This window comes from Camellia sinensis, chromosome 12, assembly GCF_055761805.1.
Source record: "Camellia sinensis isolate YWXY chromosome 12, ASM5576180v1, whole genome shotgun sequence".
Taxonomy (NCBI): domain Eukaryota; kingdom Viridiplantae; phylum Streptophyta; class Magnoliopsida; order Ericales; family Theaceae; genus Camellia; species Camellia sinensis.
This window is the reverse complement of record NC_138972.1, coordinates 158,037,475-158,177,496: the sequence shown is the minus strand read 5'-3', so window position 1 is coordinate 158,177,496 and position 140,022 is coordinate 158,037,475. Positions and strand designations below refer to the sequence as shown.

At 38.4% G+C, this 140,022-nt stretch overlaps 4 protein-coding genes and 1 pseudogene across 11 annotated transcripts; 2 read left to right on the top strand and 3 right to left on the bottom strand.

The window, feature by feature from the left end:
- Positions 1-60,223: 60,223 nt before the first annotated feature.
- Positions 60,224-61,113, bottom strand: LOC145804008 (caffeoylshikimate esterase-like). Its single transcript, XM_082897418.1, has one exon. The coding sequence runs from the start codon at positions 60,971-60,973 to the stop codon at positions 60,224-60,226; it is 750 nt and encodes a 249-aa protein (XP_082753544.1). The 5' UTR covers positions 60,974-61,113.
- Positions 61,114-70,505: 9,392 nt separating this feature from the next.
- Positions 70,506-72,237, top strand: LOC145804358 (putative proline-rich receptor-like protein kinase PERK6; annotated as a pseudogene).
- Positions 72,238-84,475: 12,238 nt separating this feature from the next.
- On the top strand, positions 84,476-94,355 carry LOC114262877 (putative receptor-like serine/threonine-protein kinase At5g57670). Its single transcript, XM_082897885.1, has 10 exons — positions 84,476-84,782; positions 91,278-91,396; positions 91,540-91,649; positions 91,733-91,854; positions 91,945-92,334; positions 92,468-92,722; positions 92,872-93,029; positions 93,124-93,327; positions 93,727-93,876; positions 93,973-94,355. Exons 1-10 carry the CDS (start codon positions 84,647-84,649, stop codon positions 94,120-94,122), a joined length of 1,794 nt encoding a protein of 597 aa, XP_082754011.1. The 5' UTR covers positions 84,476-84,646; the 3' UTR covers positions 94,123-94,355.
- A 420-nt stretch (positions 94,356-94,775) lies between these two features.
- LOC114262878 (Acyl-CoA N-acyltransferases (NAT) superfamily protein) lies at positions 94,776-100,266 on the bottom strand. Of its 2 annotated transcripts, none has more exons than XM_028203298.2 (4): positions 99,720-100,254; positions 99,544-99,596; positions 99,028-99,207; positions 94,776-95,067 (listed from the first exon to the last, which is right to left on the bottom strand). In XM_028203298.2, the coding sequence occupies exons 1-4, from the start codon at positions 100,137-100,139 to the stop codon at positions 95,040-95,042; spliced, it is 681 nt and encodes a 226-aa protein (XP_028059099.2). In that variant the 5' UTR covers positions 100,140-100,254; the 3' UTR covers positions 94,776-95,039. The 2 variants fall into 2 exon arrangements, with proteins under 2 accessions (XP_028059099.2, XP_028059098.2); XM_028203297.2 differs by lacking the exon at positions 94,776-95,067 and adding an exon at positions 98,071-98,453 and having other exon boundaries at positions 99,720-100,266.
- A 2,234-nt stretch (positions 100,267-102,500) lies between these two features.
- Positions 102,501-110,056, bottom strand: LOC114262879 (transcription factor bHLH80). Of its 7 annotated transcripts, none has more exons than XM_028203304.2 (6): positions 109,412-110,024; positions 108,840-108,983; positions 108,649-108,714; positions 105,138-105,204; positions 104,019-104,087; positions 102,805-102,935 (listed from the first exon to the last, which is right to left on the bottom strand). In XM_028203304.2, exons 1-5 carry the CDS (start codon positions 109,895-109,897, stop codon positions 104,080-104,082), a joined length of 771 nt encoding a protein of 256 aa, XP_028059105.2. In that variant the 5' UTR covers positions 109,898-110,024; the 3' UTR covers positions 102,805-102,935; positions 104,019-104,079. The 7 variants fall into 7 exon arrangements, with proteins under 7 accessions (XP_028059103.2, XP_028059105.2, XP_028059102.2 ...); XM_028203301.2 differs by lacking the exons at positions 102,805-102,935; positions 105,138-105,204 and adding exons at positions 103,120-103,409; positions 103,491-103,585 and having other exon boundaries at positions 109,412-110,030; XM_082897884.1 differs by lacking the exons at positions 102,805-102,935; positions 105,138-105,204 and adding exons at positions 103,120-103,409; positions 103,491-103,585 and having other exon boundaries at positions 108,649-108,732.
- Between the last annotated feature and the right edge of the window lie 29,966 nt (positions 110,057-140,022).

Genomic DNA, 140,022 nt, shown 5'->3' with positions numbered 1-140,022 from the left:
ATCAAATAACACACGTCTTGCTCGAGCGCAAGAGTGCTCGCTCCAGCAAAAACTGTGTCTAAGCAAGAAACCTGAGGACTCTCAATCCTTGTTCGAGCGCAAGAACCTTCGCTCAAGCGAAGAAGCAAAAACCCAAGTCTCGCTCGAGCGAAGAAGCCAAAACTTGGGCAGCAACCATTTGAATCAACTCACAACCAACCTGTTTCAAACTCACCCAACACGACCCAAAACTCAAATACAAAGAGTAAAAGGAAGGAAACAAGGCATAGACAACAGTATACAACCACAGAACCCGAGTCCGGAACACAATAAAGGTCGGGGTAAAACCTGGATCGCTATAACCTCCCCCCTTAAACAATTTCGCCCCCGAAATTTTATATAAGTTTCAAAATCATGTTTATTCAACTTTCAAATAGATTATCATTTCCAAAACATCTTCAATGTTTATAACATATTTGTATTTCCAAAACACATTCAACATATACAATGTTTTACAAACCAAAACATATACAATGCTTTTATAGCTCATCAACAAAACAAAATTTTCAACACGTACTCAAATATCAATGAATAGGTCCGGATATGTCTCTCAGACCTCTAATTCGCGTTCCCAAGTTGCTTCCTCAACCCCGTGATGTTTCTACAATACTTTGACTAAGGGAATCGTCTTGTCTCACAAGACTTGGTCCCGTCAATCCAAGACCCTTACCGGCCTCTCCTTATACGAGGCATCCTCATCTACCTCTAAGTCGGTCCAATCCAGCACGTGCGATGGATCCAGCTCATATTTCCGAAGCATACTAACATGAAACACGTCATGCACTCTAGAAAGTTATGGCGACAACGCTAAACGGTATGCAACCTCCATAATACGCTCAAGGATCTCAAAAGGGTCAATAAACCAAGGGAAACTCTTCCCACTTTTTCCAAATCTCATCAAATTTCGTCTAGGTGATATTTTCAAAAAGACATGATCACCCACCTCAAATGACAAAGGTCTCCTCCTACGGTCGGCATAACTCTTTTGGTAACTTTGGGCTGTAGCCAACCTTTTACGGATAAATGCCATCTTCTCCGTCGTTTCTCAAACCAACTCTGGACCTAACAAAGGTGCATCACCCACCTCGGCCCAACACACTAGCGATTTACACGGTCGGCCATACAAGGCCTTAAACGGTGCCATGCCAATACTCGATTGGAAGCTGTTGTTGTAAGCAAACTCCACTAAGGGTATATGTCTCTCCCACGACCCCTTAAAGTCAAGGACACAGCCTCTAAGCATATCCTCAAGTATCTGAATGGTATGCTCGGACTGCCTGTCAGTTTGAGGATGGTAAGCCATGCTAAAAGTCAATCTAGTGCCCAAGGCGCTCTGCAAACTCTGCCACAACTGGGCAGTGAAATGTGGGTCTCTATCTGAGACAAACGACACTAGGACCCTGTGCAACCTCATTATGTTCCGAATATACAAGTCAGCAAGGTAATCTACCGAATCTTTTACGCACATAGGAATAAAGTGCGTTGACTTGGTCAACCGGTCAACTACCACCCATATGGCATCACTACCTCGTTAAGTCCTCGGAAGACCCACAACGAAATCCATCGTGACATGCTCCCATTTCCACTCGCCTATAAACAAGGGTTGCAATAAACCCGCTGGCCTCTGGTGTTCGCCCTTCACTTGCTGACAAGTAAGGCACCTCGATACAAATACTGCCACATCCTTTTTCATACCCCTCCACCAAAACTGGCGACTCAGATCGTGATACATTTTTGTGCCTCCCAGATGCACCGCAAGGCGTGAATGGTGAAACTCTCGGAGTACTTCCTTTTGGCAAGACTCTGGCACAAACAAGCGGTCTCGGTATCTCACACTCAGGTCGAGATACATGGTTAAACCCTTCTCTGCCTTCCCACTAGAGAGCTTCTCCCGGAGGGATTCTACCTCAAAGTCATCCTTTTATGCGTCCAACACGCAGTTCACAAGTGTAGGTTGTGCAACTACAAAAAATAAGGCGGCAGACTCAACAGACTTGCCCAGATACAAGTCAAACTCACTGAGAGCACCCAACATCTCCCATTACCAAATAGCTATACAAGCTACACTACTGATGGGCTTCCTACTTAGGGCATCAACCACAATATTGGCCTTCCCCGGATGATAATGTAACTCGAAGTCATAATCTTCTATGAACTCCATCCACATTTTCTGCCTCAAATTTAAGTCCTTCTGTGTAAACAGATACTTCAGACTCTTATGATCAGAAAATACTCAAATCTCTCACCATACAGATAGTGCCTTCAAATCTTCAAGGCAAAGATCACAGCTGCTTACTCTAGGTCGTGAGTAGAGTAATTCCCCTCATGTGTTTTCAACTGTCGTGAGCCATAGGCTACTACTTTCCCCTCTTGCATCAAGACACAACCCAAACCCTCTCGTGAGGCATCACAATATATTGAATAGCCCGAACCTCACTCCAAAATAATCAAGACTGGAGCGATGGTAAGTCCAACCTTAAGCTCTTGGAACGACTTTTCACAAGTCTCACTCCACACAAATTTAACCCTTTTCCGCGTCAATCTAGTCAAAGGCGAAGCTAGTCTGGAGAAATCTTTTACAAACCGACGATAATACCCGGCCAATTCCAAGAAACTACGGATCTCAAAGACATTCTTAGGCTGTGCCCAGTCTTGCACCGCCTCAATTTTGGATGAATCCACAGCCACTCCTTCTTCGGATACTATATGGCCTAAGAACTTAACCTCTCTTAGCCAGAACTCACACTTCCCAAACTTAGCATACAACTTATGGGCTCTAAGCAACTCCAGCACCACTCACAGGTGTTCCTCGTGCTCCTCCTCAGAAGGTGAATAAATCATAATGTCATCCACAAAGACGACTACGAAACGATCTAAGAACTCCCGAAAAATCCGGTTCATCAAGTCCATGAACATAGCCGGTGCATTGGTAAGCCCAAAAGGCATCACCAAAAACTCATAATGGCCATACCGTGTACGGAATGTCGTCTTCGGGATATCCTCCTCCTTGACCCTCAACTGATGGTAATCCGATCTCAAGTCTATCTTAGAGAAATAACAGGATCCTTTCAACTGATCAAACAAATCATCTATACGAGGCATATGATATTTATCTTTCACCGTAACCCGGTTCAATTTTCGGTAATCAATGCAAAGTCTCAAAGCCCCATCTTTCTTTTTAGCAAAGAGGGCCGGTGCTCCCCAGGGCGAAGTACTAGGGCGAATAAAACCCTTATCTAGTAACTCTTGGAGTTGAATCTTCAACTCACTCAACTCGGCTGGGGCAAAACGATACGGTGCCATGGAAATCGGTGTCGTGCCAGGCACTAAGTCAATAGAGAACTCGATCTCTCGATGGGGTGTTTTATCAGAACCTATGGTCGAACAGACCAGTACTTCGGAACAAGTACCACATGTGCAAAGTATTGGACGAGGCCAAGGAATTGGACCATTCACTGTTCCATCTACTCAGCCAATGAATCCATGGGGAGGCCTAGTAGATGCCATGGGACAACAGTTAATGAACACAATGGAAAGATGGGCAATATCCTTTTTGGATCGAATGAGTACTCATCAACCAACTAATGTAAAGCATATAGAGGAAAATTCAAATGTCCCTCAGCAAAGATTGGCTAGAGATAAACAGCCTATGCAGAGTAATGGACATACTAATGGTCAAACTAGTAACCAAAACCATGAAAGACCACCACCTCAGTCTTGGTATGAGCCTCTTTCGAGGCCTATGGCAAATCAAAATGCCTCATTACTTAACAGTGAAGCCATGCAAATTGGTGGATTTGGCCCAACACAAGATAATGGCATAAGGATGTTTCCAAATCCCATGTTTGAAGCCATACTTGGTACGAGGAGATTCACTAATCCTTTGTTCGAATCTATACCCGAGGGGTTGGAAGGTTTTCCCACAACTGGAAGAGACACAACACCTGTTCTAGCACCCTTCGCAGGTCCTTTTGCAGGACAGGCTCAAAGGGGTCACCCATACCCTCAACAGCAGCCAGCACCACAAGGACAACCAGTCCCAAACATACCAGCCTATGGACCAAGAAGACCATAGACACAAGGTTGTCCACCAAATCCTGTGTTTATTCCTCCAGTAGTGGTTCAACAAGCACAAAATATGGTCCCTAGGGACCAAATTGCTGATATTGTTAGAGAAATGTGTGGACCAATGGCTCGGGGGGTTCAAACTCCTGCATACAAGAAACCATACCCAGAATGGGTAGATATGGTACATGAATACCCAAGAGGCTTCAGAATACAAGACTTTGCCATTTTTTATGGGAATGGAAACCAGTCAACAGTTGACCATATTGCTAGGTTCATTGCTCAATGTGGAGAATTTACCAATAATGACTACATGAAGTTAAGATTGTTCTCAAATTCTCTTACTGGGGCAGCCTTTGTATGGTATATTAACCTTACACCTGGCTCTATCCAAACTTGGTAACAAATGGAGGCATTTCATGCTCAATTCTTCCAAACAGAGCCAGAGGTTTCCATGGCAGATTTGGCAAGATTGAGTCAAAAGCCTGATGAGAAGCCTACTCAGTTTATTGCCAGATTTAAAAGAGCACGAAATAAATGTAGGATCATTTTACCAGAGCCTAAATTTGTGAGATTGGCTCAAAATGGTCTAGTGTTTAGGCTTCGAAATAAGTTTGATTCAACTGAGTTTAGAGGCTTAGTGTAACTTACCTATAAGGTGTCTAAGTATGAAGCATTACTAGAAGAAGAACAAGATCGAAGTAATGCACCGTACAAGACATATTATAGGGATCCTAACTATGAGATTGATGCAGCAGAAATTGTAGGGAAAGAACCTGTGATCTGTGAAGCATTAATTCACAAAGACACAACGATAGACTAGCAGTTTAAAAAGAAAGACCTTCATAGGAAATATTTTTTCGATTTGACAAAGGCAGATGACATTTTTGATCATTTGCTTGCTGCAAACTTCCTGAAGTTACCAAAAGGAGTCAAAATTCTGTCTCCAGAGGAACTTAAGGGAAAAGTGTATTGTAAATGGCATACTCTTGGTCTTACTCAACTAAAAACTGCATTATTTTTCGAGACAGGATCCAGGAGAAATTCGAAAGGGAAGTCTAAAATTCCCAGCTAAAGCAGAAAAGGCCATGGGGATTGATACCAATCCATTCCCAGAAATTGGAGAAGTGACAGCCAATATTATTATGTCAAACTTCCAGAACTTATCCATGAAAGAGTTGGAAGAAGTCAATGTGCAAATGCATGTTGCTAGGCAGACTACTGTCAAGAAAGACACTAGAAGTTTGCTAGCTATTAGACAAGGTTTCTCAGACCAGAGGGAAAACTCTGATGAAAAAACACTGGATGATTATTCTTTAGAGGCAGCAGTCATGCAAAGAATGTGTCCTAGATGCAGGCTGAGTTACAAGCGGTTGAAAGGGCTTCCGATTGATGGGAAACAATATTACAAGGATGTGCAGAGGCATCCTAAACCGACCAGTGCTTATAACAAAAGGCCATATCCAACTGGTATTAGGCAACAACCATTAATGGCTGAGCCAACAACCGCTAGAGTGCACCCCAAAGGCAAGAGACCTCTACATAAATCCAGACCACCTAACTATTACAGAATAGAGGGCAATCATTTTGAAAGGAGATCTGAAAGGAGTTCAAGTCATGGGATCAAAGCCAGGGATTGGCCCCCTAGACCAGCCTTACGCAGGATGAAAAGTGGTCACCCTCTTGGAAAGCCTGAATTGGGCCCAAAACAGGGAGTCAAGGCTAAGCAGTGGCCTTCACAGCCAGCTTCGAAGATGGATTCGAAGGGAGAAAGAGACAGTTCAATAACTGGGCTAGTAGGTTCGTGGGTGCCTGGAGTTCCAGATTGGTTTGTCATGCAAAACAACCTAAGGAAATGTCTACCCAAAGAAATGTGGTTGGAAACCAAGGTAGGATGGTTAAACCTCCTTTGCTGGCTCCAAATAATTGGGTGTTACTTAAGCATCCAAAAACAAAGGAACCAAATATGGTCCTAGTGATTTCTAGGTCCCAAAGAAGGAAGATCCAACGAAGGTACACTTAGTACCAGAAGGATCTGAAAGAAAGTGGAGAAAGCTCTTCATTGCTCCAGCCAAAGAGCCAAGCAGAAAGAGAAGAAAATTCAAAGTTAGATCATAATCCAACGTCGACTCTTCAAGACAAAAGGAGTTGCAGCAGAGAACAATTGGCCAAAGTTCATTCCGAACTAAAAGCCAAAGAGAGATCCAGTTTGGTAGGATTGGAAAAGGCTTTGATGGAAAATGATAGTGAGATAGAGGAAGAAGTCGGTTTAGGCCAAAGGAAGGAGATGGCTGAAGAAGAGATGTTTGAAGCCATCATGGCTGAACAGACATTTTTGATTGAAAAATCGGCAGAAACAGACCATTCGAAGAAAGCTACTATTACTGAAGTGCCAGAATGTAGCATGAAAGATACTTCTGAAGTAGTTGAACAAGTTGGCTAAGAAGAAAAACAGGTACAGCCAGTCGTCCAATTTGGCTCGTTTCCTTCGGTGTCAATAAATGTGGTGCTTATATTACCACAGGAGTTTCAAGCTGAAGATAACAACCAAGTTTAGGAGATTAACCCAATTCTAGTTTCCAGTGAAGACTCACAAGTGAGTATGGTGCAAGACGAATATGAAATGGCCACACCAATGGAAACTGAAGATGAGAGTAAGGAAGAGGTGAGTATAAACCTCTCTTACCCTTTTAAGTATCTCACAACATCCATGACACAGTATGTCAAACCTTTGTATAGCAAGGCCTTCTTCAATAGGATACAGATGAACTGAGTATTGGTGGATAATGGGGCAGCAGTAAACTTGCTTCCAAAATCTTCTTTGAAGAAACTATGAAAGTGGAACCCCAGGCTAATCCCAACCAGTATAACCATTGCTGGTTTTGCTGGAGACAAACAAATGGCTCAAGGCATTTTGCCCATCAACCTGAGTGTGGGAACCAGAGACTGTATGACTGCATTCTTCGTTATTGACAGCAATGCTAAGTACAATGCTCTACTTGGTAGAGATTGGATTCACACCGACAAGTGTGTATCTTTCTCTCTACATCAAAAAATAATGATGGCCTTGGGCAGTGGAGAGACAGAGGAGATCAATGCAGATCCTCAACCCTTCATAGCTTGTGCAAATTTTGCAAAGGCCAAAATTGTATACTGAATGAATGGCACCACTCAGTATACTGAGAAAACTTGATGGTTCAGTCGAAGTGACGACTGATGAGAAATTAGCACACCTGAAGCACTTAGTCCAGGAAAGTACTGATGAAGAGTTTGTCGTTAAGGATAACAATGATGCCTGGTTGTAGGCAGACAGATGGAACCCATGAGGCCAAATCTTTGGCCTTAATTAAGTTCTCAGCATTGGACATAAAATCAATAGTCCAGAAAACGCAAGAGCAGGAGAAAGAAGCCATGATGATTGGCTGTAAGTAAGAACAACAACAGGTCATATGTTTGGCCTTGGATAAATACTGTGCTTTGGACATTGAAACAAAAGTCCAGGAGATACAGGAAGAAGAAGCCTTGTGGACAGATTTTGTCTATAAGGAGGAGGGTAAGGATGTTGAATCAAAGAAACTGTGAGTAGAACAAAGCAAGAAGATTGTTTCGAAGTCAGAAGGAATCAAAGAAGGAGCATCAGTAAGTTCTCAGATACAAGAACCCTTAGAAGAAGTAAATTTAGGGGGAATGTTGTATACAGCAGCCCACCTATATCAGTGCTTGGTTGAATGCTCTTGACAGGGACCAGTTGTTGGTAGTCTTGAAGAGATATAAAGATTGTTTTGCATGGTCTTATAATAAACTACCAGGATTGGATAGGTTATTAGTAGAACATAGGCTCTCTATGAGGCCTAATTTCAAGCCATACAAGCAAAAACCAAGAAGAATGAGTCCTGAAGTAATTCAGAAAGTCAAGGAGGAAATTCTTAGACTCCTCAAGATAAGCTTTATTAGGACAGCCAGGTATGTTGAATGGCTATCCAATATTGTGCCTGTAGTTAAGAAAAATGGTAAAATGAAAGTATGTATCGATTTTAGAAACTTGATTTTAGCAACTCCAAAAGATGAGTATCCTGTGCCTATAGTAGATTTATTGGTGGACAGTTCAGCGGGGTACAAAGTTTTATCAATGATGGATGGGCACTCTGGTTATAACCAAATCTGCTTTGCAAAAGAAGATATCCACAAGACAGCATTCAGATGTCCTGGGAATATTGGCACCTTCGAATGAGTTAAAATGCCATTTGGTTTGAAGAATGCCGGGGCTACATATCAAAGGGCTATGAACATTATTTTTCATGACCTCATTGGAGGATATTTAGAGTGTTACATTGATGATATTGTAGTAAAGTCCCAATCCATGGAGGAATATTTGCTTCACTTGGAAGCAGCCTTCAAAAGAATGAGAAGGTTCAAGTTGAAACTTAATCCTCTCAAATGTGCTTTTGGCGTATCAGCTGGAAACTTCTTGGGCTATGTAGTACGCAAGAAGGGAATACAGATTGATCAGAATAAAGCCAAAGCTATCATTGAAGCCAAACCTCCTTCAAGTGAGAAAGAATTACAAAAATTCCTTGGACAGGTTAATTTTCTTCGAAGATTCATTTCTAATACTACAGGGAAAACCAAAGTATTTTCTTCCATATTAAGGCTAAAAGAAGAAGAGGATTTTGTGTGGACAGCAAAGCATCAATCTGCTTTCGAAGAAATCAAAGCCTACTTGGCCAACCCTCTAGTACTGATGCCACCAAAAGGTGATAAGCCTTTGAAGTTGTACATAGTTGCAGCTGAAGATTCATTGGGAGTTTTCTTAGCCCAAGACAATGAAGAAGGCAAGGAGCAAGCTGTTTATTACCTTAGTAGGTTTCTAAATTCTTGTGAATGTAAATATTCAGCTGTAGCAAAAGTTGTGCCTTACATTGTACTTTGCTGCAATGAAATTAAGATACTATCTTTTGCCTACAACTGTCTTGGTAATTGCAACCACTGATTTGGTTAAATATATGTTATCTAGACCTATGTTGAGGGAAAGAATTAGCAAATGGATATTAGCCTTATCAGAATTTCATCTAGAATATGTCCCCCAAAAGGCAATAAAAGGACAAGCGTTAGCTAACTTCTTGGCAGACCATCCATGTCAAATAGAAAGCCAAGAGATAATGGAACTTGGCATAGTTAATGTTGAACCATGGCAAATGTGGTTCGATGGGTCAAAGGCCAATGGTCTAACTGGAATTCGTGTAGTGATTAAATCACCACTAGGGGTAGAAACCACACATGGTTTCAGAGTGAATGAAATTACTTGTTCCAATAATCAAGCTGAATATGAAGCTTTAATAGTGGGACTCGTAATACTTATTGGATTACAAGCTCATGCAGTTGATATATTTGGAGATTCCCAATTGGTAGTTAACCAGGTGAAAGAAATCTTTAAATGTCAAAATGTAAGCATGTTGCCATACTATGTTGTGGCATTACATTTGCTGTCTCAGTTTCAGATAGCAAATGTAACTTATGTCTCAAGATTCTTGAATAATAAAGCTAATGATGTGGCTCAAAAGGCTTCGAATTTCAAGAGAAGAGATAATACTCAAAAGGACATAAGTTAAACAACATATCAGAAAGTAATACCACCCTTAAATAAAAGGAATGTGGTCCTGGAAGTCAATCACAATAACTTACAAGAACAAGATTGGAGGCATCCAATAATGCAATATCTAGCTGGCCCATCTTTGAAAGCCAGCAGAAAAATCAAATTGCAATCTATGTAGTGCATAATGTATGGTAATGCTCTCTACAAAAGGGGGACAGGTGGTTTATTATTGGAATGTTTAGGTCCAGGGGAAGCGTTGACAGCCATGGCTAAGTTCATGAAAGCATCTGTGGTGCTCATCAGCCTAGCGTGAAGATGAGATGTCTACTTCGGAGACATTCTTACTATTGGCCAACTATCCTTAAGGACTACATAGAATATGTTAGAGGTTGCCAGGCATGCCAAAGGCATGGTACAATAAGGCATGTACCCATAACTGATCTGCATGAGGTTGTGAAGCCTTGGCCATTTAGAGGATGGGCTATGGATATGATAAGAAAAATACACCCACCTTCTTTGAAGAATCATTGTTTCATCTTAGTGGCCACAGATTACTTCACTAAGTGGGTCGAGGCTAAGCCATATAAGGCTGTAGACCAGACTGAAGTCATTGGATTCATTAAAGATTTGATCCACAGATTTGGTGTCCCACAGACTATAACTGTTGATAATGGGACTGTATTTGATAGGAAAATGGTAAAGTCTTTTGTGGCAGAGTTTGGAATTAGCCTTGTTAATTCTACCCCCTATTATGCACAAGCCAATGGTCAAGCTGAATCATCCAATAAGTCTTTGAAGAAAGGAATACAGAAAGTTATGGAAGACAATCCTAGGGATTGGAATAACTTGCTGTTGGATGTATTGTGGGCTTATAGGACTTCTCCAAGATCAAATACATGAATCACTCCTTATGCCTTAGTATATGGGCATGATGCAGTGCTACCTATGGAAGTTAATGTTAAGTCCTTGAGGATGAGATGCCAGGATCAGTTAGATCTTGAGCAATACCATTAGAGTATGTGCTTAGAATTAGAAAGTATAAATGAATCTAGAATTCTGGCCTTAAATAGCATTCTTTTCCAAAAAAAGAAAGTAGCCAAAAACTACAATAAAAAGGTCAAGCATATTAGCTTTGATGAAGGTGATTTGGTATGGAAGACAATACTCCCAATAGGGATCAAAAGCCATAAGTTTGGCAAGTGGTCACCTAACTGGGAAGGACCATATCAAGTCCATAGAGTCTTGCCTTCAGGAGCATATCATCTGAAAAATTTGAATGGATATGTGCATCCTAAGAAAATTAATGGTAGATATTTGAAGCCTTATTATCCAACCATATGGGAGACACAAGGAATAGAATGAATTCCAAATAAAAGAACATGAAAACACTCAAATGATGAATAAGAATTTTATTTCATAATGAGTTAAATACATGTGGCCATAGATTGGCCCAGAAGTCAGTACAATATTTCAGTTGTTCCTTTACAATAGATTTCCTACTTTTAAGAGATGGGAACAACTGAATGGCTGTAGCCATATCCTGTTTTCAATCAGTCAGTCCTTGGTTGGTGATCTGCAGCTTGGTGGCAATTCAATCCAAAGCCTGATTGACTGCTGATAATTTTGCTTCAAGTTGAGCTTTCTTCTCCAATAGTTGAGCTCAGAATTGGGAGAGAGAGGAATGCTGCTCCTTCAGTTCAGACACTTCAGCATGAATTTGAGAAATAAAACTCTGGTCTCTCAGCAATTTTTCCTCTGCGGCCTTGGCAACATGGCAGATGTTGACGTAGAAATCAATAGTGGCTGCCGCCTGAGATAAATGACTTGAAACAGTCTTACAGCACTGGAGGAAGCCATTTCTAATTATAGGCCTTTGTAAAGCTTCGAAAGGAATCCTTGAGAAGGATGTCAGCAACTCCAAACAGTTGTCCAAGTCTATTGAAGGTAAGGAAGTCTTACTACTGGAGGAGGAGCTCTCAAAAATCTCTAGTAAAGAATCAGCCAGGACTAATGGCTCAGTCTCATTGCTAGCTATTGGAGAGGTGGAAGGAATGTCAAAGAGACTAGCTAGCTTAGCTTCGAAGATGTCCACCTCATCCGTTGACATGGAGGGTGCAGAAAGAGCTCTGGCAAAAGGAAAAAACGGCTGTATAGGAATAGGAGAGGAATGTGAAGTACTCCTAATAGTCTCTATAGTTTTGGCTACCAGTAGATCAAGACAAGAGAGATTGGTGCTAGGTAGAGATAACGGATGAAGAATTGAAGGGCTACCAGTGTCTGCTCTATGGGAATTAGCCATTACTGGAGATGATGTAATAGTCGAAATTTCCTCAAGGAGAGAAGGAGCAGCAAGGCTTCAAGGAAGAGCAAATTGAGGAGAATTAAAAGCAAAGTAAGGAAAGTTTGAAGCCAAGCCAAAGGATAGAGGTGTAGAAATGTTTGGCCTCAAGAAAGGTAAAAAATATACAGCCAGGAAGTAGGAGTATTATCTTAATGGGCTCTACCTTTTGAGGTTGTTCAACTTCAGTTGAAACTGAAGGCATCTTTAGTGAAAGAGTAGGCAAAGTAGTTGTTGCTCCAAAAGAAGAAATACAAAACAACGTTAGGTCTCAGTACAAACAATTTGAGAAAACAAAGTGGAAACATGAAAGCAAATTACTCGTTTCAGAGGTGGTGGCAATGATGGGAGAGCTCCGAAGGGAATAATGCTTGGCAGTGTGTTGTCTTCTCACAGTTTCCCTTTGGATTGTATTAACAGCAGCTGCTTCATCCCTTAGCAGTTGCTGCTGTCGCCTTTTTTCAGCCCTCTGAAAACAATTATTTCCTTAAAATGTTCTTTCTCTACTACTTCAACAGCTGCCTCATGAGTAGGGTCTTCAACCAAGTCAGAAGGAGAAACGGTTATCTTTTTCCTCTTTTTTTTTTTTTTTTTTGCAATGGTATTTCTTGGTCTTTCTCTATCTCTTTCTCTTCAATCTGATATTCAAACTCCTCAGGGGTGAGTACTAGTTTTCTTTTCTTTTTCTGCTGATGTTTGTCTTTGAGAATAGCTAGGGCTTCAGCTCTCTTGGGAGATTCTTCTCATGGAGACCCTACACCAAGTAGCATGAAATATGAAGAAAAACAGACAGAAAGTTCTAAAAGAAAGGACGCCTAAAAATGCATACCCTTTTTGAAGCAGCTCTGGTGACTCTGGAAGGAGGGGGTGAGACTGCAGGAATAGTCTTGGCAGCTATAAAAAGAGAAGGGATGGTTCCAGCTTCTTTTGGTTTGACCTTAGAAGGTACACCTAGCCCTATCAATAGATCATGAGGATGTATTGCTAGATGCACTTCCATATTAGCTGTCCACCAATTTTGAAATCTCTTCAAGGCTAAGCCAGAAGGGAGGAAGGGAGTAAATTTGAACTCACTCAAGTCTTTCAATAGTTTAAATGTTGCCTCCTCTAGTTTAGATTTGGGTACTTTCAGGTCTCTGGCTATGAGATGGACATTCGAGAGACTGCAGAGTGGAATGGGAATTCCTTGGGTAAGCCCAAATTGCCTAGCAAACTGGAAAAGGCAGTACACCTCAGATATGCACTTATAGGCTCGAGGGTTTAAAGTACCAATAAAAAGTTCCCTCGGCAACAAAATAGAGGCCCACATGGCTTCATGCGATGGGATGGAACATTCCCTATCAGCCAATTACGTTTTTAGCCAAGTTGGTCTTTTATTGGCATCGAAGGGATAAAAGAATGTGGCAGTTGGAGAAACAGGAAGCTGATGAAAGAAGGCAAGATAGTAAGCAAAAAAAGCAGGATAGAGGGCAATCCTAGCATACTTTTCTCCATAAGTGCTAGGGTCTTGAACTAAGAACTTCAGACATTTAGGATGCAGGTCAGTGAAGTATGCAAGGAGCCACAGTTAAAGCACCTAGAGGGGACCTCCTTGGTTGATATCAAGAGGTCTTTCACAAAATTGAGAGCAGGCTCTATAGACAAGGCCTAAAAGATAGGGGGCTAAAGCTATTCGTTTCTTCAAAACAAGGGCCTTCGCGAATGGGGCGAACTCAGGCATGATTCACTGAGATGATGTACAAAAGAGAAATTTACATAACTAATATAAAATAAAGGAAAAGAGTTCTCGATCACTCACGGGGCCCTCCCTTTTGTTTTCAGCCAGCTCTGAAATATTTTTCTAATAGAAATTTCATACAAAATAAATTGGGTAAATTATACTGGCATATCCTAAAAATTTGGTCTAATTATATTTCACCCTTGAAGTACTTAAAGTTATTACCACATTTTCAATATGAATATGATGAATATGAGTATGTGATAAATTCCACTGTCTTAGTATTTTATTATTCTGAATATGATGTATGTGATAGATTGCATTGTCTTAGTATTTAATTTATTTGATTAAATCATTTCCAATATTTACAATTTTATTGTTTTTTATTTTATTAAAATTCAAGAATTTATTCAACTGGATTAGATAATTTATTTTAAAATTAATTGATTATTCCACTGTCTTAGAATTTGTTCGACCTTATTTTTACTTGTCTATATTCCAATAGATTCGTGCTCGTATGAATAATTAAAATCAGTACAACCTATTTTGGGAAGTGAGTTAGAAGCCACTTCTCAGTTTTTAACTCACTTTCCTCTCTCACAAAAAAGTCAAAAAAAAAAAAAAACTTTTAACCATCTTCTCAAAACACTCTTGCATCACTGTGAGAAACTATCAACAAGGTTTAAAGTGAAATTTTAATAGGATGTTTCTTGTTTTAATATAAATTTCATACAAAATAAATTGGGTAAATTATACTGACATCTCCTGAGATTTGGTCCAATTATATTTCACCCCTTGAAGTTCTGAAAGTTATTACCACATTTTCAATATGAATATGATGAATATGATGTATGTGATAGATTCCACGGTCCTAGTATTTTATTATTATGAATATGTTGTATATGATAGATTGCATTGTTTTAGTATTTTATTTATTTGATTAAATCATTTTCAATATCTTACAATTTTATAATTTTTTATTTTATTAAAATTCAAGAATTATTCAACTGGATTAGATAATTTATTTTAAAATTAATTGATTATTCCCCTGTCCTAGAATTTGTTCGACCTTATTCTTACCTTTCTATTTTCTAATAGATTCGTGCACATATGAATAATTAAAATTAGTACAACCTATTTTGGGAAGTGAGTTAAAAATCACTTCTTAGCTTTTAACCCACTTCCCTCTCTCATAAAAAATTCAAAAAGATAAAAAAAATAAAATAACAAATTTTTATCTCAATAAGACAAAACATTACATTCAAATCATAATCATTTCATTTTTTCTCCCACAAAAATCAAAAATTTCAAAAAGCGTATCGCAAACGAGACTTTTTAGCCATAGACAAAAATAGTCAAAAAATCAAAATGTCAAAAAACCAACCCACAACCCAAATGAACACTTACTGGTTTTTTGAAATTTCACATCTTTAATGATTTTTTTGATTTTTTATAAAATAATTTTTTTAATGTATTTAAAAATGATTTTTTTAATTATATTGAAAAAAACATGAATGACTGACTTATTTGATTTACTTTTAAAATATTTTTTTGACTTTTTATATTTATTTTTAATTTTTTAGCCTAAAAATCAAGTTACTAGGATTCGTTTAAGAAATAATTTTTTGTGATTTTAATTAAAATATAATAAGATGAAGAAAATTGAAATTTTTAGTAATAAGATTTTGAACTTTTACAAAAAGATGGATAAAAAGTAAAGAAAATAATAATTTTTTTAATTTATTAATTTTTAAGTTTTTAGTATTTTTTTTTTTTTTTTTGGTTTGGATCTTTTTAAACCAAAGCTGTGAAGCCCTCAAAATAAGACTTAAACCATTCATTCATTAAGTCTATAAGCATAATAGAAATAATATATTTTTATTCATCAAAGTCTTCTTTACAAAATGTATTACGTACATTACATATTCATAATTGTTTCTAACTAATAACAACAAAATAATGCCTTATGGGCTTACAGATATCCAAGCTATCACTTAGTTACAACAAAAGAAGAGTTCTAACTCTTTTCCAATTAGAGCCCTTGGCGTGAAAAGAAAACATATATACACAAGATGTAACAACAAAACGGAGCCTTCAACTCCTAAACCTCCCAAGCTAAGACCTTGGAGGCGGCATGTCGCTTATACCTGAAAATGATGTCCCAAGTAGGATGAGCCAAATCCCAGTAGAGATATGCTAAACCAAATATGAGAATTAACTAAAATATGAGCATCAGATCAATGAGGGATATTCTTAACAGACACATTTCTTTCAATTTCATTCAATATAGTTAACCAACATTTCAACTCATTTCCATTCTTCCGTTTCAGATAAAATCAATTAACCAAATTCGTTATTATCAAAACAACCAAGATGAGACTACAACTTAATGGTTCACAATTTAATACATGCATCATTTCAACACTTCTATTTCTTGCCATTTTATGGAACTACGTCCAAGGGAACCGGCACCTATAATATATAAGATTTCGGAACTTTCACCCTAGACACTCCGGCCAACGTAATTATCAATGGGATCCATCCCCTATCTCCTCTCATACAATGGAGTGCATCCCCTATCTCCTCCCAAACAATGATACATATACAATGTATTTAAACATGTTGTCATAAACAACAATCATAGCTATCCTCCACTGATACACCAAAACAGATATTTCTAAACAGATAATTAAATCTATCAACAGATAATTTATCAACTTTTCCAAAGGTGTGTGATTTATCAATCCAACTACACTTTTTAATCACATTTTTCCCCAATTTCATAATTCCCAAACTAATTTCATGTTTCCACATTGATTTCATTATTTATACAAATATTTTCTTTAATTCACATTAGAGCATTTTCCCCCAATTCCAAAACATTGACTCAAAGGTCTAAATCTCACCATTTCAACAATTATTCCCCAATAACCCCATTTTTAAGACCCCACATACACATATGGAGTTCAAAATTGAAAACCCCTCTTTCACAAATCAACACCCAAACCCTAACTTCACCCAAACTTCCTACATCCAACCATTTATACAAAATGACACATATCTAGGTTAAAACTCATAATAAAGAGTAGTTTATCCCTACCTCAAATGGAGAAGCTCAAAGGAGAAGAAGAGAGAAACCCAAAGATGCTCCAAATTCCATTTTTTTCGGATCAAATGGAAGCCCACTCAATGCTCAAGCTTTTTAACAAAGGGAGTAGGGATGACCCTAGAACAAGGAATATTTGTAGAGAGAGAAAGAGTTTTAGAGAGAGAGGCAGTCGGATTAGGGTTTTTAGGGAAGAAGAAAGTAAAAAGTGATATAAAATCACGCTGCTGCGAACTGATATATGCGAGCCTCGCTCGAGTGAAGGAGTTGTCGCTCGAGTGACCAGACACAACAAAAGGCCTCGCTTGAGCGCACAATGCAAAGCTTCAGGTCTGCCACCAACGCAGACGCACGGTCGAGCACAAAAGTGCTCGCTCGAATAAAGAATCAAATAACACACGTCTCGCTGGAGCGCAAGAGTGCTCGCTCAAGCGAAAACTACGTCTAAGCAAGAAACCTGAGGACTCTCAATCCTCGCTCGAGCGCAAGAACCTTCGCTCGAGCGAAGAAGTAAAAACCCAAGTCTCGCCCGAGCGCAAAAAACCTCGCTCGAGCGAAGAAGTCAAAACCTGGGCAGCAACCATTTGAATCAACTCACAACAAACCTGTTTCAAACTCACCCAACACAACCCAAAACTCAAATACAAAAAATAAAAGGAAGGAAACAAGACATAGATATCAGTATACAACCAAGGAACCCGAGTTCGGAACACAATAAAGATCGGGGTAAAACCTGGATCGCTATAACCTCCCCCTCTTAAAGAATTTCGCCCCCGAAATTTTATATAAGTTTCAAAATCATGTTTATTCAACTTTCAAATAGATTATCATTCAGCCTTCATCACCATGACCCATTCACTGGTCAATTCATCTTTTCTTAAGTGAACAATTTCACAAAATGTAATTCAACACACATTACCAACATGCATTCTTTCGAAATTCAATTAATTTCAACACATACATCTTCATGTTTTCCAAAACATCTTCAATGTTTATAACATATTTGTATTTCCAAAACACATTCAACATATACAATGTTTTACAAACCAAAACATATACAATGCTTTTATAGCTCATCAACAAAACAAAAATTTCAACACGTACTCAAATATCAATGAATAGGTCCGGATATGTCTCTCGGACCTCTAATTCGCGTTCCCAAGTTGCTTCCTCAACCCCGTGATGTTTCCATAATACTTTGACCAAGGGAATCGTCTTGCCTCACAAGATTTGGTCTCATCTATCCAAGACCCTTACTGGTCTCTCCATATACGAGGCATCCTCATCTACCTCTAAGTCGGTCCAATCCAGCACGTGCGATGGATCCAGCTCATACTTCCAAAGCATACTAACATGAAACACGTCATGCACTCCAGAAAGTTACGGCGACAACGCTAAATGGTATGCAACCTCCATAATCCGCTCAAGGATCTCAAAAGGGCCAATAAACCGAGGGAAACTCTTCCCACTCTTCCCAAATCTTATCAAACCCCGTCTAGGTGATATTTTTAAAAAGACATGATCACCCACCTCAAATGACAAAGGTCTCCTCCTACGGTCGGCATAACTCTTTTAGCGACTCTGGGCTGTAGCCAACCTCTTACGGATAAGTGTCATCTTCTCCGTCGCTTCTCGAACTAACTCTGGACCTAACAAAGGTGCATCACTCACCTTGGCCCAACACACTGGCGATTTACACGGTCGGCCATACAAGGCCTTAAACGGTGCCCTGCCAATACTCGATTGGAAACTGTTGTTGTAAGCAAACTCCACTAAGGGTATATGTCTCTCCCACGACCCCTTAAAGTCAAGGACACAGCCTCTAAGCATATCGTCAAGTATCTGAATGGTATGTTCGGACTACTCGTCAGTCTGAAGATGGTAAGCCATGCTAAAAGTCAATCTAGTGCCCAAGGCGCTCTGCAAACTCTGCCATAACTAGGCAATGAAACGCAGGTCTCTATCTGAGACAATCGACACTAGGATCCCGTGCAACCTCACTATGTCCCGAATATACAAGTCAGCAATGTAATCTACCGAATCTCTTACGCGCATAGGAATAAAGTGTGCTGACTTGGTCAACCGGTCAACTACCACCCATATGGCATCACTATCTCGTTGAGTCCTCGGAAGACCCACAACGAAATCCATCATGACATGCTCCCATTTCCACTCGGCTATGGGCAAGGGTTGCAATAAACCTGCTGGCCTCTGGTGTTCGGCCTTCACTTGCTGACAAGTAAGGCACCTCAATACAAATACTGTCACATCCCTTTTCATACCCCTTCACCAAAATTGGTGACTCAGATCGTGATACATTTTTATGCCTCCTGGATGCATCGCAAGGCATGAATGGTGAAACTCTCGGAGTACTTCCTCTCGGCAAGACTCCGGCACAAACAAGCGGTCTCGGTATCTCACACTCAGGTCAGGATACACAGTTAATGTAACAACCCTCATACTGTTTACCGATTAATGACTGATAGATTACCGATAAACACTGATTACCGTTAAACTGAGCTGATTAAAGTACTGAACTGACTGACTGAAAATTGGAACTGAATTGACCGAGTATGAGTGTTAATATTTATTCTATCTATTCGATTGTTTATTTGATCTGTTCACGTTCCATGTTTAAACTGCTAATTGAAGGCCTTATCGGCGGCCGAACCGGGAATTGATTGATGTTTCATGATTATCATGATTTATGTGATTTTATGGTGTAATTATCAAAAAAACTGATTAGGTATGATTAAATTAGATTAAAATGAGTTAAATTGCAATGGTTGCCGTAATTACACAAATGCCACTCTAGTGGCCCACTACTTGGACCTTCTTGAGACTTGATTTCACTTAGGGGCAACATTTGATCAGCCTTTTCCTTGAGTTCCACCGAGTAGAGAGAGAGATGAGAGCTTTAAGAGAGAATTGAGTTCATGTTTGTGAATTGGCTTGAGAGACTTGAAGGAAATTGAAGTGTATTTGCATATTCGAGCTCCCTCACTCTTAATTCTACACCTAAGGTAGATCATTCATCTTCTTAATTGTGTCTTTGAATTAATTCTTGCATGATTCATGCTTCAATTGTAGAGTTAAGTCTTGTTTTAGTTCATACATGTAGGATTAGAACATAATTCATGCATGCATGTTAGTATTGTGGGATTGAGAGTTGAGTTCATGGCAAATTGTCACATACATGTCCATAATTTTGTAATGGTCCGTGTTTTCAACTTGTTTCTGGATCAATTGGCTCCTTAGAACATCAAATTGGAGCTTCAAAATGATTTGAATTCATGTATGTTTGCATGTTCATATTGTTCATGAAATTGGTTTAAAATTGAGTTTGAATTAAACACCCTTGGGCTTTGATTTCTCAAAATTGAGCTTTGAACCGTGTTATTCTATATGTTTACAAGTGTTTTCTGGAAATTCAGCTCAAGAGGATCGGTTTTGATGCTTTTGAACCAGGGTTTTGGCTTGGAGGTGCAATCTGGAATTCCCAGATTTTGCACTTCCGCTCGAGCGGGGGAAGTGCCGCTCGAGCGTGGAATCCGAGCATTCAGCATCTTGCACTGTTTTACAGTCCGCTCGAGCGGAGGATTGGGCGCTCGAGCGGAGTCTTGTGTCTCAAGCTCGAGCGGGCGTCGAGCGGAGATTTCACCCATCCAGTACTTTTACAGTACGCTCGAGCGGGAAAGTTGACGCTCGAGCGTGTACTTTTGTTGCATGACCGCTCGAGCGGGGAAACCTGCGCTCGAGCGGGACTCTATTTTTCCGAATATTCTGAAACTGCTTTTTGAGTACATCTTTGCATCCTCATCCCATTCTAGGCATTCTTAGACCTAGTTTAAGACATCTTATTGAGGACATAGATGTAGAACACACTAAGGCAAATTAGGGAGTAAGTTATGATATTTCCCAACTATGTAGCTTAGTGTGTGTTCAACCTGTGAACTGTGTAGGGTTGGCGACTGGGGAGACACGCTCTAGCACACTGTAGCCCGAACACTGTGAGTAACAATCGTGTAAAGATATGTTCAACTGAGAATGTTTTCTGACTGTTTAACGAAACTGTTTTCTGAAGTACTTATTGTTAATTGTTGAATGTATGTCCTATATTCCGAAATGTATTGTGGCATCCTTAGCAACTGTTGTATACTGTTACTGCTACTGTTACAGAGATCTCTGTCGGTTCTCTCGCGGAACCACTACTGTTTACTGACTGATGGCCATCATTACTGTTTGGTCTTTAAGACCTACTGTTTACTGCTATGCTAATGGATGTACCACATATGACTGAATAACTGTTCTGACTGAAAGACTGAAGTATTGTTTAATGAACTGTTTTCATTACTGTAAGGACATTTCATTCTTAACCTCTTTACGCATTATGTTATTCACTGGGCTTTAGCTCACTGTTTATATATATATATGTAGGTGCTCAGCCACCAGATCGGAACTAGGAGCGTGGGTTAGACTCCAGTTTTGCCAAGCCAGCCTTTGTGCCTCGCTGCGAGGTTCTGAGTTGCCATGCTATGGCTTAGGGGTGTTTTGTTTTTCCCTCGTCTGTCTCCATGCTGTTTGGATTACTGTATAGACTGTCAACTACTAACTATACCGTTATCAAGGGATTAGGTCCCTGTACTGTGTGACTGTAAATTTTGTATAGACTGTACTGTTTGTATGTATGAATGCATGAAAAATCTTTTTGGCATACAGACTGTCACAGCTCATTGGACACTGTTTATTTACTGTATTGGCTTCCGCCAGGCCCTGTACTCTGTTTTATTGTTTTACTGTTCTGTAGGCCTTCGGTAATCTCAGATTACTGGCCGGTTACGGTGCTAAACCCATAGGGCCGGATTTGGGTCGTGACAGAGTGGTATCAGAGCGATACTTAACCACGAGTCATACCGCACACACGTGTCCAAATGAGCTATAAGGAGTCTTAGAAAAGTGATTACGGCATTTTATGACCTTGAAAAGCGTGTGGTTATGTTATAACTGAATATCTGCTAATGTGTTAAACTGTGAAACAAATGACTGCTTATGTTTAAAACTGTTATAACTGCTTATAGTGAAATGGACAATGCAAATAAACCTGAATCCTCCTCTACCGAGGCAAGAATGGAAAGAATGATGGAACTGATAACTGCTAGACTTGAACAACAACAGAAGCAACAGCCCCCACCTCCTCCTCCGGTACAGCCGGAACGTAATGCGAATATGAATGATAGGGATATTATTGCTCTGACCCAGAAGTTCAGCAAAATGAAACCGCCATCCTTTCAGGGAGGCCTTGAACCGTTAAAACCTGAAGGTTGGGTTTTGGAAACAGAAAAACTATTTGAAGTGTTTCCGTGCTCCGAAGCGAATAAAGTATTGTTAGCTACCTTCACCCTACAGGAAGAAGCTAGAAGGTGGTGGATGTTGATCCGCGATACAAATACTGTTATGACTTGGGCTCAGTTCAAGGAGTCCTTCTTTGAAAAGTACTTCCCACAGTGTGTCAGGGATAGGAAAGTGACTGAATTCGAACAACTGAGACAGGGTACGATGTCCGTTGCGGAATATGAAACAAAATTTATTGAACTAGCCAGATATGCACCACACATGGTGGACACTGACTACAAGAAGGCCAGAAAATTTGAGGGTGACCTTAATGTTGCAATACTTGACCGAATAAATGTTTTGAAACTACCGACTTTTGTGGGTGTTCTCGACCGGGCATTGATGGCCGAGTCAAACATTGAAGCACTGAAAACTGAAACACCAACGTCGGAATGGCGTAGTAAGAGACAGGGTTTTAAATTCAAGAAAGGCAAGCACAACCCGGCCAACAAGAAATAGAATACGGGGTCGACAACTAACCCCAGTCAAGGGAGTGGGTTCATTCCACCCTGCTCTGTATGTGGCAACAAGCACAAAGGGGTTTGTTACAAAATATCCGGAGCCTGTTACAGATGTGGCAAAGTGGGCCACATGGTTAGAGACTGTCCCTCTGCTCCACAAGTTAGTAGCAAAGCTACGCCAAGCGCAGCAGCGTCAACTGTAGCACCAAAGCCAAACCCCAAAGCTACCGGGAAGGAGCCTATGAGGCAGGGCCGAGTATTCGCCCTAGTACCGGGAGACGTGCAAAATACTAAAACCGTTGTGTCAGGTATCCTCTCTATTTGTACACAAAATGCATATGTATTGATTGATTCGGGGTCTACACATTCTTATGTGTCGCATGCTTTCTCACGGAAATTGAATAGACCCTTAGAACCCATGAACTATCTGCTAGCCATATCATCACCCGTAGGAGGATCCATGACATGTGCTTATATGTACCCCGCATGTGAAATCATTGTTGGGGATATGCATCTGTTTATTGATTTACTACCATTGAACATTGATCATTTTGATGTAATATTGGGGATGGATTGGTTACAAAAATATAATGCCACTATTGATTGTGTGACCAAGCAAGTTGTTTTCCGCCCACCTGGTTTGCCTGAATTCGTGTTTCATGGGAGTGGAGTAGTACCTCCTCCGTATTTGATTTCGTCAGTGAAAGCCGTTAAATTACTTAGAAAGGGGTGTAAAGGATATCTGTGTTCTGTGCTGACTGTGTTTACTGATGATAGTGTTAAAACTGATGTGAATTGTATTCCTATAGTTAGGGAATTCCCAGATGTATTTCCAGATGATCTTCTAGGGAATTTGATTGACAGGGAGATTGAATTTACCGTCGATGTGATTCCGGGTACACAGCCGATATCGAAAGCTCCTTACAGAATGGCCCCAACTGAACTGAAGGAGCTGAAAGTGCAATTGCAAGAACTGCTAGACAAGAAGTTTATCAGGCCCAGTACTTCGCCATGGGGTGCACCGGTTTTGTTTGTAAAGAAGAAAGATGGCTCGCTGAGACTGTGCATTGATTACCGTGAATTGAACAAGGTAACTGTGAAAAATAAATACCCATTACCGCGCATTGATGATTTATTTGATCAGTTACAGGGTGCACAAGTGTTTTCTAAGATTGATCTCAGATCGGGGTATCATCAACTGAAGGTTAAACAGGAAGACATTGATAAAACTGCTTTTAGAACGAGGTATGGCCATTATGAATTTTTAGTTATGCCTTTCGGAGTCACGAATGCACCAGCTGCATTTATGGACCTCATGAACAGAATTTTTAAACCATACCTTGATGACTTCATTGTAGTATTTATTGATGACATATTGATTTACTCCAAGAGTATAGAACAACATGAACATCATCTGAGACTTACCCTGCAGACCCTAAGAGAACAGAAACTGTATGCTAAACTGTCTAAATGTGAATTTTGGCTTGACCATGTTATGTTTTTGGGACATGTTGTTAGCAAAGATGGAATTTCTGTTGATCCGTAGAAAATTGAAGCGGTGGTGAACTGGCCTAGACCAACAAATGTGACTGAAGTCCGAAGCTTTTTGGGATTGGCTGGATATTACAGAAGATTTGTCAAAGATTTCTCCAAAATTGCCCTACCATTGACTCAACTGACTCAGAAAGGAATATCATTTGACTGGACTGACCAAAGGGAATCTGCTTTCCAGGAGTTGAAAACTCGATTAGTGACTGCACCGGTTCTTACCTTACCTTCAGGTACGGATGGTTATACTGTATTTAGCGACGCTTCTCATAAGGGTTTAGGGTGTGTGTTAATGCAGAATGGGAGAGTTATTGCTTATGCTTCCCGACAGTTGAGACCGCACGAAAAGAACTACCCGACCCATGATCTGGAACTTGCTGCCGTAGTATTTGCACTGAAAATTTGGCGTCACTATCTGTACGGGGTGACATGTGAAGTATACACCGACCACAAGAGCTTAAAATATTTCTTCACACAGAAGGAACTAAATATGAGATGGCGCAGATGGCTAGAACTGATCAAAGACTACGACCTACAGATTCTGTATCATCCGGGAAAAGCCAATACTGTTGCCGATGCATTGAGCCGAAAGTCAATTGCCAACTTAGCTTGTTTGCTCACCGGACAGAAAGAGCTGCTTGGTGACCTTGAAAAATTTGAAATTGAAGTTGTTTTGAGAGAACAAGGTGGAACGTTAGCCGCTATTTCTGCCCAACCAGCCTTGATAGAAGAAATTAAAGAGAAACAGCAACTGGATGACTTCTTGAAGAAGATCATCGAAGAAAGAGAGTCTAAACCGAGACCGGGATTCAAATTTGAGAATAATGTACTAAAATTTCAAGAAAGACTGTGTGTACCGAATGATACTGAACTGAAAAGAAGAGTTCTGCAAGAGGGCCACAATTCAAAATTGTCTATCCACCCGGGGAATACAAAAATGTATCAAGATCTGAAACTGAATTTCTGGTGGCCGGGAATGAAGAAAGAAATTGCCGACTTTGTATCCAAATGTCTTCATTGCCGACAAGTCAAAGCTGAACATCAACGACCTGCCGGGTTATTGCAACCCCTACCCATACTAGAGTGGAAATGGGAGCATATCACAATGGATTTTATAGTGGGATTACCTCGCTCCAGAAAAGGTATGGATTCAATTTGGGTTATTGTTGATAGACTAACCAAATCTGCTCACTTCTTACCTGTCAAGACAATCTATAATGCAGACAAATTGGTTGTTATCTATATTGATGAAATTGTAAGACTGCATGGAGTGCCTGTGTCTATTGTTTCTGACAGGGATTCGAAGTTTACATCGAGGTTTTGGCAAAGTCTACAGACTGTATTGGGTACTGAATTGAGGCTGAGTAGTGCATATTATCCTCAGACAGATGGACAGTCAGAAAGGACCATCCAAACTCTGGAGGATTTACTGAGAATGTGTGTCCTGGATTTTCAGGGAGATTGGGAAAGTCATCTGCCATTAATTGAATTCGCCTACAACAACAGCTACCATTCAAGTATTGGTATGGCGCCTTTCAAGGCATTGTATGGCAGAAAATGTAGATCTCCGATTTGCTGGGCAGAAGTTGGAGATGGGCCTTTGCTTGGGCCCGAGATTGTTTATGAAACAACTGAGAAAGTGAAACTGATACAACAGAGATTGAAAACTGCACAGAGCAGACAGAAGAGTTATGCTGATGTCAGAAGACGAGACAGAGAGTATGAAGTAGGTGATCACGTGTTTGTGAAAGTGACACCGATGAAAGGCCAGACTCGTTTTGGAGTCAAGGGCAAGTTAGCACCGAGATACGTCGGACCGTATGAGATTATTGAGAAAATTAATCCGGTGGCGTATCAAGTTGCGCTCCCTCCTGAAATGGAGCACATGCATAACGTTTTCCACATTTCGATGCTAAGAGATTATCTCCGGGATCCCTTCCATGTAATTGAGCCTACTCGGGTAGTGTTGAGTGATGACCACACTTACGGGGAACGGCCTATACGGATTGTAAACAGAAGATCAAGAAACTGAGAAACAAGGAGATCCCGCTAGTGAAAGTTGACTGGCAAAACCATGGTGGTGTGTACGCCACTTGGGAAAGGGAAGATGACATGGCTAAAAGATATCCTGAACTGTTTCCACTGAATCCTGTTTTCTTCCAAAACGAAGGTAACTCAAGTTTAGAGGACTAAACTCTTTCTAAGGAGGGGAGACTGTAACAACCCTCATACTGTTTACCGATTAATGACTGATAGATTACCGATAAACACTGATTACCGTTAAACTGAGCTGATTAAAGTACTGAACTGACTGACTGAAAACTGGAACTGAATTGACCGAGTATGAGTGTTAATCTGTATTCTATCTGTTCGATTGTTTATTTGATCTGTTCACGTTCCATGTTTAAACTACTAATTGAAGGCTTTATCGGCGGCCGAACCGGGAATTGATTGATGTTTCATGATTATCATGATTTATGTGATTTTATGGTGTAATTATCAAAAAAACTGATTAGGTATGATTAAATTAGATTAAAATGAGTTAAATTGCAATGGTTGCCGTAATTACACAAATGCCACTCTAGTGGCCCACTACTTGGACCTTCTTGAGACTTGATTTCACTTAGGGGCAACATTTGATCAGCCTTTTCCGTGAGTTCCACCGAGTAGAGAGAGAGATGAGAGCTTTAAGAGAGAATTGAGTTCATGTTTGTGAATTGGCTTGAGCGACTTGAAGGAAATTGAAGTGTATTTGCATATTCGAGCTCCCTTACTCCTAATTCTACACCTAAGGTAGATCATTCATCTTCTTAATTGTGTCTTTGAATTAATTATTGCATGATTCACGCTTTAATTGTAGAGTTAAGTCTTGTTTTAGTTCATACATGTAGGATTAAAACATAATTCATGCATGCATGTTAGTATTGTGGGATTGAGAGTTGAGTTCATGGCAAATTGTCACATGCATGTCCATAATTTTGTAATGGTCCGTGTTTTCAACTTGTTTCTGGATCAATTGGCTCCTTAGAACATCAAATTGGAGCTTCAAAATGATTTGAATTCATGTATGTTTGCATGTTCATATTGTTCATGAAATTGGTTTGAAATTGAGTTTGAATTAAACACCCTTAGGCTTTGATTTCTCAAAATTGAGCTTTGAACCGTGTTATTCTATATGTTTACAAGTTTTTTCTGGAAATTCAGCCCAAGAGGATTGGTTTTGATGCTTTTGAACCTGGATTTTGGCTTGGAAGTGCAATCTGGAATTCCCAGATTTTGCACTTCCGCTCGAGCGGGGGAAGTGCCGCTCGAGCGTGGAATCCGAGCATCCAGCATCTTGCACTGTTTTACAGTCCGCTCGAGCGGAGGATTGGGCGCTCGAGCGGAGTCTTGTGTCTTAAGCTCGAGCGGGCGTCGAGCGGAGATTTCACCCATCCAGTACTTTTACAGTACGCTCGAGCGGGAAAGTTGATGCTGGAGTGTGTACTTTTGTTGCATGACCGCTCGAGCGGGACTCTGTTTTTCCGAATATTCTAAAACTGCTTTTTGAGTACATCTTTGCATCCTCATCCCATTCTAGGCATTCTTAGACCTAGTTTAAGACATCTTATTGAGGACATAGATGTAGAACACACCAAGGCAAATTAGGGAGTAAGTTATGATATTTCCCAACTATGTAGCTTAGTGTGTGTTCAACCTGTGAACTGTGTAGGGTTGGCGACTGGGGAGACACGCTCTAGCACACTGTAGCCCGAACACTGTGAGTAACAATCGTGTAAAGATATGTTCAACTGAGAATGTTTTCTGACTGTTTAACGAAACTGTTTTCTGAAGTACTTATTGTTAATTGTTGAATATATGTCCTATATTCCGAAATGTATTGTGGCATCCTTAGCAACTGTTGTATACTGTTACTGCTACTGTTACAGAGATCTCTGTCGGTTCTCTCGCGAAACCACTACTGTTTACTGACTGATGGCCATCATTACTGTTTGGTCTTTAAGACCTACTGTTTACTGCTATGCTAATAGATGTACCACATATGACTGAATAACTGTTCTGACTGAAAGACTGAAGTATTGCTTAATGAACTGTTTTCATTACTGTAAGGACATTTCATTCTTAACCTCTTTACGCATTATGTTATTCACTGGGCTTTAGCTCACTGTTTATATATATATATGTAGGTGCTCAGCCACCAGATCGGAACTAGGAGCGTGGGTTAGACTCCAGTTTTGTCAAGCCAGCCTTTGTGCCTCGCTGCGAGGTTCCGAGTTACTATGCAATGGCTTAGGGGTGTTTTGTTTTTCCCCCGTCTGTCTCCATACTGTTTGGATTACTGTATAGACTGTCAGCTACTAACTATACCGTTATCAAGGGATTAGGTCCCTGTACTGTGTGACTGTAAATTTTGTATAGACTGTACTGTTTGTATGTATGAATGCATGAAAAATCTTTTTGGCATACAGACTGTCACAGCTCATTGGACACTGTTTATTTACTGTATTGGCTTCTGCCAGGCCCTGTACTCTGTTTTACTGTTTTACTGTTCTGTAGGCCTTCGGTAATCTCGGATTACTGGCCGGTTACGGTGCTAAACCCATAGGGCCGGGTTTGGGTCGTGACAGTTAAACCCTTCTCTACCTTCCCACTAGAGATCTTCTCTCGGAGGGATTCTACCTCAAAGTCACCCTTTTGTGCGTCCAACACTCATTTCACAAGTGTAGGTTGTGCAACTACAAAAAATGAGGCGGCAGACTCAACAGACTTGCCCAGATGCAAGTCAAACTCACTGAGAGCACCCAACATCTCCCATTCCCAAATAGCTATACAAACTACACTACTGATGGACTTCCTACTTAGGGCATCAGTCACAACATTAGCCTTCCCCGGATGATAATGTAACTCGAAGTCATAATCTTCTATAAACTCCATCCACATTCCCTGCCTCAAATTTAAGTCCTTTTGTGTAAAAAGATACTTCAGACTCTTATGATCAGAAAATACTTCAAATCTCTCACCATACAGATAGTGCCTTCAAATCTTCAAGGCAAAGATCACAGCTGCTAACTCTAGGTTGTGAGTAGGGTAATTCCCCTCGTGTGTTTTCAACTGTTATGAGCCATAGGCTACCACTTTCCTCCTCCCTGACCCTCAACTGATAGTAACCTGATCTCAAGTCTATCTTAGAGAAACAACCGGATCCTTTCAACTGATCAAACAAATCATCTATACGAGGCATAATATACTTATTCTTAACCGTAACCTGGTTTAATTTTCAGTAATCAATGCAAAGTCTCAAGGCCCCATCTTTCTTTTTAGCAAAGAGGGTCCGTGCTCCCCAAGGCGAAGTACTAGGGCGAATAAAACCTTTATCTAGTAACTCTTGGAGTTGAATCTTCAACTCACTCAACTTGGTTGGGGGCAAAACGATACGGTGCCATGAAAATCGGTGCTATGCCAGGCACTAATTCAATAGAGAACTCGATCTCTCGATGGGGTGGTAAACTAACAAGATCCTTGGGAAAAACATCCGAGTACTCACAAACCACTCTTGGTAACTCAATCCGGGTCTCATTACACTCATTACTCATAAAGCTAGCGAGAAGGCAACTAAGCTCACTCCGCCCACATGGATCATACACCGGTGGTAAAACTCTACTAACCCGATCTCCCAAGAAATAAAAACAATCGTCGTTCAAGGTACATACAGTAACCCTCTGGCGATAACAATCTATAACAGCCCGGTATGAGGATAACCCATCCATACCCAAAATGACATCAAAACCAGATATGTCCATTAATACAAAAGAAAATGGAAGTCGACGGTCGGCGACCTCTACATCACAGCCCCGACACCCCTGCTTCAAAATCAACTCTCCCTCAATAGGTGACACAACACAAATAGGAGATGCTAACTTGTAGACACCCCATTTTTGACCGCCCTTAAGACTTGGGAGCTGCTAATTATTTACTTGGTGGAAAGTTGTGCAGTGCAAAGGTTCGATTTCTTCAGCAAGAGGAGCTTCAAATCCCAACCTCACACCCTTTTTTGGACCAAATCCTTTTGAATAAAATGATTTTTCGACCTCAAAACCCTCTTTTTCAAAATATTTTTGAAACAAAGTTTCTACGATGTTCTGACGCTTGCATTTTGTTAAATGTTGCGCTTTTCGGTAAACCGAGCAAGGACAAAGTGGAAATGCATGAAAGAGAGGTGAAATATTTGAAAAAATATTTAAAACATCTTATTTAGAGGTTTGGAGTTGAAGAAGATTGGAGAAGAGGGAAGAAACCAAGTTGGGGAAGAAGTTGGGCATGAACCGTTGAGAGAGAGTCGAGCGGCCCTCGCTAAATCAGTCCTACGCTTTTGTACACTTGGATTTTAGCTATGAGGCCACCACCGTTGGAAAGAGAACTTTCAGGGCTTCATTTTACACTCAAGAATCTCCTAAAGCCGAGTCCGGATGAGGGAGACGTGGTTGGTTGAAGTTAGGCATCGATTCGGTTGGACCGAAACTGAGCAGTCTTCACTAAAAAAGGGATATCTCTTAGCACACTTAGAATTTTGATGTGAGGCTACCACCATTGGAAAGCTTACTTCCGGGGATACAATTTTCACACAATAATGATCTAAAAAAGAGTCCAGATGAAGGAATTATGCCTAGTTGAAGTCGGGGGACAGGGACTAGTTTTTGCTGTCAGCCACTGGGGGAGGGTGCCGGCCACAAATGGAGCTTGCCGGCCATATGTCGGCTAGAAGGGGTTCTTGTCAGCCAGAAAAGTGGCTGGTCAGCCACTAAAAGTAGCTGGTCGGCCACTACAAGTAGCCGGTCGGCCAGTTGTGTCCCAAACTTAGATTTTTTGTAGATATTTCTCCTCCAGTTGTTTTCACAATGTGCCAGCTGTCCTAGCTCAGATATTTTGACCAAGGCTCTCATTTTGCTATATATTGAAGCCATATCTCTCATTTTGGAAGGTTAGCAAGCTTGGAGGCTCTATCTCTAAAATCCCTCTCTCTATACAAAATTTTGTGAGTATAATTTAGCCTCTCTCCAGGAGCCTCTCTCTCTTCTTGTTTTGTGTCTTAAACTTAGAATTCCCTACACTTTTGCAAAGAGGCCCTTAATCAAACATCCTCATCTTGGAGCTGAGGTTCTTTGAGGCTTATTTGGAGCTCTTAAGGTTGGTTTGAGCTCAGATTCATACATGTTTTGCAACTGTGCTTCAAGGGTAAGAACTTGTCCCTTTTAAGATTTGTTTTAGCTAAGTGCTTGGCCATCGTTTTACACTACTTTGAGGCTGGTTTTGACCTCTAAAAACTCTGATTTTAAGGTTTTAAAATTGAGGTTTGAACCTTGTTTGGTTAGGGGATGGCAAAGCCTTTTGAGCCACCCTTTCAAAGCCTTTTAAAGCATCTTGTTTTGGCCTTTAAACCACTGAATTCCAGGGGAATTTCAATGGTAGAAAGTTTGTTTTGAGGCCCAAAATGGGAGGGAGTGGCCTCCCCTCCTTGTCTCTCTATGCCATGCCTTGGTAGCACTACAAAGTAGCATCTTTTTATGGCTCATGTTAGCTTAGTTTAAGCATGTTTTTGGCCATATTTTAGCATGTTTCAACTCTATTTTGGGTTGCTTAGAGCACTTGTTGCTTGCTTTTTGCACTTGTAGTGTGATTATGCTTACTAGCCTAGCATGCCTAATGAGTTAGCCTATCGTTCTAGCTTGTGTTAGCTTAATTCCAGCACATTTTTGCTAATGTTGTAACATGCTTTAACTCTGTTTTGAGTGGTCTCGGTCATGTGAGCCATGTATTGTATAGTTATGGTGCAAGTGCCTTCACTAGCCTTGTGTTTTAGGGCCTTTAGCATGCTTTTCTTGTGATATTTGCATGATATAGCATTATTTTACATTTGATTTTAGAGCATATATCACTATTACACTCTCACATATTCCACTCTTTCATTGCCTTTTGAGAGTTGTGCTTTATGCCTTGCTTGCGAGCCAATATACGAGCATGTTTTTCTTGTCACTTATGCTTCAATTTCAGCATGTTTTAGCTACTGATTTGGCATGATTAAGCTCTGTTTTGAGTTGGTTTGATCATATGAGCTTTGCTTTGTATGCTTGTAATGCAATTGTGCTAAATTGCTTAGCATGTGCTATTGTTTTGGCCTCTTAACATAGCTATCTTTGGCTTATTTCAAGCATGTTTTAGAACTCCATTCAGGGTGTTTTAGGACTGTTCTGCACTGTTAGTCCCTTTTAAGCTTGTTATTGCATGCTTCTAGTGTAATGCACTTCACTGGCTTTGATGCTTTTGGCCCTAACATGTTGTGCGTGTGTTTCTTGCATGTTGTTGAATTATTTCTCATGTCATTCCAGCACTGAAATTCTGCAACCTCCCTCATTTCTTCATTTTTTCATTTAATTTGAGAGTTAGTTGGCCTTGCGATTGTGTTTAAGCTTGGGATTGAGGCTTGTGTTTAAATGGCTTTAACCCTCTTTTGATGGTTCCTCCAAGTCAAAGGCGTGGTCTCTCCTATGTCTTAAACCATTCTTTTGGTTGACCTCCTCTCCTTAGAGGACACATTGGACTTAACCAATTAAGGAATGGATTGGTAACTTAAAATGTGTAAACAAGAATTGAGCAAAGTAAAGCATGCCAAGATAACATATGTGTTTTGCATTGCATGTGTTTAGATCGGACGTTAATCCAAACACAAGAAATGTGACACGTTTTATACTCAAAGTGATGAAACGTGTCACGTTTCTTGGTTGTTGTCACCCTTGATCATGCATGATAGGGTGGCGACCCTTTGAGTCTTATGTGCGCATTCACTAAGCTTGTACAAACTTAGTTCTCAAACCATCATGCATTGAGAATGCTTGGTTGGTGGCTTAAGAGACGTGTACCACACTCTTTTGAGCTTGAGACATGATAAGGAGGGTGGCAGTACATACATTTCCTTGCAAATGCATTGCCTTGGCTCTGTTGTTCTCTGTTGCAGCAAAACCAAGAGTTTGGGAAATGAGGTAGCCAACCGGCCAGTTGGAGTGGCTGGCAGCCACTTTTGGTGGCCGACCGGCCACCAGACTATTTTGGTGCAAAAGTGTTTCTGTTTTGAGGCAAAAGCAGTCTGGAGATTGGCCCAATATTCAGAGATCAAGGCAAGTGCAAACAGAGACAACCGACGGCAAGGCGATGGATTTTTGGGAGGACGCAACCAAGCATGCATGTCTCCCTTGCCCGCGAAGCCATTTTATCGTTTTAATAGTTAGTTGTAGCTAATTTATTACATGTGATGTAATTAATTCGTTTAATCTGTGTTGTAATATTTTAATTAGCTTAGATTAGCTAGTTATTCAATTCGGTTTGTAATATTTAATTAGCTAGAATAGTTATTTAAATATCGGTTTGTAATAAGTAGCTTAGCTTAGCTTAGCATAGCTTAGCCTATTTATTCGGACCCTCCTTCGAGAGGGTGTAATACTGTAATAAGGGTGCGTGCGTGTGTACATGTCTTCCAACCCCACATCTTTCTCTCTTTTATTTACCTACTTTCGGTGGTTAGATTAGGGCACGTTTTGATTAGCATACCTTATACTTGCATGTTGCATCAGTCATTGTATTACATGCACCAGGCTCGGCGCATCATTCAAACTGCATCGTATTTCAATACCTATTTGAATACGTGTACCAAATCATTGCATTCACATGCCATCTTAGATAGCCTAGCCTATTTGCCTAAGAGGGGTCAAACACCTCCAAACCACAAAACACTCTAAACAAACTATTTAGAGGGCCTAAAAACAGAACTTTTTTATATTATACACTAAGCTCAAAAATAGTTCTAAGATAGGCAAAAATGCAATGCAAAAATGGGAAATAAATGAGTAAAATTGTTACCCTTGTAGACCCTCTTCAAAGATGAAGCTCCGGCTGGTTCTTCAAGCTCAAAACCACCCAAGAACCTCAAGAACAACCTCTGGTCCTTCAAGAAACCAAGGAAAGGTGTAACACTATGTGTTTGTGTACAATAGTAAGACATAAACACACTTAAACACACACAAAGCCAAATGAGAGAGAGGTATAGAGATAGAATATGTATGAAACCCTAAACCTAAAACCAGAGCTCTCACACAACTTTTCTCTCCAAAATGTCTAACCTAAAGCCAAGAGGGGAGGGCTCCTCTTATAGAGGAGCCAATCTTGTAAAGCTTACAAGGTAAGCTAACAAGAAGTCCATCCCTCCATACACGTGTATGGAGGGGAACAAAATGCCATACAGCTGTATTAAAATATCTGCAAAAGCAGATGAACAGTAGTCGGCTGCTCAAAATTGCCATTTTGTCAAAATTGAGTGCCGACCAGCAACAAAGAATGCCGACCGGCAATATACATTGCCGATGGCATCAAAACACTAGCCGGTGGCTTCTGGCCATGGCCGGTGACGTGTGGGGATGCCTCACAAGGCATTCCCTGTCCTTCCAAGGCAAAACACAAGTGTTCGGTGCAAAACTAGACACTAAACAGTCGAGTTCGGAGATCCTGAGGCAAGGCGCGTAGCCGAGACCTCCGGGAACTCCAAACGAACACAAACATGGATAATCACCGGGTGTTCAAACGGTGACGTCCAAGTCTTGAGGACAGTCAAAAATGGGGTGCCTACAAGTACCCTGGATGGGTCGGTGCATTAATTCATAAGGCTTCCCTGCCTGCTTTGCTCTGGCTCTCCCGGCCATCTCCTTGCCTTTCCTCACCCAATCCTCTTTGGTGGGCAAATAACCCAAGCCAAAGGTATGCGGGTTGTGCGGCACTTCGGCCGATACTGCAATGCCCTTCCGGCCACTCTTTCCTAATCCTATCACGGGAATGTGTTGGAGCTTGTTCATGAGGTACACTGATTGTGCGCTGACATGTAACCCCTCATCAACAGCTAAGATGCTCTGTACGACCCGAGCCTCAGCCAGAGTAAACCCTGACAGGAACACATCCTCCGTGCCGTGCTCGATTTTCAAAACTGGTGTAGACACTTCTAGCGGTGGATGGATTGACGAATTCCCGAAAATAATAGCCACCCCCTTCCCGTGGGGGTATTTCAACATCTGGTGCAAGGTGGAAGAGACTGCCTTTACCTGGTGTAGCCACGGCCGCCCCAGGAGTAAATTAAAGGTTGCAGGAACGTCCAAGACATGAAAGTCAATCTCGTGCCGTCCTGGACCAACCTGGGTTTGAATTGTCACAGTCCCCATCACCTCTCAGCTTGTGTTATCATATGCCCTTATCACCTGGGCTGTTGATACAAAGTCCACGGGCTTTAACCCGATCACATATGTCGTCCTTGACGGGCACACGTTAATAGTAGATCCTGTGTCGACAAGAACCACTGGTATCCATTTGCTTCTACATTTCACAGAGATGTAGAGCGGTTTGTTATGATTCGCGCCCTCAGGCGGCAGTTCCTTGTCAGAAAAGGTCAACATCGGGGAAGCCCCTCCCGGAAAAACCAATCCCACTAGCTGTTCAGGCGTGGTATCTATTGAGAGTTTGGCCTTGTCCATTGTCGATAAGACAGCTTGTCTATGAACACGTGAAGCCATAAGCAGTCCCCAGATGGAGATGTCTGCTTGTATCTTTTTCAACTGTTTCAGCACAGCCTCTTCTTCAAGTAGCTTCTCTTTCTGCTTCTCCACCTCCTTGTCCTTTCCGAACACCTCTGGTTGATCTAGGTGCAGGGGCTTGAAATACCGCCCACTCCTAGTCATATGGTCAACTTCACCAATATACCAGGTATCATCTGACTGGTTACTTCCCCAATCCTTACCGGTGTGGGCAAGACATAGGTCATCGTCTTCCCACCGCATGCCCTCGGCAGCTGACAGACACCTGTTTGGCTCCGTTACAACTGCCCTTATACGTACAGCTCCTTCCGTCCATGTGCTCGCAGCACGCTTTGTTCTTGTGCACACAGCACGTTCAGTCCCCATAGGAGCTTTGGCCTTCCTGGCTCTCTCAGAATCTTCGATCCCTTCCCGCTCTAACTGCGTCAATGCAGCCTGTTGTTCAATATTTCCTGCACTCAAAGCACCCAAATCCTGAGCGAAATTCTTGGCACCGGCGCTCTCCGACGACGCATTCTGATCCCCGAATATAATTGATGTCCTTGCCCCTGGCGAGCCCTTTTCCAATTGAGATTCTTTAACAACATCTGGTTGGTCATCAAGCCACCCTATAACCTCTACTGACCCATCAAAATCAAACCAGTTGACTGTCATGTCTGCTGTATCTTGTTCGTTGAAAAAATGAAGGTTAGCGATGTCTTCTTCCAAATCCGCTAAATCATCTAGCCTCTGATCAAGTCCATCTTCCCGTACTACGCAAATCTCTGCCCCCATCGGCAATTCCACATTCGGCCTAACCTGGCCCACTGACGTAATGTAGCCACTCAGATTATATACCTCCTCAACACAGCTCCCAATTTCCTCAGATCCTGCCTCATCAGCCCCATTTTCCACCGAAATTATCCCTGTTCCATCTTCGATGATCACCACCATTAGTTCAGGTTGGGTTCGGGAGATGTCCAACATGCACAAGTCAGTGCTGTCAGGAATGAACACCTCCGGCTTAGGTAGGTGAGACGGGGTGATATATATGCTTTTTACAGAATTTAATTTCTTGTGTGGAATTAATTTGGTTAAATAAAATTTTATTTTATTTTCAAATTAATTGAAAAATAAAAGTTATAGTTTTTATTTCTTTTATTTTACAGAATTTAATTTTCTGTGTAGAATTAATTTGTTTAAATAAAATTTTATTTTATTTTCAAATTAATTGGAAAATAAAAGTTACATTCTTGTTTCTTTTATTTTTACAGAATTTAATTATGTGAATTTGGTTTAATTTTCTGTGTAGTGTAAATTCTAATTATAATTTTGTTTTATATATTAGAATTGATGGCTACTGAAACAAATGCCCAAACAAGTACTACTGTGGTGGCTGCAATGACGCCAACCCCCTCTCCTGTTGTAACAGTACCGGTATATCACAGTGAAAAGCCAGAGAAGTTCTTAGGAACTGACTTTAAAAGATGGCAACAGAAAATGTTGTTCTATCTTACAACTCTGAACCTGACTCGTTTTCTCCGTGAAGATGCTCCTATCCTGAAAGAGGATGAAACCGACTGGCAAGTGGTTACTGCGGTTGATGCTTAGAAACATGCCGATTTCCTTTGCCGGAATTATGTCTTGAACGGACTTGACAACACATTATACAACGTCTACAGTCCAATCAAGACAGCAAAGGAACTTTGGGAATCGTTGGAGAAAAAATACAAAACGGAAGATGCCGGCTCAAAGAAATTTGTGGTTGGCAAATTCTTGGATTTTGTAATGGTTGATTCAAAAACTGTGATCAGCCAAGCTCAAGATTTTCAACTCATTCTGCATGACATTCACACAGAAGGTATGTCTCTCAGTGAATCCTTTCAAGTTGCAGCCTTAATTGAAAAATTACCAAAAGGCTGGAAGGAATTCAAGAACTACCTCAAACATAAGCGCAAAGAAATTTCTATGGACGAGTTAATTGTGCGTTTGAGGATTGAGGAGGATAACCGCAATTCTGAAAAGCGGGCTGGTAAGCTTCCTATGGAGTCTAAGGCAAATGTGGTGGAACATGCTTCAAAAACCAAGAAACGAAAGTCTTCTGGAGAAAGTTCATCACAAGGCTCTAAAGGAGGGGAAAATAAAAAGTACAAGTTTAATGGCAAATGTTACATCTGTGATAAAGAGGGACATCGAGCCAAAGATTGCCGTAGCAAAGGCAAAAACAAAAGAAGAACAAGCAAGAAGCCTGCTCAAGCCCACATGACTGAAGTGGACAATATTTCCAATGGTGTCGATGACATTAATCTTTCTGCAGTTGTTTCCGAGGCAAATCTTGTCGGAAATCCTAAAGAATGGTAGGTGGACACTGGTGCTACTCGCCATATCTGTGCCGACAAAAAGATGTTCACATCTTATTCTACAGTGGATAATGGTGAACAACTCTTTATGGGCAACTCCTCAACTTCCAAAGTTGAAGGACAAGGAAAGATTGTACTCAAGATGACATCTGGAAAGGAACTCACTCTCAACAATGTGCTGCATGTACCGGACATTCGCAAGAATCTTGTTTCCGGATCTTTGTTGAGTAAGAATGGGTTTAGGCTAGTATTTGAGAGTGATAAATTTGTACTTACTAAGAATGGGATGTATGTAGGAAAAGGTTACATGTCTGATGGCCTTTTCAAGTTAAATGTAATGACCGTTGTACCCTCAGTTATTAACAATACTACATCTTCTTCTTACTTGCTTGAGTCTTCAAATTTATGGCATGGTAGACTAGGACATGTTAATTATGGATCTTTGCGTAGATTAATTAATATGGAATGTTTACCTAAATTTAACATTGATTCAAATCATAAATGTGAAATTTGCGTTGAGGCAAAATTATCTAAAACTCCTTTTCATTCAATTGAAAGAAGTACGGAACCACTTGAATTAATTCATAGTGACATTTGTGATTTTAAATCAATTCAAACCAGAGGTGGAAAAAAATATGTAATCACTTTTATAGATGACTGTACGGGGAGCAAATATTCCGGCAAGCCCGTACTCCTTTCTTCCAAGCTCCGTCAATGTCCGATCACCTGCGAGCAAGTAATGGTGAGCTACCCGGCGGTGTGTGGCCGGAAAAACCCTCCGACGGTCAAGTTAGCACACACCTAAGGAGGGATAGAGAGAAGGGAGACAGTGTTTGAGTGTAAGAACTCCTTACAGAGATGTTCGCGCGTTTCGTATGAGGGGCGCAGACATGCTTATATACCCTCTGCGCCCCATATCCACTCCCAGTCATCTCCTGACACGTGGCTCCGCTATCCCATCTGTCAGCATAAACCATGCCAATCATCACCTAATCTCAACTGCCTGTCATCACAGCTGGAGCTCGGCAGCCGAGCTGCCCTATGCGTTGCTGCGCCGTGCCGTGCTTCATACCCAAGCACTTCCCTGGCAAAGTCAAAGGGGGGACCGGGCTAGGCGACATCTCGGCAAAGCCTAGCCCGAAGCACCACATGGTCAGCTTTCCTGCCGGTCAAACGGTCACCTCGGCCGACCACGCCTTTCCGGGCGCCGGTCACTCGGCTTGTCTGACTTCAGCTATCCTCGGACCGAGCATCCTGGTCCGACCAAGCACTGCCATACCGAGCTGCTTCTTTACGGGGCGGGACGCACTCGGCCCAAGTTCTGGCCGGCCCAAGTTCTGGCAGCCCTTCTCTGGGCGAACAGTCGATCATCTCGGCCCAATGCACTGCTGGGCTATCAACCTGCTCGGTCGATACCTTGGCCCAACTCCAGATCATAAATCACCCTCTCAATTGCCCCTTAATTCCGTCCGCGAAAGCGTGACTGGGATTACTCACTTCGACCGAGATAACATTTCTCCGGTCTTCAAGATGCCGAACCTCGACCGGGCTAGTTAACATAATTGTCTGCAAACTTGCCCGGTTATATTCCTCGGCTGACATCATCTTCGTCGAAAGTAGCTCGGTTGGCTCTTCGTATTTGCAACCCGTCGCTTCAGTCCTGTCATAGCCATAAATGGGGACACGTGGCGGTCTGCCATTGGTCATCGGGCAACCAACCCGCCGTTTTTGCCAGAATTTGAATTTGGGCGGTCTCCTTCGCCTATACATACATGCCCTGCTCAAACTCCAAATCCTCCTACTGCCATTCGATATTCGACCTCAGAGCTCTTGCATCTTCATCCAGACTTGCTGCCATTCTTCGTGCTTGAAGGATTAGGTCCTGCCCTTCACTGGTAAGTCATTCCACCCTCATTTTGTTGCTATTTTCTTTCATATTGCACACATTAGGGCACAAAAACGTAGTCCTTAGGGCATAGGCCATAGAAAACGTCTCAAACCTCCTACTGTTCTTGGTGTTCTTCGTCTTCCTGAAGAACACTGAAGAACTGGGGCGAACCGGGCTCTCGGTCTTATTTTGATCCAAAAAACCAATAAAACCGAGCAAACAACATGTTTGTCGCAACCCCGGCACAAACCGAGATAACAAAAGGACTTGGTCGCTCAACCGGGCTAACATCTGGTCTGCTTGGGCGACCGGGTTCCTTAGATAGAGTAGACAACCGAGGTGGTTTGGCACTCTTAATGACCGAGCTAAAATCCAACTCCTTTTGCGCGACCGCGCCCAAACCTAACACTTACCATCCTTTTCCTGCAGAGTCCAAGGGGACCACTGTCATTCCTGAGGATCTCAGGACCGAGAAGCATCCAATAACCAGTGCCAAACCCCTCAGCCGGGATACACTAGGCCGGCCACCAATGGGGAAATTCCGCTTCCTAGTGGATACTCCGGCCGCACTAGCTGCTTTCAGAGAGGACTACGGCATCCCGACCGATGTTCATCTCGAACTGGCTGAAGAAGAGACCACACCCTGGGGCAGACTTGATCAATGCCCCTTCACCGTGCTCTCAATTGTCGAAGGGGGTCTCCGTTTCCCGCTCAATCCTCTTATAACCGAGTTCCTTCGTCGCACCGGGCTGGCACCCACACAAGTGTCAACCAATACCTATAGAATAATCAACGGCGTTCACGAACTGAACAATCGGCTAGGCACCCACTTAGGTCTAGCCGAGATATTAAGGCAATACACAATGGGCCACACCGGTGACGGCCTAGCATATTACTTGAAGATTAGACCGGGCAAGGAAAAAATTGTAACCGGCACCCCGGATAAAGATCTTCACGACGATGATTTTTTCTGGGTGTCGGGCAATTACGAAACAGCCGAGGTGCCGGGCTGGTTCATAAACAAGGACTTTGGTTCTTCATGTAAGTCATTCAAACTTGCTCGGTTTAGCTTAACGTTTTACCTTGTAACTAACCGGTTTTCTTGTTTCCTTTGCAGCAATCCAAGCCTTGCAAGCCAACTATCAATTTCCCAACGTCGAAGCAATTCGGGCCGTGCTTCGGTATCCTCGCCGAGATTGCAACGAATTACTTGGCTACACACCGACATACAGGTATTCTGCTCCGCGCCGGAGTAGAGTAACTGACTTCCTCCGGGCTCCTTCGCCACCTCCAGATCCTACCCTTCCAGACGTTCCTCTCATCCGCCTGACCGAGGAACAAGAGATGGCCAAACGCAGCAGAATCAAGAATCTTCTCACCGCCACATCCGCCGAGCTGCCGAGCATTGTAACCCGGTCGCCAGCCGCTGGTCAATTCAGCAGCGCTGTGGTCGCCCTTGCCTCCCAATCCGCCGGGCAATCCAGCCGAGAACCCTCTGCACGGTGCGCTGGGAAAAGAGCTCGGGTAAACCCGTCCGCCGAGCTAGTCACCGAGCTTACCACCGAGCACCCAACAGACGCCCCTGCCCCAGTGCCGGCCTGGTGCCCACATTTGAAGCACCGGGGTCAAGATATCCCGGCGACGGCTTCGATCAAGGCGGATAAAGAGCATCTGCTCGCCTTCGACCTGTCAAAAGCCCTGCTACTACCGAGCGACGTGGTCGGCAGCGACCACGTCCCTGACACTCGGTTGGTCAAATCGTCGGTGAAGTCTATGGCCAGGGTAAGTCGATGTTCCTTTGAAAATTTCACAAGTGTTTGCTCGGTCCTTTTTGCTCGGTTTCCTATCTAATCAACGTTGCTTTTGTTTTTGCAGGCCATTCAAAAACAACATCTGGTCTTAGAGCGTATCCACAGACTTAAGCAGAAAGCCAACGACACAGCCAGCCAGGTTGAAAGCCTTCAAGCCGAGCTCGGCCGGGCTAAGTCTTCTCTTGAGATGGCCAACTCCGACAATAACAGACTGCTCGGCCAGCTGGATGCGGCCGAGAAAAAACAAAATGAGCTCGAGACCGAGGTGGCTACCCTGAAGAAATCGAAGAAGAAAGCTTGCCGGGCTGCAAACACTGCCGGCTTTAACGAGGCCGAGGAGAGCTACAAGAAGCAGGTCTTTACAACGCAAGACATCTACTTCAAAGCAGGCTGGAAGTCTGCCTGCGAACACCTCGGCCAAGGGTCCGACACCGACGTATTTGCCAACCCTCCTCCAGCTTCGCTACCGGTCTACCTTGTGCCTTACGCAAACGACGTATTCAGCGCTCTGCAAGCGAAGGCCGAGGAAGGACTTGAAGATGGAGAGGATGACACAGATTCTGAGGCAGAGGAGGCCGAGGTGCAAGAGCAGCCCGGCAATGCTGAGCCCGGTGCCCAAGACGTCAGTTCTACCATCAACCTTGATGCTGGCAAAGACGAGTTCACCAATCTCTCCCCCCTAGTTTAATTCTCTTTTTCCTTGTTTTTGTATTTTTGCTTCCAACTCTTTTGATGTAACCGGGCTTTGTCCCCACCTTTTGTAACGATTTTCTTTTCAATGAGAAACTCAAATTTTTCTAAGTGTTTGCACGGTAGTAATCAATTCCATCTTCAGCAAAATATCTCGGTATAACTCATCGTTTCAACACTTTGTCGACCGGAATCCATAACACGGTCGAAGCATTTCAGCATAACAAAACAAATCCATGAACCGAAATAACCATCTCGGTTGTAACAAAGTTGAACAAATCAACACTTCCAACCGGAGTACACCATCTCGGTTGGGAATCCTAAGTTGGACAAGACCCCAACTCTTCCAACCGGAGTACATCATCTCGGTTGGGAATCCTAAATTGGACAAAACACCAACTCTTCCAACCGGAGTACATCATCTCGGTTGGGAATCCAAAGTTGGACAAAACACCAACTCTTCCAACCGGAGTACATCATCTCGGTTGGAAATCCAAAGTTGGACAAAACACCAACTCTTCCAACCGGAGTACATCATCTCGGTTGGGAATCCTAAGTTGGCCAAAACACCAACTCTTCCAACCGGAGTACATCATCTCGGTTCTGAACATTAAATGAAAGTCCAAATGCTAAAGCAATATTACTTCTATAAATTGACAAAAAGGATTACATTCTGCTTTGCAAGCCAAAAAATTTCTTTACACAAGAAAAGAAAGCAAAAGCTTAAAAATAATACAGTTTCAAGTTGGCCGCATTCCATGGCCGGGGTATTGCTCTTCCCTCTAAATCCTCCAAGTGGTAAGCCCCCTTGCCCGCCAGACCGGTGATCTTGTAGGGTCCTTCCCAATTTGCCCCTAGTTTGCCTTCTCCTGGCACCAGGGTGTTGCCCATAATCTTCCTCAAAACCCAATCACCAACTTTGAACGGTCTGGGGTGCACCGTCTTGTTATACTTCTTTGAGAGCTCCTGTTGGTAGGCGGCTACATGGATGAGGGCCTTCTCCCGACGCTCTTCCACTAGGTCCAGTTCCAAGGCAATTGCCTCGGCGTTCAGCTCGGGCTCAAAACTCTCGCTTCTGAGGGTGGGCATTTCAACTTCCAAGGGTATGACCGCCTCCATGCCGTAAGCCAAAGCAAATGGAGTTTCCCCGGTAGAACGTCGTGGGGTTGTTCGGTATGCCCAAAGGACGCTAGGTAATTCCTCAGCCCATTTGCCCTTGGCCTTTTCCAGCCGTTTCTTCAACCCGTCCAGTATGGTCTTGTTTGATGCCTCGGCTTGACCGTTGGACTGCGGGTAAGCCGGGGTGGAGTTGTAGAATTCGATCTTTAAATCTTCACAAAATCCTCTGAATAGGCGACCATCAAACTGGGTGCCGTTGTCAGAAATCAAGATCTTGGGGACGCCGAACCGTGTGACCACGTTCTGCCAGACAAACCGCTTCACGTCTTTCTCTTTAATGGTTGCCAAGGGCTCAGCTTCAACCCACTTTGTGAAGTAATCGGTGGCCGCGATGAAGAATTTCCGGTTGCCCGGTGCTGTTGGCAGTGGTCCCACTATATCTAGCCCCCACATGGCGAAGGGCCAAGGGCTGGTGAGGGGAAGAAGTTCCCTTGCAGGCTGGTGGATCTGATGGGCGAATTTCTGGCATTTTTCGCACTTGCAGACATATTTTTGTGCGTCGGCCTGCATGCACGGCCACCAGTATCCCTGCGAAATAGCACGGTAGGCCAAGGATCTGCCTCCTATGTGGCTGCCACAAATGCCTTCATGAATTTCGTACAAGAAGGCCTCCACATTATTTGGGTGCACGCACTTTAAATAAGGACCAGTGAAGGACTTTTTATACAACGCGCCAGATGGAGAGAGCCAAAACCGCTCTGACTTCACCCGGATTTTGTGTGTTGCTTTCTTGTCAGTTGGTAGAGTCCGATCCCTGAGGAACAAGATCAAGGGGTCCATCCAGGAAGGGCCGAGCGCGGCACAGAGTACATCTGGCTGCCCGGCGTGTTCAATGCTTGGCCGCGGAAGAAAGTCGATCAAAAGGGGGTTTGGAGAAGTATTGTCCACCATGGAAGCGAGACCGGCCAGTTCATCAGCTCGGCTGTTTTCTTCCCGGCCAATCTGTTAGACTCTGATTGCCTCAAACTGTTTGATATGTTCTCTGACCAGAGCTTGGTACTTCGCCATCCTGTCGTCCTTTGCTTCATAAATCCCAGAGACTTGGTTAACCACAAGTTGGGAATCACTGTATACTAGGAGCTCGGCAGCCTTCATTCGAATGGCGCTCTTCAGCCCGGCGAGCAGTGCCTCGTACTCAACCTCGTTGTTAGATGCCGGGAAGCCAAGCGTGATAGAATGTTCAATGGTTAGGCCGTCCGGGGAGATGAGAACGATACCTAGGCCGGCACCATGGCGGTTGGACGCTCCATCAACAAAAAGCTTCCACATGTCCCCCACAAAAAGCTTCCAGCAGTCGGATGGGTCCTGAGAGTTGCGAAGGGCAATGGGATCACAACTGCTCGGCTGTGCGGTGTCAAGTTCGGTGTTGACCGGTTCAAATTCAGTGCCCCTTGGTGATTCGACACCGGACTCAGTGAGTTGTTCTGTAATGCTCAAGTCCGTGGGCGAATCATCAGGTTGCGGTGTGAAGCCGGCCGCAGATTCTGAGCTGTGTGGAACCATTCCATCCCCCCTTGGTGATTCGGCACCGGACTCAGCAAGTTGGTTCGGAATGCCCAAGTCCGTAGGCGAATCATCAGGTTCTGAGCGGTGTGGTTTAATTTCTTCCCCCCTTGGTGATGCGGGACCGAACAGAGTGGATGGGTTGGTGATACACAACTCCGTCATCGCATCACCGAGTGGTATGACCGTGCAAACTGAGGGAACTTCGATGGTGCGCGCTAACTCCGCGGCGCTACCTCCTTCAACTGTTTGCACCTCGGTTGGAATTGCGTGCATCTTATCATCTGCCTCGGTAATGTCGACCGGGCATACCGGATGAATGCCAGGTGAGAACTCGGTGACAAAATCTGCCAAGGTCTGGGCTTTTATAGCAGTGCGCAGCTGGAACTTGACATCAAACTGTCCCAACTCGACCGCCCACTTAAGAATTCGACCTGAAAAGTCCGCCCGTTCAAACAAGGCCTTGAGGGGAAACTCGGTTAGGACGACAATGGTATGTGCGTGAAAATAGTGCGCCAATTTTCTTGAAGCCATCATCAAGGCCAAAGCAAGTTTCTCCAACGGCAAGTATCTCGACTCTGCCGGTAACAAAGTTTTGCTAACATAAAAAATTGGAAGGTGCTTGATTCCTTCAGCGCGAACCAGCACCGCACTGACTGCGTGCAGAGAGACGGCAAGGTAAAGGTAAAGTTCCTCACCCGGTTCTGGCGTAACCAACAGTGGCGGAGAAGACAGGTATTCCTTGAGTTCGGCCAAAGCTCGGTCGCATTCCCCGTCCCAAGAGAACTTTGACTTTAATGCTTGAAAGAAAGGGCGGCAGCGATCTGATGACCGGCTTATAAACCGATTAAGCGCGGCGGCCATTCCGGCCAGATGCTGCACATCCTTAGCTGAGCTGGGCTGCTTCAAGTCTTGCACGGCTCTGATCTGGGTAGGGTCCGCTTCGATGCCTCGGTTCGTGACTAGGAACCCCAAGAATTTTCCGGATCCCACGCCGAAGGCACACTTGGAAGCATTCAAACTCAGCTTGTGCTTTTTAAGGATGGCGAACATTTCGGCTAAGTCGGACAAATGGTTCACCTCATGTCGGCTCTTTACCACCATATCATCGATGTAAGCCTCCATTGTCCGGCCAAGCAAGGGAGCAAACATTTTGGTCACCATCCTCTGAAAGGTTGCCCCGGCGTTCTTCAAACCAAAAGGCATCACTCGGTAGCAGAACAATCCCCTTGGGGTCGTGAAAGAGGTGATTTCTCGGTCAGGCCCATGCATGGCGATCTGATGATAGCCGCGGTAGGCATCCAAAAAACTGAGCCTGTTGTGTCCAGCCGTCAAGTCCACAAGCTGGTCAATTCGTGGCAAAGGGAAGCTATCTTTGGGACAAGCTCGGTTGACTGTCTTATAGTCGACACAAACTCGCCACTTTCCATTCTTCTTGGGCACCACTACCGTGTTAGAGATCCACCGGGGGTAGTGCACTTCCTGAATTGCCCGTGCCTCAAGCAGATTCTTCACCTCCTCCGCAACTACCTCGGCGTGATGTAATGCCGATCTTCTTGTTCGCTGGATGATTGGCTTTGCTCCAGGGAAGACATTGAGGTGATGACAGATAAAACTTGGATCCAGGCCAGGCATGTCATAAGGCGACCACGCGAAGACTTCGATATTGGCCATCAGGAACTCAACCATCTCGGTCCTTTCTGTGGCCGCGAGACTTGAGCCGAGCAAGAAGAACTTGTCTGGTCGTTCAGTATCAATTCGAACCTCAACCAATTCTTCAACAGCCTTGTCTTCAGCCTTGGTACCCACATCATCCAGGACACCCTGGTCCTCCGGTCCCTCAATCATTTGAACGAACCCTTTGGCAGCCCGGCTTCCGTTGACCGCCACGAAGCACTGCTTGGACATGACCTGACCGCCCCAAATCTCCTCGATTGCCCCCATAGCCGAGGGGAATCTCATCACCTGGTGGTAGGTTGATGCTACGGCTTACATAGCGTAAAGCCATCCTCTTCCAAGGATAAGGTTGTACGTTGAAGGCACCTGTAGCACCCAAAACTCTACTTGCTTGACCACGGATCCCGCTTTGACCGGCAGGATAATCTTTCCCAAAGGCCACTCCGGTTGTGAGTTGAATCCAACCAGTGGCGAAGTAGCTGGAGCCAAGTCTGTCTCGCGGAGTTTAAACTGCTTGAACGCATCATAATACATGATCTCGACCGAGCTTCCCTGATCGATCAAGATCCGTTTAACATCAAAGTCCTTGACGCGTAGTGTTACTACTTGGGCATCGTTGTGCGGCGTCTGGATACGCTCTAGATCCCTTGAGGTGAAACTAATCACGTCTTTTTCTTCTGTCTTCCCCCTTTTAACGGCTGGCTGTACGGACAAAACCTCCCTCATATGTTCAGCCCTTTTTATCATGCCTCGGAGTTCGCAAACACGCTCCGGTTCCACGATGCCGTGGATGACATTGATGACTCCTTGCGGTGGTGCGTCTCGGTCATCCTGTCCCTAGGGATCGACCGGAGCCTGATTCGGGTTCACCCCGCCATCAATGTAGAGGTCTAGATGCCCGGCCGCAACCAGTTCTTCCAAGTGTTGCCTCAAAGGCAAGCAGTCCTCAGTTCGGTGGCCTCTTTCCCAGTGAAATGTACAACGATATCGCGGATTGTAGCCCTTCTGTCCATCGCCCAACTTAGCAGGAAACCGGACATACACCTCGTCTCGGATTTCACTAAGTATGCGATAAATTGGGATCTTGAAGACCGTGGTTATGCCTGTCCTTGCCTTCAACCTCCTGTTTGCATCCGCTACATCATCCTGAGGGTAATCATCCCGGTCATTACGACGTCCTCTACCCCGGTTCTTGCGGTTTGAGCCACGGTCTGATTCCTCGGCTCGTTCATTTGAGCGGCTGGACTCTTGCCCAACTGCGTGCACTTTGCCTGCTGTCTTCTTGTCCGTTACTACCGGAGTGGCCTTCACGGTAAAAGCCGACGCGTCATCCTCTACCCGGATGTGCTCAATGATGCGCTGCATGAGCTGGCCCATGGAGGTCGGCTGGTGCATGGTAAGCGAGTCTCGCAGTCTATGTCCGACCGGGAGACCGCGCTTGTACTGTGTGATTGCAAGGTTGACCGAGCAGTCTAAGATCTCGTTGAAGGTTTCCCAGTACCTTGAGTTGTACGCCTTCAGTGTGCCGCACGGTTCCATCTTGACACTTAGCAAGTGATCGACTTCCTTCGGTGTTTTTGTGTTGGTTTTGAAGCGCGTAACAAACGCCTCGGCCAACTGATGCCACCTTTGAATGCTCCCTTCTGGCAACCTTTCAAACCATTTTAAGCCCAGCTCGCCTAAACTTGACGGGAAGATTAGGCACATGAGTCCGTCATTGCGCCTATGTCCGGCCATGACCTGTCGGAAGTGGCTCACATGCATGTATGGATCGGTTTTTCCGTCGTAAAGTGTGAACTTAGGCTGGTGGAAGCCTGCCGGAAGCGGTGTTGTTTCTATATCCAGGGAAAAAGGGGTGGCACTCAGCCTAGCCAAGTCCATATCTTCAAAGAGTGGCACTGCTTGGCGGGGCGGAGGCATTCCGACCTCCTCGCAGGCGTGAACCCCGTAAGACAGCCGCTGGAAAGCAGGTATTCTCTGAGCTTCGCGCCGGCGAGCCCGCTCCTTTAATACCGCCCGTAGATCCTCTGACTGAGCGGAGTAAGAGTACCTCGACGTCGTCGCCGGACGTGAGGGTTTGTAGGTGCTGTCTTGCGCGCTAGACTTTTCTGCATGCACGTCGGAATCACCAACCTGATAACTTCTGGTAATAGATATGGACTGAGTGTGTCGTTGACTCTGACCGCCTGAACGGCGGGATGGGGTGCGCTCACTGTGGTCTCCCACTCCAACTACACCCTTTCCTTTGGCATGCCGCTTGAGATCTTCCATCTCTGCCGCCATTCGCCGGATGACAGCATCTTGATCCCTCAACTTGCTTTCCAGACGTCTGGCGTGTGAGTCTCTCCTCCGCCGGTGACCGTCTGGACTCCGTGAATGACCATGACTCCTTCCGCGCTTATCCCGCACGTCACCTGACTGTCCTCCGACGGGCATTCCCAAGTCTGCCATTGGATGGATGGCAAGTGGTTCCTCTCTCCTTCGGGTATACTCCGGGGTGGCTCCGTCTATGGCGGACAACGGAAACTCGTCATTGTTCGCCATGGACGGCGATCAGATGAATCTGGAAGACAAGGTTTTGTCTGGAAATTTCCCACAGACGGCGCCAATTATACGGGGAGCAAATATTCCGGCAAGCCCGTACTCCTTTCTTCCAAGCTCCGTCAATGTCCGATCACCTGCGAGCAAGTGATGGTGAGCTACCCGGCGGTGTGTGGCCGGAAAAACCCTCCGACGGTCAAGTTAGCACACACCTAAGGAGGGATAGAGAGAAGGGAGACAGTGTTTGAGTGTAAGAACTCCTTACAGAGATGTTCGCGCGTTTCGTATGGGGGGCGCAGACATGCTTATATACCCTCTGCGCCCCATATCCACTCCCAGTCATCTCCTGACACGTGGCTCCGCTATCCCATCTGTCAGCATAAACCATGCCAATCATCACCTAATCTCAACTGCCTGTCATCACAGCTGGAGCTCGGCAGCCGAGCTGCCCTATGCGTTGCTGCGCCGTGCCGTGCTTCATACCCAAGCACTTCCCTGGCAAAGTCAAAGGGGGGACCGGGCTAGGCGACATCTCGGCAAAGCCTAGCCCGAAGCACCACATGGTCAGCTTTCCTGCCGGTCAAACGGTCACCTCGGCCGACCACACCTTTCCGGGCGCCGGTCACTCGGCTTGTCTGACTTCGGCTATCCTCGGACCGAGCATCCTGGTCCGACCAAGCACTGCCATACCGAGCTGCTTCTTTACGGGGCGGGACGCACTCGGCCCAAGTTCTGGCAGCCCTTCTCTGGGCGAACAGTCGATCATCTCGGCCCAATGCACTGCTGGGCTTTCAACCTGCTCGATCGATACCTCGGCCCAACTCCAGATCATAAATCACCCTCTCAATGACTATACTAGATATAGTTATATTTATTTAAATCGAACCAAGGATGAAGCTTTGGAAACTTTCATTCAATATAAGAATGAAGTTGAAAATCAACTTGGTAAGAAAATCAAGAAACTTAGAAGTGATAGAAGTGGTGAATATGAATCACCTTTTGGTGAATTTTGTAAAGAACATGGAATAATTCATCAAACCACCGCTCCTTACTCACCTCAGCAAAATGGAATTGCTGAAAGGAAAAATAGGACTTTAAAAGAAATGATGAATGTCATGTTAATCAGTTCTGGATTACCTCAGAACTTGTTGGGGGAAGCAATACTTTCTGCTAATTATATTTTAAATAAAGTACCCCGAAAGAAAATAAATCAAACACCTTATGAATTGTGGCATGGAAGAGTACCATCTTACAAATACTTAAAAGTGTGGGGGTGTTTGGCTAAAGTGGCTATTCCTAGTCCTAAAAAGACTAAGATAGGTCCTAAGACCATTGATTGCATTTTCATTGGTTATGCCAAGAATAGTAGTGCATATCGGTTTTTGATTTATAAATCAGAACATTCCGAAATGCATGTAAATACTATTATTGAATCTCGGAATGCATCCTTCTTTGAACATGTATTTCCGAATAAGATTGGACAAGAGACTAGTAATAAGAAAAGATCTTTTGATGCTATTACTAGTAATGATCAAGAACATGATCAAGAACAAGAGTTAGATCAAAATGAAGAAGAGGAACCTAGGCGTAGTAAACATGCTAGAACCTCAAAATCTTTTGGTCCAGATTTTCTAACATATTTGTTAGAAAATGAGCCTTTAACTTTTAAAGAGGCTATATCCAGTCCTGAAGCTCCTTTATGGAAAGAAGCTGTCAACAGTGAAGTTGAATCCATCTTGCAAAATCACACTTGGGAATTAGTGGACTTGCCACTAGGTTGTAAACCTCTTGGGTACAAGTGGATTTTCAAAAGAAAATTGAAAGCGGATGTATCAATAGATAAATACAAGGCAAGACTTGTAGTCAAAGGTTTTAGACAGAAAGAAGGTTTAGATTACTTTGACACATACTCACCGGTTACTAGAATCACATCCATTAGAATGCTAATTGCCATTGCATCTCTATACAATCTAGAAATTCATCAAATGGATGTTAAAACCGCTTTCTTAAATGATGAGTTAAATGAAGAAATTTACATGGAACAACCAGAACAGGTTTCTGTTCCAGGGAAAGAAAAGAAAGTGTGTAAATTGGTTAAATCATTATATGGTTTAAAACAAGCGCCAAAGCAATGGCATGAGAAATTTAACAAGGCAATGATGTCAAATGAATTTAAAATTAATGAGTGTGACAAATGTGTTTACATTGAAAACACAGATAAAGGTTATGTCATTGTATGTCTATATGTAGATGATATGCTCATCATTGGTGGTAATAATGACATGATTAAAACTACCAAGAAAATGTTGAATAAACATTTTGACATGAAGGACATGGGCATTGCTGATGTAATACTTGGTATAAAAATTACCAAAATATCAGAAGGATCTGCTTTGTCACAATCTCATTACATTGAGAAAATACTTGACAAATTCAGCAAAGATGATGATCATCTTGCTAGAACTCCTGTAGATGTTAATTTGTATCTTTCTAAGAATGTACAGGAAAGTATTTCTCAATTAGAGTATGCCCAAATTATTGGCAGCTTAATGTACTTGATGAACTGCACTCGCCCGGATATAGCTTATGCAGTAAGTAAATTAAGTAGATATACGAGTAATCCGGGAGTAGAACACTAGAAAGCAATGATAAGGGTTCTAAGATATCTCCGATTTACTCGTAACATTGGGCTTAACTATACTAGATATCCAGCAGTATTTGAAGGATACTGTGATGCAAATTGGATATCGGATACTAGAGACTAGAAGTCCACCAGTGGGTATGTCTTTACTCTTGGTGGGGCGGCTGTATCTTGGAAATCTTCCAAACAGACTTGTATTGCTAGGTCTACTATGGAATCTGAATTCATAACTTTAGACAAAGCTAGGGAAGAGGCAGAATGGCTTCGCCACTTCCTTGAAGATATTCCAATTTGGCCAAAACCGGTGCCTGCTATATGCATACATTGCGATAGTCAATCAGCAATAGGTAGAGCACAGAGTCATATGTATAACGGTAAGTCTCGACACATTCGTCGTCGACATAATACCGTAAGACAACTACTCTCTAATGAAATTATTTCCATAGAATATGTTAAGTCTAAAGACAACATAGCGGATCCACTAACCAAAGGGTTAGCAAGAGAGTTAGTTGAAAATTCATCGAGGGGAATGGGACTTAAGCCTATTAAATAAGAGTTACCACAACGGCAACCCAACCTAGTTGACTGGAGATCCCAAGATCTAGGTTCAAAGGGACAACCGAGTTGTGATTGACTCAGAAGGATCACTGTGGAGTCCAACTCCTACCCATTTCTATGATGAAATTAGTGATGTCTGCAGCGATTTAGGTTAAGTAATACTTTTAATGATTTTTATATCTAGGTAAACCTAGTGGAGTATGGCAGGATACTTTTCATAAGAATCACCTATGTGAGTGTGAACTGGACCGGTTCTATAAGATTTGTGAAGGGCTACAAGTCTTAGAGCACCCATGATAGACCAGGTTGTTCAGGGCCAAAATGAACACAATAGTGAGAACTAAACTGTGTCTGGAAATATACTGTGTGAGTTCTATTGTCTTGGTTTACACAAACGGCTGAATAGTTCAAGACATCATGTTCACTGGTTAGCTAGTAAGTCCGATAGTGTCTCACAAGGGAAGGTTCAAAGCCAAAAGCTACCTATCCTTTGCAGAATATTTTCAATTTCTGTACTCTCTGATTAGCTCATGTTGTTGCATTTTCTCTCCGTCAACTTCCATTCATGTGTGGGATTGTTGGAAAAAATGGTTTTATATAGGCATATTTTTTAACCCAATTTGGGTGGACCCCAAACGTCTTTTGGGGTGGGTCCGAAGAGGTGAAGTGGTGAAGACGGAACGTCAAAACTATTTATGAGTGAATGGGAAGATGACGTCGTTTTCGGGTTTAACATTAATTTTTTAGATAAAATTCTTTGAATTTTTTCAATAAAAAATTATTGTGGGAATTTAATTTAATTCTAAATTCAAATTTTGAGTTCCTAAGTGGTTTCTTAAAATGTGTAATTTTAGAATTTAATTTAATTCTAAATTTAAATTTTAGGTTCCTTAAATGTTTCCTAAAGTTTGTACCTCTTTATTTATTTATTTATTTAACTATTTCAATAGTTTAATATATATATATATATATATATATATTTGAAATAGTTTAAATAACAAATTACCTACAGGTTTGACTTGGTCAACTTCGGATCCTTTATGTTTGAAAATTTGTTAACAGATTCAATTTTCAAATGCATCTGTTCATAGGTTTTGGACAACTTCCACAACGGTGAACTTTTTTGAATTTTTGTATTCATTGTGCAAACAGTCCATAACTGTTTGGTTACTTAAAAAGTTGCGCCTGTTCGGTTGTCTCATTTTTTGCCTATATATATAGATCTTATTCCAGCAGTCTTGGGACTTGAAGAAATTCAGAAAATTCAGTCTGATATTTGGTCCCTTTGTTGTCCATTTCTTTTAGTGCATTATTCCTCATATTTAGTTTTAGGTATAAATATTTAGAGAGTTAGAACATAGGTTTGGTTCGCCAAACAAATTGTTTGGAGTACTACTACAATTTGTGAAGATCGTTGTATTCTGGGAGATAGACGCCACTCAACCGTAAGTACCGTAGCGGGGCGAATCTGTCTTAAGGACAGAGTGTCACACACTCGACTTGGTCTTAATTTTATTTCGGTTCGATAAATAAATCTGGTATGTTATTTATTTATTTTGTTTGAATTTATTTCAAGTTATTTTATTTACACAGAAGATTGTTTCAACAACTAGTTTCGTGTCCAGTCTTATTTGGAAATACATGTTCAAAGAAAGATGCATTTCGAGACTCTATAATAGTATTTATATGTATTTCGATATGTTCTGATTTATAAATCAAAAACCAATATGCACTACTATTTTTGGCATAACTAATGAAAATACAATCAATGGTTTTAGAACCTATCTTAGTCTTTTTAGGACTAAAAATAACCACTTTAGCCAAACACCCCCACACTTTTAAGTATTTGTAGGATGATACTCTTCCATGCCACATTTTATAAGGTGTTTGATTCACTTTCTTTCGGGGTATTTTATTAAGTATATAATTAGCAGAAAGTATTGCTTCTCCCCACAAGTTCTGAGGTAATCCAGAACTTATTAACATGGCATTCATCATTTTTTTTAAAGTCCTATTTTTCCTTTCAACAATTCCATTTTACTGAGGTGAGTAAGGAGCAGTGGTTTGATGAATTATTCCATGTTCTTTACAAAATTTACCAAAAGGTGATTCCTATTCACTACCTCTATCACTTCTAAGTTTCTTGATTTTCTTACCAAGTTGATTTTCAACTTCATTCTTATATTGAATGAAAATTTCCAAAACTTCATCTTTGGTTCAAATTAAATAAACATAACTATATCTAGTATAGTCATCTATAAAAGTGAAAAAATATTTTTTCCCACCTCTGGTTTGAAGTGATTTAAAATCACAAATGTCACTATGAATTAATTCAAGTGGTTCCGTACTTCTTTCAATTGAATGAAAAGGAGTTTTAAATAATTTAGGTAAACATTCCATATTAATTAATCTACGCAAAGATCTATAATTAACATGTCCTAATCTACCATCCCATAAATTTGAAGACTCAAGCAAGTAAAAAGAAGATGTATTTTTATTAATAACTAAGGGTACAACGATCATTACATTTAACTTGAAAAGGCCATCAGACATGTAACATTTTCTTACATACATCCCATTCTTAGTAAGTACAAATTTATCACTCTCAAAAACTAGCCTAAACCCATTCTTACTCAACAAAGATCCGGAAACAAGATTCTTGCAAATGTCCGGTACATGCAACACATTATTGAGAGTGAGTTCCTTTCCAGCATCTTGAGAACAATCTTCCCTTGTCCTTCAACTTTGGAAGTTGAAAAGTTGCCCATAAAAAGTTGTTCACCATTGTCATTGTCCACTGTAGAATAAGATGTGAACTTCTTTTTGTGGGCACAGATATGACGAGTAGCACCAGTATCCAACCACCATTCTTTTGAATTTTTGACAAGATTTGTCTCGGAAACAACTGCAGAAAGATTAATGTCATCTACACCATTGGAAATATTGTCCACTTCGGTCATATGGGATTGAGCAGTTTTTTTGCTCGTTCTTCTTTTGCTTTTGCCTTTGCTACGCCAATCTTTGGCTCGATGTCCCTCTTTGTCACAGATGTAACATTTGCCATTAAACTTGTACTTTTTATTTTCCCTCATTTAGAGCCTTGTGATAAACTTTCTCCAGAAGACTTTCGTTTCTTGGTTTTTGAAGCATATTCCACCACATTTACCTTAGACTCCATAGGATGCTTACCAACCCGCTTTTCAAAATTGCGGTTGTCCTCCTCAATCCTCAAACGCACAATTAATTCTTCCATAGATATTTCTTTGCACTTGTGTTTGAGGTAGTTCTTGAATTCCTTCCAACATTGTGGTAATTTCTCAATTAAAGCTGCAACTTAGAAGGATTCACAGAGAAACATACCTTCTGCATGAATGTCATGCAAAATAAGTTGGAGATCTTAAACTTGGCTAATCACAGCTTTAGAATCAACCATTACAAAATCCAAGAATTTGCCAACCACAAATTTCTTTGAGCCGACATCTTCCGTTTTGTATTTTTTCTCCAAAAACTTCCAGAGTTCCTTTGTTGTCTTGATAGGACTGTAGACGTTGTATAATGTGTTGTCAAATCCGTTCAAGATGTAGTTCCGGCAAAGGAAATCAGCATGTTTCCAGGCATCGACCGTAGCAACCACTTGTCGGTCAATTTCATCTTTTTTCAAAATAGGAGCATCCTCACGGAGGAAACGAGCCAAGTTCAGAGTTGTAAGATAGAACAACATTTTCTGTTGCCATCTTTTAAAATCAGTTCCTGAGAACTTCTCTGGCTTCTCACCGTGATTTACTGGTACTGTTACCACAGGAGAGGGGGTTAGTGCAATTGCAGCCACCACAGTAGTACTTGTTTGGACATTAGTTTCAGTAGCCATCAATTCTAAATTATAAAACAAAATTAGAATTAGAATTTATACTACACAGAAAATTAATCCAAAATCACAGAATTAAATTCTGTAAAAATAAAAGAAACAAGAATGTAACTTTTATTTTTTCAATTAATTTGGAAATAAAATAAAATAAAATTTTATTTAACCAAATTAATTCCACACAGAAAATTAAATTTCTGTAACACTTCAATAATTAAAATACTAAAACAAAATTTTAATTAATGAAAACTCATAAAATAATTTCTAAAAACCAAAATTAATTTCTGGAAAAAATTCCATAAAAATATATTCTAAATTGTTAATGACACCAGTGTATTACTACTAGTTGTCAAAGAAAATAGACAGTATATTACTACTATCTGTCAAATAACATATAATCACTATTTGTTTTTCCAACTATAATATTATTTTGTAAATTTACAGAAATTTTTTTTTTTTAAATGAATAATGAAAAAGGGAAACAAACAAAAAATTCTGTAAACAGAATAATTCGAATTCTGTCTTAAGATTGTAGGAACAAACTTCTGTGTAAATAAAATAAACTGAAATTAATTCAAACAAAATAAAATAAAACTTACAGAATTTTTTTTGTCGAACCAAATAAAAATCAAAAGACCAAGTCAAGTATGTAACACTCTGTCCTTAAGACAGATTCGCCCCGTTACGGTGCTTACGGTTGAGTGGTGTCTATCTCCCAGAATACAATAATCTTCACAAACTTGTAGTAGCACTCCACACAAATTTGTATGGCGAACTAGAACCTTGTATTCTTATACTCTTTTTATTTTATCTCTAAAACTAATATGAAGAAATAATGCAAACAAATGAAATCTGGACAGCAAGAACAATATTTATTGATTGATTTTCGAATGTGTAAAATGCTAAAATATGATATGTATTTATAGAGCCAAACAGGTATGAATTCAAACCTTAAAAGGTATGAATTCAAACTGAAAAAGTGCAATAGTCAAACAAACAGAGTCGGTTTCAAATTGTAACAGAACTGTTGGCAGTTTTTCGGACAGATAACTGCCCAGTAGTTTGAATCTGTTTGGGTTCAAAATATGTTTGAAAGATAATCGGAATGGGCACAATTATTTGGACAAATTTGAATTCAAATTCCCGCAATAATTTTTGAAAAAATTCAAAAGAATTTTGTCCGAAAGTCTTTCCCAAAACAAGTTTTTTAGCCCCAGGATAAAATAACTAAAAAAGTCAAAAAGCTAATAAACCAATTCACTTTCCAAACGAAGCCTTATGTGTTTAATTCATTCTTTGCCAGTTATTTTCCCCTTCTTGTAATGTTCTATTATCTTCTATAAAATGTTATTTCTTTACTGAGCTTAAACATGAATGGACCCACACTCTCTGATCTAATGACCTAAAGAACCAAATGAGTCAAATGAAATAGCATATTGATCATTGACCGTGCTGTTTGATCTAATTTGATAAAATTTTAAGGTAAATTGCTTAAACATGAATACCAAATGGGTCAAATGAAATAACATATTGATCATTGCCCATGCTGTTTGATCAAATTTGATAAAATTTTAAGGAAAATTTCGACCACATGATGATCATACATGATCTCATCCACAAGTAGGACACGTGTTGATTTGTGTGCATGATAGAGCTTAATATGACGTCACCTTTTCCTTTGTTCATATTGCTCTTTGTTTTCTTCTCCTCTATGCATTCTCTGGCAAATTTGCGGAAAATTAACAGACATATATATTATACATCCATACGCACATATCCCCCAACAAATTTTAAACTTTATGACTTGTGTAAGAAAGAGTCTTATACACTATATGACGACAACATTTTTTTTGATTTTATATTTATCAGATACTGAATATGTGGCCACGTTATCATCGAAGAAGAGTCACTCTTATGCATCAAATCAATCTGGTTACGCATGAATAACCAGAGGAGTGTGTTAAAATTCAATGTATAAAGAGAAATAGAGAATTGTATAGATATTGATTGTATTATTGATTGATTGATTATGTTTACAATGAGTCCTATATATAGAAAAGTAGAGTAGGTAGGTGTGTAGTAGGTGGAGTAGGTGGTAGTAGGTAGGTAGGTGTGTAGTAGGTGGAGTAGGTGGTAGTAGGTGGTAGTGGTAGGTTTTAACAGGCCCCCGCAAACTCAAGGAGGAGAGACACAAATCAACTTGAGTTTGGAAAGAGTAACAAAATAAGAAAATAGACTAATACATAAAATAAAAGAGGATAGAAGACACTGGATGGTCGTGTCAGACCGTTGTAGCAGATAATGGCTGGACAGTTGACGAGGTCACACCGGACCGATGGAGAAGCTAACCGGAATCAATGTCAGGACAGTTTATGGGGTCATGCCGGACCGTTTGGAAAGTCGCACCCTCGAAAGGTGTGCCCAATCTTTCAAAAGGCGTGCCATCAAAAGGCGTGCCCAATCCATAAAAAGGTGTGCCAGACATTATGACGATGCGCGTGACGACCGTGGCTTGCGCGCCCATGTTGTCGTCTAGCGCCGAGCGGCGCACGATGCGCGTGTCTGCCTTGGCTATTTAACCAAGACAGAGGCTGAGACTAAGGCAGAGGCTGAGACAAAAACTTGCTAAAAACCTCTGAAAAACTCTTCGTTTGCTGAGAGAGATACTCTGTTGCCCAGAAAATGGCCTCTTCTTCCCGTGGTCTGCTCACTCTCTTTCCAGACCTCAACGAGTCCACAAGAGAAATAACTGGTGCGGTGGCCCTTGAACCGCAACCAAGCGCCTCTGGTTTTGCGCCGTTGAACTTTCCTATGCGGTCTGTGGAGCAAAAAATGGCAAGGCAATCGGATATTGAGGCCAACCAGTATACATTGAAGTCATGCGTGGAGACCATGACTGCGGTCACAAACTTGTCGCACCGGCTTCAGAGTAGGACAAATGAGGTGCAGCAATTAAACGCCCAACTGGCTCTGCTCCAGCGCATGTATAAGGATGCGCGAGCAGAGATATGTGTGCTAAAAGCGGAAAACAGGGAGCTGAAGCGGAAGGCCACCGTTATGTTCTGATTTGGAGGTCCGCCATGTGCTGTAGTGGAGGAGCAGGGAGGAGGCAACTTGCTTGGTGGTCTAGGAAGCACGGAGGTTGGGCAGTCACGGGACACCCAAGAGAAAAGCAAGAAGAAGAAACCGGCAGCAGAGTAGAGAAGAAAAATCCCACCTGTGGATGTGGTTGTTTTGTTTGTTTGGTTTTTTTTTTTTTTTTGTGGTGGAAAATGGTGATCGGGGTGAGCCCCGACATGAATAAAATAAAATGAGTTTGGTGTGCAGTGCTTCTTCTTCTTTTTTTTTTTTTTTTTTTTTTTTGGTGAAGTGAATGTGTGAAAAGTGGCCTGTGTGAATGGTATCTCTCTCTCTTCACATGGGGCTGTCTCTCTTGCAAGTATGTGTGATAAAATAAAATAAAAAGAAAGTTGGGTGGTGGAAAAGTATGGTTAGAGAGACATAATGATGATGATAAAATATGATGATAGGGTCTCAGGGAAAGAGAGTGCAGGTTGGGGGTAGTGCCCCTGCAAAAGATATATTTTATTTTATTTTATTTTATTTTATTTTATTTTATTTGATTTTTTTTTTTTTTTTTTTTTAGAGTGGATCACATGGGTGAGTGGTGGTAAAGGAAGTAAAAGAAAAAATAAAGAAATAAGAGAAGAAAAGTAAAATGGGGTTGGTGTTCACCAAACTTTTCAGCCAGCTTTTTTGCCAAGAAAGAGATGCGTATCCTTATGGTTGGTTTGGATGCCACTGGCAAGACCACCATTTTGTACAAGCTGAAAAGTTTGGTGACAATCGAGAGAAAATGTTCGAGCGGCCACGGCGGCTTGAACTTGGCGCTGATTCCACACATCGCGCCGTTGAGAATCAGCCCGTCGTACGGGCGGCTCGAGCCACAGCGAAGAGTGATGAGAAGCGCGATGGCTCCGCCGAGGGACTCGGAGTAGAGAAACGAAGGAAGCGACGGCGCGTGAAGAGCACGGAACGAGTCGAAGAAGGAGACACAGTCGTCGACGACAGGGTTGATGTCAAGAATGTGGCAGGAGAGGCCTTCGGAGAAGCCGTGGCCTTGGTGATCAATGGCGCAAGTGGCGAAGCCGGACTTGGCGAAGAGGACGGAGGTGAGCTGAATGAGCCAGCTCGATTCGCCAGTGAAGCCGTGGACGACGACGACTATTCCGATGATCTTCGTCGGCGGGAGTGGGGTCCACGACTGTGTGAACAGCTTCATTCCTCTGGAATTGGTGATGTACTCGAACGAGTGACTCACTGAGTGGCGAGTGTAGAACTCGTCCGGGGTGAGCGAGCCGAACGGGCTCTTCTCGTTCACCTCCGCTATTGGGTGCACCATTTTTTATGCTAAAATGTACCGGTAGGACAGGATACAAAGCGGTCTCATTTTTGTGGTGGATAGCAATGACAGGGACCGAGTTGTTGAGGCAAGGGATGAATTGCATCGCATGTTGAATGAGGATGAGCTGCGAGATGCAGTGTTGCTTGTATTTGCTAACAAACAAGATCTTCCTAATGCGATGAACGCTGCTGAAATAACTGACAAGCTTGGCCCTAATGCAGTGCTGCTTGTGTGTTGTGTGAATGGTGTGAAGAATTGGTGCAAGAATGGAAGAGAGAGACAAGAGTTCAGTTATGGAATTTGTGGCAGCGGATGGAAGGTATGTGTAGAGGTCCGGCGGGCGGCCAAGGCGAGACTGCCGCCCGCCGGTGAAGCAGAATGACTAGGTTGTTAACTTGGCTCTGATACCATGTTAAAATTCAATGTATAAAGAGAAATAGAGAATTGTATAGATATTGATTGTTTTATTGACTAATTGATTATGTTTACAATGAGTCCTATATATAGAAGAGTAGAGTAGGTAGGTGTGTAGTAGGTGGAGTAGGTGGTAGTAGGTAGGTAGGTAGGTGTGTAGTAGGTGGAGTAAGTGGTAGTAGGTGGTAGTGGTAGGTTTTAACAGAGTGCCACTACAGCAACATCCACTAGGGTTAGCATCAAACATTCCTTACAGACTTTGAGAGCTACAATTCCTTACTGAGAATTGATCAGAGACCCCTAGATCTCATGGACCTTCTCAAAATCAAATCCCTAATTTTGATGACGAAAACTGATCCTACTCGTGTTGAATTGCTATCTCCGGGAAATCCCACATTCACTTTCTTGTGGTTGAAGATTACTTCATCTTGCTCCGGGTGAAAAAAAAAATTGTGGAAATGAAGAAGACGAGGGGTCAATGTTTGTGACTTGCATTATTAGCTTGGTGTCATATCATAACATTCCAAGTATATGTAATGGTAGAGGTGCATATTGTAGCTAAGAGTTGCAATTGTTCATTTCAATATAGGGTTTGAAAATTACAACTCATAAGGTTTTTATACACATGTATTTGGATAGGAATGAACTGTGTCATTGGATTGGCCTAGACATTCTTGACAATTTTGGGGCAAATAATGCTACTTGAAATAGTGCATTATGGACCTGTTTGATTGGCAAGATTATTAGTGAAGAGATTAACAATCCATGAGATTAATGTAAGGTTAGTCATTCAACTGGATTAGTGAGAAACATAATTCCCTCATGTCTACATTTGTTTTGCAATATATATGGAAATATATAATCTCAATTATGTGTATTCTTTGTGTTACTAGTTGTAGGATTAAAAAATCTATAAACTTTGTTGGATAGAATGGCCATTAGAATATAATTCAAATAATAAAATTTACAACCAAACAATGGAATATGAGTCCCACGGATTAACAGTGTCAATCCTATAGTTTGCCCAATCAAACAAGCCCGATGTGTATTTGTGAGATGTAGTGGACTGATTTTGAACACGTATGGCTCATTCTAGCAAATTTGAGGTTTGAAATTTAGAGACCATAAAGAAAATAGAATCAGAATTTGATGATGGTATCAAGCACAAAATGTTGGTAATAGTTAAAAGAAAAGCAAGAAGCAGCAATACAGGTAACAGATAACTTCAAATCTTTTGAGGTCACCATATCAACAATACAGGAATGAGAGAGGATAGATTTCTATCATTTCAATCAGGTCTACTAAGGTTTGAGTTTGGTTAGAATGAAAGTGATTAAAATTGAAAAAAAAGAAAAAAAACAAGCGAACAATTTTTTTTTTTAATTTTTAAATTTATTTGATAAAGGAGCTAATGCTATTTGATTAACTTGACATGTTTTACTCGACGTACCCTAATAAATAAATAGTTTGGATCATCAAAGTAGAATCCAAAATGAACATCATTTGCCACACAATAGTGGTTGATGTGCATGGCACACAATAGCCACCCCAACTCCCCCTACCAATCATCTAAAAAATTACGGAGTGGATCGTCGAAGTTAGGAATTAGTAAATGGCCAATATCTCCCTTTCTACGACGGAAATAGATTCTTTTTTATTTTAATTTTTAATTTTTGTCAATCAATGAGAGATAAATTATACAATTATCATAAGAAATACATCAAAATATTTATCTATAAAAAAATTAATAAATAGTGACAAAAATATAACAAATCAGCAAAAACTCCAAAAGAATATAAGGAGAAAAATCCACACAAAAGTAAACATATATAAAAAGATGCAAAGAATCTTGGTCAATGGACTAACTCGGTTCCGCTTCATGAAACAAACAAAATTACTCCAAATTCTAATATCCCTACATTCCTTTAAACAGTTCTTAAAATTGCCAAATGGAGGAAACATTTTTTTCCCCATATTCTTTGGTTTCTTATTATAGTATGCAATAACTTGGTACAACCAGACTTTACTTGAATGATGGGGATTTGTATTCATTCAATAGGATATTATTTATTGTATCTCTGGATCAAGGTTTTAAAAAGCGGCCGCAACCGTTACGCAATGCCGTTACGTGACTATTTTGGCGGTTACCGTCACCTGTTACCGCCGCTTTTACAGTGTGATTGAGATTCACAGGTGTGTCGGCCGTAGCGACTGCCGTAGCGGTCGTAACGGTGCCGTAACGGTCTGTTACGCACCGTTACGTAACGGTTCCAAACTGTTTCTTTCGAAAAAAACACAAAAAAAAAAGCTGCAAATGAGGGAAGAGAGATAGAGAGAAGAGAGAAGATAAAGAGAGAAAATGAAGGAACAAGAGATAGAGAGAGAAAAGAAGAAAGATGAAGAACATGTTATTGATTTGTTAAAACTGTAAGACCTATGCTATTCTATTCAACTGCTATCACTAAACCATTTTGTTTGTGTGTGTCTATCTATATATTGTTTGAAAATAATAATAATAATAAGTGTGGTCATTATCTATTTGGCTTGATTAAAATATGTATATATATATATATATATATATTTAGGCTCTTATTTATTCTCTTACTTTTGTCATTGTTTATCTTATATATAATAGTTAGTGATTGATTTTTTGTATAATATAAAGTCATTAATTATTAAAATAAAATAAAAAAAACTCAATTTGTAGTGATTTAAAAATATGAAATATATTGGATCATACTTAAAAATTTACAAAAATTGATCAATATTTATTTTTAATCCAATAAATATGATCATGGAAAAAAAAATTATGCGTATCGGTAAATTTTTTTCAAATTATGCGAAAAATAAAAAAAAATCACGGTTCTGGTTACCACAACCGTTACACTACGGCCTTTACACCCCACAACCGCAACCGCATCACCACCACCGTTACGGCAACCGCAACCGCTTTTCAGAACCTTGCTCTAGACTTATTATATAAACAGTAATGATTCAGACCCCTACAAAACATCACCCCCACAACCCCCACTCACTTATGATTCATCCAAGTAAAAAAGAGAAAGAAGAAGAAAAAAAACGTTACAAACACATCATTAGTCCACACTGTGGGGGTGGTGGGGGTCCTAAATATTTTCCTTGTATAAATAATCATGTTGTGCCATCTGTGGAGAGTACAATTCTCTCCTCCCAAAATTTTCTTTTGGCTTTAAGCAGCTGAACTGTAATGATATTCCCTATATATATTGTTTTCAAAATCAAAGACACTCACTCAAGATTCAAAGGGCAATACCATACAGAGATGTGAAAATTGGTGCAGTTATGCATTTTAAATATACGAAGTCATGTAAAATAAATAAATAAAAGAAAGAAAGAAATTATTTCTCACTGTCTCTTTGTTAATATATATAATATATCTACATAGATAATATATATAATCTATATACATAGATTAGATTAATGTATAGTTAGTGGCAGTAGTGGCATTGTGCTTTCGGCTGCTTTTCCTTTCTGTCCCTTTCCTATGATGGTGTCTGTATAGCATTAGCATCTTCCCATCTCCTATATATGAAAGAGTGTGTGTATCTATTGTAAGTGAGATTGAATAAACAGAGTTCTCTTCTCTCTTTCTCAAACTATTGTTACATGGTATCAGAGCTAGATTAAGAACCTAGTAATTTCATTTCACCGGCAGGCGGCAACCTCGCCTTGGTCGCCCGTCGAACAAACCCAAATTTCCTTAATTTCTTCTTTCACGGCAGATTCTTCAACAACACTTCATAGCTCAAATACAACACTTCAACAAAGATAGTCTTCTCAATACAACAAACAGACCCACTCACCAATTGCCTCACTCTTTACCTCCAATCATCGTCCCCAACAATGGGTTTCACACACACAGGATTCATAGCTCCGTTTTGCACCCAGCTGACAGCTTTGCAATTGGACCCTCTGTCCACCGTGGGTGATAGCAACACACCAAACAGCTTGCAGCTGGTCACGCTACCCCCCTAGCTTGATCATGAGGCCGCCATTGCAACTAGCGTCGTATACTCGATCGCAGTCGATGAGTTCTTGCTCAAAGAGCTCGATCGGTTCGCCGGTTTTGATCTTGTTCAGGCCTTCCACCGCTGCCACCGTCGAGAATGCCCAGCAACTCCCATAATCCCCTTGATCTTTAATCGGAGCAACAACACCTTTGGTTCTCCAATCAACAGACTCCGACAACTCCTCGTCACCTCGGACGACATATCTCCGGCTCAACCCCACCTTGGACTTACTTGGACCGGGCTAATGTCATGGCTGAGAGATATCCACCATAACTCCATCCATACAAACCGACAGATGGGTGAGTGGTGTTCAGGTGAGACCATGCAAAACAATAATAAAATATATCAATCCAGCTTGTGCCACCCACACCTCATCATATCTTCATATTTGTTTAATCTATCAACATCCACCCACCTCCAATTCAAAGATGCTGTCATTACCCACTTTAGCTATAATGGTTGGCACCATCATGTGTTGGTTTGAACAAACACGTGGGCCCAATTACCACCCACTTGTATATACACTATACACTTTTCATGTATCCAATCCAACATTATACTGAGCACGACAGCGTCGAGGTGTGTCCACTTCCATTCCACCCATCTCTCCCTTTTTATCTTACTTTTTCCATTCCACCAAAAAAAAAAAAAAAAAAAAAAAACACACACACACACACACTCAACACCACCTGATCGATTTTTCTGCTCCAACAACCTTGTACCATTCTTGCCATCCGACTTGCACAACACCCTTGTTTTATTCATATCAGGGATCCACTCCGCTCACCGTTCTACACCAAAAAAAAAAAAACCCTTTTTATCATTTTTTTTTTAACATCTTCACTCTGTGTTGAGCTGTTTTACTCCACTTTATTAATCCCTTAGTTTCAACCTCAAATAGGTTTCTATCTTCACACCTATTTGAGTTTGAAGGGGGGTTATACATATATCATGGTGAGCATGGTTACACACCATGCGAACCACCCAAGCTAATGAGCATGGTTATATACCATGGGAACCACCCAAGCCACCCCATGGCGCACTCCCTAAGTCGCCCCCTTGGTGCACCACCACAATCTTTTACAACGGTCCGACATGACCCCGTAAACTGTCTCGACATTGATTCCGGTTAGCATCTACATCGGTCCGGCATGACCCCATAAACTGTCCCGACATTGATTCCGGTTAGCTTCTACATCGGTCCAGCATGACCTCGTAAACTGTCCAGACATTATCTGCTACAACGGTGTGACACGACCATACCGTGTCTTCAACAACAATTTGACACAACCATACAGTGTCTCCTATCCTATTTTATTTTATTTATCAGTTTACTTTCCTGTTTTGTTACTCTCTCCAAACTGAAGTTGATTAGTACCTATCCTCCTTGAGTTTGAGGGGGGCTGTTAATATATATAATATATCTACATAGATAATATATATAATCTATATACATAGATTAGATTAATGTATAGTTAGTGGCAGTAGTGGCATTGTGCTTTCGGCTGCTTTTCCTTTCTGCCCCTTTCCTATGATGGTGTCTGTATAGCATTAGCATCTTCCCATCTCCTATATATGAAGGAGTGTGTGTATTTATTGTAAGTGAGATTGAATAAACAGAGTTCTCTTCTCTCTTTCTCAAACTATTGTTACACTCTTGAGGTCTTTCTTAAGACTTAAACTCGATAATTATTTAACATATGTGAGACAAGATGTCAAGACTACATATACTTAAGAGAGCAGTCGGGGGTGAAATGTTGGACCCTCTCCAGAGAGAGAAAAAAAAAAGGGGAGGGAGGGGTGATAAAGTTTTAGAAGTCAAGTTAAAGATTAGGTGGTAGGTACGAAATATATATATTTAATTTAACTAAACATATATAACTTTAGCAAAGCAGAATGACAAAAAGATATTCATATAACCCATTTCACTTGATTTGAACACAAATCTTAATTTAGTTTGATTAAAAATGAAGTCAACTATAGCATTCAAACAAAAGGCCCTCTCACTCTCTAAACGAACTAGGAAGAGGTTCACATAGAGAAGTGTTATCTCACACTTGCAATGTCTTTTTGCTATTTGGATCAAAAACCAATATCATATATTAGTCAATGCTTGCAACTGATCCACGTGGCATCATAATCGGCACTATGTTAAACAAGTTGGTAATGAAATGGGTAATATATATATATATATATAGCTATATGCATATGGAGGTATTGAAATGGCATCTGAGAAGAAGAGAACTTAAGTCAGTTTAGAGGTTCAATTATCATAGCTTTTTTAAGTAAACAAATTAATAATAACCAATCGGGAAGTTTTGCCTATTTGTCCATTGCATATTGTAAGATAATTTGAATACTAACTTGGCATTTCTTCTTACTCAAATTTCACATACATGAACAATTCTAATAAGTTAAGTCATCTTAGAGGGAGGGAGATATCAATCTAACCCTAAGAGAGGGAATTTAAATTTGATATTGAATATAGATTTTGTTTTATAGATCTCTTCAGATACATTTTGTAAACATAAATTTTATGAAAATCAGATGTGTAAAAAAAAAGTAATAAAATTTTGAAGTTTTGAAACATTAAAAAAATAAAACAATTACTTTACACATTAATTTGGTTGTTATGCACAAATCACACATTTTTATAAAATAAGAGTATTACGGTTAAATAGGCTGATTCATAGAACTTTATCATTTTTTGTTTTTAAAATGGAAAAATAAAAGATTTATTGATAAAAAGAATAGTATAAGTTGTACAACGAAATTACATGAACATGAAGACCTAAAACAAAAGCATGACTTAAAATGGGTTAAGTAATTTTTTGTGGGACATATTCTATTATAATTCCACATACTCATCTAGAAAACTTCACAAATATAATTTAGGTATTACCAATCTCTAAAATGGAAAAATAAAAGATTTATTGATAAAAAGAATAGTATAAGTTGTACAACGAAATTACATGAACAAGAAGACCTAAAACAAAAGCATGACTTAAAATAGGTTAAGTAATTTTTTGTGGGACATAGTCTATTATAATTCCACATACTCATCTAGAAAACTTCTCACATATAATTTAGGTATTACCAATCTCTAAAATATATGTATATACACACATTATATTAATACATTTCACATTGAATTTGAGACTTGAGAGACTAGCCATGGAAAAGTTACCGTTGTGGGATTGTATGGCCTTTTATGACGGACTTAACAAATAATCAAATAATCTTTGATGTGTATATATATATATATATATCAGCAAAAAATAAATTTTATTTATAAAAATTTTAAAAAAAAAGAACATAGTAAGCAAAGCAAGGCAGAGAAAACTAGTGCATCATTGTTAACCCAATGAATCACAACTAGGTTGGCAGTCAAGAGGCAACCAATCACTGTTACCTTCTTCTAATATTACTATTATTTTCACTTTAATTAATTAATGACTGCGTCCCCCTTAGTTTTGCCTATTTAATAAATTCATATATTGAGAGAGAAAAGCCGGCCAAGGTCGGCTGTGATTAAAATGAATGTGAAATTTTAATGGACCAAAATGAGAGACAAACATTGATCTCATGTTTAAAAAGTGGGAATCCCATAAGCAAAAGCCAAAACTGAATATTGGAATCCCATAGGGTGGGTGGTGTGGTGTGGTGTGGTGAGGGATCTATGGGATCATCCTCCAGCTGCTGTGGTTATGAGAAGGTCGATGAGGGGTATGTGAATCTGATGAACACTAAAGCTACTGCTTGTTTCTGCATATTTATTTTTGAGTTTAATTATGTTTATCTATGTATCTAAATTATGCTAAAAATTTAAGAGGAAATCTTTGGTGTATAGGATGACAATTGGTGCAGGAGGAAACAGTAGTAGTACATGGAGGATATTTACATACAAGGAGTTGCAAGCAGCTACCAATGGATTTAGTGAGGATAATAAACTTGGTGAAGGAGCTTTTGGAAGTGTCTACTGGGGTAGAACTTCGGATGGCCTTCAGGTTAGTGCTCTCTCTACTCTGCTCATCTCATCTGCATATCCTGTTTCCATATTTATTCATCCATGCATTTCTCATTATGTTCTTTTACTTGCACAAAAACCAATCACAAAATTGGATATACAATCCTCTAGCATAGGTGTAATTATTAGATACTCTCATAGTATCATATGGTGCATTGCCCTCGTGGTGGTCGAAATCAATGACATAGCATGAAATCTTACGGGTAGGACATGGTGACTCACCATTTTTAGATAGTTGGAACTTGGAAGACAAAAGATGACTCACTTAGTAAGTATAGGGTGTGGTTTCACATTTGTTAGGAGCACCACGTACACAACACTCCATGATACTCTTGAACTACCTAATAATTTTCCCTCGTGTAGATATGGGACCCAAAAAAGGTGGGACCCACTTCATGTGAAAGAGTTGTGTTTTGTGATTGATTTATGTATTTCTGGACATTTTCTTAATCATCTGGCCATTGATTTTACCTAATAGAACTCGCACCTGGCCCATAAAATTTTCTTTTATTGATCATTATTGGTTGGTTGTTTTTTGTTTTATTATGAACATGATGCAGATAGCAGTAAAGAAGTTGAAATCAATGAATTCACAAGAACCTGTTGAGGCTGAGGGGTTATTGTGCAGGTGGTGCTGAACAACACCTCATTGTGTATGATTACATGCCAAATCTCAGCTTGCTTTCTCATCTCCATGGCCAATTTGCTGGCCAAGTCCACTTAGATTGGAAAAGAAGAATGAATATCGTTATTGGCTCTGCACAAGGCCTTCTGTAAGCCCATTTCCTCCTATAATAATTAATATTCATAAACAAACAACAATCATAAATATTTTGGATACACAAGAAGAAGAAGAGGAAGAAGATGAATAAACCTTTTTTCTCTGGTAATAAAAGTCACATGCATGATAATTTTATTTTCGGTTAATTTTAGACAGGTCTACTACATATATATATATATATATATAATATAGTTTGCAAATAACTTAAAATAGTTAAATACAATTGATTTGTTTTTCCCCCCTGAGCCCATAGTTTACATGAAGCTTTTTCAAGATCTTAGCTACTGTAAATTGAAATGAAAATAAATAATAAATAATACATACATATTGTTAACAGATATTTTAATATTATAATGTGTTATAGGTTTGATTTTCTTTTCTTTTCTTTTCCTCCAAGTTTCCAAGACAAGTCTTCCAAATCTTTCAAGTCTTCTTCTCAAATCTTCCAAGGAAATTGCTCACCAATTTCCTTTCCTATTCTTATCCACTAAATCCACTAAGTGTCTTCTCCTCCAAGCCACTTGCCTAACAAGTTTCATCTTCTATAAATTGATCTAACTTCTTATCTTGGAGGAGGGAAGAAGTTTTTGTTGCTTTATTATATTTTGTGTAAGATTATCAGGCAAATAAAAAAGGATGTATGTGATAAAGCTTTGAATTCAACCAATTGTGCAGTATTGGTGAACCATACGATTTAGTCGGGCTGTTGTATCCGGGGAGGGACAAGTCAAGGTTTTTTTTGCTGCACCAGTGTGAGGCTTTGTCTAAAGTCAGAAGGCTTGAATCTTCTTAAAGAGAGCGAATTTCCCGCGCCTTAACCCTTACAATAGTTATTGTAATTTTTATTATTTGTATTTTCTGATATTTTATTTGTAATTATCACCGATACATATATATTTCTTCCTTTGGGAATGTGTTAAAAATAAACTAATAAAAAGAGTTAATGCTAGAAAAAATTAGTTAGTTCGTTTGGTATATTCATAATTTTTTTAACTTTTCTATTAGCTATTCAGAGTGGCTAAAGTAGACTTTTTAGCTAGAAATGAGCATGCCATATGACATAATCCTTTTCTTAGCTTATTAACTAGTGCCAAATATTTGTTTTTATCACGGTGTGCAAGCAGCTGTAGAAATCTGAAATATTTTTAAAATTTAACATAATGTTTCTATCTGATCTGATATGTTAGGTACTTGCACCATGAAGTGACATCTCACATCATTCACAGAGACATAAAGGCTAGTAATGTGCTCTTGGATTCAAATTTTGAACCACTTGTTGCAGATTTTGGGTTTGCAAAGCTAATTCGAGAGGGTGTTAGCCACATGACTACCCGTGTTAAGGGCACCTTAGGATATCTAGCACCAGAATATGCTATGTGGGGAAAGGTTTCAGAGAGTTGTGATGTTTATAGTTTTGCAAATCTTCTATTGGAGATTCTCACAAGAAGGAAGCCCATAGAAAAGCTCCCTGGTGGTGTTAAGAGGACAATAACCGAATGGGCTGAGGCACTGATACTTAAAGGGAGGTTTAAAGAACTTGTTGATCCAAAGCTTCGAGGAAATTTTGATGAAAACCAACTAAAACAAGGGATCCATGTGGCTGCGCTATGCGTGCAAAGTGAGGCCGAGAAGAGGCCTACCATGAAAGAAGTGGTTGGACTTTTGAAAGGGTATGATCTGAGAAACGAGGAAATGCAACTGAGAATTGAAAGTATCAGATATGAGGAAGGCTTATGGCAAAAGACCAGGCTAGTGATGATGAAAATGGTGGTGGTTCTCCTTATGATGAAAGATGTGCTGCTTATGGGGTTTTTGGTGCCATGGATGTGCAAAAGATGCAAGACCCTTATAAGCGATATGGAGACAGAAGAATTGCCAAACATGGGTGAGAGGAAGAGAGAGTTTGTTGTGCTCTTGATGTGTGATGATGATATGAAAAAGCACACAATATTCCCCCAACAGTGGGAAAATCAAGGGTTTGAGGGAATTGTTACTGTTAGTATATTATATTAGTGCTTGTAATGATGTTAGTAGTGTATAGCTATTAGTAGTGTATATTTCCTTTACTTTTACTTTACTTTATTAGTGCCACTTTCGGCCACTTTAGGCTTCCACTTTTGGCTCCTCTCCTATATAAACGAGCTCAATTGAACCTTTGTAATACAACATTCAATTCAATACAACATTCAATACACAATTCTTTCTCTTTCTTTATACATAAAACTAATATGGTATCAGAGCCATAAGATTTAGGCCTGTATTTCTTTCTCACCGGCGGGCAGCCGGCCGGCAACTTTGCCTTTGCTGCCCGCTGGAATTTTCTACACATGCCTTCACTCTCTCTCTCTTTCTCTCTGCCAGAACCCTACATACAGAAGCTCCATTTCCTCTCTGCTGCTCGTCAAACATAGCGGCCACCGCTGGTATCCCTGGCATCTCCATCCGACCACCACCCTCCTCCACCAAATCCCATCAACTCCTTTCAAGATTCACCCTCCACATTCCCTCTAATCCCCAAAACCCCACCCTCCTCCGCCGCCGCCGAAACATTCGTCTCCGGATTCGCCGCCGACGAACCCAGAAAGGGCTCCGACGTCCTCGTCGCAGCGCTCGCGCGCGGAGGCGTGACAGACGTCTTCGCCTATCCCGGCGGCGCGTCAATGGAGATCCACCAAGCCCTGCCGCGCTCCCAACTCATCCGCAACGTCCTCTCCCGCCACGAGCAAGGCGGCCTCTTCACTGCTGAGGGCTACGTACGCGCCTCCGGCCTCCCCAGCATCTGCATCGCCACCTCCGGCCCCGGCGCCACCCACCTAGTCAGCCGCCTCGCCGACGCCATGCTCGACAGCGTCCCCGTCGTGGCCATCACTGGTCATGTCCCCAGGCGCATGATCGGCACTGATGCTTCACTTAACTTTCTTTTATTTTACTATATCTCTATGTATATGTTTATTATATTTTCTTACCCACAGCTCCCACTATGTCAACTTTTGCACAAACCCATCCTCTTTTTCTTTTTCTTCTGACGCCACTGAGTCAATCTTCTCCTTTTGCACCCCACCCACGTTGCTCCCCTTTCTTTTTCTTTTCTTTTTTTATTTAATCTTTCTTTTTCCCTTACAAACAAAAAAAAACAAAAACAAAACACAAAAACTACATCCATTTTCTATCTCGAGATTTCCTTATTTTAACACTCCGTTGGTGAGTTTTTCCAGATTCCTGTTCCCACTCCCTTCCTTTTATTTTATTTTATTTTTTCTATCTTTCTTTTTCCATCCATATTTCATTATTATCCATCTCAGTTGGTGAGCATCATCCCTTTTTCCATTATCTTATTGTTCTTATTATTATTATTCTTATTATTATTATTATTATTATTATTAAAACATTCCACTCCACTTTATCAATCCCTTTGTTTCAACCTCCAATAGGTTTCTATCTTCAAACCTATTTGAGTTTGAGGGGGGGTATTCTACATATATCATGGTGAGCATGGTTACACACCATGCGAACCACCCAAGCTGGTGAGCATGGTTATACACCATGGGAACCACCCACGCCACCCCATGGCGCACTCCCTTAGTCGCCCCCTTGGTGCACCATCAAAGCTTCTACATCGGTCCGACATGACCCCGTAAACTGTCCCGACATTGATTCCGGTCAGCTTCTACAACGGTCCGGCATGACCCCGTAAACTGTCCCAACATTGATTCCGATCAGCTTCTACATCGGTCCGGCATGACCCCGTAAACTGTCCCGACATTGATTCCGGTCAGCTTCTACATCGGTCCGGCATGACCCCGTAAACTGTCCCGACCCCGTAAACTGTCCCGACATTGATTCCGGTCAGCTTCTACAATCGGTCCGGCATGACCCCGTAAACTGTCCCGACATTGATTCCGGTTAGCTCCTACAACAGTCTGACACAACCATACAGTGTCTTCACCAACAGTTCGACACGACCATACAGTGTCTTCTATCCTATTTTCCTGTTTTGTTACTCTCTCCAAACTCAAGTTGGCTAGTACCTATCCTCCTTGAATTTGAGGGGGGCTGTTAGTATATTATATTAGTGCTTGTAATGATGTTAGTAGTGTATAGCTGTTAGTAGTGTATATTTCCTTTACTTTTACTTTACTTTATTAGTGCCACTTTCGGCCACTTTAGGCTCCCACTTTTGGCTCCTCTCCTATATAAACGAGCTCAATTGAACCTTTGTAATACAACGTTCAATACACAATTCTTTCTCTTTCTTTATACATAAAACTAATAGTTACTTCTGTTTTTTTATTTTCCCTCATAGAAATGAAGGTGTGAAGAAACAACACCATGCATGGTTTCATTTTTTTTGTTTTTTTTGACTTTTTATGTGGATTTCTTCATTAAATGTTGTATGAAGATTTTAAGATTTAGTTTATTGAGAAACAAGAAAAAAGTAAGAGAAGCAATGATGAATATTTGTCAAGACTCAAAGACCACAACTATATATGTTTCCAATTGTGCTTGTGGATATGTAACTGATGCATTTTGTTATTGCTTTCATATCTGCTATAATGCTTCATAAATCTTGCTAGTGCTCTGCTTTAAAAAGTCCAACGTGTCTAGCAGCTCTAACTACCAATCCATCAATTGCATTGCACATGTGAATTATTTCTAATGTACATCCTTTCATTTGTTATTGGATTTAAAAGTTTGAAACAAATGTATATTGTTCATAAAAATATACATTGTAATATCATTTTACATTTTACTAATTTATATCTTTAACACACTAGTTAATAAGGCCTTTTATTAATTCACTTTTTTGTTTTGTTTCCCAAGTTCTCAGTACTTTTTTTATTTTGACATTTCAGTGAGTCAATATTCTTATGACCATAATTACCTTATGGAAATTAATTTATTTGTTAATTGGTGAAAAACACAGATTTTTTAATTCTGAAATTATTTGGTTCCAATTTTCTAAATTCAATTATCTGAAAGTTGCTGCCTTATCTCTAAAGAATAAAACTATACACACCAATTGGTACGCTAATTAGTGTACTAATTGATGATGTGGCATAGTTCTATTGGCTTTGAATTTTTATGGTTTGCATAATAGGTGGAGTCTATAGTTTTCAAGTTGCAATGCAATAGCACGTGTTGGTACACTAATTGGTTTGGTATATCAATTGATGCGTGTAGCACCATTGATCTCTAAAGAGGCCTGTCACTTCGCTAGTACCTTCTAACATATTGAAAACTAATGCAATGGGAAATCAAGTGGTATGAGGTTAAAGCCATTCACTCAACAAAATTAATGTAACATATATTTCAAAACTAACTGCAAATTCAATTATACCAGATTCTAATTGATGCAATAGATAAACAAATTAAATATATATATATATATATATATCAAAATAGATTTAATGAAACGAAACTAAAAATTAGTAAAAAAGTAAAGGTGAGGGAAGAATATAAAGAAACTCACTGGTTGTCCCAAAAAAAAAACGATCCCCCTCCATACCTTGTCTCTCTGCAACACCTGAAATTTGATGAAGTATGTGAGTTTGGTAACGAGGGAGAGAAAAAGAGAGGGACTGAAAGTTGGTGTTGTTATATTATTTCAGTGTAATTACAAGAGAGCAAGCTCCCTCTCTTTATAGAGAGGAGAGGGAGACAATTAGCATCGGATGCCTGGAATTTACATTGAGAGAAGCTAAAGCTAAAGTGAAGTGCTCTTCTTTACAGCTACACATTGTGGCCTTTACAGATGCAAGGTTACAGCTATACATGGTAGTGGAGGGTATATTATATGTTAACAGCCCCCCGCAAACTCAAGGAGGGTAGGCATCGACCAAGTTGAGTTTGGAAACAAGATCACGAAAGCGCCCAGGAGAATGAGCCTTGGTGAAGATATCAGCAGGTTGATCGGCAGAAGCAATTGGGAGAAGATGAACAGTACCACGTATAACATGTTGTCGAATGAAATGGCAATCAATCTCAATATGCTTGGTGCGATCATGGAAAACATCATTGTGAGCAATCTGAATAGCACTCTGATTGTCACAATAAAGAGCGGTAGCGCCAGAAGAGGAAATACCCATATCAGTGAGGAGCCAGCGGAGCCAGAGAAGTTCCTGAGTAGTATCGGCAAGAGCTCGGTATTCAGCTTCGGTGCTAGAACGGGCAGTGAGGGATTGTTTTTTGCTACGCCAAGTAAGAAGAGAATCCCCTAAGAAGAAACAGAAGCCCGTGGTGGAGCGTCGATCCGTAGGATCCCCAGCCCAATCAGCATCAGAGAAGGCACGCAGTTCCAGAGATGAGGAAGCAGAGTAGTGAAGGCCATGGAACAGGGTGCCTTTGATGTACCGAAGGATGTGAAGGAGAGCAGTATAGTGGGGAGTGCGAGGAGCCGACATGTACTGACTAACAATGTGAACAGCATAGGCAATGTCAGGACGAGTTACTGTGAGATAGACAAGACTGCCGACGAGCTGACGATAGAGAGTAGCATCAGGGAGGAGAGCCCCGTCGAGAGGAGTGAGACGAATCTGAGGATCAACTGGAGTAGATGTAGTTTTGCAATCAGTAAGACCAGCACGAGCCAGAAGATCGGATGCATATTTTGCCTGAGATAAGTAAGAGCCAGTAGGATCATGAGAGACTTCAAGGCCTAAAAAGTAGTTGAGAGTACCAAGGTCCTTCATCTCAAACTGACGGTGAAGAAAGCGTTTGAGGTGGAGAATACCATCTGCATCATTACCAGTGATAATCATATCATCCACATACAGAAGGAGAAGAGTGGTACCATGAGGAGTAGTCCGGATAAAAAGAGCAGAGTCATAGGAGCTGGAGGTGAACCCAAAGTCATGAATGGTAGAACTGAACTTAGCAAACCAGGCACGGGGTGCTTGCTTGAGGCCATAGAGGGCACGCTGTAGTTTGCAAACCTTATGAGGGGGAAAAGTAGACCCAGGGGGAGGTTGCATGTAGACCTCCTCAAGAAGAATACCATTGAGGAAGGCATTTTTGACATCCATTTGAAAAAGCTCCCAGTGGCGAGCAGCAGCAACAGCCAGTAAACTGCGAACAGAGGTAAGCCGAGCAACAGGAGCGAAGGTTTCCTCATAATCAATCCCATATTCCTGGTTGAAACCCTTGGCAACAAGACGAGCTTTGTAGCGTTCAATCGAGCCATCAGAATGAGTCTTGATTTTGTAAACCCATTTGCAGCCAATCGCAGTTTTGCCAGGAGGAAGGTCAACAAGATCCCAAGTATGAGTGTTGTCCAAAGCCTGAAGTTCATCAGTCATAGCTTGCTGCCAAAGAGGATTAGTACAAGCCTCACGATAGGAGGTAGGTTCATAAGTAGAAAAGGCAGCAGACCCAACAATATAATCACGAAGGTGGATAGGAGGTTGAGTTACCCGGTGTGGTCGACCCGTAGGAGGATCGGTGGGAGGAAGAACCAGTGGAGAAGGAGGTGGTGCAGGGAGAGGTGGACCTTCAGGGAGAGCAGTCTGGTGGGGAGCAGGAGTGAGCAAGGGCGTCTCAATGACGGAGGGACCTGTATCAAAATCATCAGAGAAGAGATCGATGAAAGGATTAGTAAATAGTACATTAGTGGAAAGTGCAGGTAAGTGAAATGAGGATAGGGAGGAAAACATTTGGTGCTCCCAAAAAACTACATGGCGGGAGATACGAAGACGTTTAGAGAGAGGGTCCCAACAGCGAAAGCCTTTATGTTCAATTCCATACCCAAGAAAGCAACAAAGACGATAACGCGGTTCAAGCTTGGTGCGTTCATGAGATTGAAGGAGAACAAAGCAGGCAGAGCCAAAAACCCGAAGATTAGCATAGGGAGGGGGAGTGCCATGCAGACGTTCAAATGGAGTTTGATTATGGATGACAGGGGAAGGAGCACAATTGATAGTGTAGACAGCAGTGAGGGCAGCTTCCCCCCAAAAGTTTTCAGGGCAGGAAGAAGAAAGAAGGAGAGCGCGAGTAGTGTCAAGAATATGCCTATGTTTCCGTTCAGCACGGCCATTTTGCTGGGACGTGCCAGCACAGGAACGATGAGGCAGTGTACCCTGACTCTGAAGAAAAGAAAGGAAATCTGAATCCCGATATTCCATAGCATTGTCGGAGCGAAAAAGTTTGATGGTTTTAGAAAATTGGGTGTGGATCATTTGGGCAAATCGATAATAAAGAGTTTTGAGGTCAGACCGAGTTTTCATGAGAAAAATCCAGGTAAACCGTGAAAAATCATCAATGAAAACAACAAAATAACGAGATCCCCCCATAGTAGTGGTAGGGGAAGGGCCCCAAATATCTGAATGTATAAGATCAAAAGGTGCACAGGAAACAGAAGTACTTTTATTGAATGATAAAGCAGGTTGTTTGGCAAGTTGACAGGGTATACAATCGAAAGTATCTGGAATTACATGACCCAATTGTCCACTAGAAACCAAAGACTTTAAGCGAGTAATAGAAATATGTCCTAAGCGACAATGCCAAAGCTGAAAAGGAGATAATGAGGAAGCAGAGGCAGGAGCAGCAATCTGAGGAGAGGCAGGAACATGAAGGTGAATGAGCTCATAGAGACGTCCATGCTTACGGCCGATCCCAATAGTCTGCCTCGTCTGAGGGTCCTGCACCAAACAATGAGTAGCAGAAAAGGTGACAGTTAGACCAAGTTCACATAATTAACCAATAGAGATAAGGTTTAAAGTGAGAGCAGGGATATGATAAACTTGAGGTAAAGTTAAGGAAGATGTGGAAACAGTACCAAGATGACGGACAGTCATGAGAGAACCATCAGCAGTTTGAATTGAGGGAATATGAGGAGAGGAAGAGATAGAAGAAAATATAGTTGAACTGGAGGTCATATGATTACAACAGGCAGAATCAAAATACCAAGAAGAGTTACCTGGAATTACAGACAAAGCAGTAGGAGGAGGTGTACCAGAAGGGGAGAGAAGGTGTTTGAACATGGCCTCGACATCTGTTGGAGAAAAGAGAGGGGTAGACGGAGCCGGAGACTCAGAAAAACCCTCAGCGGCAGCAGCAGCAGTGGCGGTGTGAGGAAACTGATTCCCAGGATGAGATTGGTTCCTGGAACGATGAAAGCTCCCCCGAGAAGAACCACCGCGAGAAGAGTGGTTGTTGGAGGATGAGCGGGATGGATGGCGAAGACAATCCTGTTGCAGATGACCAGGACTAAGTTTGTTGCAATATCGGCAGGTTCTGACTGGGCAATTGACCAGGAGATGTGTGGAAGGAAGGCCCCGATTCTGACAGTAGAGACAGGCAGTGGTCCGCTGGGGGAATGATGGTTGGTACGGGGGAGTGGCAAGAACAGAGTCCACATGATGAGGTTGGAGAGTACCAAGACGAGTCTCTTCTGATAGCAACTCAGAAATAGCTTGTTCCAGAGTGGGCAAGGGATGGCGATGAAGAAGAGAGGCACGTACAGGCTCAAAAGATGAAGTGAGAGCCATAAGAAAGTGCACCAACCTTTGCTGATTACGATAAGCAGTAAATAAAACAGCATCTTCTTGGTGAGGCCAAGTTGGTTCAGAAAGAGCAAGCTGGTCCCAAACGGAGTACATTTGAGAGAGGAAGTCATTGATGGACTGACTAGATTCTTGGCGCATCCGATGAAGTTGGCTCTGAAGTTGATATTGATGAGCAAGACCAGTAGTCTGGTAGCGTTCTTTCAAAAAATCCCAGATATCTTTGGCAGGAGTGGTGACAGAGTCAAGCTGAAAGCGGCCAAACTGAAGACTGATAGAGGTAACAGACGTATTCCGAAACCAGGTAATGATTTGGTAATTCTTACTGTCCCATTCCTCAAGGCGATCTTCATATGTAGAAGTAGCAGGGGAAATAGTGGTTTCAGCAGTGTCTTTGACCGGTTGGGTGATGTCCCCGGTGATAATTCGCTAGAGCTTCTTTCCTTTGAGGAAGGAAGACATGGCTTGGGCCCATAGAACATAGTTGGAACCATCCAAAATAACGGAAATAGGATGGGAGGCATCAGGACGATCCATAATAATAGTGGAGGAGGGCTAAATGGATAGGGAGAGACCTGTATGAGCAAAATTAGGTAAAACAGAGTGTACCAGTGAGTCCGGAAGGTCGAAAATAGCTAGGAAAGGTGGGCTGTGCAGGGATGATGTCAGCAGGGTGGAAAATGAGGTCAGCGGCGCACGTTAGCAGGAAGGGCGTGCGGCGCACGGTAGCAGAGGGGACTGGCAGCGTATGTTAGCAGAATGGCGCACGCGGGTGCACAATAGCGGAACGGCGCACGCGCGGTTCACGGTAGTCGAACGGCGCACGCTGGTGCACGGTAGCAGGTGCGGCGCACGACAGGGCAGGATGGAAGGCGCGTGGCAGCGCGTGTGAGAGTGGCAACGGAAGCAGAGACGCGCCGAGAGAAGAAGCGGCGCGTGAGAGCGCGTGAAGGCTTGTTTGGTGATGGGCTTGGTGCCGTTGGGATCGTAGGGAAATTCCGAGCTGTTTGGTATAGTCCACTGTGTACGGAACTAAGACCTAAAATTGAGGGATGCCAGAATTGTGTTTCTAAGCTCTGATACCATGTGAGTTTGGTAACGAGGGAGAGAAAAATAGAGGGACTGAAAGTTGGTGTTGTTATATTATTTCAGTGTAATTACAAGAGAGCAAGCTCCCTCTCTTTATAGAGAGGAGAGGGAGACAATTAGCATCGGATGCCTGGAATTTACATTGAGAGAAGCTAAAGCTAAAGTGAAGTGCTCTTCTTTACAGCTACACATTGTGGCCTTTACAGATGCAAGGTTACAGCTATACATGGTAGTGGAGGGTATATTATATGTTAACAAAGTAGAAGATTTGTAGATGTTCATTTGAGTCGTATCAAAATCAAACTCATCCACGCATTTAAACAAGAACAACCCTCGAATTTTGAGAGAGAGAGAGAGAGAGAGAGAGAAAAAAAATGCAGGTGAGTAGAAAACTAATCTTAGACTCCGACATTGGGCTCCGATTTGGAAGATCAGAGAGAAATCGCGGTGGTTCTTGCAGCAGCAATGGCCAACGGTGGATGGTGGATGAGGGTGAGACAGACAGACAGACAGACAGACAGAGAGAATGAAATCGCACAGCTCTGCTCTGTGCAACAGACACAGATTTTGAGCACCTTAAAACCTGACTAGAGACCGAGATTCGCCTGATGAGACTTTAATTAGTATAGGCCAAAAATGGGGGGGGGGAATTAAACGTTGAGGAAAAGAAAAGGAGGGAAAACAATTCGGTGTTTAAAAAAAATGTAAATTACACTTACGTCCTCCAGATTTGTAAAAATATAATTAGTTTTAGGACATTACTATATTAATTTTTTCCTAATATGATTAAAACAATCGAAATTAAAATTAATATTAATAATAGATATAGATATTAAAGTAAGTAAAAATAAATATATATTTTAATAAAAAATAGATGATAACATCGTATTTCATTTTTACGATTAACAAATTATTAATCAAAAATAACCTAATTAGTATTATATGGGTTAAAATATCAAGACAGTATAATTATGTCAAAAATATATAACTATCCCACTACAAAAAAAAAGATTGAAAATGAGAGACGAAACAAAGTACCAGAAAACAATTTCATGACAATAGCTATCCCACTGCAAAAGCATATTCCTCTCTACCATAAAATGTTTTCTGGTACCAAATAAATAGCAAAAGTGGCCCTTGTGTAAGGACGAAGATTCTCCATTCAAAATAATTCAAACACATTTTCCCGTTTTTGCTTTATGTCTACAATTCTGCAAGAATATTTACTTTACAACCACGCAAATTACCAGAAAAGTGACACGTGTATAGCACTATCTGGCAAAGGAATCAAAAGTACTCACACCACTCACACCTGGGCCCGAGTGTGACTTCCTTTTAAACTCATCCATACACGTGCCCCAAAGTACAACAATGGTCAGCCCAGATCAGCAGGAGGGGGGGCGCTGAAGTATTCAGAAAGATGTCATATATTTAGTGGCTGCTACTGTTAGTGGAAAAGAATGCAAAATTACGTTAAGGAGTCAAATGTATTTTAAGACTGTTTAGAATTATAATTTATGTATTTTTATTTGTAATATTCAGGTTTTAAATAGAGCTGAACAATATAAAAACTGGTGTTGTTAAAGGTGTTTCAGCAAGTGATTTCAGTTGCATTAAACTTGTTTTGCCTAATTTATTTTCTCAGTTGAGGTTAAGATACAAACAAAGAGTATTAAGGTTGATAAAATATTTCCCCCTTTATGCACCCAATGCCAGTGGGTTGGTCAGAGAAAATGTTTATGATCGGAGGTTAGATGGTAATAACAATCTGTAGGTGTGATTTTTTTTCCCCGTAGATTGTTAATGCGAATTAGTCTATTATGGACATGAAACTCAATTATTGGCCATTTTGTGAGTTGACCTATAATTGTTGAGCTCAACCAAATGACACTGCCTATGTCATTTGGTTAGTTGTTGAGCTATCTGTTGTGTTCTTTATTTCATTCTCATTGTGAACGCAATTTGTTCAGTTAGTTGTTGAGCTATCCGTTTGGGAAGTGAGTTTATGAGTTTTTTTGGCTATTTTAGCCACAAAAGACAAAATAGGCTATTTTAGCCACAACAAACAAAACATCACATCCAACTCATAATCATTACACTCTTCTCTCACAAAAAAAGTCAAAAAAGCCAAAAAGCAAAAAAGCCCTTCCCAAACCAAACTTTTTAGCCCAGGCTAAAATAGCCAAAAAAGCCAAAAAACCAAAAAGTCAACCCACTTTCCAAACGGAGGCTTAGGGCTCGTTTGGTTTGATTTTCTGAAAAAATTTTGGGAAATTTTCTCTACAAACAAGTTTTTAAAAATAATCAAACCAAACAAATTTTCCCAAAAAAATTTCTCAAAACTTGTAAACCAAACAAGTTTTCCAAACAAATCTCTTTCTCACACACATCAAATCAATCACTTTTTCCAAAACTCTATCTCAAAATAATTTTTCAAAACATCTTTTAAAAAAAACCAAACCAAACATGTTTTCATACTTTTTATCTCTAAAACACATCTCTCAAACACAAACCAAACATACCCTTAGACTCTTATAATGTTGAACTAGGATTGTTTTGATATAAATTTTTTCATGCTTGTAAATAATTTCTTATATAGGTGAGTAATGGGTTAATCTTTGCAACTAAACTTTGATAATAACACACTACAACAAATCATGGTTTATTGACAAAAATTTAAGAACAATCACTTTTTATGTACGAAATATCTTAATTATCAAATTTTTATGTTTTGAGCAATGAAATTAGACATTTAGCATTGAATTATTATGCTTTTTTAGGCGAAAATTTTGCTTCTTGAAATTTAAATCTTTAAAACTTTTTTGTTGTTATTTTTTATTTATTTATTTCTGTACACTTTTTTATAATGGACTTTTGGGGCAACTATAATTGATCTCCTATTTTTTTTGTAATAATTTTTTTTTTTTCAGACAAAAAAATTTAATTCCTAAAATCCCTAATAGGATATAAGTGCCGCCACATGACCCATTAGTAATTTGCAACGTCCATAAGATAAAATTTGCCATGCTTGTATAAATGGTTAATGTGACTATGTGATCAAGCAATTACTATATGGACAAATTCTCTCTCTCTTCTCTCTCTCATCCCAACATTGCAAAATTGTATTATCAACGTTTCATTCAATGATTAAAAGGTTAGGACACTTCTTGAGTAGCAAATAGCCCCTCCTACCAAACCCAAACAACATGAATTACCTTTTATAATAAGCAGACAAATGGAGTCTCTGTTTTGGCTTAGTCTACAAGACAAATCAAATACACGTTCACCACCTTTGCTTACACCCCAAAGCACCCCAACCATAGCATTAATTGCACTCCAAAAGCACAGAACTCTCAAGAGACAGAGAGAAACTAATCACTAATTCACTTGCAACAAGAAAAGCCTTCCTTTCCCTTTCATAATATGCCAACAAGCATATCAACTAAGATACGATACATGTATGTGGGTTCCACCATTTGATGTGAAACCCATATTTCATTTTTGTCTAATTGGTATATTTGTTGGTAAATTTGTTATTGTTCTTAACATTATTTGCATAGAAGCGCTTACGCTTCCTAAACAAGAATATATGAATGAGAACCAAGGTGGCCTCAGTTCCCCACTGGACCTTTAAATCATGTTGTTGCTCGTATAATACATATTAATCTTAAGCTAGAGTTTCTATGCTTCCACTGCTGAGTAGGATCAGAATAAGGAAACAAACCATTTTGTGTATATTTTTTTTTATGTTTTAGGTCGTCAAATTCTACTAATTAATCTTGATTCTTCCAGCAGAATCATATAGAAGCAGAAATGAGTGTTTCACCTCCTCCTGCTAAAATACTGGTAGGCATATCTTTAAACCCAGATGATAGCAAAGAGCTTGTGGCATGGGCAATCAGGATTGTAGCTCATCCAAATGACACTCTGGTTGCCTTACATGTTCTTGGTTAGTATCTTCTCTTCTACCTAATCTTAATTTGTCATTTCATTCATCATATTAATTAAGACCATTTTGGGTCAAATTATATACTTCCTCTCATTTTGTCTTTCTCTTTTATGGAAAAAGATGTTTCGTGTGAGAGTTATTTGACAGTAATGTTTGACATTATCTAAGTTTCTTTATGGATATTCCAACTCCAAGTGCATTAATTGTAGTCAATGTTGTCAAATTGGGTACACCCATATTTATTGTTTTGTGTATCGTAAATTTTATTTTTAAAAAAAAAAAAAAAAAAAAAAAAAGTAGACAATACTATAATTATAAAAACCATAATTATCTTGCAAGAATAAAAAATTAAACAATCTACAATTAATCATTACATAAGCAAGGTTCTAGAATGCAAGGTATACATGCATCAACACTTAAATACATATAAAATGCAAAGTGGAGATAAAAATAAGTTTAACCAAAGATGTAGTATTTCAGTAGATCATCATATTCTTGAATCAAATTTTTCTTCAGAATATAAAATATTTTTTTTAATGCTTTAAATCACCATTATTGATATTTTAATTTTTAATTTACAACTTTTACAGTCTCAAATAATAAAGTCCTTTAACTTTGCCCATGTAAATCAATAGCATAAGATATATAATATTAGACAAGTAGATATTTATCTTTAAAAAAAGAAGAAGAAGAAGATCCCTTCTCATATAAAAAACATAATATAGTTTGTTAGTGTATATTAGTGTATCATTATGTAGTGCATTATCATGTTAGTGTAGCATTATGTTAGTGCATTATGTTAGTGTAGCATTATCATGTTAGTGTAGCATTATGTTAGTGCATTATGTTAGTGTAGCATTATGTTAGTGCATTATGTTAGTGTAGCATTATGTTATTGTTCATAGGCATCCAAGGCATCCTCTATAAATAGAGTGCCTTCTTTGTGTAATAGACATGTACAATTCATAGAAACAATTGTGCCTCTCTCTCTCTCTCTCTCTATTCGCTCATCTCTATCTTCTCTCACTTTCTCCAATTATTATTTCATGGTATCAGAGCACAGTGTTACATTTCTGGCAATTTGCGATTTTGGTGTTTAGTCCCATCCACAGCGGCACTACATCAAACCACTCGGAATTTCCTCACGATTCCAACGGCACCAAGCCCGGCCTCAAAAAACCTTTCACGCGCCCACACGCGCCGCCAGTGTCCACTGCGCGTCATCATTTCCGCCACCACTCTCACACGCGCCCGCACGCGCCATCCGTTGTTTCTCCCTTCCGACACGTGCCTACACGCGCCCACACGACCCGCGGCTGACGTCAGCCCTGCCTCTCCCGTACGCCGCGCCTGCTACTGTGCGCCTCTCGTGCGCCGTTTCACTACTGTGCACCCGCGTGCGCCGAATCCGCTACCGTGCACCGCGTCTGCGCCTGCCGCTACCGTGCACCGCCGCTTCCTGCTAACGTGTTCCTTCCTGCACTCTACTAACGTGCGCCGCTGACATATTTGCTGACATCATCTCTGTCCAGCATACCTTTCCTGGCTATTTTCGACCTTCCGGACTCACTGGTACACTCTGTTTTACCTAATTTTGCTCCTACAGGTCTATCATATTACTTTAAACCCTATTCAACTAGTATTATGGATCGTCATGATGCCTCCCATCCTATTTCCGTTATTTTGAATGGTTCAAACTATGTTCTGTGGGCCCAAGCCATGTCCTCCTTCCTAAAAGGGAAGAAGCTCTGGCGAATTGTTACCGGGGATGTGACTAAACCGGTGAAAGACAGTGACACTAATGAAACCACTGTTCCTACTGCTACATTTGAAGACCGACTTGAGGAATGGGACAGTAAGAATTACCAAATCATTACCTGGTTTCGTAATACCTCTGTTACATCTATCAGTCTTCAGTTTGGTCGCTTTCAGCTTGACTCTGTAACTACTCCTGCAAAAGACATCTGGGATTTCTTGAAAGAACGATACCAGACTACTGGTCTTGCCCACCAATATCAACTTCAGAACCAACTTCATCGCATGCGCCAAGAATCCACTCAGTCCATTAATGACTTCCTTTCTCAAATGTACTCTGTTTGGGATCAGCTTGCTCTTTCAGAACCAACTTGGCATACCCCTGAAGATGCTGTTTTATTTACTATCTATCGCAACCAGCAAAGGTTGGTGCATTTTCTTATGGCTCTTACTTCCTCCTTTGAGCCCGTACGTGCCTCTCTGCTTCATCGCCATCCATTGCCCACTCTTGAACAAGCAATTTCTGAGTTGCTATCAGAGGAGACGCGTCTCGGTACTCTTCAAACTCATCATGTGGACTCTGTTCTGGCCACTCCTCCGTACCGGCCATCATTTACCCAACGGACCACTGCTTGCCTCTATTGTCAGAATCGGGGTCTTCCTTCAACCCATCTCCTGGTCAATTGCCCCGTCAGATCCTGCCGCTACTGCAACAAACTTGGTCCTGGTCATCTGCAACAGGATTGTTTTCGCAATCCATCCCGATCATCGTCCAATAGCCACTCCTCTCGCGGTGGCTCTGCCCGGGGAAGCTTTCATCGTTCCGGGAATCAGTCTCATCACACTGCTACTACTGCTTCTAGGAATCAGCCTCATCCCACTGCTGCTGCTGCTTCCGGGAATCATTCTCCCCACACTGATGCTGTCACCTCTGCGGGGTTCTCTGAGTCGTCTGCTCCGTCTACCCCTCGCTTTTCTCCAACGGATGTAGAGGCCATGCTCAAACAACTTCTCTCCCCATCTGGTACACCTCCTCCTACTGCTTTGTCTGTAATCCCAGGTAACTCTTCTTGGTATTTTGACTCTGCTTGTTGTAATCATATGACCTCCAGTTCTACTATCTTTTCTTCCTTCTCTTCATCTCCTCATATTCCCTCAATACATACTGCTGATGGTTCCCTCATGTCTGTCCGTCATGTTGGTACTGTTTCCACCTCTTCTTTATCTATCCCTCAAGTTTATCATATCCCTGCTCTTACCTTAAACCTTATTTCCATTGGTCAATTATGTGAACTTGGTCTAACTGTCACATTTTCTGCTACTGATTGTTTGGTACAGGACCCTCAGACGGGGCAGACTATTGGGATCGGCCGTAAGCATGGACGTCTCTATGAACTCATTCACCTTCATGTTCCTGCCTCTCCTCCGATTGCTGCTCCTACATCTACTTCCTCATTATCTCCCTTTCATCTTTGGCATTATCGTTTAGGGCATATTTCTGTTAATCGCTTACGGTCTTTGGTTTCTAGTGGACAGTTGGGTCATGTAATTCCGGATAATTTCGATTGTATCCCCTGTCAACTTGCCAAACAACCTGCTTTATCATTTAATAAAAGTACTTCAGTTTCCCTTGCACCTTTTGATCTTATCCATTCCGATATTTGGGGGCCCTCCCCTACTACTACTATGGGGGGATCCCGCTATTTTGTTGTCTTTATTGATGATTTTTCCCGGTTTACTTGGCTTTTTCTCATGAAAACTAGGTCTGAACTTAAACACATTTATTATAGATTTGCCCAAATGGTCCACACCCAATTTTCCAAAACCATCAAAATTTTTCGCTCTGACAATGCTATGGAATATCGGGATTCTGATTTCCTTTCCTTTCTTCAGCATCATGGTACACTGCCTCATCGTTCTTGTGCTGGCACGTCCCAGCAAAATGGCCGTGCTGAACGGAAACATAGGCATATTCTTGACACTACTCGCGCCCTTCTTCTCTCTTCTTCCTGCCCTGAAAACTTTTGGGGGGAAGCTGCCCTCACTGCTGTTTACACTATCAACTGTGCTCCTTCTCCTGTCATCCATAATCAAACTCCCTTTGAACGTCTGCATGGCACTCCCCCTCCTTACGCTAATCTCCGGGTTTTTGGCTCTGCCTGCTTTGTTCTACTTCAATCCCATGAACACACCAAGCTTGAACCTCGTTCTCGTCTTTGTTGCTTTCTTGGGTATGGAATTGAACATAAAGGCTTTCGCTGTTGGGATCCTCTCTCTAAACGTCTTCGTATCTCCCGCCATGTCGTTTTCTGGGAGCACCAAATGTTTTCCTCGCTATCCTCTTTTCACTTACCCGCACTCTCCACTACTGTCCTGTTTACTAATCCTTCTGTCGATCTTTTCTCTGCTGATTTTGATACAGGTTCCTCCTCCATCGAGACGCCCTTGCTCACTCCTGATCCTGTCCAGCCTGCTCTCCCTGAAGGTCTACCTCTTATTGCCACACCTCCTTCTCCACCGGTTCTTCCTCCCACCGATCCTCCTACGGGTCGACCACGCCGGGTCACTCAACCTCCTATCCATCTTCGTGATTATATTGTTGGATCTGCTGCCTTCTCTACTTATGAACCTACCTCCTATCGTGAGGCTTGTACTAATCCTCTTTGGCAGCAAGCTATGACCGATAAACTACAGGCCTTGGACAAAGCTCATACTTGGGATCTTGTTGATCTTCCTCCTGGCAAGACTGCCATTGGCTGCAAATGGGTTTACAAAATCAAAACACATTCTGATGGCTCTATTGAACGCTACAAAGCTCGTCTTGTTGCCAAGGGTTTCAACCAGGAATATGGTATTGATTATGAGGAGACATTCTCTCCTGTTGCTCGGCTAACCTCTGTTCGCAGTTTACTTGCTGTTGCCGCTGCTCGCCACTGGGGGCTCTTTCAGATGGATGTCAAAAATGCTTTCCTCAATGGTCATCTTATTGAGGAGGTCTACATGCAACCTCCACCTGGGTCCACTTTTCCCCCTCATCAGGTTTGCAAACTACAGCGTGCTCTCTATGGCCTCAAGCAAGCACCTCGTGCTTGGTTTGCTACGTTCAGTTCTACCATTCATGATTTTGGGTTCACCTCTAGCTCCTATGACTCTGCTCTTTTTATCCGGACTACTTCTCATGGTACCACTCTTCTTCTTCTGTATGTGGATGATATGATTATCACTGGTAATGATGAAGCTGGTATTCTCCACCTCAAACAGTTTCTCCACCACCAGTTTGAGATGAAGGACCTTGGTACTCTTAACTACTTCTTAGGCCTTGAAGTCTCTCATGATTCTACTGGTTCCTATTTGTCCCAGGCCAAATATGCATCCGATCTTCTGGCTCGTGCTGGTCTGACTGATTGCAAAACTACCTCTACTCCAGTTGATCCTCAGATTCGTCTCACTCCTCTCGATGGGACTCTTCTCTCTGATGCTACTCTTTATCGCCAACTCGTCGGCAGCCTTGTCTATCTCACAGTAACTCGTCCTGACATTGCCTATGCTGTTCACATTGTCAGTCAGTACATGTCGGCTCCTCGCACTCCCCACTATACTGCTCTACTCCGCATCCTTCGCTACCTCAAAGGCACTCTGTTCCATGGTCTTCACTTCTCTGCTTCCTCCTCTCTTGAACTACGTGCCTTTTCCGATGCTGATTGGGCTGGGGATCCTACGGATCGACGCTCCACCACGGGATTCTGCTTCTTCTTAGGGGACTCTCTTCTTGCTTGGCGTAGCAAAAAACAATCCCTCACTGCCCGCTCTAGCACCGAAGCTGAATACCGAGCTCTTGCTGATACTACTCAGGAACTTCTCTGGCTTCGCTGGCTCCTTGCTGATATGGGTGTTTCTTCTTCTGATCCTACCCCTCTCTATTGTGACAATCAGAGTGCCATTCAGATTGCTCACAATGATGTTTTTCATGATCGCACCAAACATATTGAGATTGATTGTCATTTCATTCGCCAGCATGTTACCTGTGGTACTGTTCGTCTTCTCCCTATCGCTTCCGTCGATCAACCCGCTGATATCTTCACTAAGGCTCATCCTCCTGGCCGCTTCAATGATCTTGTTTCCAAACTCAACTTGGTTGATGCTTCCCCTCCTTGAGTTTGCGGGGGGATGTTAGTGTATATTAGTGTATCATTATGTAGTGCATTATCATGTTAGTGTAGCATTATGTTAGTGCATTATGTTAGTGTAGCATTATCATGTTAGTGTAGCATTATGTTAGTGCATTATGTTAGTGTAGCATTATGTTAGTGCATTATGTTAGTGTAGCATTATGTTATTGTTCATAGGCATCCAAGGCATCCTCTATAAATAGAGTGCCTTCTTTGTGTAATAGACATGTACAATTCATAGAAACAATTGTGCCTCTCTCTCTCTCTCTCTCTATTCGCTCATCTCTATCTTCTCTCACTTTCTCCAATTATTATTTCATAGTTTTTTAATAGGTTGTAACGTGCATCGTATATTTACACCTTGTATATATTTCGTAAAATACATCTAATATAAAACACACATTGACGATGCATATACATTTATTCATAAACAAATCAAAGGATAAGTAAGTGAACAGTAAAATGCTAACTACAAATACTATATTGTAGTTTGTATGAATTTAGATATTGCAATTTATTAGTACAAGTTTCTTTAGCCGACACAGTCTCACGTGTTTATTTGGTAGAACAGTAGAACATCATAGGAAGAAACGCGAGTCAGTTGCAAAATTTCAAACACATGCTGTTCATACAAAAGCATACGTCATATCTGTGATGGCTGAATTTGCCACAATCTGTCACTCTAAGCAGGTACATATATCTATCCTCTTTCAGTTTCAGACCATTAAGTAGTACAAGTTATATCATTTCTGCAATATTTATGAGCAAGTAAATACTAAGTGCTCCAAAATTGGCAATTTCCATATATATGCTTAAGAGCCTAAAAATTTCAGGTGAATCTGGAGGCTAGAGTTGGGTTCAACACTAGTGTTGCAAGAGGTCTAATTGACGAAGCGAAATGCATAAATGCAGATTTTCTTGTTCTTGGTCACTCAAGAAACAGGTATAGATTCTGATCAAGTTCAATTCATATACTTTGGTTTAATAGAATATGTTTTAAATAGTTTATTCGTGTTTTGCCATTAGAATTTCACACGAAATCACAAGGTACTGCTTTGAGCATGCCCCGGAAGTATGTTCAGTGGTCTCAGTTGGGAAATGTGTCGTACCACAACAAAATTCAGATTTAAATACTCTGCACATTGAAGGTTAGTTCATTTCAAAAACTTGAAATTTCGATGCAATTTTTATATTATTTTAAATTGGATGTGCTCTAATAATCAGTTCTAATGTAGCAGAGCATTGTCAAATGATTTCAAAGTGGTCAAACAAAAATGATCGTATGGACAAGTCCTCGGTCACAAAAACAAAGAGAGAACAAATGTTTTCACCAAGAACAGTGCTAGATGTATGTAAAGGAGAATCAAATAGCACTGGAGAAGATAGCTCTAGTTTTGGGGATTCAAGCATAACAGAGTCCCCTCCTCTGTCTCTTGAGTTAAAAAGGGAATCCAATTTTCCAAAGCCACCATCGCCTTTTAAGCGTGTTTCCTCTTTCCTACGATCATCATTTGATTTCAATGCAAGAAAAAGAAATGACGTCTTATCTGACAACGAAAAGCAGCAACCTTCGCTAAGGTGCTTTAGCTACAAAGAGATTGCGAAAGCCACAAAAAATTTCCACCCGGGTATGAATACTGTGCAACTTTTGTCATTCGAATACTTCATTACCAATCGCTTTTTTTCTTTCTTCGTAATAAAAATTTTAAAGGGTGATTAACAAAATTTCAAAAATTCATGCGATTGCTTGCATCATTGCAGATAATATGGTGGGGAGAGGAGGATACTCAGAGGTGTATCGTGGAGATCTTGATGATGGACGTGCCATAGCAGTTAAGAGGTTGGCAAAGGACAACACAGATGAAAACAAGGAAAAAGAGTTCCTTCTAGAGTTGGGGATAATAGGACATGTAAACCATCCCAATACTGCAATCTTAGTTGGCTGCTGCATTGAAAATGGACTCCATCTCATCTTCAACTTGTCTCCCAATGGAACTTTAGCATCTGCATTGCATGGTAAGTGAACACATACACCCCCCCAACACCGCCCGCCCCCCCCCCCCCCCCCCCCCAAAAAAAAAAAAAATCCAATTAGATGGGTCTGCATGCTACTGAAAGCTTATGTATGTGATACCAAAAGACTTGTACAATTTTGTTTTTCGCAGGAAAAGAAGACAAGTTACTCGAGTGGCCAGATAGATATAAAATTGCACTGGGGATTGCAAGGGGTCTGCATTATCTTCATAAATGTTGCAAGCACCGAATCATACATCGCGACATAAAGGCCTCCAATGTGCTTCTTGGGCCAGATTACGAACCACAGGTGAACAACAGACAACATCCCGCAATTTTTCTTTTTTTTTCATGAAAAAGAACCTGATGTATTAGAATTTACCTCGATTTTCATTGTAATGCAGATTTCAGACTTCGGACTCGCAAAATGGCTTCCTAATAAATGGACTCACCATGCTGTGATTCCGATAGTGGGAACGTTTGGTTACTTAGCACCAGAGTACTTCATGCATGGAATTGTGGATGAGAAAACCGATGTTTTTGCATTCGGAGTTCTTCTTTTGGAGATCATTACTGGCCGTAGGCCAGTAGAAAACCTTCTCTTGTGGGTAAGGAGACTGCCTCCCCTGTAATCTAATTATAGCAACTTAAACAAGAATGTATTCTAACCCACTTCAAAAAAAAATTAAAAATATGATAGACAACACATAAATTTTTTATGCAACCCAGTGCATGTGACAACAAATAAGTGTTTAAACATTTGTTTTCTTTGATTGCAAATGTTGCAAGAAGTAAGTGATGGAACAATGTGGATGAATTGCTTTCAAATTATCGAATTGGAACATGATCCACAGTGATCAAACACAAGTTTAACGGGGAAGTTTAAACTGAAAGCTTAAGTAGAAATCAATATGCACTGAAATTGTTTCTAAAAGGAATCTATTATTTTTCAAATTACTCTGAATTCAAAAAATATTTTACTGAATTTGAATGACTTTAATATGTAGGCAAAGCCGCTTATGGAATCAGGAAGCATCACTGAATTAGTTGATCCGAAATTGGAAGATAAATATGACTTGGATCAAATGCAAAGATTAGTGCTCACTGCTTCTTATTGTGTGAGACGATCCTCAATATGGCGTCCATCAATGAGTGAGGTATAAAAAAAACTCTGTGTCTCAATGAATATGGATACAGTATGTGTACATTGGCATAGATGTTATGTTTAATAAATGTGGTCCTTTTGAATGCAGGTATTAGAACTTCTAACATACGGAAATGATTCGGAGGTGGTAGAGAGTTGGAGGATGACAAAGTTTACAGATGAGGAGATGGAGATGGATGATTACTCCATGGATTTCGGATATGAGCGTCCATCAGATATTCTTCTGGAAGACATATAATGTGTATCGAGGCCATTTTCTCATATTATTTTTTTCCTGTTTTGCTGTTTTGTTGTTACAGGTTTCTTGTGATGGAATGGAATGTAGATTTTGGTTAAGACAATGTAATTCCGTAGCAACAGCTTGTTTCACTCCAGTGACATACATACCCCTCTAAGGCTATGTTTGATTCACAAGACTAATAGTAAAGGTATTAATAATCTCATTAAATTAGTGTGGTGTTCACTATTCAATTGGATTAATCGGATAAATTATCTCTTTATCCACTGTTTGAATTGCATTGGATAAGAAAACATATAAAGGTGGAATAGTCTTTTTATTTTAATCCCACTCCTACCCCATTACTAATAATCCCACTCCTACCCGATTACTAATAATCCCACAAATTTGTTGGATTAATTATCCATTGGATTAATAATCCTGAAAAAAAAAATTCAAAACAAACATAGGATTATTGGATCCACGGATTAATAATCTCAATCTCATGCTCTAATCCTATCAATCAAACATGCCCTAATAACTCAAATCTGAAATAATTTTTTCAAGAAAAAATTGAGAAGGTGCATGGTGAGTTCAAGCTTATTATTTCCCCTGTTTAAAAACAGAGGTGTTCCAATCAAATTTAAATTGTTATAAATGACTCGACTGTAATATTTCAAATGATAATATGTTGATGAGCAGCCTCTTATTAAAACATTGTAACCACGCAACATGTGATATCTGATTGTCTCCTTAATTACCATGTATAATGTTTAAAAAGAATGGCAATTTAAGTTACAATGAGACTATTTTCTTGCCAAAAAGAGTCCACTGGACATGAAGAGGTTCATCAGAAGTTGGCTGAGAATTTAAAGAATTCAGACCTTAAAAATTGATAACATGCAGTGGTATGATTTTCAAGGTTGAAGGCCAGCATCTCAAAGGGCAGCCTCGTTGTTGAAGACACTGAGATCAAGCAAAAGGGGGCTAAATGAAACAAAATAAATATAATCTGAGAAGCTTGATATATAAAAACTTGCCTTCTATTGTTTGTTTCTTATTTGCTTTGCTTTGGCTTTTTAAAATCCACCAACTAGAATTGCAAATATTAATTTCCTTTTGCAGATATCTTAGGGTCACTTTTGTTTCGCTTCACTTTAGGGACTAAAGTGACATGAAATACACATTTTATTATCATTTTGTTAATAGTCTATTTAAAATTAGACAAAATTGATTCAAATTAGAATTTTGAAAGATGGAACTAACAAAATTAAAATTTGAAGGATTGACACAAAACTCTTAAGGGTTAAACAATGATTTTTACCAAAGCAATGATTAGTAGCCAAAATAATTTGTGCATTTGGATAAATAATTATATATACGGCACTGCTACGTAGCTCAAAAATCAAATGGCTCGAATGGCTCAAAATCCCAAAACGACGTCGTTTTAGAGTGTTTTTTGATTCTCTTACCGGTAAGATAATATTTTCGAGCCATTCGAGCTCTACACATTCGAGCTCTCACGCATTTTCCTTATATATATATATATATATATATAGGGAGGAAAATTAGCGAAATATCCCTATCTAACTTTGGGTAGAAAGAGAGATCCAATATTTTTTTTTTTATTAGCTAAAGTCTCTTGATGATATTTCTCTATGATTATATTAGAGGAATTTCAAAATTTATTTGTCATCATATCAATGAAATTTCTCTATGTCGAGGCGAAATTTCTCTATGAAAATATTAAGGAACTCCAACTACTATGAAAATATTATATGTTCTTTATCTTATAAATGTGAGAATATATATTGTATATATGGCATGCTTGTGTATATTAGGAATTAGGCAATTTCTTTTTCTTTGTATTTCCTTTTTCGTTCATAGGTTTAAGCTATATATACCGCTAAACTCTTTGTAAATATACACAATTGAATATACATAATTATTCAAAAACTTACATGGTATCAGAGCTCAATTCGAAACCCTAGGTGCTTCAATTTTCACCATCGTGGTTCGTCTTCGTGGGTTGAAGGGTCATCTGTCTTGACCCATCTCTGGTTCTTCCAGTTCGTGACCCTCATCAACCCTGACTCATGACTTGTCTAGTTCGTATCAACCTTCTCTAGTTCGTCTGGTTCATCACCATCAGAATCGCGACTTCTCTATCTCTCCAGAATCACGTTTGTGGTCGCAAAACCTCTTTCTCTATCTCGCGAAGCCTTTATCTCTGGTCTGTGGTCGTGAAGTGTCTCTCTATCGCAATCTCTGTCTGACCCCTCTTTGGCTTGGGCTTCGACTTCATACTCTCTCTCTCTTGGGTCTTCCTCAAACTCTTATTTATATTACTGAGTCATTCAAATTCTGATATTTGTGGGTGTTAAAAAATAAAAAATAAAATAAAATAAAATCTGAGTGGTATATTTGGATCACACCTTGTTATTATTTTACTTATGGATTTGTTGGATAACTTTTTTGCTTATTACAGTTTGATCCTTCTGGTTCTGATTTTGGATTATTACACTTGAACCCTTGAACTTTCTGGTTATTACAATGTCTCTGGCTTTTGATAAATGTGTCTTCTGTCATTAGAGAAGCCATTGGAAGTATCATTGTCCCAATAAGGGAAGCATGTCTGGCTCGTCTTCTCAGCAATCTTAGACCCAGTTTTGCCTTCTTCTTTGGGTATTTTTCAGGTTTCTATCGGTTCTACTGCATCTGCTCCAGCTTCTAATCCTGACTTGGCTTCTTTGAATGCTCAGATTAGTCAACTTCAGTGTCTACCTCCTAGCCATCCCCATCTGCCTCCATTGTTTCTTTTCTTTATTCAGCCTTCAAAATGAAAGATCTGGGTCTATTGCAGTATTTTCTTAGTATTAAGGTTGCCTCTTCTCCAAAGGGCTATTTTTTGTCTTAGGCCAAGTGTGCTAATGAAGCTATTCGCCATGCTGGTCTTACTGGTACTAAGGTTTCTGATACACCTATTAAGCTTAATGTGAAGCTCAACTCTACTGATGGTGTCCCCTTGGATGATCCCACGATCTATCACGAGCTGGTGGGTTGTTTAATTTATTTGATTGTCACTCACCCTGATCTTACTTATGTTGTTCATGTGGTTAGTCAGTTCGTTTCTACTCCTCGATCTACCCATTGGGCTCCTTTGGTTCGCATTTTTCGCTATCTCCAGGGTATCATCTTTCAAGGCTTGTTGTTGTCCTCTACTTCCTCTTTAAACTTGGTGGCCTATGCTGATTCTGATTGGGCTGGTGATGTTAATGATCGCAAGTCCATCTCCAGTTTTTGTATGTTTCTTGACGATTCCTTAATTTCTTGAAAAAACAAGAAACAAACTGTTGGTACTCGCTCTACTGCCGAAACTGAGAACCGTGCTATGACTCATGCTACTGCTGAGTTTGTTTGGTTTCGTTGTCTTCTCTTTGATTTAAGTGTACTTCAGTCTTCTCCGACCTCCCTCTATTGTGACAACCGCAATGCTATTCAGATTGTCCACAATACTGTCTTCTCTGAACAAACAAAACACATTGAGATTGATTGTCACTTTGTCCGACAACATCTGCAGTCTTGCTCTATCTTGCTTCCTTTTGTCTCCTCGACTTTGCAACTTGCGGACTTCTTCACCAAGACTCACACTACAGTTCAGTTTCAGTTTCTTCTTAGCAAACTCTCAGTGTTTTCTGCTAAAACACCTTGAATTTGAGCGGGGGTGTGAAAATATATATTGTATATATGGCATGCTTGTGTATATTAAGAATTAGGCAATTTTTTTTTTTTTTTTTGTATTTCCTTTTTCATTCATAGGTTTAAGCTATATATACCGCAGAACTCTTTGTAAATATACACAATTGAATATACAGAATTATTCAGAAACTTACAATAAAATTTTAATATCAAGACTTTAAAAAAAATTCCCCTATACATATGCCCACGCGAATGGTGTAATACTCAAACTAAAAGAAGTTATAAATTTTAATATGAATTTAAGTGAGTATTTACATGATGCAAGAAGTTACAAACAATTACATAATGTTATTTTAAAAAAATCATAAAAATGCGACAATTTGCATCAACTCAAGAGTATAAATTATATAATATAAGTAAAGATTTAAGTTTATATTAATAAAGGGCGTTTAATCATGAGAACACGACGTCGTCTGCCAATCCAAGAGGTGATCCATTGGGGATCACCTGAGACAATTACGTAGCCTGCATTTCTATACAATTCCAAAGCCCCCAAATCATCTTCATAAGCCCTCAGCACCAAATATTCATAATCCCATACACCACTTAGCTTCTCACACGCTTTTAGCAATGCTGTTCCTACTTTTTTCCTCCTGTTATTCGTCAGTGCAATTCTCTGCTTATTGCTTCTTACAAATAAAATTAAAAAATAAAATAAAATTGTTTTGCAAACAATTATAACTAGGAGTTTTTTTTCGCCAAACTCAACTTATTATAAAATTTATGATAAATTACCCTTTTACTAGTCTGACTCAAATTTCATTTGATACTTGGAGTTTCAATTTGTTTTTTTGTTTTCTTAGAAGCTAAAATTAACAATTTTGAAATAATTGTCCATCTCTTTAGGTGTAAAGGTAGGAAGTTTTGACCGGAAGAACCAAATGAAAATTAAACTTAAAAAGTGTAGAGACTAAATTATTTAAATTGAAACAATAAAAGACCAAAGTGAAATATAAGTTTAACTATAGAAGTGAAAAGTATAATTTATCCTAAAATTTATTTTTAAAGTTTTTTTTTTTTTTTTTTTTTTTTTAAGTCAATGTTTTCAAAACACAGCTGCAGTCATGTTTAGATAACACAATAATTTCATATTATTAAAACACGACTTTACAAAACATTGTGAGTTTTTAACCTTTTTTTTTTATATATATATTTTTTTTGGGTTACCTGAATTTGCTTAAGACAGCAATACCAGAGACGTAAAGATATTCATTGGCAGGAGTGGGGAGATGTTGGAGAACAGCTTCGTCTCTCAACACTGTCACATCTACAACTCCCACAACCTCTTCTTCTTCTTCTTCATCATCATCATCACTACTGTTTGGCTCAGCAACCAAACATGCATACCTGTTCATTATTCAGAGATAATTACTAACAGATCCAATTGACTAAACTTATTTAAAGTGCAATGTAACGATTAAATTATTCAAATTAAAATTACGAGAATCACAAATTAAAATTTTGCTCAAATTAAAGAGACAAGTGGTGTAATTTACCCATTCTAAAATATATCAGCCGCAAAGAGAATTAAATCGGCTATGAACCTATGATAGGCGTGTAAATTTCATTCCACTAGTAGGTGGCAAAAGAAGTGACGTGTATCCGTATCGATCAATATTTAAAATCATCTGTTAAAAAAAAATTAAAAATTAAAAAACTTTGAGAAGAGGGTCATCTATATACCTATCTGGGGGTGAGTTTTGAAGTCTGTAAAGAAGTCCTGAAAGGACTTCTGCCTGTGACAAAATGAACAACACAGTTAGTCACATATCACAAAAGGCATATACGCCTATAGTTTATCAGAAATTTGATAAAATTTTATATAGAGAGAGTGAGAATTTAGAAAATTAGAGAAAAACCTGAAAGAATTGGAAGAAGAGATCATTGAAGAGAAGCACAGGTACATGAAATGCTTCAGCTTGAATTTGAGCAACTTTCCTCATCTCACTTTCTTCCTCAACCATTCTTCTTACTTTCCATCCATACTCTCTCACCAAACACCTTAATTCCCCATATTTTCCCTCCACCACCTCAATTTTTTTGGCTAATTCCTCAGTTGAAAAGGATGAATAATTTGATGAAAAACTAGTAGCAGTAGGGCACTCTATATTCTTCTCCTCCTCCCTAATCCTCCTCACTTGGTATTTCCAACTTATTCTAAATTCACTACTCAAATTAATATTAACATGTTGTTTGGTAGTACCTCCTTTGTATCTCCATAATGTTTCTCTGCATATTCCTTTCCCAATATTCAGGTACTTTGCTTGCATTTGTGCCATTTCTCTCTCTCTCTCTCTCTCTCCCCTTTTTTGACTGAGAAAGCACTTATATAATTAATTATATATAGCATGTGATTTCAATCTCTCTCTAACCCACACACCTTACACCCACGAGTGGATATTTATGCTGTGTTTGGTTGAATGATTTGAGAAGGGATTTGGAAAGAAAAATAGAAAAGGTAGGTGAAATGTGAAAAAAATATACTTACATTTCACATAGTTTCACACACCTTTTCCCTTTCCCTTTCCAAATCCCTCCCCAAATTCCTCAACCAAACACAACATTAGTGTAATTTCTGTCATTATGTATTCGATGGATCATTTTATATAATTTTGTGTTTTTTAATTAAAATTTATTAACTACTTCATTTTATTTTATTTTATTTTATTTTTTTCTTTCACGTGGAACAATGGTGTTGAAAAAAAAACAGAACAAAGGATAAGATTTGAATGTGTGGTTGTGAATCCATGTTTGCCTCTGACCACAAAGTGTTTTCATTTGGGTTGATTCATAAGAAACCTACGATATTTCTCCTATATTTCTCTCCTTCACACCCTCCTCTGAAACCTGAACTACAGCCACCAACCAACCAAACCACCACTACCACTTGAAACCACCAATCCAAAGCAAACCAAACGCAGCTCACCACCACACACCAATATTAGGGTGTACCCACTGAAAACTGCAAACCACCAATGAAATTCAATTTAACCCACCTAGACAATATTCCAACCTAGGACCAAAGCCATCCCCACTCATCAATTCATATCACCTGTGTGAATATCTTGCACTGTATTTTGATCGATACTCAATCTTTTTAGAGTGTGTGATTGAGCTCTATTAGTATTTTGGTTATGGGTCATTTCCTATGAATTAAATTAAATCAAGCCAGCAATCAGCTATCCCGGAGTCTAAGCCCCCAAATACAGTGATGACATTTTAGAACATCTTTTTTGGGGGGTTCAAAAAAAAATCACCTCAGCCAATTAGATGGAAAACGGGAATTGAGAAATAAAAAATAAAAATAAATAAAAAAAGCCATTTTATGCAAGTTTAAAATGGGTTTTAGGTTATAAATGACATTTAAGAAATATTAATAATTTATATTGAGTGTAACTATTAGCACCCATCACTTATTTTGAATCTTCTATTTCTTTGGATCCTCACTTATAAATTCTAAAATCCTTAAAATTTATTTTCTCTCCCCAAATAATACCAAAATTATCCTCGTGAAAACATTTCATCTAATCAATTGAATGCACACCCACACACCCCAAAAAGCATCTTTCTCAAAAACCCTAACAAAATCCATGAAAGTGATTACTATTTCATCTCTATATACTTGTTCATAACCTGAGAAAATAAATGTAGAACCTTCTGTAAGTTATGCGATCTCCACAAGTTTAGATTTGTGATCTGTCAAGTAGGTTTTTTTAAATTCTCTGATAGTTTCAATTATTCTTCCTTATCTTACCTGGGTTTTGTAATTTTAAAGTTTGAAAAAAATTCATTAATAATGTTTGGTTATCTATTTCCGAATAAATAAGAATGTTTGGTTACCTGTTCCCAAACAACAAAAAAAATATTTGGGCCTGTGTTCCCAAATTTCGATCATATATATTCGGGAGTTCAATCTCGAAAAAAATGACGAAATTTTTTTATTATTTTTGTCATTTTTTTCAATAAACTTACCCTTACAATGCCAATTCCCTCTAAGCTAAGAATACCATCAAAGTTATAAACCTCCCTTGAGTTTTTATTGTTGTATTCCTCTCGCCTCGTGGAGTTGTGGTTGTCGAAAAAATTTCTACTCATTGTCATTACTGGAAAAATATAGATAATCAAATGGTTGCCACCATTTCTGCCGGAATATTACCGCCAAAAGATATTTAAGATTTTAAAAGTGGGTAGGTTTTGAAGATGAGATTTGGAAAAGATGGATGAATGATGATGGAAGTGAATACTCTCATAAATCCTAACTCATGATGTAATGAGTGTATAAGCTTAATTGTGGATGCTCTTATAAATCGTAACTTATGATATAATGAGTGTATAAGTTTAATTGTAAGATGAGATGTCTCAAAATTATTAATATTAATTTTAATAATTTCATTTGAAGTTATTATCATAATTAAAAAAATTAAAAAATACGAGACCCAAATTAATTGATAGAGCTAATAGGAGCAATATCATATTTTATAAAAACTCAAATGTTTATGAGTAGGGTTCACGCGCTGTACATAAATAAACGTTCAGAGGGCTGAACTGCACTGCAGTTCTTAAAGATATTCTGAGGTTATAAGACCACATTTCAAATTTGCCCTTACCTAGGTCAAAACCTTTAGTACTTACAAGGAAACTTGATAGAAGTAATGGCATTATCATTACCTAACTTTAGAATTATGAATGGAGCAAATATCAGTAACTACATATGCAGAAAATAAGCATCTCAAACGATTTTGTTTTAATTGTTTTATTTTTTATGACAGGTAGATTGAACACCTATTTTCATACCCAATTACACTCTTAAGCTGTGTTTAGTTGGGGAGATTTAGGGATGGATTTGAAAAAGGCAAAAAAAAAAAGTGTAAAACTAGATGAAATGTAGGTATGTTTTATTCATATTTCACCTATCTTTTTCATTTCCCTTTTCAAATTCCTTCCCAAATCCCTCGACCAAACAGCATTAGTGAGAATCCAATAGCAAGTCTCTCAATGTGATACTACAAGCCTGGCATTGAATCCAGCTTCATCCAGTTTGGGGAGTTACGGGACCATTGTGCAGTCCATCACTACTGCACCAATATATACATAATAACGGATATTCTCCTAAACTTTGAAATTCAACAATGCAACGGCAAAATCCAAAATCTTCATTCCAGTCCATGATATAAAGCAAGGAAGTTCAAAATAAACATCACAAATTACAAATAAAATATTTCTAAAATGCCAGAGAGTAAGAATTAAGGAATCTGTGTGTGGAAAGGAAATTGATGTACAGAATATTTTTATTTACTGAATAGCTTCATGAGAACAGCAAGCTTTATGGCATTCAAATTTCCAAATACACAATTGTGGATATGGAAAATAAATATTTTAACCTAAAGAAGCTAGTGAGTAGAGTATGTCAAGAGATACTACCTTGTACAACATTTTACAACTACAACTACAACTACAGCCATATCAATAAAACTTCAGATAGATATTTTTTTTCCACGTTGAAGCTGATACTCTTGACCAAATAGCACGCTCTTATACCCAGCCAATATCTACAACATGCAAAGTTCAACATAGAACATGGAAAATACCATATTTTTAAGGCAGATCTTTCAGAGGGATTGTCTACAAACCATGAAAGACCACTGTAGCATACACACTCCTGAGTATGTTCTCCCAATTAATCTTTATTTAAGCATTTGCATTTCTTTTGATGCTCCGTGAGTTCCTGCCACATTTTGGTTTTTCACTTCGTGAGGACTTCCTTCAATTGAACAAATAGATAAATAGCTGTCCTACTCTTATCCATACCTTACTACATCATGAACTCTTTTTTTTCCTTTCTTTTTTTCCTCCTTTTTTGTATCTATATTGTGAAGCTGTTTTGGTGTTGCCAATTCAAAATTTTAGAAATACCTTACTATATATTTAAAATTGCAATTGCTGCCTCAAATTCAAGCAAATGCCAAGATTTAGAAATAACAGCCAGTCGCAACATAATCGATCCCACCTCTCTTATACCAATACCTTTATCATCAATACTTGCTCAAAATTGTAGAATATTGGAGGCATTATAGTGAAATTGTAAAAAGATTTCCCACATTCATATCTTCTTAACATAAAAGTGAGCAAATTTCAAGTTAGCTTAATGCAGAATGTACCTGAATCTGTCTCTGCAGAAACTTGACATACTCTACAGCCTCATCTAACATATCAGCTGTATTAGTTTGCTGCATGTATCAACAACAGAATTTCCATGTCAAAGTCATGAAAGACCATTGAGCATATGCAATCAAATACTGTAAGCTAAAGCAGATAGAACTAAAGATCAAGCACGAATTCCCACTATAATGAATTTTTCAATAGAGAAAGACACCCCTAGAAACAGCATATACTAGTGTCAAAGAAAGAAGAAGAATCCATCTTCAACCTCAGCAAACGAAAGCTCAAATTCAGGACCGAGACAGGGAAAGACCAAAAGTCTAATATTCAACTACCCAATGTCAATATCACCTCTACACATTGAGGCCCTTTTGGAAGCTCTATAAAACCTTAATTGTCAGTAATAACCTATAATATTCATCTACTTTAACACCTAAATATATTCTTTAAAAAAATCAATAAATATGACCAAAAATAAAATTTGTTCAATCATTCTAATATGTGGAGTAACTTAGCTAAATCGGTCCCCTCCATTTACGCACAATCTGCATTTGAATAGAATAAAATCACCCTTGACTGTTCGAAACAATGGCATAAATTTCAATGCTTATTTGAAAAGTCCACTACATTCCACGTCTCTCACTAACCATTCTATTTATGCCACATGAGCTCAAGCTCTGGACAAATCATTTGATGTTGATTCAAAAGCCTTTAAATACAGTAATTTTCAGAATTTGTAAACACTGACAATTGCAATGATACCCACTGGACCAAAAAAATTCTCATTATTATACCAAACTACCATATTGGTCTCCTTGTACATGTGAATTAGATGAATCTAACACTTCAACCGCATACCCAGACCCAACACCTATATTTGAATCCGTGTAACTTAGCGTAGGCCTATTTAAATGACTTGACACAGTAACTTATACTTCTTTACACATGAGGAAGTAGATATATAGGGTTCAATCTTAGGTAATCTCACTATATATACTGAACACTATAAGGAGGTCTGGCTGGATTAGAGAATAAGGGGGGCCTCCTAATAGCTAAAACCTCAAACACAAAAGAAGAGAGTCATCTGGCAGATACAGAAGCAAATTGCACGGACTAACCTGCCTTCATGATCTCCTGCAAGTAAGCCCAGTCATCTGCTGTTTCAACTATAACCTGTTGCTCCATCTGTTTGAATTAATAAGCTTACAGTTGAGTTAAATTTTCGCAATGAAATAATACCATTGTTTGGTTGATCTTCTTCTTTGTCCTTTTGTTTGGTATTTATGTTTTAACTAATTGACAGGTAGTTTCTCTCTTCTTTTATTTATTTATTTATTTATTTTTTTAATAAATAAAATAAATTTTATTGAAGAAGCATCAAGATGATGCAAAGTATACAAAACCGCTCAAATATCGAGTGGAGACTAAAACACTCGTAGCAAACTCCGAAGGGATAATCGCCAACTCCTAACTAAGAATGTCATCTAAAAAATCTAAAAAAAATAACCAAATCTAGATCAAACTTCTGTTCCATCAAACTATACAAAATTATAAGAAGACAGCTCTCAAGCCAAGAAACGCTATGATGAACCTCTTGAAAAGTTCGCCTATTACGCTCCAACCAAGCTAACCACATCAAATAAAGAGGCACCAATGATCACACTCGCCGCCGCTGGCGACCAACCCGAGCTCCATGCCAACTCCACAGCATATCCATCACCCTCCGCAGCTGAACCCAAACAAACCCAAAAAGAGAGCCAATAAAACCCCACAAACGGCTAGCCACAAAACAATGCAAAAACAAATGATCCACGGACTCCCCATCCAACATATACAGCACCGATTCACTAGAATATGACCACGCCACACCAAGTTATCAATCGTATTCCGACCTAAGGCCGCTGTCCACATGAAGGAGGCCACCTTTGAAGGAACCCTCAGCACCCAAAAGCTCCTCCAAGGAAATCCCTCCTCACCATCCCCACCAAACTCCTATAGTAGGACGAAATAGAAAAATATCTCTTGGCCCCCACAACATTCCACCCCAAGACATCCACCCCCTCTCCAGTCACACCCAACCCGTACAAATAACTCCATAACTACGACAGTTGATCAATCTCCCAATCCTGAACCAGGGACCAGAAATGAATATCCCATACCACCGTATCGCCACCCCTCAAATAAGATGCCACCATAACTTCCTGATCCCCTGCAATGCCAAAAATCAAAGGAAAATGATCCTCCAACAAAACCTCACCACACCACATATTCTTCCAGAAGCGCACCCTCATCCCATCGCCTACTCAGAACCCCACCCTCTCACGAAACTCCACTCTCCCCAACCAAATTCATTTCTATAGACCACAACCATGAAAACTAGTCACATTCCCTAACCCCCAACCCCCCTGTCCAGCCTATACTTACTAGCCACCACCTGTTTCCAAAACCGCTCCGGCTCTCAAGCAAAGTGCTACAACCACTTGCCCAACAAAGCTCTATTAAAAGTCACCAAACTCCAAACCTCCCACCCCCAACCTCTTTTGGTAGACAGATCTGCCCCCAATCCACCAAATGGTATGTAAAATCATCCCCCCTACTATCTCACAGAAAATCCCTTTGAAGCTTCTCCATCCATCGCGTCACCGATACCGAAATAACATGCAGAGACATGAAGTACATTGGGATGCTACTCAACACACTCTTGATCAAAGTCAACCTACCCCTTTTCGAAAGATATTGTCTCTTCTACCTAGCCAACCGGCATTGAATCAGCTTCACAATTCCTTTCCACACCCCTATCGCCTTAAACGTTGGCCCTAAAGGCAAGCCCAAATAAGTTACTGGAAGAGCCGACACCTGATAACCCAACACCGCCACTAGCACCGGAAGGCTCTCTACCTTCCCCACCAGGATCAGCTCCGATTTCCCCAGGTTAACCTGGATATCCGAAACTACCTCAAAGCATAACAAGACATTTCAAATACCCTACTTGCTCCGCCACTGCCCCACAAAAGATCAAAGTATCATCAGCATACAACAAATGGGAAACACAAATAGGCCCCTCCGTGAGAGAACCCACCAAAAAACCCTCTAGCCAACCTTTATGAACAGTCCTGTCCAACAATCTAAAATGAACAATAATGCCTCCATCACTAAAATGAACAATAATGGTGACAAAGGATCCCCTTGACAAAGACCTCGGTGTGTCGAAAAGAAACCTGCCAGCATACCATTGACTAGAACAGACATCCTCACAGTAGAAATACAAAACTGGATCCACTGACACCAGGTCTCTCCAAAACCCATGCGGCTCAGAACATACAACAAAAACTCCCGCCGTATATTGTCGAAAGCCTGCTCAATGTCTAGCTTACAAATCAAACCTGATAGGTCCTATCGAATCCGAGAGTCCACACACTCATTTATCACAAGCACTGCATCCAGAATCTGCCGACCCCCCACAAAAGTATTTTGAGATTCAAATACAACCACCTGCAAGACCCCGCAAAGCCTATTTGCCAAAAACTTTAGCCAAAAGCTTATACACACTACCAAGTAAACTAATAGGCCTAGTGTTGCATAAACTCATACAAGTTCTTCTTGGTTCAAGAAACCCTAGTGCTGCATAAACAAGCTACTGTAATCAAATATATGTGAGTTTGATAAATTTATTCAAACTCAACCAAATTGTCTAAATTATAGTCTATTTTATATATATATATATATATTGTGTTTGCATTCATATTCAGAGATTTGAAATGAATAAAGTTGTGTCCAATCCTTTCAGAACTATATCTTAGATATAGGCTTAATAATTAGATGTAGATTTCCAAAAGAAGGAGCATCATTATCAAGCTCATTAGAGCATTCTCTTGGTTATTTTATAGCATAAAATCATAGAAACACACTCCATCAAACTCAATTATTAGCTAACTAATTTAGTTGAATATCAAACCAGTAGCTACATGTAGTTAGGGAAAGAGGGCTCAACAAATGAAATAAAAAATAGAGAATTTGTTGGAGAATGTATTTGAAAAGATGGTTAGCTAAAATAGAAAAATAGGCTTTTAGATAAAATTTGACTATTTTGATGGAGATGCTTAGGGACCTTAAATAACAAGATGAAACAAGTCATTTTTACACTGCTAAAAAGGAATCTAGTTTCCACACAAAAATCCTACCAAAATACATCACTCATACAACTACCCTGTCCACCTCTTTAGGCCTCTCGATCTAATACCAATAATAATCAGACCTAGAATATACTGTAAAATTAAAATCAAATGCCTATGTCTCAAATCAACTACACCCATCCAACTACAAAATAGCAATGATCAATTTACAGGCAAAAAGCCACTCAAGTTCACTAATACAATTTTCCTGCATTCTTATGTACTGACATTAGTCCTCAATATTTATTTAGGTTCTATTCTATCTCATAAATTCCTGTTACCTTTGATTTACCCAGTGCTTCTAAAGTAATGGGCATCATCTAATCAAACATGCTATTCACTTCTCAGCATCATTAGATAATGATCATTAGCTAAATGGCATAGCAACAAACTTTTCAGCACAAATGCTAGAAGTAATAAATAATTCAAAATCATTTATAGGGCTTAAATGAGTTACCTTATCCATATTGGGCACAAGTTCCTGAAGCTTTCTTATGCGGTCACTAATTCGAGTCCTCCGAACCTATCCCAAAAGAGAAAACTTCAGGCCAGACCAACATCAAACAAACAATCATTAATTTGTAAAGTTTATTTCCTACCAATCAAATTAAGATAACAAGAGAATGAAGTTTAACTAGTAACTCTTACCCTTTCGGCTATACTGCGAGGATGGGTAGCACATCCACGCTTTGCCCGAACCCTACAAGGAACTGAGTCCTCCAAAAGCTTCTCCATCTCCGCATCCAACAAACCACTCATCCCTCCATGTAGCTGCCCACTTTGCTCTACTTTCTGTACCTCTCCAACATTAGTATAGATAAGTATGGGTCTTGCTAACAAGGGCAAAAGAAAAAAGATTTTAAAAAAAATAAAAAATTGAACACTGAATTCAATATACATTTTATTGAAACCAATACACCTTCTTAACATTTTCACCTTAGCTTTATCCCTATATTAAACAATGCCTCAGGGCACTCTTAAACATTTGCCTGTAAGTATATGTACACACACTATACAGTCAAATAACAGGACTATAATTGGATTTGTGTTTATGTCATCTATTCCAAAGAAGCACATGTTTTCATTTTGCTAATAAGGAGAAAATTAGAAATATTTTAGTTAAAAACCCATTATGTGACCCATTGTATATACACAATAATTAAATGGTCACAGCCACAATTCATTAAAATTAGTTGGGAGTTGATGATGTATACACTGACCAATTGTGAAGAAAACTTTGATGATGGGTGTTGTGGATCTATTTCCCTGGAGCGCTTAGAAGATGGAGAGACATCAATAGACGAAGAGAGAAAGTCGTAATTGACAGGTATTCCAAAATTCGACAAGTAACTGTCAGAAGAACTCATCTGAGTAAGAAACTCAGCCGGAGAGCTATTCTGGCGGAGGAAACCCAATCCCGAGGAGGCGCCACCACCTCTGGAGTCGAACAACCCCGGATCGGCGGAGGAGACGTAGCTTGCGGCGGCGGAGGGCGGTGCTGAACTGGCAGTCGGAGGGAGCTGAGTTAAGCACTGAGTCGTCGGTTTGAGAGGATCGTTTTCTTCTTCTTCTGATTCTAGTAGAGCTTCTAACCAGGTCGACGGAGCTGACTTGAACCGAGCAAGTCCTCTACTCAGTTCACCACCTCCACCTCCACCTCCAACTCCACCTCCACCTCCGCCGCCAACGCCGCCGCAGGGTTGCATCTGTTTCTATCAGGTGCTTGCTGTTGTTTTTGTTTCAATACAGAAGAAGCGCTCTCTCTCTCTCTCTCTCTCTCTCTATGGGGGTAAACTAAACTAAACTAAACAGGGTCTGGACGGTTCTAATTTCTTTTCTCCAAGTCTACTCCATAATTTTATATTTATGAAACCCATGTGTGTAAATTACACTTTTTTACTTTCTTAAATTTGACTAAAAATTAATTACTTAGACCATCTCCAACGGTTCACTAAATTTGATATCAAATTTAAATTTTGATGAAAAAGTTACTGTTTGGTGCTCTAACGGTTGCACCAAATCGATATCAAAATGAGATTTCACCAAAGGATTCATCAAACTGAGGACAGACTTCACATTTCACCAAATTTCACCAAAACACTGTACATGATCGTTGAAGGGAGACAAATCGGTAGACCAGCCGGTTGTCCATGAAAAAGTTTAAACAGTTCAACATTTCTGGTTCAAACAATTCAAAAAAAAAAAATTTTTTTGCCTTACCGGTCGACCAACTGGTTGTCCCGGAAAGAGTTCAAACAGTTCAACATTTCTGGTTCAAACAATTCAAAAAAAAAAAAATTTCCCTCACCGGTCGACCAACCGGTTGTCCCGGGACAGATTTGGTGAAAGATGAACCGTTGGAACATCTGATACCAAATTGGAAAAATGGTGATTTTTTTACTCAAATTTAGTGAAAGGTTTGATAAACCGTTAGAGATGCTCTTATAGAGTACTTTGTTGGCGAGCATCACTTTTTACTCAAATTATTTCTAAAATTTCTCATTATATTTCGAGAAAGGCAATTTCGTAATTAAATTAAGTAAATAAAAATTCTTTGGAGATTTGAGTCCCCTTTCTTTCAGACAAAAATTTAATTCAATCAAAAAGCAAATAAGAATCTGGGGTGTTTTTTTCCATAAATTTAAGTTTGAAGCCTCGTTTGTGAATTAAATATTTTAGTTAAAAAGTTTTTACAAGACCTTATAAAGTATCACATTATTTTTTCTATTTTTTTACATATTTTTTCATTAAAAAAATTAAAAAATTATTAAAATAATATATTCCGAAACGAAACCTCAAATCAATATCCAATGAGAAGGATCAGAAATGTCACATCCATCTTCTATCTTAATTTTACTTTAATCTTCCTTATCTTTTAATTATAGCAATAAAATTTTTAAATTTCAATTCATATTTTAATATAATCATTCCCTATTTGTGGTTAAATGTTTGGACAGATGTGTTGCTGTGAAATTACTTGAACTCATTTTATAGACAATAATAAAAATAAAATTTGTTCCACATTGTTTTTTCATCCTCCAATTTTATTTGAATTTGACTTTAATATTTGATCTTTGGTTCTTGCTTAAATTTCAAATGATAAGCAACAAGAGAATCATATTAAAACATTAATTGAAATTTGGTAACATAATTATTACAATAATTTATATTTGTTGTGTTTGATTATTATAATTTTTCAACTTCCATTAGCATAGTAATGTATGTATAAAATGATTGCATCACTTCAACTCTTTCAGTTTCAAACCCCCTATTCTTTATAATATCCTGGGTTGTTTATATATATATATATATTTTTTAAATGATAGGTCTTTTAATATTGTATAGACAAGGTCATTGCTTTAGATTTAAACATGTATATATTTAAGACTTGAAACTTTTTAGACATGCCAAGTTTTATGTATATACATAATATTTGTTACATAAATATAAATTTATTTAATAGGTAGAAACAGTAAAATTTATTCGGTAATTAATATCATTTTCTTTACTGTATAAATGAGAGTATTGTTTTGAAAATATGTTATTTTTCTTGAAAATAAAACAAGAAGATGAAAAATACATAAAAATGTATTTGACAAAATGCAAGTAACTAATTTCTTGAAAGATCTTTTAAGACATTTTTTGAAATCCCAAATAATAAATTTACTAGAAAATGAAAAACAAAATACACAAAGTCAATATTTATAAATTTTTTGCAAATTTAGTTTTAAAAATAAAAATAAAAAATTAGCAATGAAATGATGTGAAGCAGGCCCTTAATATTTGTTTTTGTTCTTTTCTTTTTGTTGGTAACACTAAAATCCTCACAATTATTAGTGAGTATTATTTTACTTTCTCATCAATGAATTCATGCATATTGGCTTATCAACTACAAAAAAGAAAAACTTTATTCATACATAAAAATGTATGAGAATGATGTGATAATATTATCATTGTAAATAAACTCATCTTGATAATTGTTTTGTTTTAAAATGAATGGTCATCATTAAACTACAACATCATTATATATGAAAATTCTATATAAATTTTATATTTATATATCATTACTCTTATAAAAATTGTACAAATACACATTTTTTTTAAGTGTAAGAATGAGATAAAAACAATACAATTTCATAATTGAAGAGTTGAAATGTGTGAGGTCATAAATAAAGAAAGTAACTTGATATTTTGTTTATAATTAAGGGACTTTCAATTCATATAAGACTTATTTTATTTTTATCAATAAGTTATAAATTATATAAATAAAAAATGATAATATTTTTATATAAAAATGTATATTTTACATTATTTATTTTTATATTTTTACACTATTTATAGTAATTTAAATTCATTTAATTTTATTAAAAGACAATTTAATATAATTATATTAAGGTAGTATTTGGCGTCCTTTATATTAGTATATTTTTTTATTTTTTTATTCACGTCAGTTCTCTATTTTTTATATATTTTTTAATAAAAAATTAAAATATATATTTACTTAAATCATTTTAAATATTCTTTAAAATTATAAAATTTGTCATATACTTTTTTTTTAAGTAAAAACAAAATATTATTTACCCAAATATAAAATTGTATTGAGAATCGAGATGGAAAATGATCAAACAATGAAAATGACACCCATTTAAATTACTAACAATTTTATCTGAACTTTTTCGTGGCGGAGGACTCTTCTCCACTCCATTCCTTAATAATTGGCGTTCGCGGGAAGAGCCTGGATTGGTTGAAAACTACTTCTATATTTTCACCGTTTATCTATGTGAATCCCACGTGGTGTTCACATCCCACAAATCAACGGTCAGATTACCATGAGTAATGATATATGAAAAAAAAAAAAAAAAATCATATACCTTTATTATGTGACTCAAGCTTGTTTTGAAAATTGACCTTTAAAAAATCTAAAAAAATTTTAAATATTAATTTGTGATTATATATCAATTTTAAGTAGTAATATCAATTCCAATCAAACAATCAAGACAAATTGACGCAGCGATTTTAACGTGAAAAAATCACAATTGAAGCCCCTCAAATTGTGATAAAAAATCACAAACAAAAGCCACAAAACAATCTACTAAAAAGACATACAGAAAAAACACAGGTATACTCTCAACTACCTAGCGAATTCACGCTCGAATTGAACCAACCCCTATGTGCCTCTTCCAGCCCCGTCTTTACCTCAAAATTTTCTTGCCCATCGTTGAATCCACAACGCCAATGTTGAATCATGACGATGAGCCACTCTAGAATCCACCAAACCTTCAAGCTCGAATTCCCTAGAATCCACTGAAGAACAACTCTCTCTTTTGTATGGAATAAACAAACAATCATTTGATATATACTTCTCAAACCATGAGTTGAATACTCAATCAAACATTAAAGAAAACTAGCAAACCAACCCTAGATATAAACCCTAATATCAAAGAAGAAGATCTCAAAGACGTAACCCTAGATTAGGACTTAAACAAGTACTTATAAAAAACAAAGACTGTGAAACTCACTCAAACGAAGACTCTCTCGCTCAAGTGAGGAAACAAAAACGCGTGTTTTCCTTAAGAGACGTCGCTTGAGCCAAGCTTCTTTCGCTAGAGTGTACAATCTTCCTTCTCAGGTTTTTTGGTAGACAGACGTAACTTTTGAAAGTAGGACTCCTTCGCTTGAGCCAAGACTCATTCGCTCGAGCGAGCAATAGCGAACAAGCAACTTCGAATGCATTTTTACATTTTGCTTCAGGGGCGCTGCCTCAGACCCGCCAAGGGGCACTGCCCCCTAGACCCCCGCGAGCTGACCAGGCAGCTCAACCCCCATCATAGTCAGAGAAGTAGCAAATATGAAATAATTATCTTTTGAAACTTCTCTGCAAGACACAATTTGGATTAGATTCGCATCTAAGTATTGATAATCTCACTGAAATAAAAGAGCGAATAAAAGTACAACTGAAAGAGTTTTGTCAAATGGGATTGTCAAGAATAAAAACCTAATAACATTTTTTTATATTTTTTTTTAATTTTATATAAGAAATATATAAAAAAATAGAGAGAAAAAATAGGAATAATATAACTGGACTAGAGGTTTCTACAATTAAAAACGAGAGATTAAAGTTTGATTCAATCTAAAGTGTTGAGATACAAAGTGTATTTAGGAATAATATTTTAATAATTTTAAACATTTTTCTAATTTTATTTGTTGGGAGGTGTTATGCATACACATTTTTTTTTTTAGTGGACATTGGTTTTTTTTTTTTTTCTTATAAAAAATATCACATCAGCAAACTTTTACAAAATAATTACTCATCACTGATTTTTTTTTTTATAAATATTAATAATTAAAATTATATATTTTTCATGAATATGAAAGCTTTTTTTTTTAAGATGCCACTAGGGTGTTACTCCTCTTTTGTGTGGATATTTTGACTTTTTTAGAAGTTAAAAAAATTAATGTTTTTGAAAAGTTGTTAATAATTATTTTTTTATGAATGAAAAAGTTAATTTGACATTTAAATTTTTTAACTAACCACAAACAGTTCAATGACTTTGCCTCCATCTGGGTTGTGGATTGATTTTTTGGTTATTTAAGTTTGGGATTAAAAAGTTTCGTTTGTAATAAAAAAAATTTAGTTTTTTTGACTTTTGTGAGAAAAAAAATAAAATTATTATAGTTTAGATATGACATTTTATCTTATTAATTTTTTAACTTATTTTATCTTTTTGTGAGTAAAATATCCAAAATAACCAATGCGAAAGATAGCCTTCATGGATTTTTTTGGTCAAAAGTTAACTTTTTTTATGCATTATTCTAATTAATTACATGGTCCGGTTTTTATATGACAAAAACAAAAAGTAAAAATAATAAGGTCCAAAAAAATCTCTTAATAAATCATATCATAAATGTTAGGAAGTTGGTAAAAAGTTAACTTTTTAATTTTTATTTTTTTTGGTAATTTTTTGACTTTTTTGTGCTAAAAAACTAGTTTTTTTATAACTTTTTTTTTATGACTTTCTTGGTTTAAAAAAAAAATTAAAAAGTCAAAAACCACTAACTTTTTAATATGTACCTAAAACACCCCTATCATATCTTAACTAACGACCATAAAATCTTATAATTTCACTTTTATTTGTGATACATGCCTTCTTCCTATTTAACACCACAAAAATTCAATAATAACATCACAAAATTTCATGACTGACTTGCAAAATATTACAATATCCTTGTTTGTTTGGCTTTTTATGGAAAAGATAAGGAGAGAGGGAAACAGACTGCAATTATCCCCCATCCACAAAATATAAACCGAAAAAGTGTACGGGTTTGGCCTTACAGAGAGTCGATTGTCAACTTCCTCTTTCAGCCCTTGCTTTTTAATCAACCAATTATGGTGCTTTGGTGGACCACAAACTAAAGATTGAGTAACGCTTTTAAATACTGTTTTGTTTTGAGTGTAAGCCAAGATAGTTATATATATATATATATATTGACTTAAAAAGGGGAAAAAAATAATTTATAAATATATATATATATAATTATGTGGTAGTAATATTTTGTAATTTTAACCATCTACAAATTCCAGTTCCATTCCATTTATTAAACTAATAGATAAATTTTTTGCAATACATGTGGTATTTTTCTGTTAGTTCACTTAGGTTATATATTTAAATGGGACATTTTCACATAAGTTATAACTTATGAATTTATATTTTTTTAAATCTTAATTAAGATTTTTTAAACCTTCGAGTCCCATTAAATTTTTAATAGTCGAAATTGCCGTTCAAATAATGATTATTCATCATTTATGATTATCTATAAAGAAACATGATAATTTGACATTTATTTTGATTTTCAAAATCAACTTTCAAATTGAAAAAATTAAAAAACAATTATGTAAAAAAAAAAAATTTTAAAATTGAATTATTTTTTGTGCAAAACTAAAAATTTTATGTCTATAAAGGAGCATGATAATGGAACATTGATGTGCAAAACTGGGGAAAACAATTTTAAAAATAAAAAAAAAACTGATAATATTCTCAGTTTTAAAACTAAAAAAAAATGTTAATATTCTCAGTTTTATTAGATAGTTGAATCAAACCAATAAATAAAAGAGCAACAACGTTTAATCCCATGCTCTGCTTTTTCATCAGTTAATGAAACAATTATTTAGAACATTACTATGCAAAATTGATAATTTTCTTAGTTTTAAAAATTGATAATATTCTCAGTTTTACTAAATAAGACTTATTAATTCAAAAAATCTTAAATAAGACCTGAGCCACCATAACATTTGTAAATAAGATTTTTAAGTAATTAACTCTATTTGAATTTTAATAGAAATTTAAAATGATAAGAGAGAGAAAAAAATTAGGTAAAATATAAATAAATATATTCCATTCACATTTTACTCACATTTTTTTTTCTTCCCTTCTAATTCCTAGCCAAATTCATAATAAAAAAGAACACCTTACCTTACTACTATCCTAACCATTCATATCATATCTATGCAGCTCACTACATTCCATCAGCCCCTGCCTGCCTCCCTTCCGTCCTTACTTTTTTCTCGTTTACAAGGAGCACCTCTCCCATGGCAACCCAGTCAATGAAAACAAATAACCAAGACAGCCATTGCAAAGCCAATTAATTAACCATGGAATAATGTTAGGTATCATTAAAAAAATATCATGAAAATGATCATGAAAAATTTTTCACCATTAAATTACACATATAAAAAAACACTGCACACTAATTAAGGGATGAAAAATCTTCATAAAATATGTCATGATATTTTTTCATGATCCCTAATATTACTCAGTAAATAATGGCAATGGAGAATAAGTAGCACAAAAAATTGATCAATATATTATTACTATCTTTCCTTCTTTGAGTCTATCCACCTCTTTGGACCTAACCCAATATCCACTTCACCCTTCCTTCCTTTTATCAACTTCACCCGTTCGTTGTTCACACACTCTCATACTTCAATGTTGACCTCGTGCGTATCCTTTTCATACAAAAAAATGCTAGACAGACCCCCAAAAACTAAACTGCAACAATTTTTTCTTTTCTTTTCTTTTTTATTTCTCACCTCACAATCCAAAGAGAGTATTAGGATGGTTGGAAAACTCCACTTTTTAGTTAAAAAAATAAAAATAAAAAAGTTGCTACAAAAATTTAATTTATTCTTATTATTTTTTTTATACATCTTGTCATAAAAAAAATTACTAAAAATAATCAATTCATAAACCACCCATTAATTGAGTCTTTAAATTTTCAAATTTTGTTTAATATTTTAACATTATAAGGCTATATTTTGAGTTATTTAGGAAATTAGTCATTTTAATTAGTTTTTAAAAATTTTACGAAAAGATATATAAAAAAATAGTGAAAAAAATTAATTTTTTTTAACAACTTTGTAATTTTTTTAACTATTTCAGCATATTGCCAAAATTAGCCTATATATAAGACTTTCTGTTAAAAATATAAAATACCGGTTAATCAACATAAGATTTTTCTCACATCCTTGAATTAATGAAGGACCTGAAAATTTACATGATAAAGTGTATATTTATTAAAAAATCCAAAATGCACCAAATTAAAAAATTATGACATCATATATGTCATGTTTAAAATCATGATGTTCATTTTCGGAGACTTGTTTTAGAAATTTTTTCTAAAAAATTAAAAATTAATTTAGTGAAAGAAATAAAGAAATAAAAATATTTATCATTTGAGAACAGGCTAATTTAGTAATTTTTTGGCTATTTGGCTAAAATATGAGTTAAAAAAAATTAGTAGGTTTGGGATGACTTTTTGGCTTTTTACGAAAAGATGTGCAAAAAATAGAGAGAAAATAGAATCTTTGACTTTTTTATATGGGTTATTCACTTTTTGACTAATTTAGTAACTTTTTGATTTTTTGGCTAAAAAGAAGGGTTCCCAAACGAGACCTAGTTTTGTCTTATGGAGGCAAAAAATAATTTTAAGAAATTTAAAATTATATTTTTTATATTTATTTTCATCAAACTAGTTTTTATTTTTTTTTAAAAAAAATTCTGAATTTTTTTTTTTGAAACAAAAAACAAACATGGCCAGATTATCCAATTTTAAAAAATTTATCTAAAATTTTATAGAGAAATATCAATTTACAATTTGAATTCATTTTATACTTAGACTTTTTTACATTGCACTATTTCAATTTCTACCATACAAATTATCCAAAAAAATATATAGATAATATTTTTTGGACAATAGCATTTGTGTGTGTACACGTGGCTTTTCTTTTTATTTTTTTAACATTTTGTTGTATGCCATTAAATTTGGATCATGAAATTTTCATCTTGATTGATACTAGCCGATTTTGAAATCCCACAAAGGCTCTATCTTGCACTTGTTCTTTCTCACCCAAAATTTAAAAATGAAAAATAGGTGAATTAAAACTTGCACCACTAAAATGAGAGGGAAATAGTGTTAGAATTTTGAACACGTACAAGATTCTATCCGACACCTTATCCAAAAAAATTAAAATTAAAATAAAAAATAAATAAATTGAAATTTGAGCCACTTTTGCAATGAATAACTAATTATTAATTTTCTGAACTTATATTTTTCCTAATTTATGAACCACCAAATCACTGACGATGACATGAGAATAAACAATTGAGGAAAATAGTACTAATACTAAGGGTTGGTTTGGGATGTCTTAAAAAAGTACACTTTTTGACTTATTGGTGGGTTTGGGTTGGGTTTGGGTTGGGTTTAATGTGATGTGCTTGAGAGGTGATGTGATTTAAATAAGATGATGTGACTTAAATAAGATAGTGATTTTTTGACTTTTTGACTTTTTGACTTATTTAGTACATGCCAAACTAGCCCTAAATCCAAATATGTGAACATAACAGAATTCATACTAAGGGGTTGTTTGGAGTGTCCTAAATAAGCGTACTTTTTGTCTTTTTGGACTAAAAAATTGAGGTTGAAAATATGAATGTTTGGGTTAACTTTTTGATTGGGAGTTGTGCAACCGTAATTGTTGACTTTTGATAAATAGTGTTAACTTTTTAACTTTTTGAGTAACTTTTTGACTTTTTAACTTTTTTACAAGTTGCCAAACTTGACCTAATCCAAATATGTGAACATAACAGAATTCTTCAAACTCTTCATTTCGTTTCAATAAAAATTAAACTTTAAAAAAATAAAATAAAATAAAATAAAAAATATTCCTACAAATCAGAACAATCAATCAAACAACAAAACTTCAAATTTCAGAGTCAAATTGAGAATTTATGTACAGTAAAGAGAGAAACAAGTACCACCAAACCAAACAGATCTATCATCAAATTGGAGTCGTAGTATCAAAAAAATTCAACACCATTTTCTAACAAGTCACCAATACAATCATCATCATCATCACCACAATCGTATACAGATCCAATCACAAGAAGCAATTGATCTTCTAGATATCTCTGCAACAGCCTCACTTCACCGCCATCACTGCCGCCGTGGTATTCGGCCGGAGTAGTTGATTTCAGGAGGCTGCGCCGCCGCCGCCGGAGGAGGCGGAAGAGGCGGATGCAGACTTCGGCGGCGCAGAGGATGGGGAAGGTGGCGCAGAGGAAAGGGAGGAGGAAAGGGCAGCAGAGGGCGAGGAGGAGGTATCGTCTGCGGAGAGTACACAGGCAGGAAGTTAGGACCATTGCTGCCGATGCGATCGTGGCCGTCGGATCATCGTCACCGTCATCGTCGTCCCAGATGATCAACAAGGCCTCTTGATGATGATGATGGTGATCTATTTTCTCTCTTTCTTTGCCCCATCGCAGCCATTCTCACATGAGTTCCTTGCTTCTTCATTCATAAATAATAAGGTGTGGCCCATTAGTGCGACTTTTATAGTACTACTCGTGTGACTTTTATAATACTACTAATTTCACTACCTTCTGAAATAGTGACTGATTTCTAACGCAACAATGTCATTTATCACAAAAAAAATGTGTTTGTCAAAATAATTAGGAAATTAGGAAGACAGGCTGAGGGCTATTTTAGGGAGTTGGCTTTTAGTTACTTTTTTTGGTTCGTAGCAAAAGTTAAAAATTGACTTTTTTGTCTTTTTTTCATTTGAGAAGTTGGTTTTTAGCCAACGGTGAAATTACAATTTTACCCTCATGGGTCAAAATGTATTACGTAGGTGAAGTTGTAAATATTTTAAATAAATGAGAGTAGTTTGGTCATTTTATTATGATTTGACATTATAAACAAACATTAATAAAAAAAGTCAAAAGTCACTTTTTACCAACTTCTCAAATCATTTGTCTAATAAAGCCAAAAACTTGATTAAAAGTCAAAAAATTACTTTTTACCATCTTCCCAAAATAAGCTTGAGTCGACCAGTCTAAATCGTGATTTCATGATTATTTTTGTGGAATATTTTTCTGGAGTACTAGCCTCTCTTGTTTATCAATAGTTATTTAAATATTTTAAATTTAAGCAGATAAATATTTAATTTATTAATTTAACTTGTTAACTTATTTATGTATATGAATGAATCTCTTAATTTAAGAATGAAGTGGTGTGACATTTCTTTTTAAAGTTTTAAAATTATCATAGAAAAATAATTATTTTCATGTTTAAATTAGTTTTTAGACCACACATTAACAAAAATGAGTTATATTTAAATCAACTATAAGAGTAAATATGTAAACAAAGTTAACTAACACTTGTGTTGGAGTTGGTTCAAATTCATGATATAGTGGGTTCGTATTTCAACTAGTTACGTCTAATTCTATAGAGATTACTTCAAATTTTCAAGAGGTGCTTATAGATTTGGATATTATTTATTACTTGTTGATCCATGGTTATTGTCTCTTAACTTTCTATCTTCATTCGTTAATTATAAATATGGAATCACGAATCTTCTATATAAAGGGTAGTTCATTTGTGTAGTAAGAAGATAAAAAGGAAAGAAGAATTATAAAATGTGTGACTAAGGTGTGTATGGTGTGAGTTACATGGTATGATGATGCTTGGGCACTCATGAAAGGAAAGAAGAATTATAAAATGTGTGCCTAAGGTGTGTATGGTGTGATTTATATGGTTTGATACAGCTTGGGCGCTCATGGAGTGTACGCAAGGAGTTTTAAGTGTAAGGGAGGCATATGGGCTTCCCATGGTTCATAGGGACCTGAGGGTAAGAAGGTTGTCGACACAACAGAGCAAGGAAACGAATTTGTTGTACGGTTTAGTCTCTTGTGTTCTTATGCTATGATATATTCTATGAGTTTATATATACCCTTTTTAGTTTATGTGAAAAATTGGTGTACATAGATTTTAATTTTATTCACATTACAGCCTTCATCACAACTCACCTTATTTTATCATTAACTTTGTAAATTCTCCCTCTATCTCCTTTTGATTCTATTAGGAAAATCGAATGAGTGGAGATAGGTGGTGTAGGGGTTGGGGGTTGGTGAGGTGGTAATTGTTGAGTATATCTTCTTATTAGAATATGAGATCCAATTGGTTTATTAAAATAATTTAATTTGGTTTAGTGTTAGTTATAATATTCTAACCTTTGGAGGCCCAATGGGTGTTTTATAATCAATTTGGTAGTAATTTGGGTTTTGATAAAAATTTCAAGATAAAACAATAGTTTATTGGGATTTGTTATCTTGGAAAAGTGTTGCGGCTGCTATGCTACAAATTAATCACTTCGGTGGGTTTTGTTCTTGAAGCACTGTTTGGAGCTTTGTTGTTGACGACTTCAACTCAGAAGGTGTTGGTTTGGATGCGTTATTTTGGATTTTCTACAATCTGTTTCGAAGATTTTGTTCGTCTATTTAGTGAGGTCTTTTCTCTTGATTATTTGTGATTATTTGAAATTTACCTAAGGGTGGTTTTGTGAGACCATTCGTGTCTTGTTTGTAATCGTTTGAAAACTCTTTGGTTAATAGTGGAATCGGATTTCAATCCCGTGGACATACCTCACATTGAGGGAACCACGTAAAATTCTTGTGTCGTCATTAATTTAATTTTTTCGCATTAATTTTTATTCTCATTGATTAATTTACTTGTGATAAATCATATATTTTCCCTAACAACTGGTATCCGAGTTTACGATTTATTTGGATTTATTATTTATGAAAATCAGTGAAGGGAAATGTGAATCGTATGTCTAGCTTCAATGGAAGCAATTGGTTAACTTGGAAAATTAAAATGAATGATCTATTATTTTGTAAAGATTTGTATGAGCCTATTGAGGATGATAATGGTAGGCAAACCCGAGGGTATAAAAGATGATAAATGGAAGAGGCTTAATCGAAAAGCCGTTGGTGTTATCCATCAATGGATCGATGACAGTGTGTTTCATCATGTTGTTACTAAAACTTTGGCACATGATTTATGAAAAAAATTAGAAAATCTTTATGACAGAAAATCAGCCACAAATGCTTTTCTGTTTCGAAAGTTGGTTAATTTAAAATATAAAGATAACAGCCATATTCCAGAACATTTGAATGAAATAAAAAGTATATTGTTAACGAAATTGTTTCTATGAAAATTATCTCTGATGATGAGTTGTAGGCTTGTCTGAAAGTTGGGAGAATTTGGTTGTAATAGTTAGTAATTCAACGCCCAATAAAGTTGTCACAATAAGCTAAGTCACTAGTAGCTTGTTGAATGAAGAAACTAGAAGAAAATTAGCAGATTTTTCTTATTCGGAAGCATTTGTTGTGAGAAGCCGAAGCAAAACAAGGGAGATGAGTAAGACTTCTTATGGTCGTGATCAAAATTATGACAAATCAAGAGATGGTTCTTTTTCAGAGAAAAACATTGAGTGCCATTATTGCCATGATAAACATGAAGTGGGAATGCCGAAAGCTCAAGAACAAGGAAAAAAGGCGTGACGAAAGTGTGGATACGAAGTAAGAAGACACAGCGACAATTACTGATGGTGATCTCATGGTCGTTTGTGAAGATGATTGTATCAATTTTGTGAAACAATAAAGCAATTGGGTGATTGATTCTGGTGTTTTTTTTCATGTGACTTCTCACATTGATTTCTTCACTACCTACATCGAAGAAGATTATGGGTGCGTTCTAATGGGTAATGAAGGTTTGTCCAAGATTATTGGCATGGGTAATGTTTGTTTGGAAACAAATTTGGGCTGCAAGTTATTGCTTAAAGATGTGAGGCATGTTCCCGACATTCGTCTCAATTTGATCTCTACCGGGAAGCTAGATGATGAAGGTTACAACAACAAATTTGGTGATGGAATATGGAAGCTCACAAAGAGTTGGTTGTGGCTAAATGCAAGAAGACTCACACATTTTATTCGATGTAAGGAAAAATTTGTAAAGGTATTATTAATGCACTTGAGGATAATACTTCTACCGAATTATGGCACAGGCGGCTTGGGCACATGAGCGAAAAGGGGCTACAAGTTTTGTTCAAGAAAGAGCTTTTACTCGGTTTGAAAGATACACATCTTAAAACTTGTGTTCATTGTTTGGCGGGTAAACAACATAGAGTTTCTTTTTATAAAAATGTTGCTTCTAGAAAAAAAAATGTTTTGGAGTTGATTCATTCGGATGTTTGTGGTCTTTTAAAATTTAAAACATATAGTAGTGCACTTTATTTTGTTACTTTTATTGATGATTATTCAAGGAAAGTTTGCGCTTTTGCACTAAAAACTAAAGATCAAGTTCTAAATGTATTTAAGCACTTTTAGGCCATGGTTGAAAGAGAAACAGGGTATAAATTGAAGTGCATCCGAACAGACAATAGTGATGAATACGTTGGGTCATTTGATGAGTATTGTCGCAGCCAAGGTATTCGGCATCAAAAGACAGTTAAGAAGACTCCTCAACAAAATGGTGTTGCCGATAAAATGAATCGCACCATTGTGGAAAGAATAAGGTGTCTACTTTCACATGCTAAATTGCCAAGATCCTTTTGGGGTGAGGCAATGAGGACAACGGTTGTTGTGATCAATTTGTCTCATTCTTATCCTTTGAATGGTGATGTTCCCTATAACAACCTCGACTTCTGATTAGCCGATAAACCATGATTAATTATGCCTAATGAGTAAATAAGATGAAATTCTGAATTAATTACATGTATGTGGCATTATTTGTGTTTATATCTATTAGCTGTAGACATATCTGTTTGTGTTTTTGTTTTGTTCTGCAAATTGAAGGCCTTATCAGCATCCGATCACAAAATTGACTTAATTTCTGTACTACTTAGAATTTTTAGAATTTTATGGTAGGTTTAATTGAAATTCGATTCAGAGTGAAATAATTAGAATAATTAATGCTCAATTAAGTCTAATTAATGAATTCCTTAATCTAAGCCTAAATAAGGCACTAGTGGACCCTTATATATATATTTACACTCTCATTTCATTCTTCTTGAGCTACAAACGTGAGAGTGTGAGAGAGAGAGAGAGAGAGAGAGAGAGAGAGTTCAACAAGGGAAAATGAGAGAATTGCTAGGAATTGTTGGAGAATTGAAGAGAGTTTAGAAGTTTAAGCCTCTACACTTGTGAATCCAAGGTATAAGGTAAGAATTCAAGCCTTAGTCTTGCTTTTGAGTTAGTGAGTTCATAAATACTAGAGAATTAAATTGAAATTGAGCTAGAATGAAGGAGTATAGATCATACTATGCATGCATGCCCAATTTCATCACAATTTGAGTTTAATTTCAAGAAATCTCTCATACATGTGTCTATCTTACCTTTGTTTTGAGAATTCATCAAGTTTCATGCCATTTTATCTTGCTTGATCATGTTTTGGAACGTTGAATTCATAACAACTCATGCATGTTCTACATACATACAATTCAAGTTTGGTTTTGAGCAAATGAAATGCTTTTGGGCTTTGATTTCATGAAATGATCTTGAATTCTTAATGTTTTCAAAGTTTAGACATTTTGCTTAAGTTTTGGGGCCTAAAGGTCGCATTTTAAAGCTTTGAATTTAAGTTTTGAACTTGGTAGAGTAATCTGGAAATTCCAGATTCTGCCTCTCCACTCGAGAAATAGATCCTGCACTCGAGCGACCACTTTGTGTTTTGCACCTCTGCTCGAGTGACCAAAAATTGGCTCGAGCGTAAAATGCATGCTTCTAGAAGTTTACACATTTTGCAGACCATTCGAGCGACAAGAGTTGCACTCTAGCGAAGACCTCAGTCTCACGCTCAAGCGACCGTCGAGTAGAGAAATCAAGCAACCAGTACTTTTGTAGAGTTTATAGACCGCTCAAGCTAAGGAAGTTGTGCTTGAGCGACCACTCACATTTTTGAACCTCCACTCGAGCAAAAGAAGTTGCGTTTGAGTGAAGCCTCTGTTTCTAGCATATTTGACTAAGTGTTTTCAAGGGCATTTTGGCATCTCCATCGCATCCTAAGCATTCCTAGGACATGATTAAGACATAATAATGAGGAGAAAGACTAGAAACACACTAAGAACAAAATAGAAGGTTAACAAATTCCGAGTGTGTGTTTCAATATGTGTGTGTCTGTTATGTTTATGTAGGTCACGCGTTACAAGTTATCTGATTCGTCTGCTCTGTCTATTCTGGAAGTGAAGCCATTTGTGAGTAATAACTTTGTAAAGGTATGTTCACGTTTAAGTATTTTCCTATATGATATGACAAGAAATGCTCTGTTTTCTGACATGAGCACAAGGCCCTAGCCCGGGGGTAATAATACCGAAGCCTCGTGGCCCTTGAATGGGGGTAATAATACCGTGGTCTCATGGCCCTCGCCCGGGGGTAACAATATCGTGGCTTAAGTATGTTATCAGTTCTCGGTACCAGAGGTTCTTTATTGGAACTGGCAAGCATGACCCTTTATGCTCTGTATTTGACCTGTTAGCTCTAATGGATGTACTATGTATGATTAAGTATGAACTCTGATTTCTATATATGATTTAAATAAGAACATAATTATAAATATGAGACGTCTGTTTTCCAAATCTGACATAAGACACCATTCATTTACCCCTTTACTCTATTATTATTCACTGGGCTTCCGCTCACTATTTATATTATGTATGTAGGTGAGCAGGCGTGTGACCAAGCCTAAGCTGCTGCCTGGAGAGTTTTGAGTCAGCCAGCTACCGTGCCTCCCAGGGAGATTCCCATGTAAGAAGTCAAGTTTTGTGAATCATGTGAAAGATGTTTTTGTTTTGTTTTTGTCTAACTGTACATTGGGCTAAGTCCTTTATGATACTATTTGTATGGTGATACATGACAAATGGAAGTTTAACATATATATAAGTTTTAAATTTACTGTCTTATGTATGTCTACACAGCTCTGTGGACATTGTGTTTTGTATATTTACTTCTGCAACCCCTTATAATTTGTCATTCTGTTCAAAGGCCTTAGGTAATCTAAAGAATACTAGCCGGTTACGACGCTAAACCTATAGGGACAGGTTTGGGTCGTGACATTCCCGAAAAAGTTTGGGCTGGTAAAGATGTGTCTTACAAGCACTTGAGAGTGTTTGGTTGCCAAACTTTTGTTTACATTCCAAAAGATGAGAGGTCCAAGCTTGATAGCAAGTCAAAACAATGCATTTTTCTTGGCTAAGGGCGTGATGAGTTTGGTTATAGATTGTGGGATCCGGTCGACAAGAAAGTTATTCGAAGCTGTGATGTTGTATTTCTTGAAGACCAAACAATTGAAGACTTTGGCAAAGGTGATCAACCGGAGCCAAAAACTAGTGATCTCATTAACATGGTGTCACGCCCCAAAATTCGGACAATTAAATATTAAATTAGGACTAAACCCCAATCAATATTCCATCATCCAAATGCTAGAGGTGAAACAAAAAAAACTAAACGTTCTCGTCTCCATAAAATTTAAGTAAATTTCCATGCTCAAAAGATAACAAGGAATTAAAAAAATAATAATAAAACACCAACCAAACCATCCATCATAAATTTCATAACTAACTAATGCCTCCAACATTAAAGTAACAATAACTAATCAAAACAACTTAAATAATGCAAAGTTGAAAAATAACCTACATTGTCAAATTGTCAAAATACTAAAGTCATAAAAAAAAAAAAAATACAATAAACTAATATCAACCCTAAGCTCAAGAAAACAAAAGAAATCCAAGAGACATATCCAATAACTATAGTTATTCCATATCGCCACTGTAGCCCCAACTAATCCTTCAAAGGGAGCTCGGCTGCGCTCAAATAGAACGCACCCGAGTTGCCAAGAGACAAAATGGGTCAATATACAAGTATACTGGTATGAGTACAAGATTTGACACTCACGTGTCCACCAGACACCAACAAAAAGTACATTAATTCTTGTTACAAGACAAGACAAGACAAGTAGTTTCACCTGCACTGAGACGAATGGGTAGTTTTTCGAGATACGGTGGCATTTAGTTTTTTACCCGTACACAGCTAGATATAAATTGAGTATAAAATAAACAAAATAAATAGAAAATTTTGGTGGGTCATCCCTGCATAAAAAGTTAGTAAGACCCAACATTCTACAAAAAAAAATAAAGTTAGTATAATTCAATCATAAGTAACTTGCTGAAGAAGTATAAAAATGTACTATTTTATGTTTAAATAATTTGAATTAACCAAAACTCAAAGAATAAAAGTTGTACAAAATCAAATTTTATAAAAGGTATCATGAACGAATTTAGTAGAAACTGAATAGGTTGAGAGAAAAACTTAATAGAAGAACGTAACGAAATTCGATTGAAAAATCTAGAACTGAAAACGAAAAGAAACTACCCTAAGATGATTTTTTTTGGAAAAATTTCAAAACATGAAACGTGTTTATAATAATGTTTTACTTCAGTTATTGTGAAACAAATAAAAATGAGTTCATTTCGTGGGTTAAAACAGCATCTAAAATCTACATTGCTAAAACGAATGAAAACTATTGTAATCAAGATCATCTGATTATAAGTTCTAATCGATTTTTTTAATAAAAAATTAAAACACAAAAGTTGTCTAGAATTACGTACATATGCCTCTGCCCAAATTTCGTAATTTATTGAGGTCGATTATTATTTGTTTCAAGATGTACAAATCAATACAATTCAAACTATACGTATAAATTCATATTTAATTCTTTGTATCTTAACTCCACCACTTCGGCCCTTCACTTCCGGCCTACACATATATCTCATGTGCCTCTCATATATCTAACACCGCTCCCAAGCCAAACTTCCACGGGATATCGTCCTGAATTTGACCCACACTCCCCAGATGGTTAGTATATACATACGCGCGTAAATCAAAGCACTCGTCTACTCCTGAGAATGAGACAACAATATACATATATAAAACATCTCACTCATGAGAACAAACATAACAATGCCAAGCCTAAGGTATTCAAATAAATCTCATAATCCTTTTTTTTTTTTTTATATACTCTTTCTCACCAACACTCAAATAAAACAACAATCCATAGAGTCATGGTGGAGTGTAAGGAATTTATCTATGGGTTCCTAATTTATTTTAATTTCATATATCCATGAGTGTGATTGCAATCATAAAATAAATACATATAAAAACCCTAAACCTTACATACACATCTGACCAAATAATGAAATCAATTCATCATCTACATACAAATACAAAATCAAACCAACATCAAATAAATAAAAATAACGAATTTAATATAAATCAAGAGAAGTGAGTTTTGTACTCACAATATTTTTTTGAAGATCAAAGAGTTACTTGAAGAATTAATAAAACCCTCAAAATAAAACCATAACCCTTTCTTTCAATGTCTCTCTCTCTTTCTCTCTCCTACCAATTCTCTTACAGACACAGCCGCAGGGCCTTCTCATTTTTCTTGATTACTCTCTTTCTCTCTGTGCTTGCACAGCTACCGCACACAGCACCTCTCTTTTTGGTTTTGTTTTGTTTTTTTGTTTTTTTGTTTTTCCTTTTATCTTAGTGACAGCCTCCTTATAACCTAATTGACATTATGTAATATTATACTATACAAATTCAACACAAATACAACATATATAAATATGCTTTATAAAATCAATACATATAACACCTTTTATATATAAAAAAATATAAATATTCAGATTAATTATATATGAGTAAATACCACATTAAGCTAATTAAATATCACATTAAATTAACTAAACAACACATTAAATTCTCATGTAATCAAGCAATGAATAAAATAATAAATAATAAATAATAAATAAATAATGACCTATGAAAAACTAGGGTCGCTACAATATACACACCTCAAAAGAATCTCGTCCTGAGATTCAATAGAAGAGAGTACTAAACAAAAAGCTCCGGGTGTGTACGTTGAACTCCAATTCCCAAGTGACATCATTCTCATTTTCGCTCCATTACACTTTCACCAAGTTCACTTTCTTGCACCGCAACTGTTTTATATCCCGGTCTAAAATAGTAACTGGTTGCACCACATACATTAGATTGTCACTAATCCCCAACACTTCTGGTGATACTACTTGGGAAGGGTGTCAGGACCCAAACCCGTCCCTATAGGTTTAGTGTCATGACCGGCCAGTAATCATAGATTACCTACGGCCTCTTGAACAAATGAACCTTTTAATATAAAGTACGGGGCTTAGCGGAAATTTGAGAACAACGTAGAAATTATCCATTGAACTGTGCATGTATGAGGAGAACTAATATAATAGGCAAAGTTTTGATTTAAAAGTACAAAATTGAGTAAAAAACGTCCTCGCTCGAGCACCACTTTGGTTGCTAGAGTGTTCTGTATAATTTTTCAAAACTTCTGGGAGCCCGATTTTCTCGCTCGAGCGAACGGCATGAATTCTGGAATTTCCAGATCTGTGTTTGATCTTCAAGGTTGATATTTAAAGCCTCAAAACTTGTGTTTTTGGTACAAAAACTTGGAAAATTATTATATAACATGAAAATACTTCCAATTTGAGCCCATTTATTCAAAATCATATTCCAATTGTCCAAATTCAAGCTTAGATTTCAAGTTAAAACCATGCATGTTATGGATTGAGCCTCCTTCATGTTAAAACATTACTAGGTGGTATGAAATGCATGAGTTCATGGATGATCTTCAAGCTCATGCCTCCTAAGCTTCATGCATGTATGAATTTCAAGAAATCTTAACTCAAAAATGAAGAATTAAGCATGCATGTGTATAATTCAACTCAAATTCATCATATACATGGAAATTCATGCTCAACCTTTTCAAATTCAAACAGATGTTCCTATAACTCCATGAACTTAGTTTCTACATGATTCAATCCTAAGAATTTGGGTTAAATTTCATACCTAATGCGTAAATTCAAGTGTTGTATGGCTCAATTCACCAAGAACTCTAGCAATTCACTTCAATCTCCTCTTTCTCTCTCTAATTGTTGAACTCCCTTCCCTTCTCTCTCAATTCTCAGCCAAGAGTTATAAAAATGAGCCTATAAGCTTAATTAGAGTCTTATATAGGGTGTAATTAAGTTAGCCTAATCAAATATGATTAAGGTTAATTAACTAAACTTAATTCTAATTAATTCAATCAGTTTATTCTAATTATTTTGATCCAAATCAATTTTCAATTAAAGTTACCATAAAATCTAAATATTCTAATTAGCCTATTGGGCAAGTCAATTTCAGTTTCTGAAGTCATCTAAGCTCTCAATTTCTGTATCTAAGTTGTCAATTTGAACAGATATTCCATGTAATGACAGATAATCACAAAATGAAGCATGTATTCACATAAATAAACACACAATCATGCAATTAGACTTAGTAAAATATCATTATACACTAGTTCGGAGGTCGGGGTCATCACAAAGGGTCTTGCACATACTTCCGTAATAAAGATACATGGAACAAATTGTGAACGATAGCTATAGAAGGTGGTAGAGCTAATTTGTATGTCACATTACCAATCATTTCAATGATCTCATATGGTCCCACAAATCTCGGTGCCAACTTTCCACTCTTTCCGAACCATATGATACTTTTCATCGATGAGACCTTCAAAAACACAAAATCTCTGACATTCAACTCAACCCCTTACGTTTTCTATTAGCGTAACTCTTATGACGACTTTGCACAATTTTAATACATTCCCGAATAATCTTCACCTTCTCTGTGGTCCCTCTCACTAACTCTGGCCCTAACAACAGTGCATCTTCTATCTCTATTCAACAAGCAAGTGATTTGATATGGCCTCCCATACAAAGTCTCAAAAGGTGCCATCCCGATACTGGAGTGATAGCTATTATTATAAGCAAATTCCACCAAAGGCAAGTGTTCTTCCCAATTATCACCAAGATCGATGAGACAAACTCTCAACATATCCTCCAAGATCTGATTTACCCACTCAGTTTGCCTATCTGTCTGAGGATGATACACCGTGCTTAGGTCTAACCTGGCACCCAAAGCATACTAAAAACTCTTCCAAAACTCTGCCACAAACAACGGATCACGATTCGAAACTATAGAAACTGGCGTGCCATAAAGTCGTACTACCTCTTGAATATACAACCTAGCTAGTTTATCCGTAGTTCAATAAACATTGATAGAAATAAAATGAGAAGACTTGGTGAGTCGATCCACTATCACCTAAATAGATTCATTGTCTCGCTTAGACTGCGGCAATCCATACACGAAGTCCATAGAGATATACTCCCATTTCCAAGTAGGGATCTCGAGAGGCTGCAAAAGTCCAAACGGTCGCTGGTGTTCCGTCTTAACTTGTTGACACATATAACATCGAGAAACATACTTTCATGCGTCCTTCTTCATACATTCCCACCAAAACGTCCTCTTCAGGTCATGATACATCTTAGTCCCACCAGGGTGAATAGTATATTGGGACCTATGGACATCATCCATAACTTCCTTCCTTAATTCAACTATGTTAGGTACACACAATCTGCCCCTGAATCGCAATCCCCCATTTGAGTCCACAGATCAATCATTAGGACAATCATTGATCAAATCCACTACAAGGTCATCAAGCTTGCTAACGAGGAACCCATCTAGATTCTGCATCCGACGAACTTTACCCAGTAACTTCGGCTGCACGGTCAAACTACCAATGTATGCCCTCTCGACACTCTCTATTGGTTGAACATCATGCATCGAAATGAACTCCTAGGACTTTCATTCCTGAATCACCAAAGAATCCCATGTTGTCAACTAAGTGTATCTGTGACCACATTTCTTTTCCTCGGGTGGTAAAAGATCTCGAAATCATAACTACTGACGAATTCAACCCACCTCTAGTGCCTCATGTTCAACTCTTTTTGAGCAAAAAGATATTTGAGGCCCTTGTAATGTATGTATAACTCAAAGCACTCCCCAAACAAGTAGTGTCGCCACACTTTTAACGCAAAAACAACTACTGCCAGCTCCAAGTCATGAGTAGGGTATCGTCTCTCATGAGGTTTTAACTGTCGAGAAGCATAAGATACAACCTTCTGATGTTGTATTAATACACATCCCAACCCAGTTCCACTCGTATCAGTAAACACTACTAACTTTTCCCCTTGTACTGGAATAGTTAACACCGGTGCTGTAGTCAAACGCTGCTTTAACTCCTGGAGAGCTCTCTCACAATCATTTGTCCATACGAACTTCACATTCTTGCGGGTCAACTTGGTCATAGGTGCTGCGATAGTGGAAAACTTCTCTATAAATCTTCTCTATAAAGGGTTCGTGGGCTGTTTCTATTCTTTAACCATAACAACTTTTTCAAAATCTACCGCTATCCCCTAATTGGATACAACATGTCCCAAAAACCGAACTTCTTTCTCCCAAAAGTGACACTTACTAAACATAGCGTATAACTACTGCTCTCTCAAAGTCTGCAACACAACTTTCAAGTGTTCTTTGTGTTCTTCTTCATTCTTAGAATACACCAGAATATCATCTATGAAGATAATCACAAACTTATCTAGATACGATTGAAAAATTCTGTTCATCAAGTTCATGAAATAGGCAGGGGCATTGGTCAAACCAAAAGGCATTACAGAAAATTCGTACAATCCATACCGGGTCCGAAAAGCAGTAAGTGGTATACTTTCTTTTGACATACCCATCTGATGGTAATCCATTCTGAGATCAAATTGAGAGAACACAACTGCCCCCTTCAACTGATCAGACAAGTCATCAATTCTAGGTAGCGGATACTTGTTCTTGATAGTCACCTTGTTCAGCTCTCTATAATCTATGCACATGCGGATAGTACCATCTTTCTTAGACACAAAAATTGCGGGTGCTCCCAAAAGGGAGTTACTTAAACGTATAAAGCCTTTCTGAAGCATCTCTTCCAGTTGCTTCTTCATCTCCATAAGCTCTTTAGGCGCCATTCTGTCTACCGCCTTAGAAATTGGTGCAATTTCCAGCACTAAGTCAATGCGAAATTCTACTACCCATTGAGGTGAAGGTCTAGGTATCTCCTGAAATACATCCTCAAACTCACGCACCACATCTACCTCACCAATATCCTGCCTAACGATTTCTACCGAACACAGAAAACTCGTCATCACCAACTCTTCTTCATCGCTAGAAGTGTGGGTAAGCCGTGGCATACTGGGAATATCTATATATACAGTCCTTCCAGCACAATCTAGAGTTACAAAGTATTTTTGCAGCCAATCCATACCTAAAATAATTGTAAACCCCTCAAACCCTAACACAATTAGGTCTGTATACAAGACTCTGCCCGCAAAGTTAATCTCAAAATCTTTACACATCTCATAGAGAGTAACTGTCCCTCCTAAAGGGGTCTCCACACGAATAGGTCAAGATAAGGAGGCTGTTACAAGGTGTTATCTTTCTACAAACTGTCTAAATATGAAAGAATGAGAGGTACCAGTATCAAAAAGTACTCTAATGGGTTCTTGAAAAAGATTAAAGATACCTTCCAGCCATCGCTTTCAAGTCAAATACACAAAAAGAATTCGTTCATAAATACTTAGAATAAACTCAACCACCAAACTAAACCAGCTAACCCATGTTTCCACAATCTGATGATCACCTAACTCTCATAAGTCTAGGGTAATCTAGAGCTTTGATACCAAACTGGATAATTAAATATTAAATTAGGACTAAACCCCAATCAAAATTCCATCATCCAAATGTTAGGGGTGAAACAAAAAAACTAAACGTTCTCGTCTCCATAAGATTTAAGTAAACTTCCACGCTCAAAAGATAACATGGGATTAAAAAAAAAAAAAATTGCCAAAAAAACCATCCATCATAAATTTCATAACTAACTAATGCCTCCAAAATTAAAGTAACAACAACTAATCAAAACAACTTAAATAATGCAAAGTTGAAAAATAACCTACAATGTCAAATTGTCAAAATGCTAAAGTCATAAAAAAATATATATATATATATATATATATATAATAAACTAATATCAACCCTAAGTTCAAGAAAATAAAAGAAATCCAAGAGACATGTCCAACAACTATAGTTATTCCACGATATCACCGTAGCCCCAACAAATCCTTCAAAGAAAGCTCGGTTACGCTCAAATAGAACACACCCGAGTTGCCAAGAGACAAAACGGGTCAATATACAAGTATATTGGTATGAGTACAAGATTTGACATCCACGTATTCACCAGACACCAACAAAAAGTACATTAATTCTTGTTACGACACAAGATAAGTAGTTCCACCCACACCGAGACGAAGGGGTAATTTCTCGAGATATGGTGACATTTAGTTTTTTACCCTACACAGTTAGATATAAATTGAGTATAAAATAAACAAAATAAATATAAAATTATGGTGGGTCATCCCTTCATAAAAAGTCAGTAAGACCCATCTCTCTCTCTCTCTCTCTCTCTCTCTCTCTCTCTCTCTTACCGCAGCACACTACAAAGCCCTCTTTTTCTTTTTCTTTTTCTTTTCTTTTTTTTCCTTTTATCTTAGTGATAGCCTCCTTATAACCTAATTGACATTATATAATATTATACTATACAAATTTAACACAAATACAACATATATAAATATGCTTTATAAAATCAATACATGTAACACTTTTTTTTTTATGTATATATAAATATATAATATAAGATTAATATATATATATATATATATATATATATAACACCTTTTACATATATAAAAAAAATACAAATATATATAGATATTCAGATTAATTATATATAATTAAATACCACATTAAACTAATTAAATATCACATTAAATTAACTAAACAACACATTAAATTCTCATGTAATCAAACAATTAATAAAATCGAAAATAAAATAAAGTAATAATAAATAAATAAATAATGACCTACGAAAAATTAGGGTCGCTACAAATGGATCCACTTCCTTCATCTTCGGTGGATGATGAAAATAAGAGAGATGTGCAACCACCTATTGAAGATATGGAAAATGATACTAATCCTAATGAAGTTGAGTTAGAAATTGAGGAAGAGCATCCAACTCAAGAATTGCAACCACAACTTGAGTTGAGGAAATTTATAAGGGACCGACAACTTTCGAAAAAGTATCCTCCCAATGAATTTGTGTTGATTTCCGATCAAAAGGAGCCCGAGAGCTACCTAGATGCAATTGAGCATGCAAGGAAAGGTGATGTTAAAAAGGCAATGGAAGAAGAAATGAATTCCTTACTTAAAAATCACACTTACAATTTGGTGAGATTGCCTAAGGAGAGGAAAATTTTGAAAAATAAGTGGGTTTTCAAATTAAAGAATGATGGCAAGAATCTGAGGTACAAAGTACGTCTTGTTGTGAAAGGCTTTGGGCAAAAGAAATGTATTAACTTTGATAAAATTTTCTCACCAGTTGTGAAGATGTCTTCAATTTGGGTTGTACTTGGCATAGTTGCAAGTATGAACCTTAAAGTTGAGCAACTTGATGTGAAGACAGCATTTCTTCATAGTGACCTTGAAGAATAAATTTACATGGAACAACCGGAAGGTTTTGTAGAGAAAGGGAAAGAGAAATTTGTTTGCAAATTGAAGAAAAGTTTGTATGGCCTTAAGCAAGTCCCGCGACAATGGTACAAAAAATTTGACCCCTTCATGATAAATAATGGTTTTTCTAAAACCACTTCAGACCATTGTGTGTTTATGAAAAAAAATTTGGATGGTAAATTTATTATTTTTTTGTTTTATGTTGATGACATGTTAATTGTGGGTTAAGATTATACTATTATTAATAGGTTGGAATTGGAGTTGAGCAAGTCTTTTGCTATGAAAGATTTGGGGCCGGCAAAACAAATATTTGGTATGAAAATTGTTATTGATCACAAAAGGGGGCTGATTTGATTGTCTCAAGAAAGCTACATTGCAAAAGTTCTTGAGAGGTTCAACATGGATAAAGTAAAGCCGGTTGGTTGTCCACTTGCGGGTCACTTCAAGCTTAGATTAAATCAATGTTCTACAAGTGAGAAAGATAAGGAAAAGATGTTGAAAATTCATTATGCTTCAGCAGTTGATTCTTTGATGTACGCTATGGTTTGTACAAGGTTGGATATTGCTCACTCCGTTGGTATGGTGAGTCATTTTCTCTTTAATCCGGGAAAGAACATTGGGTAGAGGTGAAGTGGATTCTAAGGTATCTTTGAGGGACTTCGAATGTGTGTTTGTGTTTGTGTTTGTGTTTTGGGGATAGTAAGCCAATACTTGACGTGTTCACGGATTCTGACATGGTCGGTGATGTTGATTCTAGGAAATCTATTTCGGGGTATGTGATGACATTTGTAAGGGGAGCTCTGGCATGGCAATTTAAATTATAAAAATGTGTTTCTCTTTCAACTATCGAAGCTAAATTTATTGTCATTACAGAAGCTTGCAAAAAAGAGTTATGGATAAAGAAATTATTGCAGGAGTTGGGTTTGAAGCAAAAAAGGTATATGCTTTATTGTGATAGTCAAAGTGCTATTCATTTGAGTAAAAATTTCATTTTTTATTCGAGATCGAAACATATTAATGTCTGATACCGTTGGATTCGTGATGTGTTAGATTTGAAATTGTTACAACTTGAAAATGTTCACACGAGTGATAATATTTTGGATATGTTGACTAAGACTTTGTCAAGGGACAAACATTTGAAGTGTTGAACTTTGACAGGTATGGTTGATGTCTCCACCTAAGTCGGTAGGGGGAGAATTGTTGGGTATACCTCCTTATTAGAATATGGGACCCAATTGGTTTATTAAAAGAATTTAATTTGGTTTGGTGTTGGTAATAATATATTTTAAATATATTATATCTAACCTTTAGAGGACCAATGGGTATTTTATAATCAGTTTGGTAGCAACTAGGGTTTTGATAAAAAGCCCAAGATAAAACAATAGTTTATTGGGATTTGTTATCTTGGAAAAGTGTTGCAGCTGTTAAATTCTACAAATTGATCAATTCGGTGGGTTTTGTTCTTGAAACACTGTTTGAAGCTTTGTTGCTGACAACTTCGGCTCAAAAGGTGTTGGTTTGGATTCGTTATTTTGGGTTTTCTCGAATATTTTTGTTCGTCTATTTGGTGAGGTCTTTTCTCTTGATTATTTGTGATTATTTGGAATTCACCTAAGGGTGATTTTGTGAGGCTATTTGTGTTTCGTTTGTAATCGTTTGGAAACTCTTTGATTGATAATGGAATCGAATTTCGATCCCATGGACATACCTCACATTGAGGGAACTACATAAAAATTCTTGTGTTGTCATTGATTTAATTTTTCCTCATTAGTTTTAATTTTTTCGCATTAGTTTTTATTCCCATTGATTAATTTACTTGTGAAAAATCATATATTTTCCCTAGCAGTAATGGGAAGGGTTGAGGAGGGAATGAAGTGGTAGCGACAATGGGTGGTCATTCTAGATTTAGGACTAGGGTCATAGTTAGAAGTAGAAAGTTGATGATGAGAGTATTATGAGAATTAAGTAGTGTAAATTGAGGGGAAAAAATCAAAATTATGTATAATATAAACTGAGTAATAAGAGTATTTCCAATGTTTAATCTTTCGTTTCATCAAATTTGAATAAAAATTTTATCTGATATCGTGCACTCTAACGGAGTAATCTGGGATTTCATCAAACCACCAATCGACTGGGAAGACAACCGAAGAGATGTCCGGCCGGTTGACCAACCAATGTAATTCTTCCAGATTTTGAACAGATTTTTGCAAGGAAGTGGTCAACTTGGGGGACAACAAGCCGGACATCCGGACGGTCGTCCGATGATGCATTTCCAACGGCTATGTACAGTAAATTGATGAAAGGCACAACCATTCTCAATTTGATGAAAGATTTGAGTTTCTCTCTATTTGATATAGGTTTAATGTTAGAATTGGAGCTCCAAAAGTCTATATTTTTCATCAAATTTTTTATGAAAGAAAAGAATAAGGGTGTGTTTGATTGGACGGACTGGATAAGGGGGGATTAGAATCCATCGGACCTGAATCTTAGGACTGTGAATCCCCCGGACTATTTTGGATTGGATGTATATCCCATGTTTGTTTTCTCATGAGATTAGATGTCTGAAAATGACTATTTTTAGTGAATCTAATATTTAGTTGGACGGACTGGATAGGATAAATGACTAAAAAACTATTTTACTTTTTTTCAATTGTTTACTAAGTAATAGCAATATTAAACATATCTTTAATATTTTAATTATTTTTAGCTAGATTAAATAAAATTTTATTTTATTTTATTTTTTACACAACTAAATAAATTTATTTTTAAAAAATTGAATAAATTCAATATCAATAAAAAATATATGTTATTTTTAATTAAAATTTTAAATAAATTTATTTTAAAAAATAATGAAATTAAATCAAACATCTATTAAAATTTAAATAATGAAATTAAATAAAATATAAACAAAATTTTAAAATAAAACATCAATAAAATATCTATAAAAAATTATTTTAAAAAATTAAATAAATAAGACATCAATAAAAAGTTAAATACAATTATTTTATTTTTAAATTGAGACATTTAAATTTTATTGAATTCTACTAAATATAATACATAATTAAATAGTAGAGAGTCAAAACGGTCATTTCACCACCTGATCTCAACAGTAAATTATCCTATGAAAATTGTCTCACACCCCCCGGACGGTATAATCCCATATAAGGGGGATAAGGAGTTTGACCGGACTCTATATCTGACGAACTAAAAAAAAACAAACGCCAAATTATTTACTTCCAATAAATTACAATCCAAATAGTAAATGGCCCCCCTTATCCCCCAATTAAACGTATCCTAAAGGTTGCAAGTAGAAGCTATCATGAAATTTATATTTTCTTATGTATGTTAATGGAGGTAAGGTTTCAAGTCTACATATTGATATACTTTATTCATACTAATAAGATTAAAGAGTAAATTATAAATATACATTCTGAGATTTGATTAAAATATAAATTTTTCATTGTGGTTTTAAAAATTACATTCCATCCCTTGAGATTTGTAATTTCATAACAAATTGTCCCTTTTATTAATAAATCATCAAGTCAATTAACGGTTTTTAATGATATTAAAAATATGTTTTAATTAATAATTTAGGTAATTTTATTATTGTATATGAGAGCAATTATGAATTTTATTTTTTTAGTTAATTCTGTTAAATAAAAAATTATAATAAATGGGTATTTGTAATTTTTTAAATTATAGGAAACAATCTATATTTTAAGCAAATCTCTGGAGGTGTATTCGTAATTTACCCTAAGATCAATTATAAGTTAAAAAATTATTACGAGAGTTTAATGTCTTATTTAATTTTAAAATTTTATTAGTGCACATGATTATTAGTTTGAAAAATAAAATTACAAGATTTTTCTATCATGATATATAATATTTTTTTAAAAATACTATAATAA

Bases quoted from the DNA above. Each gene is read 5' to 3' on its own strand.
- LOC114262877 (XM_082897885.1), top strand. From the start codon at position 84,647: ATGAGTGTTTCACCTCCTCCTGCTAAAATACTGGTAGGCATATCTTTA. The intron at 91,650-91,732 runs GTATAGATTCTG...TTTTGCCATTAG, and splicing joins CTTGGTCACTCAAGAAACAG to AATTTCACACGAAATCACAA. The intron at 92,335-92,467 runs GTATGAATACTG...GCATCATTGCAG, and splicing joins CACAAAAAATTTCCACCCGG to ATAATATGGTGGGGAGAGGA.
- LOC114262879 (XM_028203300.2), bottom strand. From the start codon at position 109,897: ATGCAACCCTGCGGCGGCGTTGGCGGCGGAGGTGGAGGTGGAGTTGGA. The intron at 108,984-109,411 runs GTCAGTGTATAC...GGAGAGGTACAG, and splicing joins CAAAGTTTTCTTCACAATTG to AAAGTAGAGCAAAGTGGGCA. The intron at 103,586-104,018 runs GTACATTCTGCA...AAAATGTGGCAG, and splicing joins TTCTGCAGAGACAGATTCAG to GAACTCACGGAGCATCAAAA.
- LOC145804008 (XM_082897418.1), bottom strand. From the start codon at position 60,973: ATGGTGCACCCAATAGCGGAGGTGAACGAGAAGAGCCCGTTCGGCTCG.
- LOC114262878 (XM_028203297.2), bottom strand. From the start codon at position 100,139: ATGGCACAAATGCAAGCAAAGTACCTGAATATTGGGAAAGGAATATGC. The intron at 99,597-99,719 runs GTTTTTCTCTAA...ATTTTGTCACAG, and splicing joins TCTTCTTCCAATTCTTTCAG to GCAGAAGTCCTTTCAGGACT. The intron at 99,208-99,543 runs GTATATAGATGA...AATAATGAACAG, and splicing joins CAAAACTCACCCCCAGATAG to GTATGCATGTTTGGTTGCTG.